At 37.4% G+C, this 121,896-nt stretch overlaps 1 long non-coding RNA gene across 1 annotated transcript; it reads right to left on the reverse strand.

The window, feature by feature from the left end:
* Positions 1-9,260: 9,260 nt before the first annotated feature.
* Positions 9,261-121,647, reverse strand: LOC137073947 (uncharacterized). The gene is made up of 4 exons (XR_010904835.1): positions 121,435-121,647; positions 120,407-120,448; positions 16,125-16,249; positions 9,261-9,548 (listed from the first exon to the last, which is right to left on the reverse strand). It is a non-coding gene; the product is annotated as an uncharacterized lncRNA (long non-coding RNA).
* Between the last annotated feature and the right edge of the window lie 249 nt (positions 121,648-121,896).

The raw sequence follows: 121,896 nt of genomic DNA on the forward strand, positions 1-121,896 counted from the left end.
CAAGGCGCCTCGCTGACAGACATATGTAGAGCTGCGGGCTGGGCGACGCCTAACACGTTTGCTAGATTCTATAGCTTACGTGTAGAGCCGGTATCTTCCCGCATCCTCGCCCCCAGTGGCCAGGAGCGCTAAGTGCCCGTTCTAAGTGTCGGCTTGCGAAACGCCACTCCCGCCCTCTGGGCCGGATACGTGCGTCTATTGTCTCCAGTTGTGTTCCCCGGGAAACCGGCTAACCCTGTCGAGCTCCTCCGTCACCCCTCCGGTGTCAGACGTTGCGGACCGTCTGACGCCAGGCCTGCACCCGTATGCTTGTGAAACGTGGCTGTAGGCTGGGTTCCATATGTAGCGGTTCCCTCACGGCAACCCCATATGTGTATTCTTCCACGGTATCAGCTACCCTTCGGGCTAGCCCCGTGTCTTTCCCTCGACAGACCCCGCTCTGTCGTCTCTGGGCGTGTTCTTTCCCCCCTTCAATCAGGCTGGAACCACCCCAGAGACTGCCATATGTTGCACTACCCTGCCAGGTTAGTCCTTATGTGTATTCTGCCACCTCTCCTTCCCTGAAGGACGTGGCCCCGCAGCGTACCCTCTCTCTCAAATACGAGGTAGGCACGCTTTCCCAGCGTTATCCAATAGTCATTCTGAGTGGGTCTTGCAGAAAAAGCAGTGACTGTACTCCCTGCTTGGAGCCCTGACTTCCGTACCATACTAGACGGTGCAGTGCGCTCAAGCAGGACGCTGGAAGGGCCAGCATCCTGGCGTTTTCCATAGGGATCCCATTCGTCGGTTCAGTTCTGACGTACGTCGAACGTGACCGACTGAAAGGGAACGTCTCGGTTACGTATGTAACCCTCGTTCCCTGAAGGAGGGAACGGAGACGTACGTCCCGTCGCCAGATGCTGTGCTTCCGCTGGGAGTCCGGTCACCTTTCGGCTCCTCAGCAGAAAAAGCGCTGATCTACCATTCCACTTCCTATTTATACCGGCGCTGCGGGGCGGAGCGTGGAATGCGTGATCGCATGCCAAATTTCATTGGCTCGTTGTTAGATGCTCGAAGTAGGATTGGTCTCTAAAGTAAGATCCCATTCGTCGGTTCAGTTCTGACGTACGTCTCCGTTCCCTCCTTCAGGGAACGAGGGTTACATACGTAACCGAGACGTTCACCATATATAATACATTTACTTATGTTAACAAATTGATCCTTATAATAAAGAGTAACTGTTAAACTGTTGTCATTCTATTTAAGCATGGTTCTATTACAAAATATAACTGAACTTGTATAATTAATGTTATTCTATCAGCACCTGCTTTTTGGTATTGAAAATAGAGATGTATTTTTATTGATCACGGTAATGGTAAATCAAACGATGGAGGAGAGTGCATAAGGTGCATATATCCAGACCTACTGGGTAGTCATCATTTTAAAGAGCTAATTCAGATGTCAGGGTCGCAGTGTTGGAGCTGTGCAGTCCTGATAAAATATGCCAGATTGGGGAAGTCAAATTATGTGCAGCACTAACTTGTTGATTTATGTGTTCATTTGATCACATAACTAACCAGTCAGCTGTGGCTCCCCTGTTTGATGGGAGTTAAAAGTGTCCTTTTTACATTCCCTGTCTCTGACTATAACACACTTCCCTCGGGGACAATAAACTTATAAAGAACCTCTGCACATTTTTGCAATAGTTTCAAAACAAGATGCATTCACTTTTGTTCAAATGTGATCCCTTGCCACCATTTTATTTAAATACCCCCAATGTAAAATCAATCCATTATCACACTTCAACAGTTTTGATGCAATTACAAACACTCTTTTTAACAGTAAACAATGAAATGAGCTACTTTCCACTAACACATCTGGTGAGTTGTAAAAGATTCTGCCAGCTGCCAGAAACACACAACTATAAAGAACTGCAAAGACAGAAAAAAGAAAACATGCCCGAAGGCTGCAGTTTGGAAAAACAAAAATTAATCGAATCAAAATTAGAATATGACTCGTTAGCAAAATTACCAAGCTGGCGGATACGGCCGTTTCTCTCATATAACGGCAGTGTAATCTATTCAAATAACCAGTGATGGGGGTGAGAATCTTTTTTAACACACCAATTCAAAGATAATGACTAATTAACCGTCATTTTTAAGTAATTGGCAAGATATTATTAAGCATAACATGTGACCATGATGGTCCATGTGTGAAATGTTACATTGTGAAATAACAATAATAATTTAAATGAAACATCTGACTGGGTCATGGATACTTCTGTCCCTGTGGATATACTAAAATTGAACTGTCTTAAAACATTTCTCACCTTCAAGTTTAATTTGTCCATCAGTGAATTCAGGCTACATGCACAGAAGAATAAATTACTATATTTCAAAATACACCTTGTAACGGTGGTGAAATGGTGGTAAAAATTATTTTTGTAAACATTTAAAAAAAAGAATGAGCTATCTATTATGGCTAACATGCCTACGATTTTAAGTACAGTACAAAAGTTTGGTAGCCTGATGATGGGTCTGGGAACACACCATTGACAGGGATTATTGGCACAATCCGAGGGGAGGGATAAATGGTTGTCTTTCAAATTCCCTCTAGGCTACAACCAACCAGAGCAACAAAGAAGGTGTAGCAGTCAAGCAGAGCTTGTTGATAGATTAAACTTTTGCTGTATCCGGTCAGCAAAACTCCGAACACCTTCCTTTTTAAGAATGACTTCAGTGCTGTTCTTTTTTCTTTTCTCAAAGAAAAGCTTAACTCCAAGTCTTCCAGAGTCACGACCAAAGCTGATTCGAAAGACCGCCGTTCGCCAGCTTAATTCTTTGTTTTCCACTCAAAAAAATGAACTTATGATGCTGTTCACTTTATTTAAGCAATTCATCTTGATTTAACACCATTATATCAGGTTTCTGTTTCAAATGTAATTGATTCACGTTACTCTTTGACATAACTTGATGTTTTTATTTTGAAATAACATGTTTCAATCAAGCATTTCTAACGAGATGAGAAAATGGAGAGACTTTTTAATGTTTAATGTTTTGTGATGTTGGTATTTAAAAGTTTGTGTAGTGTTTTTTGACATTACCATTGTGGTGAAGTGTAGAGCATGTGCTTGGGGTGAGGATCTGCTAATAACAATTAAAGTTGTTTTAATAATAAAAAACAACTACTTTGGGCATGCCATGGATGTAACAAAACCATTTAGCCAATACAATCTTGCAATGTAAAAGGTTTTGTAAATGTTGTAAAAATAGCATTTAACTAAATAAAAATAATCAATTAAACTGGATTACTTGTTTTGTTTTTTTAATATTCATTTCAGAGTAATTAAACGTAATAGTTTTGGACAAAATTAAAAATGTTAACCTGATTTAACTAAATGGCATTAAATTAGCTTTATGTTTTAAAAAAAATATGTTTACCAAAATAAACAATGTTAATTAAATTTAAGATAACCCAATTACGTGGAACCTGTTGACATAAAAAAAAAAAGTAAATCCAAGGTATAATTTTTTTGAGTGTAGCACGTGGAACTGTCGCAATTCTGATGTCATTATGTTCAGTCTGTCCACCGACTCTATACACAATGGCCCTCATTTATCAAAAGTGCGTACACCAAATTTCCAGCGTACACCTTGCGTACACCCAAACCCACGGTGACTTTGAGATTTATCAATATGGACGTTGGCGTACGGCACGCTCAAATCCTACGCCAGCTCAGGAGGTGGTGTACGCACGTTTGAGTTAGTGCGAAAATGCGCAGAAAAACAATTCCTAACACCACAAAACGCACTGACAAGATATGCTATATGACCCACTGTTAAAAACCACAACAACAACATTCAGTGTTTATTTTTGTGCAACATGAACGTCAATGTTTAATTTGTGTGACTTTACCAAAGCGTTTGATCTGTAGGCATATGTATTCCTCCAGTCGCGAGCCTGTGCGCTTTATCTGACGTTTCAGGCCCGCACCTGGCCCAGCAGCTGCGCACGGACTGGGACTAAAATAATTCAGACTGACAAAATAATAAAAATGGCCTTCTTCTTTTAAATAATAATAAAATCAATAAAAACGGCATTTTCTTCTAAATAACAAGCGTCATTAAGAATAATAATCATAATAATAAGAAGAAGAATCTTACAAATTGTCATGTAATTATTAATGTGAATGAATCTTACTCCACATCACATCATCATCACTATTGTACACCCCAATACATGTGCCGTGATACGAAATTAAATGCTAATTGTTTCAAAACGTGCTGTAAAATAATGCATTGTGATGGTAATTTATCATTCAAACAGCTATTTAAACTGCTGGAGTGCACTTCTCAACCCCCACACTAACAGTAGCTACTCGTAATTTGGGTCCATATTTTGTTTTTGTGAGCGCCTTTAATCCCACTCTTTAAACTCCCAAATAAAACAATTTCGGGTTTTTTCCACTTCCCTGGTGATGGTCTCGATGGGCGCATCTCAATCATCTCAATAGTTCAGTAGTCAGAGCACTGATCAGGGAGTCAGCCCATTGACTGATGTCCTAATCAGTGCCCTGACTAGTGGACTAGTGAGATGATTGAGCGCGCCCGATCTCCACGTCGGAGAAGTTTCGCTTCTTTGCCGTCTTCTGTTTGTCCATGGCGTAAAATGAGGGCATGGGGGAGGCGGAGACTTGAATATATAGGGGCGTGTTATTCTAATGACGATCGTTTTCAGCCGCGGGATTTATCAAGGGCAAGTACTGCGTACACCTGAATTGCAGAGGTGCGCACAGTTTCATAAATCAGGCGGTGAGAGGAGTGTAAGCATAATCTTACGCCAACATATACACCCGTTTCTACGCAAGATTGATAAATGAGGGCCAATGTGATTGGCCTGACTAGAGTTTGGTTTTTCAAACTCGCAAGCCAATGGAGAGTGGCTAGATGCACTGGCTGAAAATTACTTTTGCTGCCACTAGGGTACGTCTAGATTTTTTAGGCTAAAAAATTACGGCAGTAAGATTGTCTTCTTTTTTTCCTTTTATTTAGTAAGGACATTAGGCAAGGCAAGGCAGTTTTATTTGTATAGCACATTTCATTCACAATTTGTATAGCACATTTCATACACAATATATTAGACATGCAACAATACAGTTAGTCCATGGTTCAATAAATACCTCGGTTTTTAACCACGGATTTTCGGTTCATTTTTTTTTTTTTTTTTTTTGCTATTTTATACTTAGGCGACAGGAACAGAAAAAGGTTAAGGAGATAAGGTTTTTATTGCAATACTTTCTTTATTTTACATTAAAGACTTGAAAACCCTTACTTAAACTTAAAACTTTACTTGTACACATTCCCAGTGTATTGTATAATATAAAATAAAGATTTATAAAGATTTACCGTGGCAGCTCAGAGATGTACAGTAGCATTTAAGTTTGAATTTGAATGAATTCATGTAGGCTAAAATTAAAACTACATAGTCTTCAGTATACAACATTGATTAAAAGCTACTGTATTAAAGGTCTTTTGTTTAGTTTTTTTATTAAAATCATTTTAGAGGCTAACTGTCCCTTTAAGGACAGCGTGTTCAGAAGGCTGCTGCTGTCAATTGAAGACCTGATCACATCTCATATATCTAGACGCACTTTCACTTTAGACATATCCGACTGTGTTTATATGTTAACCTTGTGTGTATTTGACAGTATTAGCGCAGTAAGACTGTCCAGTAATGTGTGTGTTTGACAGACGTTTAGTTTGCGCGCTCAAAGCAAAACAGTGCATGCACTGAACAGTCCGTGCCTTGCTGGTTAAACATATGCACGCAAATGAAATGTTTAACCGGCAAGGCTTTAAACCGCGGCTACACCCCCTAACTTTAGTGCATATGATTGGATATTTGCTCATTTCAGGGCGTAGACTCACAGGCACACTCAGAAAGAGCCGAAATAAGCTAAGAGAAATATTTCAAGCGGAGAGAAATTGAAATAATTAATTAAATGCAAAAACGAAAAAAACGCTATTCACCAGCGTGTATTGAACCATGAATGCCTTACTGAACGGTTCAATATTATATTGAGTAGTGTGGCATCCCTAATATATATGCACTGTTTGCTACCACAAGAATGAAGTGAAGCACACTACTCTCCTTTTCCAATCTCTTCCAGTCAGACAGCCCTAACCAAAAATAATAATCAACAGATGCATAAGAAATAGAAATATACAGTTGAAAAGAGAATTAAAAATAATAAAAAGATAATACATAGATAAGATAAGGTACAATCAGTTGGACGTACAGTTGCACAGTGCTCATTCAGTAAATGCACTATTAGGTTGATCAAAAGTTAAATTAAATGGGTTGTATGATACCTTTTAATGTTTCCCTTTTCCTTTAAAGTGTAAAGTGTTTTGTTTGTACATGTATATGATCTGCAAAGTTTATCTCCCACAAAGGGATTCATTCTATCTAACAGAAAAACACTGATCCAGATCTAAAACTCCTCGATACAAGTCCAGATATTACTACCGCAAAGTCCAGATATTTACTTCTACGTCAAAATGTAAAATATTAGCGTAATGGCTAGCAAAGAAAGAAGATGAGGATTTAGTGAATTGTAGTGTTGTTTCATGTCACGGAGACAGTGTGTGCGTTTGGATGCCAATATAAAACCGCTTTGTTTGGCTTTCCAAAAAAACAAAAAAAAAACTATGAAATTATGATCCAGATGTTAAGATTTATTTATAACACTGTTCCTGAGCAGTCAAACCCAAAAGTTTGCTTGTGCATAACACATTTTACAGAAGACAACTTCCTGAACCTGGGAGAGTAAAATGCTGCTACATACAAAGACTACTTATCACCAGGGGTGGTAAGTAATCAAGTAAAAATACTTTGATACTTTACTTAAGTATTTTTTTCGGGGATCTGTACTTTACTTGAGTATATTTTATTTGCATCTACTTTTACTCTTACTCCACTACAATATTAAAGGCAAAGTTTACTTTTTACTCCAATACATTTCCCCATGCCCGCTCCAAGTATTAAGTATTTATTACACTTGATTTCCAAACCGGTCTGGTCATTCATGGATGATCCAGTCGGGTATAGACTTGGAAAAGCTGACATGTCAGGTTTGCCACACTAACGTTAGCTCAGTGTTTCCCCAACTTTTTTATTTTGCGGCACACTATTTACTATGAAAACATCAGTAACATTTTACAATACAGGTGCACTATTATAATTCATGCCTAACTAATGCACAGATAATCATGAGTTAATGTATTACAAATGAAGAACTAAACCATTTATTAATGATTACTGCATACTGCATTAGCAACTAATGAACATTCTCTATGATTAATAGATTAAGCAATATACGAATTGCTATTAATTAAATATGACATCATTAATTCCCTAATAACATATTACATTAACTAATAATGTAAATTCCTGTATTCAAAGCCATGCATTCCGACCCTCAGTTGTGTTTAATTCATCATTAATCATAGCAATTGGCAGAATTATAGTATGACTTTACTTGTTGAGGCACATGACTATTAACTAATTGTTACGTAATATGTCATTGTGGTTATGGCATTTGAATTAATTTTGAATTAGTTAATAGTATCTTGCTCCTCATCTGTTTTATGGAGCTTATGTTATGGAACATGTCTATTTTAAGTTTAACCCCTATACTGCGTTAAGATGCTTCATTGTCTCCTATTAATTGCAAATCTAACAAATTCTTAATTGCAGTATCTAATATTATCATTTGTTCAATTAAAGCATTGCATATCAGTCCCAAAAGATTTTATCTGCTTATTGATATTTACAGTTAATTTGAATATTTACTTTTTACTTTCGGTACTTGAGTATGTTTTAAATCTGATACTTTTGTACTTTTACTCAAGTGATGTTTGAATGGAGGACTTTCTACTTTTACTAGAGTATTTTTTTATTTAGGTATATATACTTTCACTCGAGTATAACTTTTGAGTACTTTTACCACCCCTGCTTATCACTGTCAAAAGTTCTACTCAAGTTGTTCTTGCAAAGTTGTTTCTGATCGATAAGCATTTTCAGAATCTAACTCGGGATCGAACTGATATAGTAAAACATTAACTATGTGTTTACTATTGCTTAAAGCCATGGAAGCTGAAGCTAGCGATTATGGTTAGTGACACGCTTGACGTGTTTGGCCAATCACAACACCCTGGGTCTGCTAGCCAACCAGAGCATTCTGAGTTTTCCAGAAAGAAGGACTTTGTAGAAATTCAGCATGTTTCTGACAGGTAGGGAATATGGGAGTTGCAATAATGTACAGTATGTGGAAAATAATGTTTTTTGAACATTAATGTATGTTAACCTATTCCATTTTTGTTAACCTATTCCATTTTTGTTAACCTATTCCATTTTAAAACATGTGACCAAAATTGTGACTTGACTAATCATCATTGGCAATTGCTTGTCAAATGACTAATAGACCCTTTTCACAGAATGTGATCAATATTGTAAATCCTCCAAAGTTTTTTGTAATTGAACTAAGTTACATGCGCGAGTCAGAATGGGTGACTCATGTTGTGCATGCGCTCCTCCTGGATCAACGCAATGAAACACACGGCAAATAAACCCAAATACTTAACAATCACAATGTTTTATTACAATAGTGTTCTCATTAATGTTGTGTAATATGACAGTCCCGATCATAGTCATTATTAGTGCTGTTGGAGCTGAAGCTGATCACCGCCACGCTTTTACTACCGCTCGCCTCTAACGTTAATTATTAACCAAATGCATCCTTATGAGATAAATCAGCTATAGGCCTGGCCTGCACAAAATAAACACAATATTACAACTTACATTTGCCCAAAACAAAAGGCTGCGAATGCACATGCAAACTTGCAGTCATGATGAAGGTGTAGGTGTAACTCCAGCTGTAAAATGGTCCCAAACAGAACTCGGGCACGCTCGCTCGCATCATTTTTCCTCCCGTTTCGCGGTTGAGCCGCACGCACGCGCATGACCCTGCTTAATCGATGATCGATAAGTCTTATCGATCAAATGTCGTATCGACAATTAATCGATCATCGATTAATCGTTGACATCCCTATTTTCAATTTTTTTTTTAAATGTATGTACATTTATAAGACTAATACTTTGCATTATTACTTTTGCATCAAAAGTACAAAAAACAAGTTACCGCTGCTGTGAGGGTGTTTCTAATACAGTGTCAATGGGAGTGATGTAAAATGAACATCTTTCTCTCTTTTCTCTGCCGTTATCAAGCAAATGGGGACACAAAAATATATTTAATGTATACTCTTAATCACTGCAATAAAAGTTAACCCAACTATGATGACTTCCGCTCTGAGAAACCTGGAAATGTGAAGAGAAATTGAACTGTTTGCAGCATAGACGTGATGAAATGCAGACAGTCTGAGAAAAAATAGGCAAGATGGCTAATTCAGCAACACCATGATGACTCAGAAAACCAGGCTTCAATAATTGATGTTCCTCTCCTCTATAATCAGCGAACTGTGGGGAATCAGATGCCTGAGAGTGGGAAACTAAAAAAGAGTGTGTGTGTGTGTGTGTGTGTGTGTGTGTGTGTGTGTGTGTGTGTGTGTGTGTGTGTGTGTGTGTGTGTGTGTGTGTGTGTGTGTGTGTGTGTGTGTGTGTGTGTGAGAGAGAGAGACAGACAGACAGACAGACAGACAGAGATGTTGTTAGTGAACCAGCACTATAGCCAAGATTTGACAAATGTCTACAACAAAGTGCTTAGAGGAAGATTTATCCGTTCGACATCTCCACATCTAATAAAAGTTCAGCAAACTCCTACAACTCATACATCATCGGTCAAAATCGAAAGTGCACAGAGATTTGTTGTGTTTGTGACGCATGATACATCATGGCACCTTTGTAAAAACATCAACCATAAAGAACCAGTTCTGATTTTTGGTTTCTGAGATGTAAAACTTGGATTACTTAGGTTTCGCTTCTGTTCAGGGCCAAAGGGGTACTGAGGCATTAGATCCTTTAGTTAGAGGTTTAAAATTCAGGTGTGAGAGTAATGCCAACATAAGCCACTACTGCTCAGTGCCTGTCCATCAGCTTGCCAGGCAGCTAGCATCAGTATTCTGGGCAGAGGCCTGCCTGTCAGGCTTTATTAGGAAGCTTAACTGGGGCACTGCCACTCCAGCAAGCTTAGGGTTCTGTCACCTAGCAAACACGCGTGAACCACAAGCCAAATTATCTCTGTAAACGAAAGTCTTAGTTCTTTGTGAGCAAAGCTGCTTGAAAACAAATCAAAAATGGAAGGTTAGTTTGTGCTGGGCAGTATGATGATATTGTCAGACCTGCCAACCTTGAAGAAATTTTATGAGTTTAATTTAAATTAATTTAATTTAACACAACTAAACAAATATGGAGTAAAAAACATTAATACAAAAATTGATATTACATGCATTTAAAAACAACCCGCATGTTTTAACAGTAGATCCTTCTTGCAATCGTAGCCGAATATATCAGCAGTGGACTACGTCTCCGATCGTTGCACAGGGACAAAAATAAATAGCCTAAATAAAATGCACATCGGCAAACCTGACCATACAATTTTATCATTGTAATAAAATGTTTTATTTGGCACACCATTTCAACATGCTGTTATTTAGCCCACAGCCAATCAATGCATATTGCAAAAAGAAATAAAGCTCGAAAAAAATTGACATTATACGCGCTGTCATGTCAAGGTGACGACTACGACGAGCCTGAAGAAATCAAACCGTTAATGTTGACTGCATGGGAAGAGAGCACGTCTTTTTCAGGCAGTCGTCAGTGCAAATTATTTTATACCAGCAGGCCTAACAATCATACAAGAAACAAACCGGAGCCTCGATATTAAAGAAACGCTGACTCGTATTCATTCACTGAAATTCCCTACAAATCCACCCAACAACAGTGCAATGTGCATGTTCACATTTTTAATTGTCCATAACAACCCCAAAACTTGCTCCTTGCCTTGCACATCTTATTAATGGGCAAAGGTTTTAGACTATGTTTCTTACCTTCTTCTTTTTTTTGCTGTGGGTGTTATTGAGCTTGTAGAAGTTCAGCTCTAGCGTTCTTCTGAACATCTCGCGCTGACATTGCCCGATGTCATCTCTCATATAACTCCATAATTTATCTATGTTTTAAATTCCTTTTCCCCGAGTGATAGGCTACAATAACTGGCTGCTTTAAAATATAACTAGGCTACTATCATAACAAAATAACCCAGGCAGTCTCATCTACGAGACGCAGGTCTTCATGACAGCTGGGCTCACAGCTTGCAGGTTTGCTTAGTGGCCTAACGTACCAGGCGCTGTAACAGTATTTAACAATGTATATATCATTTTCATTTGATTGGTTCAACCGCCACCCGCCCGAATTTAATTAAAATGTAATTTTCCGTCACGTCATCGGCCGATCCGTGGCTGTAACTGCCAACCGCGCATCTTTATGAGGCGGTTCAACCATGGCATGCCTGCAATTATCCGGCCGGCCTGGCTTGAGGCACTGAAGACGCGCGGCGCGGGCAGAATCAACGTCATTGCAATAAAACTGGCGAAATGCGAGATGCAACAAAATACATACCTAGAGAGTGGCTAATCGTACAAGTGTAAGGGTCAAAATGCGCGCTGAGTACGGAAAATGCGTACATGTTGGCAGGTCTGTATTGTGCCGACAAGATAAATGTAGGGCTTTTTACACTTGAAATAGTTAAAGGGGTACTTCAGTGTTCGGAATGAATCTGTATTTAAACTGGGTCATCAATGTAGTAGAAATGTGAATGAAATTTTTGAATTTGGTGCCTTCTAGACTGAGTAAAGACAGAAAATGTATTTTTGTGTTATAGGGATGAAAGACAACAATTCCCAGAATGCTTCGCTGCCCTGCGAGGCCACTCTCAAAGCCACCGCTACTGAATCAGTGACTGGACCACTTTCCCACCGCATTTTCACAAAATCAGTTCAGTTAGAGAACAGACACTACAATTAAAAACTGAACGTGTCTGTTCAATATAATGTGATTTAGCCGCTAAGGGAGTGTCACGGCACAAACGCTGCAGGAGTCAGATTACATTCACCGTGATGAATGAGCTGAATGAGATCTGAATTAACTCTTTCCCCACCTGCGTTTTTTTTAAAGGTGCCAGCCACTGCCAGGGTTTTTGAACATTTTAGCCAAAATTTGATAGCCCATAGAATTTTTTGTTTTATGAAAATCTGAGCATGCAATATCAAAAGAAAGAGCTGACCCTCTTCTTTTAAACAACAACAACAACAACAAAAACGTTTCATTCTAGCTTCATGCATTCCTTTTTTACATATGGGTAAGTTTCATTAAAAAAAAGCTACATTTTGAACAGAAAGCTGAGAAAATCACATTTTTGTGAAAAACTGTATCCAGATCAGATTCAGAGCGATGATCAGACACAGATGGAGTATATTGAGCCCATCGACACCCCTAATGCTTCCACAGTCCTGTATCTCGTCCTGGGACCACATTTTATTCAGTAACATTAGGCAGTTTTGATTCATATGATGTGTAATGATGATGATCATGTTATTTTTTTATATGCATATGATTACATACGATCATTTGTTTTACTCCATCTTACCCATGTATGTTTTGATCAGGAGATTCAGTACTCTTTCAGGAGATGCGTAATAGCACCCCTAGCACCTTACAGTGAAAACGTGGAATCCCGGAAAAAAATTTGTCGGAAAAGTTTTTGCCCAGGATGCATTTTCTCATAAATAATGGAAAATTCCATATTTTTATCATATAAAGTTAAATGTCACCCTTAATGATCTTGTCTGAACTTGTTTTTGAACTTTGTTCGTCTCTGGCTCAAAGCCACTTGCTGCAAACTTCTCTTCACGGAAGCTTCATGTTAATGTCAAGTGAGTGAGAAAATATTTCAACTCAAAAAAGCATTTTGTGTCATTTTGTGTCACGTAATTTTGGTATTGAGGTCAAAGTTAACTTGCCTTATACCATGGTCTGTTTAAATACTCGATTCTGATTGGCTGGAAGGTGTGCAGTAAAACCGTTTAATGCACAGGTAGTTCCAGTCAGTTTGATTACAGTTCGAAATTAATCCACCACTATAAACACTGGTAACCATAGCAACAAAGTTACGCTTGCAAACAAACTTGTGTGACAGTGGCAGACTGCAGTATCAACAAAAGATATGTCTATACGTATAACGTTACATATCTATGGCAACATTAAGTGACATGAGACATGACGTGAAACACAGAAGCCAATGGCACGTCACTAAGCGCAGATATGTACATATCTATGATGCGCGTTTTGGCACATCCGTGGCACACGTGGTCTTCATTGTCGTGTCACTGACATTTTTGCGACTGACGCTGACATGACACCACACCTGCATGACACCGAGTTGCGGAACATGTCTGCGTGTGTCGTGCGTTTTTTACAGTCTACACTGAGAGACTCGAGCACCTATACTGACGTGACACAAAATCCTAAATAAATAGCCTAATTGTGTTGTATTTTATATGTCAATAAAACGCATTAAAGTCAGTAATATTTTTTTAAACATGTTATTTGTGTCACGTCTGTATTTGATTGCCATGTACCACTGAATGTTTTGTAATAGCCTACGTCACCCATTCTATGAAAAACACGAAATAAATCAGGTCACTAGGCTACGACTAGAAATTAGGGATGGGCATTTTCCCAAAATATTGTATTCGAATATTTGGGCTCATAAAAATCGAATATTCGAATATTCGTTTATTTAAATTAGGTATTTTGAGAAAATGAGAGAGATACCTCTCATTTTCAGAAAGAACATGTTTCTTTCTTTTTTTCTCTAAACATGTCGTCACCATTTCTGAACAAGCTTATGATTAGGCAATGTACACAACACGCTTACGTTATATCTTAAGGTTTTTAAAACATTAAACAGTGTGTTAAAAAATGCCTAAAGAACAAAAGCATTATAAGCTCAAGGAGCACGAGCGCAGAGCGCGTCAGTTAGCGTGACGTACACACACACACACACACACACACACACACACACACACACACACACACACACACACACGTCAATAGGCTATAGCCTACCGACCTGTGTGTGTGTGTGTTTGATATGGCTGATGTGTTTACTTTGTATTGTTTCACATTTTCATGTAGAGAGAAACTATAATATTATTGGATAACGATATTATTCTCGGGTGAGAAAATGCGCCACTGACAGGCGTTGCGGAGACAAAGATATCGGTTAAGTGAAGTTTGAGTTAAGAACTTTGTGTTTTCTGTTCATAAACCCTCAAAGAACTTTAAAGGAAGCATTTGTCTCGAGATCATTTTGCTATCATAAGTTATCTCGCTCTCACTCGGGGTACAGATGAGCTTACCTGCACTCCTGAGCAGTGATCGCTCATATTCCACTGGTGTTTGGATTTCATGTGATTCTCGTTTGTGGTGGTGATATTATTATAACTCAGTTTCAGTAATTGATTTCATCAAAAGTAACTCCATTTTGTAACAGCATTTTCAATTGTCATCGAAGTAATTCCAAACATTGCGAGGCAGACGACGACATTGTGATCAAATGCACTTAACTTATTAACCTGCTCCACAACGCCACCCAGTGGATTGAGTTATAACTGCGAGATTTAGAGGGATTTCTCATGGATTCACTGTGTAGCCAGTTGCTTGTGACTTTTTATTTTATGTCATCCTACTTTTATTATTTTATTTTACCTTACCTTATTTGTGTTGAAAGAAATATTTTTGTAAATGTGTTAAAAAACTTAATGTTACCCTTTCATTGTTATTTATGTTTAATTTTCAATGGTTCCAGTCGGGAATTCCTACCAATTGTTGTAGGTGGGGCCTTAATTAGTGGCGCACCTTAGGATGCGTTATCGCGCTCAGTCTGACTGTGAATGCAGACGGGGAAGTGCGGCGTGAGACAGTAGGCCTTCCAGTGTGTGTGTTTTCTAATTTTGCTCCAACCTACTTTTTCTTTAAAGGAAATAAATGTACATCCTTCATCTCATCCATGTTTGGCTGTCCTTCTGTCCTGAGGGTACCACTTGATATCTGCTACAACTGCATTTACTGCCAGCCAATTAACAAAATACAATTCGAATAGTATTTTTAGTTTTCGAATGTTAATTACAGATCGAATATTCGACTATTCGAATATTCGTGCACACCCCTACTAGAAATAAAGCATTAACAGTCGCGTCCGTTACTGTAAAACTTTATTTTTGCGTGACATACTGATATTAGCCCTATGACATACTGACATTGCGACATACTGAGATCTAGAACCTTAACAAGCAAGCAAAACATTCACCTCCAAGCCTAATAAACCTGAATAACTCCATGTCTAATTTCACGAAAACAATCACCAAAAACAAAATTTCCAGTTTTATTATTATTAAATTTAATGCATTAAATGTAATGCGTCTTTATAGTAGCCTATGTGGTTAAAGACGCTGGGTTTATTTCACACTAGGCTATAATGATGATTAGTTCAAATAAAGATTGCCATGTCAGTGTTGCCTGTCATTCATAAATAATTTTAATAAATCCATTAAACAATCATTAAATTATGTTCGCTATGCTTAAGGAATGAGGGGATCTTCAGACTGACATAAAGAAGAGATCGCGAACGCATCTCTCTCTCTCTCTCTCTCTCTCTCTCTCTCTCTCTGATCTTTCTCTTTCAGTTCTCGGTCTCTCTCTTTTAATAATGTATTTAAATAAATGTGATAATTTGTTCATATAAAAACATTTCGATGACTCGGCTTTATTTAAAGCGACGGTGTGCTAGACCTAACATGGTAAGTTAAGACCAAGCTAGACATGGTAAGTTAAGAAAACAACTTCATTTTAACCCGTCTCTTAAAAAACATCAGTTACAGCTTTAACTTGTTTTTAACTTGGCAAATAACCATGGTATTAGTGGGATAATCCACGGCTAGCCATGCATTAAATTATTTTAATGCACGACCTAGAGGCAACCACCCTCCGCTTCGCGTCGAGTGGTTCTTCGCCTCTACGTCGTGCATTAAAATCCTTTAATGCATGGCTAGCCGTGGATTATCCCTTACCTGCGTTGCCTTGTGTTCGGGTGATGATGGTCACGAAGATGACTGCAGATTTGAAGTGTTTCCCCGTATTGCCGCGACTTTCTTTTTGCCATGTTCTGCAGACATGGTGAGCATCCTCAGGACTTCTGTAAAAGGTAAAAATATTTGGTCCTATCTCCTAAGTGCTGTCAATGCCTTCCACCATTTATTCTTGTTCAAAAAACAACATAGCGCCAGATGCTGGCTGGACAGGAAGCTTTCAAATATTGCGACAATCAAATATGGTTTTGTGAGAAAATGAGAGCTCAGACAAGCCGATCTTGAATTCTCCTGTTAAAATCTTAATAACAGGAAAGGTTTCCTCCCCTTCCTCTGCTTTGCCCACCCAGAGAATTAGTAGAGAATAGATTCAGTTTATCAGTCGTGATGTCAGCAGCACAGGCTTTACCATATGGATTCGACAGCACCGCCACAAACACTGAGTAACAGTGTTCAGTAATGCCTGATCCGGTTTATGATGTGTAGCCAATCATTCAAGTTCACACAGACTTTATTTCTAAATCGTTTAATACTGTCAGTCCTGCTGCTGGCCATCTTGATGCATCAGTGAATCAAGCCAGTGACTAAAACCATCAACGTCACACATTTCTGTTAGTAGCATGAAACAAATCTGTTATTTAAAGGATTAAACTACAAAGAGCAATCAAAGAACTCTTTATAATGTTGGGATCTGTCCATCATACGTATATTTGCAGTGCACACTTGTCTAAACTGCCGTTATAATGAATGACGCTGTTATGCTCAACAGAAGCTCTTACTGTATTCATGTCGATGTCGTGTTTGTTGTTAGTTGTGGTAAAAGCATTTTGTGAGAGAAATGACATTGCAAAGTTCACTCGTGTTTATTCAGAGCTCTCAGATACAAACAAAATAAACTCGTGTTCTCAACAACTCAGTACAATAACACTTCCTCAGCAATCTTTCCCCAGCTCGCCGTCTCTCTCTCTCTGGACTGGCAGTGCTGCAGCTGCTGCTTGTGCCTCGCTAAACCACGCCCCCTCCGCCATAATCTAATTTCAAATGCAAAGATGTCAGCCAATCACAACAGTGGGTGTTTTCACTAAAGTTTTACAGCAGACACGCCCCTTGAAAAAGAGCATTCAAGCCAGAGGGATAATTTCAGTATAGAAAAAATGCCTTTTATTTCTAAATTATGACTTTTTAATGTAAAAACCATACTAACAATATAAGTACACCTCAGGAAACATTATACAATAGTTTTAAAAATCCATCCCATGGGACCTTTAATGATAATTACATCTTAAATGATAATACTAACCATCAGTATATTTTATCATGGTTTATCATGAAACCAATAATCATCCCATCCCTAACTGGTACTGTCACAGTTCTGTTTAGTTAATTTCATTTTAATGGACTTTTAGTTAGTTATTTTCAGTCAGGCATGATTAAGTGCTGGAATAGTGCTGAAAAAGCATTTTAAATGGCTAATGAATGACCATGCAGTCATGCACTTTTTTACAATTTACGAATTAGTAGCAATTATCAGGCGGCATTTGCTTGAGTGGTTGATTATTATTCTTAATGAAAAAAACAACAACAAAACAGAACAATGACAAATTCGCTTTTATTAACAAAATGAGAAGCATGGAATACACCATACTAATAAATAAAATCGGACTGCTGTTATGTGCTTCGACTTTGTTCGGCTCACCCCCTATGTGACCAAACATGTTACATTTTTAATTGTTAAATTACAATTAAATTTAGTTCTCCAACTGAACCAAATTATTTTTATTATAATAAAAAAATCGAAACGACCGTGCCGCAGGGGGCAAGTGATGTAATCGCTGTGCGGCTGAACATAACACAGACTACTGCAGCAAGCCTAGTAAGAATTAAACTCTTTTCTTCACATTTGACATTTTTCCCTTCAAATGCTGATATTGCTGTTTATTCATCACACAGTATTTGTGTGTCTGTCCAAAGCATGTGAATATAAGGCATGTGGTTAAGCATCTAGCAAAAATACAACTAGACAGCTAAAAAAATCTGCTCAAAATCCCCCCCAGAACATTTATTATAGCTTTATTTTGTGAATGGTTAGTGGATAAATTTATGTAACGTCCATCACTTGACTATACAATGCATAATAAATGTGCCTTTATGAATTATGAATTATCACAACATTGCTCTGGTCTCTGTGAATACAGTCAGAGACTATGGAAAATTAGCTGTACAGCATTCTAGAAAGCTCATTCAAAAAGGAAATTCGCAAACATTCATAAAATATGAAGTGCCATCCTTGCTTGTTCTGGATATGCACGAAGCGTTGGTTTTGAATCATCCTTCAGAAACAACTTTTTTGCGAATCCAACAAAACATTTGTAACGTTTTTTGGCTGATATTTTGTATTTTATTTATTTGGATGGGACAAAGCATATTGAAGAATGTACAATATAAATTGACGTAAATACACCAAAATGCAATTAGCTGAAAACAAGTGCACTAGGATGTTAGCGAATCACAACACATCGGGCCAGCTAACCAATCTAAGCCCATTGCGTATTTCTGAGGGACCGGCTTCACAGAACCTGGAAACAATCAGACCGTTTTTACAAGGAGGGGCAGAGCAGTGTAGAATAAAGGTAAAATATATGAAAACTAATGCAATTTTTAAAAAACGAAGCACCCAGTTACAGTGCACCCCACAAAAACAATCAAGCCTTCGAAAGAATGTTTTACCACCCCTTTAAGAATGACGATAAACCAGGGTTAAGAGCAGCATCCGTTTCTTTAATAAGAATACATTTATAAGTGAAGTATTTTACATTTGATTTAGTTTCTGTATCATTTCTTACTACATTAAATAAACTTTTACTGAAACTGTTTAATCTACATAAACTGTAGCTGAAAGACTATTTCATTTGAATATCTGTTCTATTGTATTTGTCCTATTTTTTGTAATTTGCTTTGTTCTTATATTTAATAACTTAATTTTAAAAAACAAACAAAACAAAATTATATATATATATATATATATATATATACACACACACACACACACACACACACTCACCTAAAGGATTATTAGGAACACCATACTAATATTGTGTTTGACCCCCTTTCGCCTTCAAAAAAGGGTGCTAAAAGCATTCTTTAGAAATGTTGGCCCATATTGATAGGATAGCATCTTGCAGTTGATGGAGATTTGTGGGATGCACTTCCAGGGCACGAAGCTCCCGTTCCACCACATCCCAAAGATGCTCTATTGGGTTAAGATCTGGTGACTGTGGGGGCCATTTTAGTACAATGAATTCATTGCCATGTTCAAGAAACAAATTAGAAAGGATTCAAGCTTTGTGACTTATCCTGCTGGAAGTAGCCATCAGAGGATGGGTACATGGTGGTCATCAAGGGATGGACATGGTCAGAAACAATGCTCAGGTAGGCATAGCATTTAAATGATGCCCAATTGGCACTAAAGAGTGCCAAGAAAACATCCCCCACACCATTACACCACCAGCAGCCTGCATAGTGGTAACAAGGCATGATGGATCCATGTTCTCATTCTGTTTCTGACTCTACCATCTGAATGTGTTAACAGAAATCGAGACTCATTAGACCAGGCAACTTTTTCCCAGTCTTCAAAAGTCCCATTTTGATAAGCTTGTGCAAATTGTAGCCTCTTTTTCCTATTTGTAGTGGAGATGAGTGGTACCCAGGGGGCTCTTCTGCTGTTTTAGCCCATCCGCCTCAAGGTTGTGTGTGTTGTGGCTTCACAAATGCTTTGCTGCATACCTCGGTTGTAATGAGTGGTTATTTCAGTCAAAGTTGTTCTTCTATCAGCTTGAATCAGTCGGCCCATTCTCCTCTGACCTCTAGCATCAACAAGGCACTTTTGCCCACAGGACTGCCGCATACTGGATGTTTTTCCCTTTTCACACCATTCTTTGTAAACCCTAGAAATGGTTGTGCATAAAAATCCCAGTAACTGAGCAGATTGTGAAATACTCAGACCGGCCTGCTGGCACTAACAACAATGCCACACTCAAAATTGCTAAAATCAACTTTCTTTCCCATTCTGACATTCAGTTTGGAGTTCAGGAGATTGTCTTGACCAGGATCACACCCCTAAATGCATTTAAGCAACTGCCATGTGATTGGTTGATTAGATAATTGCATTAATGAGAAATTGAACAGGTGTTCCTAATAATCCTTTAGGTGAGTGTGTGTGTGTATATACACTCCTGAACAAAATCTTAAGACCAGGGGATGCATTGCAAGTTTTACACATTTCGCACTACAACCCGGATCATAACTGGGTTGTAAGTGTAGCTTCAAAATGCCAAAAGAAGAAAAAGGAGCAAGAGACAAAAAATAGAGAGTAGGCAATTTATTGAAAACTGCATTTAAACTCGAACAGCCCGTTCATCAGCTGATCAAAAGTTTAAGACCATAGCTATAAAAAGGTCAAATCTGCACAAAATATGGCTTTCATGTCATTGTCCTTCAAGCAGTCATATTGTCAAGATCTCCTGATGGCAAAGGCAAAAAGGCTTTCTCTCTTTGAACGTGGTAGGATTGTTGAGCTGCACAAGCAAGACCTTTCACAACGCGCCATCATTGCTGAGGTTGAATGCAGTAAAACAGTCATTTTACATTTCTTAAAAAATCCTGAGAGTTATGGGACAAAAAAGTCAAGTGGTAGACCCAAAAAGATTTCACCTGCACTGAGCCGCAGGATCTGACGGGTTGTCCGTGAAGACACAGGTCGATCCTCGACCCAAATTAAGGCCCTTACTGATGCTGACTGCAGCCCAATAACCATAAGACGTCATCTGCTAGAGATGGGCTTCAAGAACAAAAAACGTCTTCAAAGGCCACGTCTCCTCCCACGACACAAACTTGCCCATTTAGAATTTGCAAGGAAGCACCAAAAATGGGACATTGAAAAGTGGAAGTAAGTTTTATTCTCTGACGAGAAATTTTTTAACCTGAAAGGTCCTGATGGCTTCCAACATTACTGGCATGACAAGGAGATCCCACCTGAGATGTTTTCTACGTGGCACAGTGGAGGAGGCTCCATCATGATCTGGGGTTATTTTTCCTTCAATGGGAAAATGGAGCTTCAGGTTGTGCAGAGGCGTCAAACGGCGACTGGCTATGTGGATCCGTTGCAGCGGGCATCTCTCTTGACCGAGGACCCCCGTCTGTGTGGTAATGACTGAGTCTTTCAATAGGACAACGCTGCAATTCACAAAGCCTGCCTGACGAAGGACTTCTTCCAGGAGAATAACGTTGCTCTTTTGGACCATCCTGCGTGTTCCCATGATCTAAATCCCTCTGAGAACATTTGGGGATGGATGGCAAGGGAAGTTTACAAAAATGGACGTCAGTTCCAGACAAACCATAGTAAACATGAACGAAGAAGCTGATGAGACCGCTTTGCTTGGCTTGGGAAATTTTGTTTTAAAAAACGAAAGGATGGAAGCGTCAACAAGAGCATGGTTGTGTGCAAGCTATACAACAAGGAATTTGCGTATTACCGCAGCACATCAAGCCTCAAATATCACAAAAATGCTTTCGCTACACTTAATGGCACATTGCACTGCTGGACTGAAATAAATAAACAATATTTTGTTGATTAAGCTTATGTATTCAGTCATTATTCAATGGTATACTAAAAATCCATGTGAAAAATTACTTCTCATTGTTCTCAGGTCAAATATTTATATGCAATTAAAATGCGATTAATTTTGATTAATTAATTACAAAGCCTCTAATTAACTAGATAAATTTTTTTAATCGAGTCCCGGCCCTAATTTTTTGCATACTTAATCTTAATTAACGCATTAAAGTCCCGTAATTGATTAATCTTCATTAACGTGTTTAAGTCCCGACCCTAATATATATGTGTGTATATATATATATATATATATATATATATATATATATATATATATACATACATACACATATATACATTCATATATATATATATATATATATATATATATATATATATATATATATATATATATATATATATATATACATACATACACATATATACATTCATATATATATATATATATATATATATATATATATATATATATATATATATATATATATACATACATACACATATATACATTCATATATATATATATATATATATATATATATATATATATATATATATATGAAATAACATTTAGGTAACATTGCCCTACCCTAAGGATTTTAAAGACAAAGATGCTCTTTGGTTTCTTCTAAAGTCGGCACACATATAAAACAATTGATGGGAAAGAAAAAATGCTAGCAAATTGCCATATATTGTCATAACCTTGACTGCATTTGTTTCCTCCATAAGCAATTTTTTTTTTTTTTTTTTTTTGGGGGGGGGGGGGTCGGGTCGTCATTTGCTGCTAATCATGCTACAAATGTTTAGCCTTGCACATAACACATTGATTATTCACAAAAAGTTACAATGTTGAGAGGAGAATAGTGGATAGATATTTCACTGTTGCCAAGCAACAGCGATTCAGACTAACTGGGTGGTGGCAGAGCAGCAGTTCTATTAATGAGTGTAAACTTCATACAACACTAGGGTTCAGCAAAAAGGACATGGTCTTGTAATAATGGGGTTGCGTTTTCCATCCGCTACCTGTATCCCCGAAGGAAAATACAGTAGGAAAACAAATAGCTTCAGGAAATGTTGCTTGTACAGCTTTGGTGCGTATGAGGCAGAGAGGTGATGTTAGATGGGGTTGGCACCCTCTTCTCCCGTCAGGGTAGTCAAATACAAGGACTTTGTTTTGTGACGGTGTTTATGCATCATTCACCCCATTTCTTTCTTCCTTCTGCATCTCTGGATTTAGGTCTCCACCTAGTGACAGTTCCTCAATGCAGCCTGGAGAGGCTTTTCTGCTCCTCTGAAAGTGCAACGTGTTAATTATGCGGAGGAAAACCGAAGAATGGAGAGAGCTTATGGTGGTACTGTTTATTTCTGGGAATACATAAAGATGCTTGTGGTATTATTAAAGTTGAAGTCCATCTGTGCCACTGTGCAACACAAAAAGAACTGCATTTATTTATTTTAATGGCATGCATTATAAGAGTGTGCATAGTTATAAAAATCCCAAATAAATTAATGTAGTAATATTTTTTTTAAACGGGAGGAGCCACACCTGTTTGACATCCTTTTAACAGTTTTACGTGATTTTATGACTTAAAAAAATATATATTTGAATATGAACTGCATTTTTACTATATTTCTGAATAAATTCATACATAAATGTCACTTCATTGGCCCATAAAATTAAAATGATTTACACTCCTCTTCCACTAGCTGGATAAACATAGTCCCGCCCCCAAACTATAGCCATTGGTTGAGTCAGTGCTGCTATGAAATGGAGGTTAGACTTGAAATGATCAAACAAAATGTTTTTAAAATGCTGTGATACCAGAATCATAAACTTTTTTTTTTTTTTGGGGGGGGGGGGGGGGTCTTCCTACAATTGACTTACTTATAATTGTCTTGTATATAAAGCTGGTAAAAGTATTTTAACATGAAATAATTATACACACATACACCTCTCAGATTGGACACAGAGATAAGCTGAGCTAACAACTGGACGAAGGCCAGCCCCATTGATTTATTTGTTTTCAAGCATAGATGTTTGTTCCCTACGTGTGCAATGTTTCTCTGTGCCTTGTCAAAACATCAATATGAAGGTACTTCATTATATTTCCTACTTGGGCAAGCTGTCTCTAAGACACCAACGGAGAGCTGCGCTGAATGCAAATTTGTGTTTCATCCTCAGAAGCTCGCACAAGCCCTCTGCAGTCCTCTTGATCTCTAATGAAATTTAGAATTTGCTATCTCTCTGCCGGTACTCCAAATCTTTTCCTTCGTTGCAGGTGTCCCTGTTAACCAGCAGGTTTAATTACAAATTCACCCTGGCAGTCGTGGCTGGAGCGTATATCCGAAGGTTGTTAAAGTGGACTAGCATGTGGGAATTGCCCCTCCACTGACAGACTCAATGTGAATGCTGCTTATGGTAAATGCAATGCGAGTTTGCTAAAGTAAATTTCGACATTGCATCTAAAAATACCTGGGAATACTGTCGTTCAGACACTTGATTTTTAGCTAATTTATTTTATCTCAGTGAGCAACAGATTCCAATTATAGTATTCACTGTGTGAGCCTCATTCATGAAACATGAACATAAGGGTTTATGATTTTTAAAATGGCTTTTTGTAAGGAAGTGTAGTATACATTTAACCCTAGGCCAGGGTCTTCCACAATAACACAAAATATTTAGCAGCACTTTTCACCACTGATAATACAAAATGTTACTTGTATACCAAATCATCGTATTAAAATGATTTTAGAAGGATCATGTGACACTTAAGACTGGAGTAAGGATGCTGAAAATTAATCAAAGGAATACATTACATTTTAAAATAGAAAAGTTGTTTTAAATTGTATTACTGTTTTTACTGCATTTTTTATCAAATAATTGCAGCCCTGGTTGAGCTTTGGAGCATATTCTTCCTTTTTTATTCTTAAATGTTCAATATTTAATGAAAAAGCACAGGTCACCGAGTAACACACAGCATAACATATGAGACGGTCTCCACCTCTCGTCTTGTCTAGTGAAATTGTGCCCGTCACAAACATGTACCATGGTAAAACATACATAGCCAAAATAAGTGGCACCATTCTAAAGAAAAAAAGTGAAAAGGTCTAACCATTTTAATTATTTGATTTAACTCATGAACAATGCTGCTTTTCCTTAAAGTTACAATCCAATAGCTTTTACATTTAAAAAACAAAAATGGAATCTTTTTTCATTATTAAACAGTTAGTTTACCCAAAAACGAAAATTATGTCAATAATTACTTACCCTAATGCCATTTGACATCTGTTCATCTTCGGAACACTAATTAAGATATTTTTGTTGAAACCCAATGGCTCAAACAGGCCTTAATTGACACCAATGACATTTCCTCTCTCGAGGCCCATTAAAGGCACTAAAGACATTGTTACAAAGTCTATCTCACAACAGTGGCTCTACAATAATTTTATGAAGCGTCAAGAATATTTTTTGTGTGCATTATGTGAATTATGTGTTGGCAATGTAAATATTTTATACATGCCATACATGTACATTCAAGTTCACTCAAATACATACTCATAACGTCATGTACATCATCACACTATCTGAATCGGCACAAAATAAAATTATATCACATAACCAGGGCTGTGCACAGGGGGGTGGCCCAGTGTCTAGAGCCAACACCCCTCTGCCCTCATCAGCTAAGGTGCCCCTCTCACTTGCCATCCCCGCTAAAAGCTCTGCTCTGCTCTGTGTTTTTCCACTCAATCCCAGCGTCACTCAAAGGGGTCACACACCGGACGCGAAGTTCAGCAGACCACGTCTTTAAAATTCGGACACATTGTTTTGAATGAGTGTACGCACACCCGCGGTGGCATTCGGCATTGTTCAAAATCCTGCCACGCCACAGAGCGCAATTTCAAGGTTTTATATTAAATTTATATTTCCCTCAAATGGTCAACATACTGATTTCACCATGTGCTATAAGATACACCCATCGTGCAGCTCTTCTGTCAGAAGTCAATTCAAAATTGAGCTTGCGCGTATATAATGTGCACGTTCAGTGTGAGATACCAGAGACGCTGCGCTGAGCTATTGACAATTGTATTTACAATATGAAAATGCCCCTTTTTTGGGCCACTACCCCTTAAAATGTCTGTGTGTGGCCCTGCACATAACGTTTAGTATAGGCGGATATTAAGAAGTGTGACTTATGCCTGATGGTCATTATGATGGCTAATAATTGGTTTATGTTATTGGCAAGCATCAATGATGTCATTGATGACCGTTTCCAGCTTTGCTATTGCCTGATACATGATGATAATCTGTACAGTATTGTTATCTGAGCAGTGTTCATATTGTTAGGTAGCGTATATAACGTTATATCATTAGCTACAGCATTAACTTGTCTCTTACCTAGACACCTGTTCTCCACAATTTTTTCCCTCACACAACAACTAAATATATCAACCCTTTAATCGTTGTTCTGTCTAACCCTGGCCTGTCCCTAATTGTGTCTTAATTGAATAGCTATGGTCTTCCATATGAGTATTAATAAACATTTATAATTTCCTCAGCATCCAAACTGTCATGATTCATTGTTTTCTAATCGTTGAATTTCACCATACTCCCTCCCATTATCATTTCAGTTTATTTTCTCTTTTTGTGTGCATTTTTAGAAGCCGAAATAAATTTTTCTCACAAAAAAAAATTGACTCCAAAAGTCTTAGTAGCCTACTTATAAGTACATTTTAAAGAAAATCGAGTTCCTACATAATTTTTCTATATATCAACTAGGGTCTCTATCCCGTAATATGAAACTCTAGGAAAGGAAGGATCCTCAGAAGCCAGAATTCCGAGGATGCAACGTCATCAACATCCGTCGAAGGACTATTCCAATGGCGAGGATCCTCGGAATTTCAACCAAGGACTGAGTCCTTCATTCGAAAAATATGCCATATACAGGAAAGAATGCATATGAGTAGCCTTCGCGCTCTTAAATCACCCACAATCCTATGCGCGCAGCTTTGCTATCTTCAGACGTTGGCGGAGTCGGAGCGTTAACGGGGCAAATATGCTTGTATCGGAGTTCGTAGATGAGAAGGAAGGAGGCGGGAACCGGCGAACGTTCAACAACTTTATAATAAATAATAAACAACACGAAAGTAACGCGTCCTCACGGACGACTGCCCGCACACACATAATGAAACACAAACAAACAATAACAAAGTCCAGGCCTGGTCCTCTCTCGTCTTCCACGCTCCTTAATTTATACTCCAATCACTCTGCCGTGAGCCGAGACCGGTGTGCAGCTGCCGCTCATTATCACTCACCACCGGCCCACTCTCACGGTCCCTCGCCTCGCTGCTTGCCACAATGCTTTTACATTTAAGTATATTTACGTTACTTAACATTTGTTATAACCGTAGTAAATATAAGTAAAGTTTAACGTTTAAATGCCGGTACAAATTACTACATATTGATATCAAAAATTATACAAATATTGTTACACATAACGTTATTGATGGCCAACGGACCTGTCATTTAACTAAACTTGGTTACCGTCACCGCCATTTATTTTATAAATAACTAATTAAATTGTACAAATTAATTTTATAATTAATATTATTATAATTGATATTATAATAATATTATGTTAATATTATTCCATTCACAACATTATTAATAGCTTTCTTGTCTTTTTTAACAGGGACCAAGGAATAAACAGAAGCGTTCATACTGGTTCATACCGAAATCTGACCTTTTCACTGATGTAATGATGCAATGACGTGCACTTGCTAGCCTGTTCCATTTACGTGTTCTCCGAATGTTAAAGAGGAGCCTCGCCCAGCCTCTGAAGGAAGTGACTTGGAAGGATCAGTCCTTCCAAGGAAGCATCCTTGGCATTGAGAAACACCTCGTGTCTTCGGACAAGATGGCCACCGAGCCTGTGTCTTCGGACAAGATGGCCACCGAGCCTGTGTCTTCGGACAAGACGGCCGCCGAGCCTGTGTCTTCAGACAAGATGGCCACCAAGCCTGTGTTTTCGGACAAGATGGCTGCCGAGCCTGTGTTGTTGGACAAGATGGCCACCAGTTCAGAGCTTTGTGTCGTCTCAGCAGACCTCCCAGAGCCTTGCGTCATCTCAGCAGACCTCCCAGAGCCCAGTGTCATCTCAGCAGACCTCCCAGAGCCTCGTGTCGTCTCAGCAGACCTCCCAGATGTAACACGTATAAATACTGCAATAGTAGATTAAAATAGTGGACCAGTATCAGAAAGACTAAGTTCAGCTCAGGGAGGAAAATGGCGTGTTCAATGAGACACAGACACGAGGTTGCGATACCCAAAAGTGTAGTATATTATAGTGACATAAGCTGACAGACAGTTTCAATATTTACATGTACACAAAGATGGTATTGAGTTCATAATTGTTAATAAGCAAATCTAAGTGTTGTTTTCTCAAGTCATACATAATCATTCAAATGATTAAAAGCTGCAACCGTCCTTGCACAATGCACACTGGGTCAATCAGTTCATTCAATTCAAAGAACCATAATGTAGGAATGTGTGTATTGGTGTGCGGGGATGTGTAAGGGGAGCAGCAGCAGCGCCTCCTACCACACCGGCAAATGCTTGCACTCAATCTTCAGTTCAGGGCCTAGTAGCTCGCCATCCATACAAGAAACCTGGCCAGTTCTCGTATGATTAAGTCACTCAATACAGCAGTCTCAACATAAAATGGAGGCATCTGCAGCAGCTCAACACGTTGACTCCCACACACCAATACACACATTCCTACATTATGGTTCTTTGAATTGAATGAACTGATTGACCCAGTGTGCATTGTGCAAGGACGGTTGCAGCTTTTAATCATTTGAATGATTGTGTATGACTTGAGAAAACAACACTTAGATTTGCTTATTAACAATTATGAACTCAATACCATCTTTGTGTACATGTAAATATTGAAACTGTCTGTCAGCTTATGTCACTATAATATACTACACTTTTGGGTATCGCAACCTCGTGTCTGTGTCTCATTGAACACGCCATTTTCCTCCCTGAGCTGAACTTAGTCTTTCTGATACTGGTCCACTATTTTAATCTACTATTGCAGTATTTATACGTGTTACACAGAGCCTTGTGTCATCTCAGCAGACCTCCAAGAGCCTCATGTCGTCTCAGCAGACCTCCCAGAGCCTTGTGTCATCTCAGCAGACCTCCCAGAGCCCAAGGGCTCTGGACCGAGTCTTGTTTAGTGTCACAACTGCATTTCTGAGCGTTTCTATGGTTTCATGTCTCTTGGTTCTTTGGATTTCTTGCCTGTTTCCGGGATTTCCCCGTTTGCCTGTCTCTCTTGTTTTGTTTGCCTGATTGTACTACTATCTGTTATGACCTCTTGCCAGTTTGTTGACTACGATTGGGGATAACCCTCTGAATAAATACTGCATTTGGATCCTACCTCCCGTCTCAGAGAGTCGTTACAATCACTAACTACTGAACTTGCCAAAATGACCTCTAGATGACCTCTACAAAGGGGGCTTAATAATCAAACTTACATTTTCCCATCTGACATCCGGCACAATGATAGACGCCTCTCATGTCTCTAAGTCCTGTCCTATTAGTATGAGCTGTACATTGTGAAGTGATGTGTGAATATGAGACGCCAGTTCTACTCAAGAAGCATGGGGTGATCATTTTAACAGAGGCAAGGCATGGAAGGAGTAATTTATTCTGCCGTGAACTGCGCAGAGAGGCATTTTGGTGAGCTCTCTCCTTTAATGTCCCTCTATTAGTATATATCAGGGTCATCTGTCTTTATCTGTAGGCTTCATTGAGAGAGAATCCAGGCTGGTGACCTTGAGAACACAGGAAATGTCATGTGCTTGATCTCCCCACAGGATTTACCTCTGCATGACTGCTCACATGAGCGTGTGCGAATATCGATTTAACACAGCGGGCCAGGTGTATGATGTAGAATTACAATGGCAGCAAATGCAATTTTCATCCATCTCAACATATCCTTTTATTATAAACCTTTATTATAAACCTCACATAATGTGGCTCGTTTGCAGTGTGGGTATTGGTGTGTTATACGCAAATATAACAGAATTCATTTTTGCTGAACGTGGAGGTTCACTGAAGATGATTTGACTATTGCAGTACAAAAGGTAACAGCTGTCATGCATCTCATCTTCTTCGTTATCAGCATTAAATGTTCAAAAGCAAAAAGTTAAAAGGCAGTGAGAACAGAGTCAGCACTGATGGGAGCACATCAAACCATGCTCAGGAAAAACATGCCTGTGGCCATTACATTGCTTCTTGCACATTATGCGACACTTCCAAAGTGACATGTACATTAAGAAGGGATAAAGGTGCGTTCAGGTTTTATCCAAGCGGCAAACTGCCCCAGTTTCTGTTGAAGCAAATATGGAAGTGACTTGAACTGTAATTCCTTGATTGGCCACTAGGGACAAGCTCCAGAAGGGAGGAGCAGAATCTCATTGAGCCCCGTGTTAAAATCAAGTGGCAACCTCCCCCAGTTTCTCTTGAAGCCAATGTGTAAGTAGACACTTTAAAAGCAGAACTGAAGACTTGTTTATTCAGAAAAGCTTTTGTGTTGATTGTTTTCATTATTTTCATTAGTTTTTAGTCATTTTCCCATGCAGCACTTTGAGATTCTTCAGAATGAAAAGTGTGTTATAAATAAAATATATTATTATTATTATTATTATTATTATTATTATTATTATTATTATTATTATTAAGTAACTTAAAACTGCAATTTTTAACAGGCTCCAAAAGGGAGCATAATCTCTTTGAGCTCCATGTAAAAATGTCCATCTTTACAGCAGAAAAAATATATGTTTATAGCCTGGTACAAATTGTGGTTTTGGTCTATACGGCTAATTTTGCCCTTCATGACAACTGTGAGGGGGGTGAATTTTTTTTTTATTGCTCATTCGTTTACATCAGGGCTATTCAAATCTTACACTGGAAGGCCAATGTGGTGCCAAATTTAGCTCCAACCCTGATCAAACACACCCAACTGTGATTTTTTTAAATGATTTTTAATGATGAAGACACTGATTAGCACATTCAGGTGTGTTTGATTAGGGTTGGAGCTAAACTCTGCACCGCATTGGCCCTCCAGGGTATGATTTGAATAGCCCTAGTTAACATTATATAAAGAATTAAAGTTCTGCATAATTAAGGGCGTGACTACTTGAGTGACAGGTGGATAGCCATTTATCCACTGTCTGTTAGTCATCGCGTCACCTCAGCTCTGCCCACAGGTAGAGGTGTGACATTTTGGGCTCATTGAATATAAGACGTGCCGCAGTGTTCTAGATCATTTGCAGCGGTTTGATCGCACAAGATGGAAGTCCAGCCAGATGCGCATTGCAATAGTCAAGTCTAGAAATTACCAGGGCTTGGACAAGAAGCTGTGTTGCATGCTCTGTAAGGAACGGTCTGATTTTCCTGATGTTGTGCAATGCAAACCTGCATGACTGAGCTGTCTTTGAGATGTGGTCTTTGAAGGACAGCTGGTCATCAAAGATTACTCCGAGATTTCTGACCGATCCTGAAGGAGTAATCAAAGATGAACCTAGCTGGATGGTAAAATCGTGTTGTATGGTCGGATTAGCAGGGAAAACAAGCAGCTCAGTCTTTGCTTAATTGGGCTTCAAAACTGCACTTCAGAATCCTATGGGTGACGTCATGGACACTACGTCCATATTTTTTTTTTACAGTCTATGGTTTTATCCAAAGCAGATGAAGTAGTTAAAAGCAGTGTTCATAACCTGACGAATAATTTGACATAATTTTCATCAAAAACTAGGGTTGTAACGATTCATCTACTACATTTATGTATCGATTTATATTCCTATGATCCAACCACATCGATCTTGGCAAGTTGGCCTTCTGGACAACATATATCAATCTAATATAATTTTAAAAGGTAATCAATCGATGGTATCGATAATAGGAAATAACGCATTTGAATACAAACAGACTTTATATGGATGTTTTTTTCTTAGCACTTTTAATGATGAAGGCGTTAAACGTTACTCAGTCTGCCTATATGTGACGTCAGCCACGTAAACAAGTGTGTGTACACTCATTGAAAACAATGAGTTCGAATTTTAAAGGTGTGGTGATGAGCTTCGCAAGCTCAAAGCTCAGCGCGCGCCACGTCTTTAAAATATTGAGCACCCCCATAGTGTAGGACGGGAGTTATGTGATCATATTTATGGACTCTCATAAGGACTCTGGCAGCACTGTTCTGGATGTATTGAAGCATCTAGATATATTTCTACCAGAAATCCCACTGAAGAGTCCGTTGCAGTAGTCCAGCCTGGTGGAGACAAAGGCATGGACAAGTTTCTCTGCATCTGGAACGGTTAAAAGGGGACGGAGTTTGGAGATGTTTCGAAGGTGGTGGAAGGAAGTTTTACAAATGTGCTTAATGTGGTCATTGAAGGTCAGCTGTGGGTCAAACCGAGATTTGTGACTGAGGAGGAGAAAGTGATGACCTGGCCATCAAAGATGAGCTGGGATAAGGTAGCGGAGTGGATCTGATTACAGGTGCCATCAAGTAGTGCCTCAGTTTTACTGGAGTTCTGCTGGAGGAAGTTACTTCCCATCCATGCATTAATCTCATCAAGACATGTGGTGAGTTGTGACAGAGCTGTGGAGGGGCTCCGGCAGTTTTGATATAAAGTTGCGTGTCATCAGCATAACAATGACAAGATTGGGCCGAGAACTGACCCCCTGCAGAACACAACATGTAACAGGGAGCAGCCTGGACTCACATTCTCCCAATATAACACGCTCAGTCCTGTCAAAAGGTCTGACACCACTGCAGTGCTGCTCCAGATAGTCCAACTGTATTGTGGAGGCGGTCCAGGAAGATGTTGTGTTCCATGGTGTCAAATGCCGCTGATAGGTTGAGGAGAATGAGCAGTGAAGGTGATCCTGAATCAGCTGTCATTAGAAGGTCATTTGTCAACCTAAGCAGAACTGCTTCAATGCTGTGGGCCGAGCAAAAGCCTGATTGAAATATCTAAAATAAATTGTTGTTTTTTAGATGGTTGTGGAGCTGAGAAGCGGCTTCCTTCTCTAGAACCTTTGACATCAACCATGACTGTTGACATTTTTTATCTGTGGGAAGGGTAGACAAGTCTCCTGAACAGCCTGGAACATTAAGTGTGTCCATGCGAGCAGCTTGTTTTGATGATTCGCATTGCCATTTCCGCCTGACAATGCACATGTCTGGACAGATGCAAATGTTGGGTTCGTGCATATAATTGATCCCCAATGCTTGCGTCACTGTTGGGTTAATGTTGAGAAGTACTTTTTTTCCCCTTGTGTTATGGATCCCCAAGATTTACATAAGTAGGAGGCAATGATGTTTGAGACTCACAGTATGTGATGTCCATGTACTGAACTCTTTGGCAAGGTTAATAAAAAATGTCATTCTAGAGCACCTTTAAAGTGTTACTGAAATATATATATTTTTAACATTATAATACATTTTATTGCCACGTTTAATACATGCAATGCATCCTTGGTGAATAAAATTATTAATTAATACATTTTCTGTGTATAAAAAAAATAAAAAATAAAAAAATACTTGAACGGTAATGTACGTTTACTGAATAACGACATTTACACTTGGCCATGTTGTGTAATGCACCTGGTTAAATGAGTGATCAGATTGCTATGCATCTCACATTTTCTTCAGAGGGGATTGACACTTGGTCTTGTCATGATCAAAGAAACTTCTTTAAGCAAGAATTCCACAAGTATAAATACACCCTTAAGTTGGGGTATTTACAGCCTGGTATGGTTTGCTAGTTTTAGAGGTTTTGTGAGTTGGTCAGGCAGTGAGAGCATCTTGATGAATCATCTACCCAATTAATTAATATCCTCCTACATAACGAAGGAGGAACATTTTAGCAATGACCCTTTAATTATACAACAACGCTCTCAGCAAATGGATAATGAGTTATATTACAGAGAGAGTGGCAAAAAAGTGTTTTTGCTGAGAGAGAGAAGGAGAGATGGTAGTGGGTGCTGGTCAATCAGAACCCCATAAGCTTTCATCTTTGCACCTGTGGGGGCAATTAATAAATCCTTCTTTGATCATGTACATTTATTGTTAGTTATATTGCACAACATTACACGGCAGAAGTAGAAGACAAGGAAGGCTTCAAATAAGAAGCAACAGGAATGCATTCTCTCTCATTCTTACATAATAACTTTAAACATTCTCATAAATTATTCTGGTAATGTTTGAAAAGATACTGAATGTCGTCATTGTGAAGCCTACTAGTTCAGAAAAGTGGAATTTAATTTAAAAGCAATTTAATTTAAATTGCTATCACAATGTTCTTTTGATTGTTGTTAATGATTATATTAAAGGGATTACTATCATGCCCCTTTTTACAAGACGTAATATAAGTGTCAGGTATCCCCAGAATGTGTCTGTGAAGTTTGAGCCCAAAAACCCCCAAGGATTATGTATTATTCTGTTTGTAAATGCTGTAAAAAGGAAATGCATGCTGTTTTCATGCATTTACCTTTAAATGTAAATGAGTTGCAGCTCCCCAACCCCGCTTTCCAGCAGAGGACGGAGCCTACAGCTTGTACCTCAGATACTCAAACAAAACAGATGTTTTGTTAGTTTTTGCAATCATCAATATCGTGGTCACGCTCAAGTGACATTGCAGTTCTTCATCATCATGATTGTCTGCATGCGTTTTTAAGCCATATCAGGCTAAAATTCTGACTATATATATATAGTTTTTTTGTTTTGTTTGACCTTTCTTAGCACACACATCCAAAGTGCATGCACAGAAAGCTGGATGTGCAAAGCATATGTGACGCCCTATTATATTGAAACTGCAAACTGCTTATTCTGAGAGACTGATTATTATTTATGGGGAGTGGTAGATTTTTACCATTAAAGGATGGTTGTGTACACACACCGCCGGCACAGTTATGTTGTGAATTTTGCATAATAGGTCCCCTTTAAAAATGAGAATCAGGTAAAATGTACTGGATAAAATCAATCCCCACTCTACATTTCTTCTCACTTCTTCTGTTTCACTCAGAAATACAACAGATTATATAAGTAAAATGCAAATGGATCTTCATAACATTTCAAGCTCATATTCTAAAGTTGTTTTTATGCTTATTTTTAAATCAAACTGTTTTGCATGCAACACACATAACCTCAAGGGTCTTTGAGGTTCAAAACTAAACCCAAACAACTTTGGGTGTCGTATATACACAGGCAGCACATGGAGCTAAACTGGTAAGATATAGTTTTTGGAATCCAAGACTTAAATTGCTACCTGCACTTTGCTTTGTATGCAGTATTGTGATGGCAACTTCAGCAGCCTCAACACAGAAAATCAAATAAACAGAAGCTGCCGTCTCAGAACTGTCTTAGTTTATTTCTTTGTGAAGGCCTGGTTAGTTTGTCTATGGAAAGATTGATTACAAAGAAATGTTTTAAATTGAGCTTTTAACATTGTGATTATGTGATTATGGAGATTATCTGTAGAAATGGGAAAAGATGAAAGCAAAGGGATGGGAGAGGCTAATATAAGTCATATTAATATCGCCCTTGTGTCCACACATCACTTTCACTCACACACAGGTAGACACAAGGTTGAAGGGATACAAGCTGCACTTTATCAGTGTATGATTTCACCTTTTTTAATAAATAAATAAATAATACATTTATTGTCATCAGTGCAAATGTATTTATTTGTATAAATGTGTCATCTCAGATTTTCTCTGAAGTTTATTCATTAAATTAAATAAATGTGTTGTTATATGTGCATACTTATTATAAAAAACACATTATTTATTGCCAAATTTAATAAATAAATTGGTAAATAAATCAATACAAATATTGTCATTTGTGCAAATGTATTTATACAAAATACATAAATTTGCTCTGATGACAATTAATTTGTCATCTGTGCAAATTTAAAGGTGCACTGTGTACTGTTTTTGTACAAAATAAACAAAATGTAAATGAGTCAATACGCCATCAATCCTTCTTCTAAAATGTGTTTTTGTCTTCAACTATCACGGTGAGACATCACTATAAGCTTATTGTAAGTGTTTATATTTTAGGCCCGTCAGGATGGTTATGGTGTGTGAGTGGCATAGGTTAGTTGAATATGGAAATCTCAAACTTCCAGAGAATCACCCATTCAAAAAAAATAAAAAAATAACACTGAACAGAAAAGAGAGTCTGCTGGCAAAATGAGAACTCGACAGCTGTAATAAAACAAGAATCGACACTGGCTTGGCACTAGAGATGGTGGGAACTGAAGGATTTGAAATGTAAAATATAAATTGCCATATTTAGCTCTATAACAGAGTTCATTGCAAAGCACTATATTGTGAAGTACGGGTGCAAAGGATCGCAGTTGATCCATGATCCGAACGGATCACGATCCATGGTTCGGAACGCACGTGACCCGCGGACTTATTGCGTTTTTTTTTTTTTTTTTTGCGGATTCATTTGTTTAGCGATCACAGAGTAAAAGACCCATTTCATTTGCCGATATTGCTTTTTAAGTAATTTTGTTCCTTTAAACTCGCCGAGAGCATGAGAGAGCCGTATGTAAGTGGCATTACATCGAGCATGGCTATCTTGCAGTGCGTGTTTTTTCCGTACCATGTTATCAGATTACACTTTTTACACACTGCACGCAGTGTCGGTCCGTCAGTGCGAAGTGCCGCGATCGTTTATGCACATAGTCTGTTTTGCTGTGCTGAACGCGCTGAATTAAAGGGACAGCGCGCTGTCTGCATTAAAACAAACATGTATTGATGCGTAAATCTAGTATTTCCCCACATATGCATATAATGTAAAGTGTAGGCCTACTCTGTTTCAAAGTCAACACATGGCTTTTTGCCTTAGGTAAAGCAAGAAAATGGCTTTTAGCTTTAGGTAAACAAGTGAAATAATGGAGAGCACTCTTTTCAGGAGGTGAAAAAAAAGTTATTTATGAACTGCAGGATTTCTTTTAAAAATATTTTTTTTTAAATGAAAGGAAAAAACGAGTTGGCTGTTTTTGTCTATTGTAAGTTCTAATTTAAAATGTTGTTATTTTAACATAGTCTAGCCGGTTTCGTGGTAAGGTAAGGCTATATAAATATAAAGTAATGCATTGAATAAAACATTGTTCAAATGTAGTGTGTTTAAACATTATATCTATAAAAGAGTGTAGACCTACAAAGAGAATTGCAATGATGACAAGCCATGTTCAGTACCAACTTTTGGATTTTAAATAAAAATAATCATTGTGTGTTAAACAGGCGTTAAACAGGAGTGTTAAACAGGAGTGTTAAACAGGCGTTAAACAGTTCTCTCTCCCTGGAGAATGTTGACATCCTAATCTTGTTTTTTATTTTATTTTATTATTATATACTCAGGCCCATTTTTACATCGCAGGTTGTATTTCACATGTTACAATTTAACAACTGAGTAAAATGTGATTTATTCAGCTAGTTATTTATTTTAGCCTATATTTGTTAAAACCATAACCATATAGGTTATGCTAACACCAACATTTTTCATACAATAAATGGAAAGCAAATAAAAATATTCTCCTCCCCCTTTTTTTCTGATCCGAAAAATTATCCGATCCGTGACTAGTGATCCGTGATGTGATCCGAACCGTGAGTTTTGTGATCCGTTACACCACTATTGTGAAGTGTCATTTTATTATGGTTGTTGTATTGCTGTGCTGGAATTTATTTACAAGAAGGTACTGTGTGTCTATTTAAAGGTTATAGCTATTGTAATATATTTAGCTAGTCTGCTTGAAATAGTTTCCATCTAAAACAGTTATATCTCAAACCTAGTAGTGAACATTTTATGAGCAATATAGGTGGTCGATCCACTGATATTTGGATGGATGGATGGATGGATGGATGGATGGATGGATGGATGGATGGATGGATGGATGGATGGATGGATGGATGGATGGATGGATGGATGGATGGATGGATGGATGGATGGATGGATGGATGGATGGATGGATGGATGGATGACAGAACAGATATAGTACTATACAGTGGCATTATTATGAAACTCCATTCAGGAGACAAAATACTATCAAATTTGTTCACATGACCTTCTAAACTGCAGAAATGTTTTAAATGTTAAATAACACCTATAATCAAGAACACCTTTGTTCCTTCACGGCATTAAGTAAATGTTAAAATAGAGCCATTCTCAGGAAGCACTTAAGATCTCCATAGCAATAAGCAGCTGATAGCAATAGCGTGATACGTTTCAGAGGGGAAATAAATGCTTCTGTTAGGGAAGGAAATAAAGCAGACCAATGCAGTAATTGCAGGCAAAATGAGAACAAAATTAAATTCAGAGATGTGTTCATCTTTTGCAAGGGTGATGAGGTGTGGAACCGTTACCAGTTTATAACTTTTAATGAAAGCGGGAGTGCTATTTAAACAGCCTTAATTTGCAAATATTTACATATTTACAAAACACGTGAAAAGGAATAAGCCTGTCACCCCGGGAATAATTTGTGCTCCCCTGTTTTTAGTCGTTTAGAGCTGAAAACAATTGTTGTTTTTTGTGCCTTCCAGATGGTACTTAGAAATATCAATTACAAGCTAGTTCAACACTTTGCAAATGAGTGCATGCATTAGGAGCGTTGCGGTTCTTACTAATGCAGCATGTCAGGAAATCACTTCTGTCATTTAGAGAGCACGCAACGATCTAAGTCAATTAAACAGCGAGAAGCAAAATAGTCTATATTTAGAAGCATCGTTGAGATACAAACAGCAGAATCACAAACCTACACTGGCCGTTGTGGCTGCTGTAACAGGAAGTGGCAGAGGAGTGGAGAGGGTCAACAACCCAATCAATCACACAGTGGAGAGGGCCATGCCAAGTGCCACATTTCTCACTATAGTGTTTAATGACTCCAATACACCGTTGTCACTTGGTGAGTTTTTTTCTTTTATCAAGCAGTGAAAGAAATAATATAAAAAAAAAACTGTGGTTTGGACCTAGATGGTGGTGGGCATTCAATCTTTAAGATGAAAATAATGGATGTGTTATTTTAGCTTGGTCTCTGGCCTCGGGGATACAACCTTTCGTTATAGAGGCCACATACAAATGGATAAGAACACTGAGAGGGTACTCACTGCACACCACAAACTAGAAAACATCTTCACATTAAAATTACATTATAGGTTAATATGGATGAATGCTTACATTTACAAATGTCCTTTATGAAATGCTCAGGAAAATTTTGAGTACAGAAACTGAAAATAGCTATAATTATTCTGTTAAAATAATGAGACTCGCATCTGAGTCTTTCAGAGACAATGAGAGATTTAATGAATAAATAGGATGTATTTGACATTTTTCGCCTTAGTTTTAAGAAGAAAACAAACGATTGTAAAATGTGGTCACACAAATATAACAATGCAAGTTTTGAAGATGCAAGCAGGGCAATAGTATTAGCTATGAGAATGAATTAGCCATGCTTCACTGAGAAGCTGTGCATTAAATAATCGCAACCTTTGCCAAATCATGTGCAGTTTAATTGTGATTTAATGTGCAGCCCTAATACTTTCAGTTGTGGACTTGAGCATTAAAAACATCTAGTCTATCACAAAGATCCACACATCATATGGCTTCGGTCTGGATTGAGCAGCAATCCTCTAGAAATCCACAAAATCCCCTCACAAAAGACCTATAATTGTTGAAAATAGTGGGGGGAAAAAACTATTATCAACTTCTGTAAATAGCTGTGGAGGTACATAAATGAACATCTAGCAGGTCATCACTAGAGAGAATGTTCATAAGAATGTTCATAAAACACTTAAGTGTTTATTGATGATATTCAATGCAAAACTACCTTAAAAATCCTTGGCCAACATGAAGCAATTCTTACAAAAAAAAACGTAGATTTTTAAACAAAGTGCACATATACAGCCTAGATAAGGCAGTGCTTGACAAAAATGTACATTTAAATCAGTAAGTACTCTGAAATTAATCAAGTATTGCTGACAGAAACTATAAGTAAATGGGGTGTGAATGTTGTATTATTTATGACAATACCTTTCTATCCAACTACTTTTATGCATATTCAAAATACTGCATAAAAAATATGAATCGAAACTGCACGATGCACATTACATTTAAAAAAAACTTGAGAAGGACATTTTTTTTATCCGATAAAACAGCATGGGCATATACTACGCTGAAAACACATTCACAGAGCAAATTCCTCAATGTGCAAAAAAAAATTAATAAACAAACAAAACAAAAAAAACACTCACAGGACTTTGCCTCAACAGTAGACGTGATTGGATAAATGAACTAACCAGCTGACCAATTTCAATGCACAGCATCTCAATTGTTGGCTTGGCTGTTCTTGAAAAGCCTGAGGTAACGCCTGTCATTAGAATAATTTGGTTTATTGACCTTCCAGATTGTGTTCCCTAACACCAGGCATACGAACTCAAGACAGCATAACGTTTATTAAGTTTTGTCTGTGTGCTCTGAGGAGCAAGTAATTTATGACAGAGGGGGAAGATGTGGATATGTAGATGTGGAAAAAATCAGCCTCAATATATACCTCAATAAGTCATAACATTATGAAGTGAATAACACTGATTATCTCTTCATCACTGCACTGGTTAGTGGGTAGGATATATTAGGCAGAAAGGGAACATTTTGTCCTCAAAGTTGATGAGTTATAAGCAGGAAAAAATGGGCTATATATATATATATATATATATAATTTATTTTTAATTTCTCCTAACTTTTTGAAGTTTGTGTGTAAGAAATCAGAAAATAATTACCAGAATTGTTCTACCTGTGCCTCCCCATACTGTCCCTACGCTAAAAAGAAGCTTTCAAAAAAAATCTTTGTCAAGAGGCCCACAATAATATTGGAGACCCAAAAAAGGCCAGAGATAAATTAATGTCCGTAAGACTTTTCCATTTTACTTTTGGCTGAAGCGTTGCACCGTTGATTTATGGGATGTTCTCAGTTCAATATGGGCAGAACCCCATAATACAACAAGCTCTTAAAATGCACTTCTCTTCTGCTTTTTTTCTCTCTCCCTTTTATCTCTGTACACTACAGGCCCTGCATACTTTTAACCTTATGTTCTTCTCCAGATGGCCACTCAGTGCTGGAGATATCCAGAAGTGTGACCTCTTACTGAGGGTCAGAAATCCTTTCTCTAGTGATTGAGCTTCAGCTTTAAATAACCTGTAGCTGCAAAAGCACCCGATGGCAACAAATTAGCATCGGGCTGGACAGAAGTGTAGCTTTTGCCAATATTCCTAATGGCTGGTTTTATGAGAAGAGATTCATGCCTTTCTTCCCTGCGTTTGCCTTTAAGAGCGATAGGCTTTGAGAGATTGAGATGATAATGCCGGGGGATATAAATGGGAGAATAGAGAAATCTCATTTAAAAAGCATGGGGAAGTGCAGCCTTGTAAACAAAATTCTATTTCACATTGTTAAAAGGTAATTTGTCTCCTTCGTGGCAGGCAGGGCCTTCATAAATAAAACAGCGAGTATTTCAGGTGCTCCCCTCGTCTTCCATTTCTCTCTTTCACTTCTCTCACAACAAAACTTTTTGTTTTGCTTTTCTTTTATCGTCTCTGCATGCAGTGTGGAGGTTGAGGGGATGAGAAAAAGGACGGGAACATGAGACGGGCTGAATGGATTTAAAGACTTCCAGGCAAGATTTAAAGGAGAAACTCTTAACCCAATGGCGCAACTATCTGTTTGTGAAACCTGTCGGAGAGAGCCTGGTATTCTGTCCATGTCGCACAGGGACTGCAGTGCTGGAATGTGCTCAGGGTTAATGTGTGTATCCAGAGAAAAGTACAAATGTACTGTCTGAATTTAAATTTCGTATGCTCCTCTCAGTACCTGAGGTGTCTTTCCTAGTTCATTTGCATCGGTAGTTATTAAAGAAAAGTCCAAATTACAAGGACGAGCACATATACAGGAGCCTCATAATGAAGGAAACAGTTGAGAACCCACATGCCACCAGCAAAGAGATATGAAAAATTATTTAGGGAACTATGAGTGTGCATGATGTGTGTCTGTGTGTGTGTGTGTGTGTGTGTGTGTGTGTGTGTGTGTATTGGGGGTGGGGGTGGGGGGGGCATTGTGAGGAAATTATAGTTTAAAATAAAAAAGTTTTCTAAAAAGTTATTGTGTAAAAAAAAAAAAAAAAAAAAAAAAAATGTATTTGTGGTCTTCCAAGTCATTAAGTTCAGGGAAAGTTTCAATTTAATGACTATAAAAGTCATGTGGTGTAACCATCAGGCAAAAAGTAAAAGCATATGTTCCATATGCCAAATATATATGCAAGGGTTCACTCAATTTTTATTTTATTTTTATTTTTTGCCTTTTCATTAAAATATGTATTAAGGCCATGACACAGTCATGATATCCTGCAGGGGTCCTATGATGCCATTTCATGTTTTGTTTCACTTTGATTTGGCTCCCAAAAACTTTCAGTTATCTAACACAAAATATTTAATACATAAATAAAAATATTTTAACAAAACTTAAAAGAAACAATTGCTTAAATGTATTAATTATAGACATTTGTAGGTGTGATGAGATCCCGTGCCACGAGATCTGACAAGACTACACTGTGACGAGATTTCTCATCGAGTTGAAAAGCTGCCTCCCCTTATATCTGACGGAGGGTAAAGTTAGGATAGAATATGCCAATGCTACGTTTACATTACGTTTACAAATAAAAACAAATTTAATTCAGGTCATAACAGTCCCTTTAATTCCATCAGCTCATCTAGAACGAGTTGTTAGAATCTTGTGCAGCACTGATCATGTGACGAGAAGACAAGCGATGTTATGAGTGTGCGTGTTACGTGTTAGTAAAGCGCTCGCATTGAGTGTGTTACATGGTAGTGGACTAGGCCATGGCGGGTGATTCGTTGCGCAGCAGAAGGGCCAGACTTACATTTTTTAAATGCATGTTCAGCACAGGTTTTCCAGGTTTTTACAACAAAAACCCGCCCAATAGACACTCAAACTAGCCCAAAACAAGCCCAGTCGCATTTTAGGAGGGTTCCCCAGTAAAAAATGCGTTCCGGGAGGTAAAATATGTTTTGTTGGCAGGGTTCCCTGCTAAAATGAGCATTTCCGGGGCTAAATATCACATGATTGGAGTCACTTCAACCCGCGGACATGAAAAACAGCCCGTGGCAACAGTGCTAAAAGTAGCCCAATTCTATAAAGTGCCTCCGTGAGACATGCAAATATCTCCCAATATGACAAATATTAACTTGTAATCATCTCTAAGCTCTGAATCTGTTTGCTTGAAGAAAGATTTTGTCTCTATTTGGACTTTGAATATCGATTTCTTTGATTATGGTTATTGTTTGCACTTAATATCCATGATCAATTTGTGGGAAGGAGTTTTTGGCAAAACCTTTACAGTGGGCAATTTGTAGGAAAAGTATTTAGTCAGATGAGAGATGAGATATGAGAAAGATGAGAGGCAGAATTAGATTGTCTGATTTTTTTAAGAATTTATTTGCAAATTATGGTGGAAAATAAGGTTATATTTAGTAAATAACAAAAGTTAATCTCAATGCTCTGTTATATATCCTTTGTTGGCAATGACAGAGGTCAAACATTTTCTGTAAGTCGCCCCAAGGTTTTTACACACTGTTTCTGGTAGTTTGTAGCTAGTGCCTAAATTAAAATCACAGGCCTCTCTCATCTTTTCAAGTAGGAGAATTGCACAATTGGTGGCTGAAATTAAAATGAAATTGACATTCATTACAAGATGATTATTTAAAACATTTCAAATGTACCTGCAAACAATTTTTCTAGTCATGCATTTCATCATCGAGGATTTCTTAAAAGTCTGTAAAAATCTTGCTTCGTCTTGTTCTCATGAACCTGATCTCATGTTTCATCTCATGAGATTAGTGTCTTGTCCCTAATTAATTGCATTTTTAATGCATTTGTTTTATTACACGATTTGAGGGAAAAAGCAAAAATAACAAAAACTGCCTAAAATAGCCTGTTTTACAAAAATATCATCGGTTCCCATTAGACATTCAGATCAAATTCAGCTTCAGTTTTTACAAGCTCCACAACACAACAGTAGAGATTTAACATCAGTTGAAGAAAAACAGGAACAGCAGTGTTTTGAACGGACTAGAGCAGTCAAAGCTGTGAACATAGAAACTTCAGCAGAGTGAAAGCTTCTGCATTCCATAAGAAGGAGCTGGAAGAACACGTGTCACGGTGTAGAACATCTCCAACTCCCAGAGCGGTTGAATCATTAACTACTTTGCACAAGGTTACCCCAAAAGCCCCATGTATTTTACATGCCCTTCTGTACTGACATGGCAACCACTGTCTGTCTGCAGTGTGCTGATTTAAAGCACTGGGAGTTAATGTTGCGTCCACAGCTGAATCTATTCCAATTCACCCACCCCCGAAAAGGGGCTCTAAATCAAGCTAGGCATCTACATGCAAATTCAATTAGTGAGATTTATGTCACTAACGTGCTCGTTATGGTGATAGTGACAGAAGGGGATGTAAGACAATGCTGTCCAACTTTCAAACCCAATGAAGATTCTGTAAGCATAAAGTTTTAGTGTATATAGTTTATTTGTCCTCTGTGGCTAATTTTTTGAAAATTGGACAGCATTGTCTAAGGGTACCTTCACACTTGTCATGTTTGGTTCGATTAAAACTAACCCTGGTGCGATTGCTCGGTTAGTGACTTGGCTTGACTCAGCTCAATAATCCGCAGGCGCGCGCTCATGAACCGCTCACCTGTAAAATAATTAAATCCAGCTCAGACATTTATCTGTAGCTCACTTTGTTGTAGCCATTAAACAATGTCTGTCTTCTTTCTTTTAGCATATTATGTTTGAATAGGCCTATTATAATAGTATTTTTACATTTCATCTGATTATGATAAGTGCAAAGATGCGAGTCACTCAGAAATGATTTTGGTGGTTATATTTAGTTTAATATTAAGTTTTGTTTGGAAGAAAGCATTCTTTCGTTTTGTTTAAATTGTATCTTAATTTTAATAAAGGTTTCTTTGGCCAATTGCCTGGGTTTAATAAATAATAAGCAAATAGCAGACATGAATCGTGTCGGAGTCGCCGGAGTGATCGCCTTTATTGCTTATGAACTGGAGCGCGTCTCATAAATAAACCGAAACGCAGCAGGCTACTTGCCTCACAGACATGAGAAAAATGCGTATAGAAAGCTTAAAATGTCCACTTTTAAAGGAAATGATTCGAAACGAAAATATTTAATTAAGCGAAGTGAAGTGTTGACGCAAGCACATGCGTTTCTGTTCAGAATACTGCGCTCCGTCACTGCACGAGCTGTGAGTTTAACGCGCATTTTTACATCACTTTAATATATTTTTCTTTCATTTTTTATATTATAATAATTTTATTCTAACATCTTTATTTTATAGTATTTAAATTACAGGCCTATGGTTAGGTTTTATACACATTTTCAACCGTTTAAGGTTGAGCTATTTTTTTTCTTCCGTTGAGCTATTCCCCGATATCGAGATATTTGCGAGACATCGTGGATATATGATAATATCGTCATATCGCCCAGCCCTAGTGCCTTATCAATATTTGGTCCGACGAGCATGTTTTGAAAATGCTAGAAAATTGCACAAAAAGCATAAAAAAAACAAGTTCTTCTCATCAATGGAACTGTGTTGCCCATACAGATGATGGAACTCCCGTCTCTTTTGCAGCAGATCTTCGTTTCTGCACAATGGAGGAAATCATGGTGCTGTTTTGAATGTTTTGAACATTTTATGAGGTCTTCATGAGTTCTCAGCTAGTAAAAATAAAACCATATACATTCATAAAATGATTGCATTTAATCCAGCACACAGCATTGTTTTGAATGTTTGGTAAGCAAGCTCCATTGCAAAATATTTCTAATAGTTCGCAAAGCATAAAACTGGGACCACCAGAACAGAGTCCACCGACACAGCGACCACCGGAACACAATTCACCGGAACCGGAACGAAGTGCACCGGAACCGAGTGCACCGGAACCGGGACCACTGGAACAGCATCCACCAGAACTGTGAACACTGGAACTGGAACTAGGACCACCGGAACTACCTCCAGAGTTTTGGATAAAGACCTGTGCTCCTCCAAAGCATGCGCAGGTCTGCCAAGGGGTCATCGGAGGACTGGGGACCTGGCAATCTGTGAGGATAAGTGGAGGAGGACCAGGCAGAGGAAGACCACCCTTCCATAACTTTCCTCTAATATCACGATTGTACATATATCCTATAAACTGCCAAAATGATAAGATCCCCAGCATTCCCAACCCCCCAAGCGCTAACAGGCTCATTTAGGCCGTTGTTATGGTTATGTCCTTACGCTCAGAGTCGCTGCTGTTGAGCCCCTCTGCTGCGAAGACGAACTGGTACGCAAACTCCTTCATGCTGGTGAACTGGTACGCAAACTCCTTCACGCTGGCTCCCTCCTGCCGGAGAGAGAGGAGCTTGCTCCGTCGCCCTGCCATCGCTGCAGCAGAAGCCTTCCATTCTCTGCTGAATCCTCTTGAGGTCGGATCGTTATATCACGCTTGAAACAGAAAACTAGTGCGAGGGCTCGTGCAGGAGATGATAATTTATTACAAAATAAGGGGGAAAAAACACAATCAAAATGAACACAAATTAACTCAACATAACAATCAGAGGGAAACTGGAGACAAAGACAGTACAACGATCCGAAAAAGACTAACCGACACAAGGAGCTTATAAAGGGAAAAAATCGAGAGGGAACAAGTGGGAGAAATCAAACACTAATCAGATAACAAGGGGGAGGCATCAGACAAAGACATGAGCACATGCCCAAAATAACAAAACACCCATGTGCTAAACAAGACAGGACATGCATGTGAAGCTTGGAACATACTCTGCAAGAACAAAGACATTTTTTTCTTTTTCTCAAGGTGGCAAGACAAGAACAAAGTTTGTTCCGGCCAGTACATTCTATACTTCATGAGAAAAGCAAGTGCCGAACATCTGCGTTTCTACGCAATAACCACGCCCACTTTAAATGTATGACCAATCACACAATAGTTCTCGGACACCCACAAGAAAAAAGTTCTACTCAGGCAATGTGTCGAGAACAAGCTGCGAGAACTCCCGAACAAGGGCTGTGAGAACAAAATGACGTCATTTCGTTCTCGCAGCCCTGGGAGTGAGAACATTTTTCTCTGTTCTTGCAGAATATGTTGCAGTCTTAAGGGGCTAACCACTCTGCAGAACGACTCTCAGAACGAGAGGAGTAATAGTTTACCTCAACATGAGCATGCTCACACTATATGAAGCTCTAAAAAATGAAGACCTCAAAAAAAGAGCGTACAAGAGCGTAGAGAAGCGTACAACACTTAAGAGCTCAAGAGAGTGAGAGGTCTGCAACCTTCTCACTACAATTCTCACTCCAAAGACCAAAGTCTTGATACCGAGAGATACAATCTCAAACCGAGAGTAACCTAACTAAATGCTCAGGCAATAGAAAATGTCAGAAACTCTCTAAGAGCGGAGGCCTAAGCAGAATGACTTAAACAAGTAAGGCCTACAACACTTGCATAAACACAAAGAACTCCTAAGATTGCTTTAATAAATAATAGACTAAATAATACAGGGAACAGAAATCTCTACAAAATAATTCACACTATTAGGAGGAGATATAAACTGCTCTTTTCTGTATCCGACGAGTGGAAGCCTTCACCACTTTAAAGGTCCCTTTCACCGCGATTCCTACTTTCAAACTTTAGTTAGTGTGTGTAATGTTGCTGTTAGAGCATAAATAATACCTGTAAAATTATAAAGCTCAAAGTTCAATGCCAAGCGAGATATTGTATTTAACAGAAAATCCCTTTCAAAGCTTACAGCGGACGGCCGGTTTGGACTACACCAGGAAGTGCAGGGATGTAATGACGTCACTAGAACCGTTTGTTGACTAACCCTCCGCCCACAAGAACACACAAAAAGGGGGCGTGGTCTTGTTGCTTTCTCACGTGGAGAAGAGCGCACATTCAGCGCTTGCATCTCCCCGTTATGGTAAGAGGCGGGACCTTTCCGGGAAAAGTGCGCTAAGCTGCTGTCCAATCACAACACGGGAAGCGCTGGCCCAATCAGAACTCTTTATGTATTTCTGAAGGAGGGACTTCATTGAACAAGGAAATCATCAGGCCGTTTTTAGGACGGAGGAAACAGCGCTGTACAGATAAGTAAATTGTTTGAAAAATACAGTTTTTTTTACACGCGAAACATGAACTCATGTTATATTGCACACTGTAAACACAATCAAAGCTTCGAAAACAGGCAAAGAACGGGACCTTTAATATTAAAACGAGGCCTACCATGCTCTATGACTTCTGTTATTAAACAAAAGGCCTTAGCCAGACCATCAGAACATTGATATCATTATTGATCAGCTCAGGTCCTGATGCTTAAAAATTAAGAGGGGAAGGCAGAAAAAGAGGGTAGTTGTATCAAACCTCAGAGAGGGAGGCGATGTTATCTGCCTCTACCATACCAAGAACACTGCAGCATTTCCCATAGCGCTTCAACACAATACGAGCTCTCTTTCGAAAGGCAACTATTGTGGTATTGTAGTTGACCTCCAAAAATAAATATTTATAACAGCCTTCGTAAAATCTTTACAACAGCATAATAGGGGCACTTTAATAATATTTTTTTTCTATAGTATCTGTCATACTTTAGATCCAGAAAGTAGATCAGTGTTTTCATGAGAGCTATTTATGATGGCAATTTCTACTCTACACTAATCTACGAGCAGTTTGAAACGGGGGAAGGTTGTTCCTACATCCTCAGACTATAAGCATTATATAAACAGATTCATAACAGAGGAGAAATTGCTACATCGAACAGTTGGAACACTGAGAAAAAAAAGAGTAAAGAGAAACACTGAGTAGAAATGGTTACCAGGCAACTTGGGCTGTCAACTCTATCTGTTTTTCAAATCCAATATGTAGGACTGACTGTACACTCTAGCAATTTGCAAGTGATCAAGTCTCAGTGTGTAGTCGTTTTCTGGCATATCTTCATTGCTTGCAATAGTTAAGCAAACAGATATCAGCATGGTGCCAACATACTTGCTTCTTCAAAAAGTGACTGCAGGAAACTGACAGTTATGAAGAGAAAATCACAAATCAAAACAATAATTCAGTGTGCATGACAAGTTTATATATATATATATATACACAAACCTCATAAACTTATATTTTATTCACAATAGAATATAGATAACAAATTGTGAGACATTTTGAAATGGCATGCCAAATATTGGCTCATTTTTGATTTCATGAGAGCTACATTTTCCAAAAAAGTTAAGACAGGTAGTAATAAGAGGCCGAAAAAGTTAAAGGGTTACTTTAGCAATTATCATATGGCTTTGTATCAGTAGAAACCCTGGAGTATATTCAAATGATTTAAATGATTTTAAGTGGTAGACAGAGCACTTCACGGTTAAGGTGGGACTGCATCAAGGATCGGCTCTGAGCCCCTTCTTGTTTGCGGTGGTGATGGACAGGCTGACAGATGAGGTCAGACAGGACTCTCCATGGACTATGATGTTTGCGGATGGCATTGTGATCTGTAGTGAGAGCAGGGAGCAGGTGGAGGAAAGTCTAGAGAGGTGGAGGTTTGCTCTGGAGAGAAGAGGAATGAAGGTTAGCCGCAGCAAGACAGAAATACATGTGTATGAATGAGAGGGAACCAAGTGGAACAGTGAGGTCACAGGGAGCAGAGGTAAAGAAGGTGCAGGATTTTAAGTACTTAGGGTCAACAGTCCAGAGCAATGGGGAGTGTGGAAAAGAGATGAAGAAGCGTGTGCAGGCAGGTTGGAATGGGTGGAGAAAAGTGTCAGGTCTGTTGTGTGATAAAAAGAGTACCAGCAAGAATGAAAGGAAAGGTGTACAGGACAGTAGTGAGACCAGCGATGGTGTATGGTTTGGAGACAGTTGCACTGAGGAAAAGACAGGAGGAAGAGCTAGAGGTAGCAGAGCTGAAGATGTTGAGGTTCTCTGTGGGAGTGACGAGGATGGATAGGATCAGGAATGAGTACATTAGAGGGACAGCACATGTGAGATGTTTTGGAGACAAAGATACAAAAATTAGATGGTTCGGACATGTTCAAAGGAGGGAGAGTGAATATATTGGTAAAAGGATGCTGAGGTTAGAGCTGCCAGGCAGGAGGTCAAGAGGAAGACCAAAGAGGAGGTTTATGGATGTAGTGAAGGAGGACATGAAGTTAGCATGTCTAGTCTACAGAACTGTAGAAAAAAGCGCTAATTTTACCTGGTCAAAAACAGCTCTGTTTCACCAAGCCATTTCAGGGAATATGGCTTTAAATGATAATGAGCTTTGCTCACCCTGCCCCTCTGTTCTGTGGAGCGCTTTCACATAGAGTCGTTGCTCTCAACAACAGTAGAGGCAAGAATGGCTACGCGAGTCTCTGAGGACAGATCATGGGACAGATCTGTGCAACTGTATCAATTTTAACCGGAGTTGGACCGGGACAAGATGACACCTCCAATGAAATTCGACATTTAAGGCTAAACAGTTTCTGAATGGTCGCTGAATGTAATGTAACTTTAATCTATCTTTATGTACTGCCAAGGTAATGTTAGTGGGAAAGATGTGTTTACTGATGTAAATGTTAGTTCATTGACAGATTGATGTTACACCTAATGCCAATAAAGTGCCTAATGCCTTTTTTTTCTGTTAATGTCGGTTTGTTAGTGATGCGTAACGTTATCTATGCATTGTAATAACTTGTTACAACACGATTTTCTTTTCTTTTTTTACAGTAACAGACACTGTTATAAACCATCAACATAATTAAGCTTAGTGTTACCATGTCTATGTTAACTTTATCACCAGCGTACACAGTTTGTAATAACACAATAACCACAACGCATTGTTCATTATAAATCTGGGATTATGATTTATACTGAGAACATCAATACATAGAAAGCATGCCGGAATTTAACTTACTGTAATTTAACTGTAAACTTTAGCTGTATTCATCGCAAAGGGTTTCAAACTACACTCACTTCTTCTAGAGAGAGCAGGAACACGACACATCTGAATCCTTTATTCAGGAGCAGCTTCTTAGCAAAACCTGCTATATACTGACCCTTGGTTATAAAGTAGTCTGGTGAGAAAAACTTTGCTGTTCGCGCAGACATAAAAGCATCGACAAAAACAAAACTCAGCCTTTAGGAACATCAAAATGACTGCTGTGTTCATTATTACACCCAAGAACAGAACACCACAATCGCTTAGACGCCATTCTGCTCCAGCGTATCCACAATGGCGGACTATGACGACGACAGCTTGAGCTTGCTCAGAGCGGGTCTGAGGTGAAACGTTCCTGTCAATCAACAGTCACGGGAGGGGTGTCCGACCGAGTGACATCACACAGTCGAACGGCTAGAATTGAGACAGGGGAAAACATATAAGGAGATAAAAAAAAAAATAATAATAAAAAAAAACACTTGATGGATTTTTATCATTGTAGGAAAAGCATTATACTGAAAGCAAAATGTTTGTGTTCCTCTTTATTATTTACTAGCTTTTGTGTTTTGCAGCTATATTAGTTTATATATGTAAGGAATAATTGACGACGGACCGTTGAATTAGAAAAATAATGCACACCTGAGGTGGTGATGCGGTCACGACGAGAAGCAGAGAATTTCTTTATTTAATTATAGAAATTCAACGGTCCGTAGTCAATTATTCCGCTTATACTATGGTTACCACACCTCAAGACATCAATCCGATTATATATTTAAAGGGATTCGTCCAGTTTTTGTACTTAAATCGCTATTGTGAGTAGGACTATTTCTTCCGTGTCTCAGCCAACGGTTGTTCTGCTAGTTCAGAAACGTCATTTTAAAGCTGGTAACAGAGGCTTGAGCCATCAATATCATTCTACTGCATTTATTAATGAAGTTATTAGAGAGAGAGAGAGATAACTATTTGCAAGGCTTAAAAGAGTTTAGTTTAAACACAGATAGCAACATGTGCTGTTCAGGTCTTAAAAGAGTTTAGTTTAAACACAGATAGCAACATGTGCTGTTCAGGTCTTAAAAGAGTTTAGTTTAAACACAGATAGCAACATGTGCTGTTCAGGTCTTAAAAGAGTTTAGTTTAAACACAGATAGCAACATGTGCTGTTCAGGTCTTAAAAGAGTTTAGTTTAAACACAGATAGCAACATGTGCTGTTCAGGTCTTAAAAGAGTTTAGTTTAAACACAGATAGCAACATGTGCTGTTCAGGTCTTAAAAGAGTTTAGTTTAAACACAGATAGCAACATGTGCTGTTCAGGTCTTAAAAGAGTTTAGTTTAAACACAGATAGCAACATGTGCTGTTCAGGTCTTAAAAGAGTTTAGTTTAAACACAGATAGCAACATGTGCTGTTCAGGTCTTAAAAGAGTTTAGTTTAAACACAGATAGCAACATGTGCTGTTCAGGTCTTAAAAGAGTTTAGTTTAAACACAGATAGCAACATGTGCTGTTCAGGTCTTAAAAGAGTTTAGTTTAAACACAGATAGCAACATGTGCTGTTCAGGTCTTACCTGTGCTCGCGAGCACTATCAACAGCCGGGTGATAGGGGCGTGATGACTGAGTCAAGTTCGAGTATATGTCAGATTGTGTATGCATCAACAGAAACATACATTAAAACTGTCTATCTGTTTTACGCATACATTTTACAATATTCCAGATGAGTCATAAAATTTGAGATGATCCATGGTAGAAGTGTGTGCCAAATTGTGGGTGGAGAACATTATGTTTTTATTTATTTATCTGTAACCATTACACCCCTAGTATACAGAAGCAAGAGTTTGTTGTTACTCACCAACAGTACTCCCTAAACCAATGGAGCAAACAGCGCAACCTCTGTGTCAGTTTTCCTCTTTTTTGATTAGGCCTCTCCAGTGCTGGAAAGCTTTTCTAAAATTAACACGGGTCCTAAAGCTCTTGCCTGATCATAAGCAGCCTTTTCCCAGTGATATTCCTCTGCACCATCATCATAGCTGCTTTATATTTCTGAGAATTCATTGATGAATAGAGAGAAACTTTTTAATCAAACAAGTTTAACTTTTGATCAAACGAATGTCCTTCATTAAAAAATGTATTGAAAAAAAAAACTGACCTTATTTATATATGTATATATAAAGAGATAATATACTTTTTTTAAGTACATTTCCAATAAATTCCCCTGAGGTCACGCTCCCTATTATGGGCATGAAATAAACTTAAGCTACGTTTACTGCCATGTTCATGTCCAGCAATGTCATATGTACAGTTTGACAAAACTTAGAATGTAGAGTGAATAAAAAATGAATAACAAAGATTTGCGATCTACAGGCTGATTATTGCCAGAAGCAATTTCCTTTACATTTTGTAGCCAGTGCCTTTTCTTCTCTTCTGAAAACGTTTGCAAAAATGAATTTCCCACAAACCTACCAAGCCTTGTTCCGAGTCACAGAATCAGAGCACACCTGAGTGTCAATCCTGCTAATACATTGCATGCGATTAGATCTTTCCAGACGTCAATCACTGAATGAACTGGAAGCACACCGGTATTCTCTGCAGGATTAAGTCTGTGTTAAATTGGCTGCCCTACAAAAAATGAGCCATGAAGCCAGTGAATAAAGCAGGTTCATAGAACGGCAGGTATGTTTGTTGAGAGAGAGAGAGAGAGAGAGAGAGAGAGAGAGAGAGAGAGAGAGAGAGAGAGAGAGAGAGAGAGAGAGAGAGAGAGAGAGAGAGAGAGAGAGAGAGAGAGAGAGAGAGATGGAAGGGGCTGAGAAAAAAATGAGGCAGTCCTCTGTTTAAATTAGAGAATTACTTCTCCTGCTCTACGAAACGGTAGCAAACTTCAGGGAATTATTCACTGAAAGATAATTAAATGCTCTGTGAAACTTTAAATAAGCTAAATAAATTGCTTTTCTCAATTATGCTTCCTTCCACCTTCATTTTTCCCTGAGTCCTCAGGTGGGCCAATGTATATGGTGGCCTCTGGGAGTGCAACACAGCAGCAGTACAGAAACAAACTGATAGTGGCAACACAACAACAAATCCGAAACAATTATATGTATCCATATTGCAACATTAAAGGGATAGTTTACCAATATGAACACACTGTAATTTTCTAATCATTCCAAACCTGATTTATGATATTTTGTTAACTGTTTTTGTTCAGTCAAAAGGGTCTGACATTATTGGGGACATTTAAAAAAAACACTGCATTTAACGTTGTTATAAAATAATTTGGACTGATAAGAGATTCCAACACAGATAACACAAATAAACAAACTTACTTTTTTCTACCTGAAAAAAGTGTGGACACACCTTCTTATTCAATGATTTATTTTTGTTAATTATTATTATTATTATTATTATACTAATAGTTCCATATTTGTTGTGTCAGAATCAAGCGGCAACCTCCCGCGGTTTCCCTTGAAGCCAATACACAAGTAATACACAAGCTACTAGAGCTCCAGGAGGAATCAGAATCTCATTGAGCCCCATGTTAAAATTCCCAACTTTACAGCAGAAAAACACACCTTTACAGCCTGGTACAAATTGTGGTTTTGATCTATACGGCTCCTTTTGAGGCAGGTGAATTTTTTTATAACTCATTCGTTTACATTATATAAAGCCTTAAAGTTCTGCATATTTAAGGGCGTGGTTACTTTGAGTGACAGATGTATAGCCATTTATCCGCCATCTATAATCATTGCATTTCCTAAACTTGCCCACATCCCGCCTCTTTGCCCATTTTCTGTGATCCGGGCGTAACACCCGATGACGCGCTGCTAAGATGTCAACACCCAGCTCGTCTCTACTTTACACTTCAGTACGGCTTATCGGAATCCAATGGTGACATCACGGGCACTACTTCCATATATTTTTTACAGTCTATGGTCAGAATGTCAAACAAAAGTGTTAAAGGGATAGTTCACCCAAAAATTAAAATTATGTAATTAATTACTCGACCCTCATGCCGTTCAACAACTGTAAAACCTGAAAGCCGATGGCTCAGAAAGGCCTCCATTGGCAGCAATGACATTTCCTCTCTCAAGACCCATAAAATGTACTAAAGATGTCATTAAAAAGTCCATCTCACTACAGTGGTTCTACAATCATTTTATAAAGCGAAGATAATAGTCTTCGATCTGGGCCTCTGACATGAACTCACAAAGTACCATGACACATGCGCAAGAATATGACGTTGAGCCGGTGTTTGGGCATCCAGGAAACAAAAATATCTTAATTTGTGTGTTTGAGGTCTTACGACGTCGAACAACACAAGGGTGAGTAATTAATGACAGAATTTTCCTTTTAGGGTGAACTAACCCTTTAAATAACCCAAAATATGTTTTATATTTTACATTTTTCAAAGGAGTTCCCGGGGGTATTGAGTACTTGTTGGCTGCTTTTCCTTCACTCTCCACTCTAACACACAAACCATCAACTGGATTTAGATCGGGTGATTGTTGAGGTCAGGTCATCTGATGCAACACTCCATCACTTTCCTTCTTGGACAAATAGCTTTTACATAACCTAGAGGTGTGTTTGTTATATATAAATGCAGTCCATTTGTGGTCATTGTTCTGTTGAAAAACAAATGATGGCCCCACTAAAAGCAAACCAGATGGGATGGCATGTCGCTACAAAATGCTGTGCTAGCTGTGCTGGTTAAGTGTGGCCTCAATTTTGACTAAGTCACCACAATGTTTCCCACACATAAGACTTATTTGAGGCGGTCCACCACAGAATCAACACCAGCCACCACATATTGCTTCATCATGAATTTTTTACCCTATTTAAAAGCTGCGTTTCCAACGTGATACACACACACACACACACACGGTGCGTTGCATTCGACCGTAAGTCTTCAACAAGTTTTGGCGCATTTAGTGTGGCATAACAGTTAAAACCAGAGCAGTAGAGTTGCGACCAAGCGGCAACTTCCCACGATCTCTCTTGAAGCCAATACGGAAGTAATGTACACTGCAATTCCTCAACTGGCCACTAGAGGCAGGGTCCAGAAGGGAGCAGAATCTTATTGAGCCCCATGTTAAAATGGCCAACTTTACAGCTGAAAAAAAACATGTTTACAGCCTGGTACAAATTGTGTTTTTTGCCTATACGGTTAATTTTGACCTTCATGACAACTGTGAGGGGGTGAATTTTTTTTAACTCATTAACTCATTTGTTTACTTTATATAAAGCCTTAAAGTTCTGCATAATTTGGGGGCATGGTTGCAGGTGGATAGCCATTTATCTGCCGTCTATAGTCATTGTGTCACTTAAGCTCCGCCCACATCCCGCCTTTTTGCCCATTTTCTGTTATCTAGGAGTGACACGCGATAACTCATTCACAAGATGGCGTCGCCCAGCTCGCCCCTACTTTAAGCTTCAGAACGGCCTATCAGAATCCTATGGGTGATGTCACGGATACTACGTCCATATTTTTTTACAGTCTATGGTTGCGACACGCCTTCATCTCGCGGCAGCGCGTGTGGTCACGGCGCTCTCAAGTCTCAATAGCTCTAAACAAACCAGAACTGTGTCACATGTGCTGGCTCCTCAGTTATACACTAAAACCACAGTGATAATAAAAGAAAAACGTGCGCAAAACGGTCTCTCTTTGTAAACATTGTTCAATGCATGCGAGTGCTGCCGTATATCCTAATATAATCAGCCATTGTCACCGTCATCACCGGGTGTAGAGCCAGAAGACGCAAATGAGAACTTGTGCGCTCTGTGCACTCGTCCCAAAGCGCGCACACGTCTCACAACGTGCAAATATTGAGTTCTCTTTTTAATATTGTGCTTGAATGGACAAACTCACTCAAAAAGTATGTCAAAATGTCCATCTTGATAAGTATCCGAGCAGACATAGTCTGCACTCTGTAAATGGCTTATGTGAGCTGTATACAGTCGAGAAAAACAACGACCATCCTTGCATTAGGTCTTAAAGGGGAAGTAGCCTTTACTGCTGTCTGTTTAATGTCAAATAAAAGATAAGGACAACACTCACTGTTCTTGATTGAATAGCTTTTGTAAGTTTAATAAGGATTCATTTTTAATTTAAACAGTTAAATAGTTTACACTTGATTTCTTATCTTTGGTTATTGTTTATTCTATATGTTCTTTTGAGTTAAATATATGATGAGTGAAAACTGGGTTTGATGGAAATAGTAAGTTTGACAATAAGGTTTGAGTATGTGTAAATCTGTGGAGGGTATGATGAGTGAGCAGGGGCGTGGGACTGGGGGGATAAAGAGTACTGAGTAACCAGGGCCCAAGGCAGGGAAGTCCGTTTTCTATACATACACATACATGGTACGGGGGCCCAGCAAGATGGTTTGTACCCAGGGCCCAAAATTTGGTGCTACGCCCCTGTGAGTGAGTATGGGTTTAACAAGAATGTTCCTGAGTAAAAATCAGGGAATAGAGATTAAAATGAATGTTATGAACGTGTTTGAGAAAGAAATGAATGAGAGGTGTTCTAATAAAGATGGTACATGTATGTAGGCTGTAAACTGAAGAATGTTTATTTTATATCAGACCATTATTGTGGATCTGACCATTTTATTTTATTTTATCTTTTTTTTTAATTATTATTATTTTTTTAATTACTATTATTATCTTTACAACTGTTTTAACTATGCTTGTTTTTAATTTTTTATTTGTCCATATGGTATTCTTTTTTCTCATGCATTTGTTACCAATTTTTTAATTAATTTCTATGTAAAGCACTTTGAATTGCCATTGGGTATGAAATGTGCTGTACAAATAAACTTGCCTTGCCTTGCCTTACTTTATTCCATTTCTCTACATAAAGACTAATGTTAGACCTACCTGAAAAACCTGAAAAGCATTGATTATTTTATTAGTATCTTTGCTCAATAGTATTTATTTGTACTGCTGCTTCTATTTAAGTTATTTGTTCTTATTATTTATTTATTTTATTTGACAGTAGTCCTTTTTTCCTTGAACATAGCAAATACCGAACTGTACTGAAACCGTGAACCTAAAGCCGTGATACAAAGCGAAATGTGAGCAATCTGTACCGTTACACCCCTAAGTGTAACGTATGTGAGAGGGTGCCACAACATGAGCAGAGATCTTACAGGTGTGGAACCACATTGGGGTGAGTCATTAATGAAAGAAATTTCATTTTTGGGTGAATTAATCATTTTTGGCTTAAATAAATAATAGGGAAGTTGCTTAAAGTATTGCAGATCATAACTGCTTACTTGTTTGTAGGTTTTAAATTTGAATACATGTTAGACATGGTCAAATACTAGATTTCTTTAAAGGATACATTTTAAAACGCTAATAATTGGCCCAAGCAAGTCTCTTCTGCTTGTTGTTCTTCCGAAGTAATGGTTTCTTTGCCACAATTCGACCATAAAGGCCTGACTCGTAGTCTCCTCTGAACAGTGGATGTAAAATACGTCTGCCACCTGTACTCCAAGAAGCATTTATATGGACTGTAATCTGAGCTGCTGTAAATCGGCAGTTTCTGAGGCTGGTAATTCTAATAAACCTATTCACTGCAGCAGAGGTAACTCTTGGTCTTCCTTTCCTGGGACTGTCCTCATGAGAGCCACTTTCATCATAGCTTTTGATGATTTTGGTGACTAACAGGGATGGAAATTAACTTTTTTTGTCCACCGGCCACTGTGGCTGGTGGATTTCAAAATCTACCAGCCACTCAATGTTTTTACCAGCCACTTTCTTGTTTTTAACCGACAATGTGTAACTGCATGTGAACAATTAATACTACAAGCTCTACAGTACTTAAGCAGTTTAATTAATCTCAAGTCTCAATGAAATACTGACATTTTCTCTTTCTCTCTTATACACACACAAACCATGAACTGATATACATTTCATTAAATGAGTAGGGCTCTGTGCGCAATTTTTATTTTATTTTTACCTGGATGTGGCATTTGGATGATTCGTGGTGTTTTATGGCTTCCAGTTTTAGGTTTTTAGTCCCAACAATGAAACTATTAGTTTTGGCATCTTCTGAAGCGTGTTGACGACATACCAAGCAGAACATTGTTAGTAGGGATGCATCGAAATAAAAATTATTGGCCTGAACCGAAACACCAAAAGAAATTATGCCAATTATTAGTACCATTGCATTTATGGCTAATGCTATGACTGTGAAACTTTACTAAAAATCAAGGCATTGCAATTGCATAAATTAATATTAAAGTTTCAAATAATAAATTACAAATTACGCAAATATTTATTTAGCACATTGCAACAATCTACAGTATAAAATAAAATTCAAACTAAAATGTTTAACTTGACCTCACTTATGTGTACATTAAATAATAATGCACAGGCCTACTGGCCTGCAGAAAGGTAGCCTACAGAAATTGAATAAAGTAATCAAATGTAAAATAACTGCATATTTAGCTGTTTAAATTAAAGATTAATCCTTAATAAACTTCCAAAAGCTATTCAATCAAGAGCAGTGAGTGATATCCTTTTGTTTGACATTAAACAGAGCAGTAAAGGCTACTGCCCTAGTGCAGGGATATGCTTGTCTTTCTCGACTGTATACAGTTCACTTGAGGCATATTCAGACTGTCTGCTTGGATACTCATCAAGATGGACATGTTGACATACTTTTTGTGTGAGTTTGTCCGTTTCAGCGCAAGACTTGAAAAAGAACTCAATATTTGTGCGCTGTGAGACGACTGCGCGCTCTCGGATGATGCAGAGTGAAGGATCTTCTCTCAGTGCGCGAGAGTTCTTATTCGTGTCTTCTGGCACTACATCCGGGTAATGACGGCGAAAACGACTGCTCATTAGGACATATACGGCAGCACTCGCATGCATTGAACAAAGTTTACAAAGAGGTGAAATAGTATGCAATTTTTATTAATCCGTCACGGTGGCCGGTAGGTGAAGCGAGTTTACTCGCCACAACTCAAAATAACCCGCATTTGGTTGGTGGCGGGTGCTAATTTCAATCCCTGGTGACTAACTGTGAATTAAAGAATACTATTAGTGTGTCATCAAAGCTAAATGTAGCTTCTTTGGACAATCTAAAATATAAAACATTCTGGGTTGTTCGTGATTGAACGATATAGTTACAGCTGTGCTAAGGCAAAAGATTTTTGGTCGAAAATTAGTTATTGACATTTTTGGGACATTCAAGACCTCCTTTTATGTGGATAAATATTGTTAGTCAATTCCGTTGTTTTTTCGAGAAAATTATGGATTGTCTTAACATTAACTTCCAAAAGCCCAGGAGAAACCAAGGCAGAACACAGTAACAGCAGTTACCGCTCTTTGCTCTTTGTTTTGGAACGCTCAAACTGAGTTACGGTACTCTGCCTTTGTTTAGCCATGCGTCAAAATTAAGTTACGGTGCCGACATGCAGTTCTGGTGTCCCGCCTTTGTTTTACTGTCTATTAAAGTTTTCTGCGTTTGAGTTACAGTGTAGCCTGTGTACAGTCATACATGTTTTCATAATGCAGAATATTCACCCAGCACGCCTGTCAGGCAGTCTGGGGCTGCAAGAGTGTGTACTAGAATGCCGTGACAGCGTGCGATCACACATAAAATCAGTAGTAACAGTTCAAAATTATATCCATATCCTACCTTTTCTTGTAAGCCAGATAAAATCCATGGCTATGCATGTCATTGGAGATGTTTAGTCCACAAGCATTCTTAGAATTATTCCTGCTTATCGTTCACATCAATCTAAAAGTTGTCTTTATAGGCTAGGTGATTTTAATTAAAATCGATGTAAAAGTAATTCAGCTATATAATCTATAGTATCATTTTTTACTAGATAAAAACATTAAAAACATATTGCAATAAATAATTACTCTGTTTAGCCTATGATTGGCCAATACAATTCAGTCAGTGCTGTCATAGAGCATGATAGCCAAACTTAACCCTTGATTAACCAAGGGCAATTTGCTATGTATCTTAATCCAATCCCATGCATTTTAAATTTTTACATGATTTTTTCTTTGTTCTATCTGTTATTTCTTTACATTATATATGCAAATGCTTACTCATCGTTAGAAGCTTACCTCACTTCCACACTCCAGTGAGTTAAGGTATTTTGCCTTTGTAGGGCAGTATACCAGCAAGGCCAATATATCTGCGATATTCGGCCGATACATTGTTCTGATTGGCCATTGTGTTAGAAGATGATATTGTGTTAGAAGTGGCGCTGAAAACGGCAGAGCCTGAGATATCAGCAGCGCCTGATCACACAGCGCTCACATTCATCACTGTCTTCCTTCGTTTACGGCATTTGTTAGTTTCCGGACAGTCATATCTAATACATTATTATATAGACTTGTTAAGCAAAGAAAGTAAACGGTTTGTGATCAAAAATAGCTTTTGCGTTTATATTAACAACAGGCTGATTTACTGTCAAAACTCAGCTAATACACATCAATATTGTTAAAACAAATCTCTGAATATCCCAAAAAAAAAAAAAAAAAATTTTTTCAAAATTCTTTCATATTTAATTGAATCCAGCCGTGAAACCTTCTGAAGTGCATATTTGTAGCCTGCATTAATGTGTTTGTTTGTGACGGACAAAGTGAATGTGGACTTCATATTAATGTAATTCACACAGTGCTGTATGTAAAATATGTGCTACCTTGTCTGTATTTGAAACAAATATGATTACCACTGCGCACAAACTTGCCAGATTATGGAGTGCCATGTTAGCCTACAGTGTTTACTTTTAACTAATATATTTATATACTTAACTTGTGGGAAAAATACTGTAATATGGTTACAGAATCAAGAAGTTGCCATCTAAAGTGTAACCATGTTTATTTTTTAAAGATTTTTCAACCATATTTCTAATTTATTAAATATTAATTAAAATAAATACAAATTATATATATTAGCCATCTGTCACCCTGCTCTAAGATATACATATTTCCATGTGCTCTTCCATCATTTGAATGTCTTCAGTATTAATGTAAAATTTTAAAAATAATTTTTAAAAAAACACTGAAGGAGATATATATAAATATATATCTCCTTCAGTGTTTTTTATTTATTTATTTATTTTACATTGAACATTAATACTGAAGACAATCAAATGATGAAAGAATATAAATTAGGGGTATAACGATACACTCGTGTCACGATTCAATATATATACTGTACAGTGCCTTGCGAAAGTATTCGGCCCCCTTGAACTTTGCGACCTTTTGCCACATAAAAATATAAAACTTTATTTTTTTTGTGAAGAATCAACAACAAGTGGGACACAATCATGAAGTGTAAAGAAATGTATTGGATATTTCAAACTTTTTTAACAAGTCAAAAACTGAAAAATTGGGCGTGCAAAATTATTCGGCCCCCTTCAGTTAATACTTTGTAGCGCCACCTTTTCGCTTGGGGTATGTCTCTATCAGTTTTGCCCATCGAGAGACTGAAATGTTTGCCCATTCCTCCTTGCAGAACAGCTCGAGCTCAGTGAGGTTGGATGGAGAGCGTTTGTGAACAGCAGTTTTCAGTTCTTTCCACAGATTCTCGATTGGATTCAGGTCTGGGCTTTGACTTGGCCATTCTAACAGCTGGATATGTTTATTTTTGAGCTGTGTTGTTTTTACGCAAAACATAACGTTTTGCATTGTTGCCAAAAAGTTCAATTTTGGTTTCATCTGACCAGAGCACCTTCTTCCACATGTTTGGTGTGTCTCCCAGGTGGCTTGTGGCAAACTTTAAACAACACTTTTTATGGATATCTTTAAGAAATGGCTTTCTTCTTGCCACTCTTCCATAAAGGCTAGATTTGTGCAGTATACGACTGTTGTTGTCCTATGGACAGTTTCCCACCTCAGCTGTAGATCTCTGCAGTTCATCCAGAGTGATCATGGGCCTCTTGGCTGCATCTCTGATCAGTCTTCTCCTTGTGTGAACTGAAAGTTTAGAGGGATGGCCAGGTCTTGGTAGATTTGCAGTGGTCTGTTACTCCTTCCATTTCAATATTATCACTTGCACAGTGCTCCTTGAGATGTTTAAAGCTTGGGAAATCTTTTTGTATCCAAATCCGACTTTAAACTTCTCCACAACAGTATCTCGGACCTGCCTGGTGTGTTCCTTGTTCTTCATGATGCTCTCTGTGCTTTAAACGGACCTCTGAGACTATCACAGTGCAGGTGCATTTATACAGAGACTTGATTACACACAGGTGGATTCTATTTATCATCATTAGTCATTTAGATTAACATTGGATCATTCAGAGATCCTCACTGAACTTCTGGAGAGTTTGCTGCACTGAAAGTAAAGGGGCCGAATAATTTTGCTTGTTAAAAAAGTTTAAATATCCAATAAATTTCGCTCCACTTCATGATTGTGTCCCACTTGTTGTTGATTCTTCACAAAAAATCCCAGTATAATTTTATATCTTTATGTTTGAAGCCTGAAATGTGGCAAAAGGTCGCAAAGTTCAAGGGGGTCAAATACTTTCGCAAGGCACTATTATATATATATATATATATATATATATATATATATATATATATATATATATATATATATATATATATATATATATATATATATATATATATATATATATATATATATATATATATACACACACACACTGAACTCACAATACGTATCTCAATATTTTAAGCCAACATAAAGAGTTTTTTTTTACTTATTATTATGTGCATTATAGGAGTAGGACCCACAAATATTCCCCCTTACATAATTTATTATACATTATATATAATGTTGTCAAAAAACAACTCCTCACACATTATTCATGCAGGCAGCATCTCTCCTGGTGCTCATAGCGTCCTGCCTCTCCCGCTATTAATGCACTATACATATAAGTTATAAACCATCTAAAATGCTTTGAACAATCATACTACTAAAAATAAATGTGATCTGGTGATTTAAATGATGTTGGCGCTGTTACGCCCTTTAGGTATATTCCTGTATTCCTCTTTCCTTTGTGCTGGCCTGTGGCCTTTGTTTTAAAGTTTTCAACTTGTTTGTATTGTTTTTGAATTGGGAACAGATTAGGGGCCCTTCACATTTTTGCAGCATGTAGTCCTTAACTTTGTCTAGTAACATCAGGTAAGGAGTGTTTGCCACCCGTTGTGAGCCCTGTTTGGTAACACTTTGTAATAACGTTCAGTTGTAAGTCATTTATAAGTGGTTAGTTAATGTTGAACTAATCATTTACAAAACATTCATAAATGATTATCAAGTGATATGCTAACATTTTATGAATGTTTTGTAAATTCCGTTACAAGTCATTTACAAGTGATTAGTAAATTATTAACTAATCATTTATGAAACATATCTATTCATTCATAAATGATTATTGAGTGATTTGTTAATTATTTTACTTATATTTAGTAGATTCAGTTATAAGTAAGTTACAATTGACGAGTTAATGATGAACTAATGATTTACAAAACATGTCTATGTATTTAATAAACGTTACTAAATTGTTATTTTTTTCTATTTTGTATATTCAGTTATAAATTATTTACAAGTTATAAGATAATGACAAACTAATCATTTACAAATCATGATTATACATTCATAAATGATCAAGTAAAATATGCTAACAATTTGCAAATGTGTGGTAAGTTATCTTTAAAAATAGCATATCATAAAATAATCAAACAGATCCTTAGTTAATTGTTAATCATGAACAAATGATGATCAAACCATTAGTAAATAATGAATATATAATTTATTGATGCATCATTACATTTTTAAGCTGGTCTGTTAATACCCACAAAATGCATTTATGCTAAAGCTATTTTTTTAAAGAATGATAAATTACTACTTTATGTAGAATGACTTAAAGTCAGGGGACTGCAGAGCGTTAAGTTTAATCCTTTCACTCAATGGTGCAGACTTGTGTTCTGTGAGGTGTCTAGTGATAATGTGAACTGGTTTTACCCTCCAGTGAAGCATCAGGTGCACGTTAAAGACTCCATTTGTGTCAGAGAAGACAGCTGTCTATACCCTCACCAGTCAGCATTTACATTAAAGTACACACTATAAAGTGTTCATCACCTGTTAGAGATGATGTTGTAAATGAATGAATAAATCATTTACAAATCTTTATCACCGTTACAAATGATCTGTACATGTATACAAGGCATTTACAACGCTTTCTGCGTCCCCTAATCTAGTGTAGACTATTCATCACTTGTAAATGTTTTACACATCATTTGTAGATATTTCTCACCCGTTACAAACGCGTTAATTGATTGCTACAACAAATGTAAAGTTAAATGTGAAATTTCAATTCTGCTATTCCTCACCTGTTCCAATAGAAATGTGTAAATAGGTAATTCATCTAATTACTGCATGATTTAACTACAATTCGTCACATAACCAATCCCTTCCCTAAACCTACCCAGGGGCGTAGCCATCTTTTCAGAAGTGAGGGGGACAGAAATGTCGTAATACCATTTTTTTTTTGGACCAATATAATTTATCGCATCTCTTGCTTTTAATTGGGCAAGATATCAAATACACTGCTGAACAATTACCAATAATTAATATCTATAATATTATTCTCCTATTTTTTATGCCAATTTTATGATTGGTTTATATATTACAAACACTTCTGCATTAAGACTCCACAGATTTTATGCAATGTAAAAAAATATGTATTCTGATGTAAACCATGCTGTTCTCTGTGTGAATATATAGTAAAGTGTAATTTATTCCTGTGATCAAAGCTGAATTTATCATCATTACTCCAGTCTTCAGAGTCACATGATCCTTCACTAATTATTCTCATATGAGGATCTGATGATCAACAAACATTTAGGATTATTAACATTTGTGCTGCTTAATTTTTGTGGAAACCATCTAAACATTTGTGGTAAAATTAAAAAAGAGTGAAATTAACACTTTTATTGATCAGACATGCATTAAATTGATTACAAGTGATATTTTTAATATTACAAATTAGATAATAATTTATTTAATAAATGCTATCCATTGAACTTTCTATTCATTAAAGAATCCTGAAAAATAACATGTAGGCTATCATGGTTTCCACAACATTTTTAAGCAGCACAACTGTTTTCAACACAGATAATAATCATAAATGTTTCTTGATTATGAAATCCTCATATGAGAATAATTAGTGAAGGATCATGTGACACTGAAGACTGGGGTAATGATGATAAATACAGCTTTGATCACAGGAATAAATTACTATATATTCACATAGGAAAAAAAGCTGTTTTAATTTGTAATAATGTTTCAAAATATTACTGTTTTAACTATTTTCATTACATAAATGCAGCCTTGGTGAGCAGAAGATACTAAACATTAAAAGCTGCATTATTCATATGATTGTCAATAAATTCACTTTATTGTTAATAAATAGCCTACATTGAGATGACTTGAAAAACACACATAAAGCATATATTGTCGCAATCGTCTGATTGTCGTCGTCACTTTTCATCTCTCATAACGATTGTTTATCTTCAGCTGCAGCTCCGGCGTGACAGTATTACTTCTACGAATCCACTTTTGGACTTTCTGTGAGAGCGCCCTCCTCATATTAAGATTCGAAAAAAATTACAGGTCATGCATAGATATTTTTTGTGCCTGAATTTAAATCTTAATGTATTCACATTGGTTTCTATGTAAATACACTTGCCCGTGACCTCAAGAAGCGCGCTATCAACCGAGATTAGAGAAGGCTGTTTTTAGTGTCCCTGTTAAATTGCCCGCCGCCGCGCAGGGTAACGCCGGTTCGAATCCCGCTCGGAGCGGGTCGACTAGGATCGGTGAGACCCAGTAAAAGTGCGGGGGACGAAAATACATTTTATTAAAAGTGAGGGGGACACGTCCCCCCCGTCCCCCGCGTAATCTACGCCCATGAACCTACCCGTTTGTTTTATATATATAAAAAACAGGCAGATACGACTGCAGGAACAATTTATTCCAAAAGTACAAATATTCCAAGTATCCCAAAGCCAAACGATTGGTTTGTGTGAAGTAAATCCCCAGAAGCGATCAGCAGCGTCGAGTCCATCCACCGGCAGATGATTACTGATAAACAGGTATTTCAACATTTGCTGCCCGGAAGAAACGTCACGTCAGCCTTGACAGCATTGACTGTCGTGTGTCTCGTAACTAATTGCATGATCATGTCAGCTTTGATTGTAAAATGCCATTGGCTCTCATGTTGCATATGACCGATTGCGTCATGCCGAGTTGGGATTGAGTCAGGAATATTATTTGAGTGATAAATATGAGAAATATAAGTTCATAAAGGGATCATCATTTTAATGATTAAAAAATTAAGATCAACTCTGTTCTTCACATAAAGATATCGTATGACTTCAGAAAACTTGGAATGCAACATGAGCTAATACTTTTATGCTGTTTTTGGTCAGTTTTTGCAATAAAAAGTAGCCTATTTTATATTTATAAAATCATGTCTACAAATGCAAAGAATTAAATGCGTCTTGATCTAATGCATTGGGATATGCATCAATACATTATGGCTACTCATCATTTACTAATGGTTTGATCATCATTTAATTGTTCATGATTAACAATTTATTGAGATAATGGTATATTGACATTTCGTGGATTAATAATATATTAACTAGTAACTTAACCATTTACTAAGTATCTGTTTGATTATTTTATGAATTTTTTTTTTTTAAAGATAGGCCTAACTTATGATAGATTTTTAAATCGTTAGCATTTTAATTTAATTTTTAATTTATGAATGTATAATCGTGATTTGTAAATTATAAGTTTATCATTATCTAATAACTGGTAAATCATTTATAACTGAATCTACAAAAAAGTAACATTTATGAAATGCATTGTCATGTTTTGTAAATTATTAGTTCATCATTAACTAATCAATTGTAAATTACTTAAAACTGAATCTACTAAATATAAGTAAAATAATAAACAAATCACTCATTAATCATTAATGAACGCGTAGTCATGTTTCATAAATTATTAGTTAATTATTTACTTATCACTTGTAAATGACTTGTAATGGAATTTAAAAACATTCATAAAATATATCATAACCGTTAACATATTACTTGATAATCATTTATAAATGTTTTGTAAATGATTAGTTCATCATGAACTAACCACTTATAAATGACTTACAACTGAACGTTATTATAAAGTGTTACCCTCAGTTTTATAAAACTTCTAGTTTTATGTTCATGTCCCCCTTGATACCTCTAGACTACTGGGGACGTAACAGGTGCTTTTACCAAGTAGTGCCCCTTTAAATGATGTTTGAACTTTTGAAGTGTGTCATTCCGGCAGTGTGTGCGCTTCAGATGATCAATGCAATCTATCACAGCTCTAATCGCAAGAATGCTTGTCAAAATGACCACTAAAACTGTTCATGTTTAGCTCATCCAAGAACTTTAATTCTGCATTTACTCACATGTTGTTTTCACACGTCATGCAATCATTTGATCGTCCGTGTTTGCTACAGTATGTGCGTTTTTGTAAATCTGTTCATCATAAGCCATCGTTCGTGTCTCTTTAGAAGACTTGGATTTGGATTAGACACTTGATTAGTTATTTTTATGATGCCTTTATGACATTTTTCTGGATCTTTTAAGTTTGAGGGGAATAATAGACTTTAAATGGAGGGACAGAAATCCCTCATGTGTCATAAAGAATATATTTATTTGGGTTTGGAAGTTAAATGAAAAACTACATGATGATGAGTATATGATGACAGAGTTTACATTTGTGGTAGCCTACATTTGTTAATTTGTGTTTGGGTGAATTATACCTTTGAGCCTTGGATAAAATAACTCTATATCGCGAATCAAATCGTTTCCATTAGCGATCAATATCGTCACATTTTTATATCGCAATATATCATTGAACGATATATTGTTACACCCCTAATTGGTGTACACACCATATATATACCGCTGTCTGCTGAGATGACAATTTAACTACACAATTAGATAATACAAAATGACGCATTGCTTGGTCATTGGTTGACTTAAATTGGTAAATTAAGTCAACCAATGACCAAGCAATGCTTCATTTTGTCCTGTCTGTGGTGTAAAAGGTCGCATTAGCAATTAAAGAAAAAACACTTCAGCAAAACATGGTCAAAGTGTCTGAATTTCGGTCTCATGTTTGTATAAATTTTACAGGTAGTCCTTTGAAAATCTGGGTAAAATATGTCACAGTATATTTTATTTTAGTATCCTCTTACATACATGAATTATAGTGGCCTGCACCCACAAGTAAAAAATGATATCTGGTGTATGAATCATTTTTGGTTTGACTCTATACACACAAACTATTTGAATTAACTAATTAATACTTTTTTTATTATTAATAACACTTACAGAATATTCTTTGACATGAATGAATCATGAATGCTGAACAGGTTACAATTTATGGAAGATGACTATATCCCAAAGCCAAACCATCCAATCAGTAGAAATGGTCTTGAGGAATGTTTGGCTGCAGGTTGATGTGTAAATGTGCTTTGGGTGAAGAGTCTTCACCTGGTTGTTTTTATCATTTTAAGGCAAATACTTTGACTCCTAGTATGAATAAAAACAACCACATTACAGTAATTGTTGTGTAGACTTTCTTTTCCCCATCCTTATCTGGTTAGCTGAAGTAAACCCTTTACCCAATTTTAAAAAATACATAGGCTCAACACCCCGAGCTCTGAGAAGCCCTGGTCACGTTTCAGTAATACAGCAGTTCATATTCAGCAGTTCATTTAGACTTGCAAATCGGATCTGCAGAGACACTTCAGTTGGTTACTAACCCTTGGCCCTTTCATGAATTATACAACCTGCAGTTTAATATAAAAATAAAAAAAAAATGTAAAAGATTGAATTATAAAACTCTCCAGCAAACCAAGGGACAGTCAAAAGGATAACTTTTGCATAATCCCCCCCCCCTCCCCTTTCAGTTCTTTCCCCTTAGTCTGAGATCTAATGGACATTTCCCTCTGCTCTGTTAAATATGGAATATGCATATCTCATAAATGAATTCTCTGCACAGAAAATTCTCTCATTAAGTCTGCTCCCACACTCAGGTTAACAAACTTGCGACGGGTGTGCAACTCTTTCCTAAGGCAAATGTCAATGTCAGTATGATCAGCTCCAGTCTTAATATATGGAGAGCAGTGTGGTCTGATACTATCTTGTGTAATATTGTGGGGTTTATTTTATGCACATTCCAAGTCTTTTTTTGTTTAATTTATTGGGTGGGTGAACCTTACAAAAAATGTAATAAAAAAAGATTAGAATGGGAATATGTTTATTAATTTAGTGCAAATAATTATTTAAAATGTAAGTGTTAAAAAACACATTTAGCCACGCTCCCTCAACTCAATACCACAGTTTATGCAAGCTATTTAAACTTAAGCCATATATATAATTCAGTGATATGTTAAACCATACTGACTTTTGTCCTATTAAATTGGTGAATGATCAAATATGTATATTTATAATGTTGAAAAAGTAAAAAAAAAAAAAATTAAGCAAAATTTGCACACAAAACTGAAAATAAAAGTAAAAAGGTGAAAATAAAATAGTCTGAATAAGTGAAAATAACAAATGTGAATAAAGCAGTCTCCATGCCACTTCATTAAAGGGTAACTAAACCCTAAACCAACTTTTTTTAGTTAATGATCTGCAAAAATGCTGTTTATTGATTCGAGTAAATGTTTTGACATTTGGGTATAAAGTGTTTTAATTCTATAATATATGGTGTAAAAACGTCTTAGTGCTGCCCTCTTAAAGTTGAACGGTGGCTACTGCAGTCGAATTTTCCTATTGGATGTCGTGGTGCTTCGTGATGTAGGATGGTACCATAGACATAATATACATAGACTCCTCATAGACTGACGCTGCCTATTGGAGCGGACGTATCAGCGCAGCCCATGGATGGGTCCCCAATGCGCCGCCCCCCGCTTTTTTTTTTTTTTACTGAGGAAGCTGTATTCTCAACTACAATGATCATAACTCCACGAGTTTTTACCGGATTTTCACACGGTTTGGTTTGTTACAAACTGCAGAGACTTAGGATGCTGTCACACATTGACAAATTCTGCTTTAATGTAGAAAGACTTTGTATTATGAGCTTTAACTAAAGCCCCATTCACACGGGACTAGTATTATCTAGGGACCTCTGGTGATTTGTAATAATTGCAGAGAATGTCTGTGATCTTAATCCCGTGCGAATCGGCCATGTCTGTAATTTGTAAAGTAAAAATTCCCCCGCAAATTACCTACCATATTTCACCGAACACCGAGGTCCTGTGATAATAGTAGTCCCGTGCGAATTGACATCTCTGTGATTTGGCCAGGATTAGGTGGATCGTATATCATTTTTGCAAGCTTTTTTTCTTCCTGTGAGCATTTCTATCTTTATCTTTCACGAAGAATAAAGTCTGCATTCATAATGCGCACCGTTATAAATTCCCGTGCAGCCGCACGGATTATACTTTCACTTTAGAATGAGTATCAATTTGGGAGTAATCTGATTGAATGGTGTGTTTAATATTAACATCAATACTGTTCTTAATGAAAAACATAACAGAACAGTATAGTACAATGACAAGCTTGTTTAAATAGGCACTTTTACATTTAGTTTTGAAACTGAATCTTCATCACTGAATCAGCTTCTCACTCGTTATAAATGAAATCTGTCTCCTGCCGCTGGTCTGAGCTCAGTTCATGGCATCTGTTCGCTAACTGAACGAAATTATGTTTATTTATTAGGCTACTGTAAAATAATCAAAACGATATTGATGCCTGTTTATGATTTCATACAGCTTTCTATAACAAAGTCTTGACATCATATCCGGGAAAAGTCAGTAAATTTCAGTAAAACCACAGGCTTGCTTATCCCGTGCGAATGCGCAACGCAAAACTCAGATGTGGGGGAGTCATTTCTAAATCACAGAGGTCCCTAGATAATACTAATCCCGTGCGGATAGTGCTTATATGGTAGACTATGACATTGATAAATGTATAAATTAATGAATTTTATATTTTAATAAAGAAAAGTTTGATTGTTCATTTGAATTTATTTCTCACAAACTCACACGGGCATATTGATAAATGTATAAATTTATGAATTTTATATTTTAATAAAGAAACAAGTTGATTATTTCTCTCTCTCTCTCTCTCTCTCTCTCTCTCTCTCTCTCTCTCTCTCTCTCTCTCTCTCTCTCTCTCTCTCTCTCTCTCTCTCTCTCTCACACACACACACACACACACACCTTCTGTAACCCATATACATACAAGCTCCCATATATACTGTACCAGCTCAGAATTATTATTTTTTAAAGGCCTAAAGTAAACATTATAATTCCAGGTCATTCCAGCATCTTACATTACCCTGTCAGGCTTGCAACTGGGAGTAGGGAGCCAAAATCCTTTCAAAATAACTGTTTTGCACAGCTTCTTGCGTATGCTTGCACTCTGTAACTCCAGGGAAGTTAATTTTGAGATGTGGTGCAGCCTTATTTTGTGAAATACAGACACCACGAATGACAAGCATGAAATGATAATGATGTATAAATTGTAAAATAACCTAAATTATTGTTCAATCTTACTTATGTAAAAATGTAATCTCATGCGATCTGATATCAATATTGCGTTACTGCAACCGTAAGCTGCGCAAAATACGGGCATAATTGCTCGCTCTCCGTTAACTCCGATTGACTCTGAATGCTAGCGCTGAGTGGAGAGACCCAACCAATATGGCGGCGACGCTGAATCACGCTCCAGCACGTCATGAGGCGTCTACATATATTATGTCTATGGGATGGTACTTCAACGACTCACTACCACGCCCCTGGCACGAGCTCACCACGCCCTTAACATCCTAATGAAGAAAATACAGATAAATAATGCAGTTGTAAGTACATGTTAAGATTTCTTTTGATATATTTGCTGCCCGCCATGTCTACAGATAATTTTCATACTTCAGACGCTTTCAGACAAACCGACACGCAAATGGTTGCGTGGAAAGAACAACAATACCGTAATGTGCTGGCGTATATAGTCTAACTTTAATTTGAGGAAATCTGTTGTAATAGGCTATTAGGTTTGAACTTTTTGGTCCTGCACTTTTTTAGTGGCTGTTCAGGATATAGGATATGGCTGTTCAATGTTCATAGATTAGTTAGTGGTCTCATTTTCTCTTGCGCTGCTGCTTCGCTAGCATGAATGAATGAATGAATGAATGAATGAATGAATGAATGAATGAATGAATGAATGAATGAATGAAAGCATCGTCGGCATCAGGAGTTCACGCAGTTTGAGCCAGCGACTCGATAGATAAGGCTCTGTGTCTACAGACATTTCACCCTCCTCCACTTCAGGTGAAGGTGGTGGAGAAAAGTCCTTTACTTTAGATCAGTGTTTCTCAAACTTTTTCAGCCCAAGGACCACTATATCTTCCAATTTTTTTCTGAGGACCACCTACAGAATCCCACTCTAACACGCCCCCAAAAACCAACAAAATAGGAAGGATAAGCTAAATTTAAGTTTAATATGCAACTGTTTCAAGTCAAAAACTAATTATTCAAACACAAATGCAATGATATGATCAGAAATTATTATATACATTTTTATTTAATTTGAAAAAGTAAATGTGAAATGAGTTGCAGCTTAATATGAACAACAAACTGCACATGTGGAAGAAAAAAAACTGCAATTAAACATACTGTAACAGCCTAGGTCCCACTTAATGCCATTCCAAAGAGCCATTAGATTAAAACTGAGGTGCTGGGTATAGGAAGTCAATGGTTGTAACTATGGTAACAATAAAATGCTGAAAAGAATGTATTAAGGCCCTTTCACACTGGACACGATTTTGACATGCGAATAATTCGCACAATGGCTTTATTTTTTGGTCAGCTGTTTGTGTAATGAGCACTTCCACACCGAACGCGAATGTGCTGCGGCGAAAAAACGGCATTTATTTTTTTCGTTTCAGTTTCGATTTTTTTTTACTCTAGCGGCATCAAAAATGGCTTCAACCAATCACATACTAGGAAACAAAGGTGACGAAATTTCAAGTTGATGTCATGAGCTATTCACTCAACATTAACCATTGCCAGGTATGGCATATCTCATGAGATTACAGCTGTAGGTCTAGTCAAAGCTGTGCATCTGCAGCTGTATTTACAGACAGCAATAACCTAAGTTAACCTTTTATATATCGTTTTTTTTAACCTTATGTCCATGATTATGGAAAGTGAATGTGTTGCCATCAGCATGTCTGTGGCACTTAAATGTTAACATTGTGACTGAACTGGAAAAAGACCGGATGGATTGGTTCCTGAAGAGCGCCGTTTGTCTCGTCAGATGCGCTGCTGTCTCGGGATGAGATCCTCACATTGTCCCACAGACTTAAGAAAGTACTTAGTGCAGAACCGGCCATGATAAAGATTTAGCTCCTGTACATGATTAGCATACTCCCCTTCAGACTCTCTGTCCTTCAAGACTGGGTTGCACCCGAAACCGTCTTTTAAATAAAATAAAAAGCTCATCTTCACTGTCCGTGTTTTCTCAGCTGACGCAGCAAAGGTTTTGGAATGTTGGAGCTCTGAACGTTGCAAATTAGTGTCGCGGCTGATGTGAATGGTTTTGACGCGAAGTATTCGCATGCAAAATATTCGCTTATTCGTTTCTCTTTTTAGTTATGCGTCCAGTGTGAAAGGGCCTTTAATGTCCAATATCACTGAAATACTAGGATTTTACACATGAAACAAAAACTAGTACATTACAAAACTAATAGATCTGTGAATTTTAGATCCATTTTTAAGTTATTAAAACAGAATGGCAAGAACTGTTTCGCAAGTAGCCTACATTAAAAATCTACTTAAATAAGTGACGATTTTATAAACACTTGCCTAATTTAGGTCATCTTTTCGCGGACCACTAGGGGTCGATGGCGGACCACTAGTGGTCCACGGACCACACTTTAAGAATTACTGCTTTAGATGACCGCTCTGTTGCAAGGCTACTGTCCTCACTCCAGTCACTATCCATCTTTGCGAGTCTGACAACTGTCAAACAATCCGTCACTGCGGGTCTCAGGTGCACGTTTATAATAAAAAAAGGTTGCAGTGACAATTTCTTAATTTATGTCAGGAGTGCATTATAATCAATCCATTATGAACAATATTTTAAATGGAATATCAACAAGAATCAAAAGCCAGTCACATGTTCTCTGTTTTTTTTTTGTGGTCACATACACGCACTAAACAACAACGTGTGCATACAGTGCCTTGTGAAAGTATTCGGCCCCCTTGAACTTTGCGACTTTTTGCCACATTTCAGGCTTCAAACAAAGATATAAAACTGTAATTTGTGTGAAGAATCAACAAGTGGGACACAATCATGAAGTGGAATGAAATTTATTGGATATTTCAAACTTTTTTAACAAATCAAAATCTGAAAAATTGGGCGTGCAAAATTATTCTGCCCCTTTGTAGTGCCACCTTTTGCTGCGATTACAGCTGTAAGTCACTTGGGGTATGTCTCAATCAGTTTTGTACATCGAGAGACAGCTCGAGCTCAGTGAGGTTGGATGGAGAGCGTTTGTGAACACCAGTTTTCAGTTCTTTCCACAGATTCTCGTTTGAATTCAGGTCTTTTTTTTCCAAATCCGGCTTTAAACTTCTCTTTTCCCCCTCATTGTGCTTTCCCCCCCCCCCCCCCCTCCCCTCATATCCCCCTGAGACAAGAGATTTATGCATATTATTTCTGGAAAAATTCCTCCTATGATGCAAATTGACGATATTTACATCATAGGAGGAATGTTTGGCCAAAGGCTAAAGACTGCAGCCAGCAGAGGGAGCCATTTCGGCATGTTCATCATGAGAGCTCATTCAGCTCATTCAGCTAATTTATCTGACTCCTGCAGTTAGTGCTCAGTGCTGTGATACTCGCGTGGTGACTCACTCATTATATTGAACAGACACGTTCAGTTTTTAATTGTAGTGTCTTCTCCAACTCAGTCACAGTAATCAAATAGGTGGCTTTGGGAATGGCCTCACAGGGCAGCGAAGCATTCTGGGAATTGTACTCTTTCATCCCCATGAGAACTTTTCTCAGTCTAGAAGGCACCAAATTTAAAAATGTCACATTTCTACTACATTGATGACCCAGTTTAAATACAGATTCATCTTCCCAGCACTGAAGTACCCCTTTAATTTAGCTAAGGCTGCAAAGCCATCCCCTCGCTTCAAATATGGCAGATCTATAACCACTGCGACTAAAGATTGCTTTGTACATATTTTTCTCATCAGTTCCATCTCCTCAGCATTACAGATAGCCGACAGAAACTATTGACTCTCTCTTTACTAGCACTTTAGACATAGTTGCTCCCCGGCGCTTAAAGAAGATTAAAGAAAATAATCCAACGCTGTGGTACAATGAGCACACTCGGGCCCTTAAAACAGCAGCCAGAAAAATGGAGCGCAGCTGAAAGAAAAAAAAACTGGAGGTACTTCGCAATTTGTGGAGAGCGAGCATTATTGCATACAGAAAGGCCATAAAAACTGCTAGATCTGCTTATTTCTCAACTCTTTTAGAAGAAAAGAAACACAACCCTAGGTATTTATTCGATACAGTGGCTAAATTAACAAAAAATAAAGCTTCAACTTCTGACGTTTGTAAACAGCACAGCAGTAATGACTTTATGAACTTCTTTACTAGTAAGATTGATAATTTTAGGAATAAAATTATAACCATGCAGTCGTCTAATACAGTATCACTTCAGACAGAGCATTGTAGTGTCACTGAGGAAAAATTACACTCACTCACTGCTATAGGAGAAGAAAAATTGGCTAAACTTGTTAAACCATCAAAATCAACTAAATCTTCCCGAGAAAGCAATTGGGGAAGCTCATATTGACCGTTTAACCATTAACCGATAGTAAGAATTTGGACCGATTAACACTACACTGTAAAAAAATTTGGTTGGTTTTTGTTGGTTTAACTTAAAAAAGTAAGTAACCTGGTTGCCTTAAAATTGTGAGTTTACTGAAATTAAAACTTTGAGTTGATACAATGAAGGAAATTAGTTTAATAAATAGAAACTCAAAATATTTTTGTATCTGAACCACATAAAAAATTTGATAAATCATGAAAATAGCACTATTTGGCATGTTTCACTGCATCATCAGAAGTAAAACACACACAATTACCCAATATGCTTACAAAATTGTTTAATAATATTTTAATAAAGGTTGTCGAATCTCAAAAAACGCTCATTGTATTAACTCAAAATTTTAATTTCAATTAACTCAAAATTTTAAGGCAACCAGGTAACTTTTTTTCTAAAAAAAAATTGTACAGTGTATCAGTTAAAAGTTTTTTGTTTTTACTCACAGGGCGTCGACACATGCAACGAACCGCACGTGCCGACACAGCCATATTTCGCAAAATGAAGCAATGGGAAACAAGCATACTGTGTGGGACTATTTCGACAGAAAGGGTGACGAAATTACGTGAAAAATAAGCTATGTGAAATTACAATACAGCAGTAGTAAAAGCTCTTGACTGGTGGAGGAAAGCAAATGAAAGGCGCTTCCCGAGGCTGGCTCTAGCTAGGCGTCTCTGTATTCCCCGGGCACCAGGCAGTGCCATCTGAAGCCTTGTTTAATGCTTTTCGTAGTGTGGTTTTGTCCAACAGCTTGGCCTGAGTCCGAATGGAGCCTGTGTTTTGTTTTGTTTTTGGCTTACACATTGGCTTGCATTGTTGCAGCCATTAAAATAGTTCAGTTTTGTTTTTAATGTCAAAGTAGTTATATTTCGTTTAGTTTCTTTATTAAGTTAATTTAGAAAAATGTTTAGAGCAATTTTTTGTTTCTTAAAGTTTTAATTTTTTTAAGTGACGACCAAGCAACCAGCAGCCGACAGTGAGTTAACTGCATGTTTAATCAATTTAGCCCCTCAAATCAACTCTTGACTCGTCTTGCCTATAATAAAATCCATAGATATAAAACACTTCAAGCATCACAATGTTAGTTAATTTAGCCTACTATATTACCTCCACAGTAAAAAGTGACAAGCTGAAGAGGCTGATACAGCTCACAACGCCGCTCGCAAACAAAATGAGCTAAACAATCGAAACAAATAAATAAAAAAAAGAACATGCAGTCTTATACCTTACACTTCCGCAAAATGAATAGCCTATAAATCAGATCTTCAATTCCCGTGGTATGCCTATATTTAACAGAGTTCACAGCAACGAAAACAAAAGATTCAAGATGCATTTCATTCAGCAGCTCATTTCAAATTCAAAGACCGCGAGAAAGAGCAACCTAAGCATTGGTAAGATCATTTATTAATTTTTATTGAAGATCATTGTGTTTTTGAGCATTTAAGACTTATTTTAAGTTTAATTTACGGCCATTTGCGTTGGCTTGCTTTACTCATTTGCAGCGATGTGTATTGCAGCACCATCATATCTATCTGACTACACCATATAGCTCATAAAATGCTCCCACACACGTTTATTTTTTGAGTAAGGAATAAAATTTACACATGTGGTTTAAACAACCAGATACATTTACACTTGTCCGGTTTTGTCTGAAATGCTTTCAGACCACCTTCTGAATTGGTTTGGTTTGGATAATCGGAATTAAATACATCTTGAAAGAATCTCAGAAGGCATTTAGGCCTACTCCTGGTCATATCCCAATCAGATAGATCAGCATTGGTTGTTGGTCGGGAAAATTAACCGAAATGAGCATCCCTAGAATTAATTGAAAACACTCTCTCTGCTCCACGCTAGTGGGTCGGCCTTCACGCTTCCGATGTGAATACTCTCGTTCAGTGATACGGGCAGTGACAAAACTCATGTGCTGCTCATGCTCCAGATGCTTGTGATATAAACTGTTTAAAACAAAGACTTTAAAACAAAGGGTACGATCATCACACTGCAATAATCAAATCTCCGCCTGCACTGCCGCTGATCTGGAGAGATATACAGTAAATGTACAGTATCCAATAACAAAAGTCTTGATGAATGAGACATTGACTCAATTCGAATTATTATATATTTTAAATAGACTTAAGTAATGATCATTTTGTCAGAACCTCTTTGCATGTTATGCTGTTTAGTTGACAGTTGGGTTTTTGTGTTTTTTGTTGTTTTGTTTTCTTTATGGACTGTGGGAGAATCCCAATCTCCATTGTACACACCAAAATGTCTATAGCCACATACTTGGTGTTTTAAGTCAATTGGCACCGTGAAAAAATGCTTACGGATCATCACTGCTTTACTACGAATCCTCATATCTAAACTGTATGATGTTTTGCATAACTAGCTTGGATACCATGCCACCATATCTAGTCTATTTGACAAACTAATAATGATAGGCAGGGCTTTCTATGAGTCATACAAGCCGCAGTAACAGAACTGTTATCACACAGACTCCTGGACCAATTGAGCAACATTGTGCACATTTTATAAACTAAAGCAACAGGATTCTCTCCTCCTCCGTGTGTTCTTTTGTTAGTCATTGGCTGTAATGAGCGAGAGATCTCAGCCTGTCTTCCCAACTCATTTTCTTCCACAGCTAGCACATGGAGATCTGAAGTTGGTGGGTGTTAGATCTCCTTCTCCCAACCCTCATCTGTTCTCCTGTCTTTCTTTTCTTCTCTTCTCTGTACAAACACCATCCCTTCCTTCATTATTTTTTTAAGAAGATGGTTCAGCATCAAAAGTCTCTCCAGCAGAAGGAATTGTCACTTCAAAGTGCAGTACCTCCAATCCCTCAACCCAAACACTCATTTTAAACAAATAGAATCAAATGAATTGTTAAAGGTTACCCAAAAATGAAATATTAGTATTTGTGGTACTAGTGTCATTAAAGGGGGGGTGAAATGCTGTTTTATGCATACTGAACTATTTACACTGTTAAAGACTTGGATTCCCATCCTAAACATAGACAAAGTTTCAAAAACTAATGTTGGACGTTTGATGGAGTATTTCTGTGTCAAAAAATACTTCTTCCGGTTTCTCACAAGTTTCGGCGAGTTTTTTTCGAGTATGGGTCTACTTGACGTTAATAGATCGGAAGGTCCTTGTATGGGCCGTACGGGCTCTTCTCCCAGTAGGGTGCGCACGCGCACGTGACTAGAGCATGCCGTAAACAGTCTCTCAGGTGCAGATCCAGTCGTCCGTGAACACTTATGTAGCACCGCGCTTCTCTTTATTCCTATGGGTGATGTCGAGCGACTTCAACGCTTCAGCACAGCATTCCAGGAAGGCAGCGCTGTATTTGAACCGATTTGAACGCAGAAATGACGGGAAGCTTCACAACATCGTTTCAGTCGCGTCTCAAAATGGATTTACACGCCACTGCTGTCAGGACTTTACCAAATCATACCAAAAAAGTGTGTTTTTGACGGAGCAGTCCCAGCGATAAAGGTTCGGTCCTGCTTTGGAAGCAGCCGGTGAGTTAAACTGCTTCAAATGTCTCTGCTTTTGGCTACGGACGCATGAGTAAACATCAGTAAACGACACGATCGCGTGCTTCGTCATTCAAATGCGCTAACGGTTACTCCATTGTTGTTCTGTATAACGTTACAGTATTCTGACATGCAAAACCGTTTTGCTTGCTACTTCTAAGGTCTAGTCACATACAACAGTCCATAAACCGAATCATGTCCTCATACACTGCGAGTAAAGACACAGAAATGTGGAGAGGCCACTAAATACAGTAACTTACATACCACAGAGACGGACGTCCTGATGTTGCTGTTTTTCCTGTTCAATTTATTTCTCCCTCAGATTTGATTCTGTATCATTATCTGTATTAGCTGAGATAGCGATGGGTTTCTCCACGCTTGAGGACGTCACCGCTTTGCGCGCTTGTCATTCTTTAGCTCCGCCCACACGATACGCCTCCAGACGCTCGTTTTTTTCCGGAAAGACTCGGTACAGCCTATATTTCTTTTATAAATATGATAAAACTAAAGATTTTTCGGAGATATGAAGGATGCAATACTACTCTATAGGTACTCAAGATGACATGAGATTGACTGAAACTGAGTGTTTCACCCCCCCTTTAAAACACTGTGTGACTTTTTTTCCATCTAGAGTAACTTTCCATTCAAATAACTTTATTCAATTAAATAATAATTATTTTACCTGTGCCGGACAGAGATTGAGATGGTGCTGCTGCATGCCATGCCATAACTCTCACGGCAGGCATGCATCTTTATGCGTCATCAGCATGAGATCTGTTTATGAGATTGGCCTTTATAGAGTCCGCCATTTAAACTTCCCAAAGCAAAGACGATCAGTCATAGCACCCATAGTGTTCTGGACTCTAGATGGAAAAAAAATCTCACAGTGTTTTAATGAAACTAGTACCACAAATACTAATATTTCATTTTTGGGTAACCTTTAATGTTGCTGAACCTTCTTCTTTTTAAAATAATGAAGGAAGTGATGGTGTTTGTACAGAGAAGATTCATACAGGTTTGAAACAACTTGAGTTCAAGTAAAGGATGACAGAATTTTCATTTTAAAATGAACTATCCCTATAATAGTATATTGGATATGTGGAACTCAAAGTGACACCATAATCCTGCCGCTGCTCTCTTATTTTTCTGTGGGTTTTTTTGTGTTTTTATGTTTTTTTAACATTAATCTCTTAAGGTAAGTAAACACATTCACTGCTCTTGAATGCCTAACTTTTGTTGTCATACAAAAATAATTGTAGTCTCCCGCAAAAATATACGTTACCTTCTCCCGCTCCAGCAACGTGCTCCTGCCCACAACATTCACGTTTTGTCCCGTTCCGGCCCACAAAAAATCCTGATTGAAGCTTCCCCATAAATAATTCCACATGATAAAAAGAAGGCTTTAAATTGATTGGTAACGGTGTTTATACTGGCAGTTTCCATTCAGTCAGTCACTTCCGACGCCATGTCGGAGACCTGGTTAAAACAATTTTCAAGTGTAAATAAACGAGCCAATGAACATTGGCATGCAATGATTACACCAGCTTCTCATGTCACACAGCGCAGGTATAAATGAACCACAGGTGCTTGATTCAAATCTGCTTTTTGCTTCAGAGCCAAGTGGTGGATGGTTTGTCCTAAAATCACTTTCTACAAAGCATGTGTTAACATTATAACGAGTCAAGCTCTTCAAGTGGACATCTCCTCGTTTGGTGTTAGTGACAACACTGCAACAGGGTCGATTTTCTTTCTTTTTCTATTTTGTTTTATTGAGCAAAAACAAAAGGCTGGTCTCACAGCTGGTTCGGTGCGCTGCTAAGTGCACTGAAAAGACGTTTTCAAGGATGGTTAAGATTGTCTTCTATGAGAGAGAGTATGTGTGACAGGCTGCACATTTTCCCTGTCTGTCTCACCTCGACTATTTTTTTTTTTTTTACAATAATCTTGTAGCCTAACCGTTTTTAATATGATGGACAGTTAAATAGGAACTAGTGTTGTCAAAAATATCGATATTTCGATATGTATCGATACCAGCTGCGCTCTCCTCTCCGACCGAAAGCAAATTGACACACACTGGCATATTCTGACTCAGCCCGGTTAACCTCTGTGCACGGTGAACGCGTGTTCTCCTGGACTTTTTCCTCATGACAGTGTGGTAGTGTTAGTGTGTGATCTAGGGCTGGGCGATATGACGATATTATCATATATCGCCGATGTCTCGCAAATATGTCGATATCGATAACAGTCAGTGTTATAAGACCATAATCGACATCATAAAAATGACGACTGATAAACTCTCAGGACATTGCGTTGCCAAATACATTATAAATAGTAGTTACCATACACTCACCTTTTTAGTGTTTGTGATGCATAACTACAGTAGCCTATATGTGTTAAAGCAAAACATTGAATTATGGATAAGACGTTTGTTGTGTTTTCATTATACACGCGCTAAGAGAAGCACACTAGCATGGCTAAATGTTTTAAAACGCTCTAAAAATATTATTGGCTATTAGGCTAAATTATAAATATAATAGCCTATTAATAATACAAACATTAATCAAACATTGAAACCTGGAAAACATTTAAAATAGCCTACTAACGCTAAAAATAAAACGAGAGCGAAACCTTTGGGGGGGGAAATAGCTCAAGGGGGAAAAAAATAGCTCAACCTTAAACGGTTGAAAATGTCTATAAAAGCTAACCATAGGCCTGTATTTTAAATACTATAAAATAAAGGTGTTAGAATAAAATTATTATAATATAAAAAATGAAAGAAAAATATATTAAAGTGAAGTAAAAATCTGCGTGAAAACTCACAGCTCGTGCAGTGACGGAGCGCAGTATTCTGAACAGAAACGCATGAGCTGCGTCAACACTTCACTTCGCTTAATTAAATATTTTCGATTCGAATCGCTTCGTTTAAACGTGGAAATAAGCTTTCTATACGCATATTTCTCTGTAAAACTAAAAAGTTTTTTTAGTTTTAACATGAGTCACACCGGTCCGCTTCGCTCATTACAGGCTTGTTCTCATAATTACAGTTTGTGTGCCGGGCCGGGCAAGGCTCGGACCGTGCACAGGCTCCGGTAGGGTCGGGCTTGATTTTTTGAGCACGATCTAAGCTCTAATTGACATTTATGGTGTCATTGCTGCTCGATCACATATCCGTCGTCTTTGAGAAGCGGCTGCAGAGCGGGGCTCAAATGAGGCCGCTTCTGCTGGGTGGTGTACGTGGATATGGCTGCGGAGATTAGTGGTTCACTTTCTCTTTTTTTTTTCTTTTTTTTTTCACAGCCTGCAGATAGCCTCTGTTGGATCCGCTGGTTCACCATTTGCATTTGGTTTAAATCTATAATACTGCCAAATTACTGATGTACATCTTTTCTTGGATATTAAGCGTTGTCCTCCATTTTATGCCTGGAAAATTTTGTGGCGCGCAGGGGAGTGGCCGGGATCAGTGCGGAGTAGATGATATTATCGGATATTGCAATATTTTTGAAGGCGATTATCGCCCCCCAAAAATTAACATATCGCCCAGCCCTAGTGTGATCGTTCTGAATTTCGCTCGGGATTGCACATAAATTAATTCTACTAATCCCCGCAGATTTCGTGCTCACATCTGAAGCGCACACACATAGCCTACCGTAATAAAGCCGCCTCTGACATGATACAAGTGCAAACATTTGCTTCTTTTTCCAGCTTATTATTGATCAAATACACTCAAAGAACTATCAGTGCACATCTGGAAGAGTATTAATGTAAACACAGTCGCAAACAGTTCAGGAAGAACGAGGAACAGTGTTTAGGATCCATGCGTCCGTTAGTCTTGAGCCCTATTCAGTCTTGAGCCCTATAGTCTCGTCCGAATGTGCCATCTCGGTAATCATTACGGACAATGACAGTAAAGATTACCGAGACTTTTACCTTCTGTAAAAAGGTCCGGAAAAATTACCTCAGGTAATACTAATCCCGTTCGAATAGACCTGCTGTAAAAATGTATGGTAAAATTCCGTCATTGCCTGTTTAAAAGTAAAAAAAAAAGAGCACATTTTGCGACCTTGGAGGCGCTTGAAGCATTCGGTTGCGTTGTAGGTGGTGGGACAAATCTGTGGAAAATGTCCAGTATTTTCCGCATATCATTTAAAGCAAAAAGAAGATCAAAAGCACTTATTAGAGGCACAACACATTTTAGCTCTAGGAAAGTGTCTATTACCAACATAATCCAATCAGAATCGTTAGACTGGACCTAACTGTTTATTAAAACACATATATATTGGAGACGGAGTTCAGACTGGCACTCAGGTTGTGTGTTTGCTCACGTTATAACGGTAACGTCATACGCACATGACGTCAAGGAGGTGCGTAAAGCGAGTTACTCCTCCCACTTCTGCTAGTTTTACTGAGATGTCTTATCCCGTGCGAATTGGCCATTGATATTACAGACGTCCTGAGGTAAAATGACTTTACCCCCATGTCCCCATGTTAAACTAATCCAGTCCGAATAGGGCTTTGAAGGGACCGCAGTCATTTGTTATTCAAACTACAAAAAGACAAACGATCAACTGCTCTTGACTGATCAACTTGTGTAACTTTAATAGTTTCATCTGTACGCTATTGAATTTTTTTACAAAGAACATTATCCAATGTTGTTTTAAATGTAATTTCTATGCATTTTTATATTCAGTTTCTTATCTGAATGTTAGACCTACCTGAAAAAATAAAGCAGTCTATTTAATTTGTATCTTCTATTCTTTTGCATTTATTTGTGCTATTTTTGTAATCTGTTTATTTGTTCTTATTTTATTACTGTTTACTCGTCTTTTTAAATTCAATTTACCATTCGAAATGAAGCTTTCTTGTGCTGTGTGTAAGCTATTGCAACACAATTACCCCATTGTAAAAAATACATTGAGATAACAAAAATTTGTGAGATAATTTTAATAGTAATTTATCAATTGATCAATAATTGTTCAAATCAAAACGAAGCCCAACCCTAAGGAACATGCTGTCCACATGAATTTTTAGTAAAAAATAACGATGATTAATAACAAGTACTGTTGTAATATAAAGCATCTAATCTTTATCTATCGATTTAGTATCGATATATAGATATTTTAGTCTGGTATCGTATCGAAGTCATAATTTTGGTATCGTGACAACACTAATAGGAACCCAACCTTGTTATACTTAATAAATATATTTGCTGCTTCTATGCCTAAGCTTTCCTTTAACTGGAGTATATTCTCTGTCTACAGCACACAACTGCATGGGCTTATATGGAAGCAGCACATGCCTGACGCAGTTTGGGTTAAGCTGCATTTGTTTGACATAGTGGAAAAATAATAAAATAATAGAATCAAACTGTATTAGCCTTTTTACCTGTTAGGGATTTGACAGTGAGAAAATGTGCCTTCACCATCACATTACAGTGCATTGTTGCCGTGAATGAAAAACTTTTGGTTTGCCAATTCGGGTGGGTGGGTTGCTAACAGAACTAAACTTTTACTACTATAAAATATAAAAACGATGGTGGGGGCAATAGCAAATTTGAGTTTTATAAAATTAAAGATGTTTGAAAACCACCAAATTGACCTGAAACTGGCACAAATTTTCTCGATATGCCCAAACCAATTGTGTACCAGCACAAATTCAAAACCGCCCAAACGGGCAATAATGGGCACAAGACATGAGAGCCAATAATGTCTGGCATCACTGATATCAAAGCTGCTGTGACACAGTGAAATATTGTCACAACATGATGATAGTCACAAATTATGACTGAATTATCCTTTTAAGAATAGGAGTAGGCGAGAAATAATAGCTATTAAAATTCCCTTACTCATTGCATTCATTTAATTCACACTAACAGATATACATTTGTCAGGTTATTAAATATAATTTGCCTGTGAAAATGTAATTTCCCCTGGGAGACTTCAATGCTATATATATATATTGGTGTGGGCTGTAAGTGTACGTGAGCAAATCAGGCTATTCAGTGGTAGTGTTTTCACCATACGGTTCAATAAAACATATCTCTGCTAATGTTTTAGGGTAATGTGATAAAAATTTCATGTTAACATTCATCTGATTTAACAACTTGATTTAATTGTCTTAATTGTTTTCTTACATTTAAACTCAAATTTACAAAATAGTGTGATAAGTATGTTACAGGGTGTTTGTGGACTCACAATAAGTAGTTGAATATGTGTAGTCAATATGTGCTGCCCCATAGGCATCAGAGCTCATTCCACTAGACTAGAGGCACTATTCACTATTCATTGGCCCTCTTTTTGGTACTCATAACTTTAACACTTTCATAGCTCTCACCCCAGGCCATAGTATGGAGCGAAGTTGACAAGCATGCATAGCATTTTAAATTGGGTTCATGTGCCAATTTTCGATAATGCGATTTATCACGATAATGAATATGCACGATATTGTTATCGTGGGCACTTTAAAATATCGTAAATAATAATTTATTAACAATTTATATTTTTTTTATAATGCACTCAAGAATACTTTGCCCATCAACCGTATAAATGCTCAACACCGCTGTATTCTGCGTCAAAGGGAAGCGCTCAGATATAAACAAGTCCAACGTGCGTTAGCACATGACTGAACCGGTGAAGAAGACGCGCTGCTGAAGTGCCGCTCAGTGACACCAGAGGGCGCTGATGAACTGCAGAATGAAGCCGGTTACCCCGGAAAGCCCCGCAAACAAATCAAAAACCGCGTGTAGTTTTTAAAACAGCCATTAGTTTTTTGTAATCTCAATGTTGTTCATCACAGCACCAAATACTTAATACTTAAAGACTTAATAGGCTATTTATTTTCAAACTTAAACATTTTTATGTTTTAATCTGGACTTCAACATGCCCTAATGATTAGAACTGTTCTAATTATTTGTTATTGTTCAGTAAAACTGAGACATATGACTTCATTATTACCAAACTGACAATGAAAAATACTTATAAAGAATTAATCATTCTGAGTAATGTTAATTTCTTAGTTACTGTTTAATAACATTAAAATCTGACATTAACATTAAATATGATATCGCCACTGGTAAGTTCTAAAACGCTTAACATGAAAATGGGAAAAAGCTTAATGTGGTTTAACTAAAGAAGACAGTGTTATTAACTAACCACACATGGTGAACACCATAATAAAGCATACTATGTACAGAAAAGCAGATGAGCCCTGAATAGAAACAAGATACGTTTAATTGGCATTTTCCAGAAAACGCTTAACATGGCTTAATGTAGGCTAAAGTGACATTAACATACCAATCTTAGTAAACATTAAATACTTATAAAGCATACTACACACAAAAAAAAAAAATTGTGCAGAAATTGATCTTTTAATATCACTAGTAGGCTACATTAAGTGACACTAAGCTTTTTCTTTATGACTGTTTTATATGGGAGGAAAACACAACGTGTAATTAAACGTGTTGTGTTCACATTCTGGGCTCAACTGTTTTGCTGTACAGTAGCCCATGGTTTAGCCCAGAGTTTGGTCTTTTAATATCACTGTCAGTGCATTAAGCCACATTAAGCATTTTTCACTTTGAGCGTTTTAGAATGTCCCTGGCCACAGAATTTTTTTAAATATCATTGTTCTTTGCTTTAAGAATTTTGCTGGGCAATCTGAATCTGTGGTTTGTCTCATTTGCAAACGAATTGTGTTGCTTTAAAAATCTAATGTGAATACAGATTACAAAGCCTTCACCAAAACCATGTGTTTTGTATTGATTTACCATCTAACGAAGTTAGTTGGTTAAATTAAGTCGGTGTGCCACCTACAGGCCTTTTGGGTGAAGTGTAGGTTGGTAAACAACATTACCCTTTTTGACAAAATAATTGTGATCAATAATCGTGATTATGATTTTTAGCAAAATAATCTGTGATTATTATTTTTACCATTATCGTGCAGCACTTATTTTACATACATAAAATTATAAGGATAATTTTGACTTCACCATAGATTTCCCATAGCGTAAGCTAACTTACACAATACTTGTTCCCTTCTCTCAGGGAATCGAGGTTACATTTAGTAAGCAATACATTTGTATACTAAGACATTTTGTCAGTGGAGGCAAGGGTGCCAGTGTCGAGGTAAGAGGAAGAAAACTACCTGTCCCGAACGGTTTATGCTTACGCCGTTTATGACATTACTCCGATAAAAGAAAACGGGTTACCACGATTACATGACCATGTTCATTGTCGGCTTATTGGGCATAATCGGCTTAAGAACGTGCATGTACACGCACCCAGTGTTTACTATGAACTAGAGTGTCCTAAACACAGTAGTAAAAAATTATATCTTGTGTCTGAATCATTTAATTATACAGTACAGGTCAAACATTTGGAATGATATTGATATTATATGATATTATATATAGAAAATGATATTATATATAGAAAATGATATATATATATATATATATATATATATATATATATATATATATATATATATATATATATAGTGACGGGTCTCCTGTTACTATTGGTGTTGCCGACCGGTGGGTGTGGCCTAGACTCATCGGGAGAACGATGTGCACCTGGGCAGGCTCTTTGAGAAAATTATGTGCACCTGTTTCTTCCTCTATTTAAGTTGAGCCTTTGAGAGTCAACGGGAAGGGGCTTGAGGGACTCTGAGAGAGCTCCAGCTTGTGCAACACCGTCATGAGACCGTCCTGAGTTGGTTGCTCCCTTTTTCAGTTTTGTTATGATTTTGTTTATCTTCTTTTTGATATTACTTTGAATTTGGTTCTGTTTGACTTTCTCATCATTTGTTCACCATAGATTTCTAGTTATTTTGCCTTGATTCAACATCTTATATTTTATTACTTATGTAAATAAACCTTATATGTTGCAAAACCTCACCAACCTACTATGTCCTCCACTTATTTGTCGCGGCTTTGAGCCGGTCGTGACAAATATGGGGGCTCGTCCAGCCAAACGACAGGGTTTTCTTTTAGTATGACATACAAATAGGCCTGTTTGTCTGTGTGAATTGATAAATGTTTATTTGGTTTGTTTGATTAGGTCGGTTTAAATTTGGTTTGTTTGTTGTAAGAAACAAATTTGGGAGTTAATTGCTCCAGTTTAATGTGATTTGATTTGGGAAAGGAGTTAATTTGTTTACATTTTTTTTGTATCACAAATTCGTTATATATTTATTTATTTTATTTTTTCAAAACTTTGGAGGTTTATAGTGGTTGGTTTGATGGTTTTGTTTTTGTTGATTGTTTTGTGGGAGTTTTTTTTCCAACTCAAGTATGGTAAGTATTGCTACTCTTTGTATATTTGAGGGAGATGTGGTTTTGGATTAGACTTTTCCCTAGATAGGTTTAGTGGAGTATCCTTAACCGGATGCTCCAATATTTTTTATTTTAGTTTGTTGTGTTTGTATGGTGAAAGCAGTTGGAGCATTTGTCTCGGGAACACATCCGTGTTTTGTAATGGTGACTCGTTAATCGGTTGCTATTGCAAACGCTGGTTTATAGTGTATAAAAACCCGCTGCAAGTAACTGTACGAAGATTAGGGATGAGTTTAGGTAGTTTCTAAATTTAGTTAGAGGGAATTGTTTGTCCAATTTCTCTCCCTCAATTTTTTTTTTTTTTTTGTAACTTAAGTAGCTGTATGTTGGTTGTTAAAATGGCCTCAAATGTGGAGGAATTTATTAGTGCTCCGTCTGAAGATTTGTTGAATGATTTTTCTAAAGATCAGCTAGTAGAACTTGCAACTCATTATAAAATTAATTTGTCAAGTCAGGACAAACGTCTGAAGGATAATCTTAAAACTACGATAAAGATGGAGTTACTTGAACGCAGAGTTTTAGAGTCTGAAATTTCGGAAGATGCGTCAACTTTTGATAATGTGACACCATCACCATCTCATTTAACTTTTGATCAACAAAAACAATTGTTATTAATTCAGGCTGAAATGAAGGAAAAAATGTTAGACGCACAAAATCACATTGAGTTACAGAAAATCAAATTACAACAACAGCAGTTTGATCTAGAACGTTATCGTTTGGATCTAATAAGAGATGGTAAACTTTCTTTAACTGGTGAACCCGTACCTGATTCAACTGCGTGCAAGTTTGATACCGTGAGTAATTTGAGGCTGATTCCTAAATTTGATGAAAAAGAGGTTGAGCGGTTCTTTGTTTTGTTTGAACGTGTTGCGGATGCACGAAATTGGCCAGATGAAGAGCGTACTCTTATGTTGCAGTCTGTTTTTACAGGCAGAGCCCAGGAAGCGTATTCTTCCCTTAGCGTAGAGGACGCTTCTGATTATACAGCGGTAAAAGCGGCAGTGTTGAGGGCTTACGAGCTGGTTCCAGAAGCTTACAGACAAAGATTTAGATCCTGGAAGAAAAGAGAAAAGCAGACATATGTTGAATTTGTACATGAGATCTCGGTTCATTTTAATCGTTGGTGTGTAGCTTCTGAGGTTAAAACACTTGACGATTTAAAAGAATTAATGATGCTTGAGCAATTCAAGAGTTCAGTTTCAGGTCGTATTGCGACTTACATCAACGAATGTAAACCTGACACCGCGTATGAGGCGGCCGTAATGGCTGATGAATTCTCTTTGACTCATAACACTGTTTTTGGTTACAGAGCCGCTGGAGAGAATTTTCAAAAAGAACCATGGCGAAAGTCCAGTGCATTTTCCAGGTTTGTGCCTGATTTACCCAGCACACAGTTGCACACTTCTTTTGAAGAAAAAGATAAAGTAAATATGTGTAATTATTGTCATGGATTTGGTCACTGGAAGAATGAATGTCCGTTATTGAAAGCAAAAGCTGATCATTCTAACGTGAAATCTAATTCTTTGTCTCCTATAAAGCCTGTTTTAGCGGTGACTGCTTCAACAATAAGCAGTATGCAGGAGAATTGCTCGCCGTGTGTTTCAGTGTTTACTCCATTTGTTACAGAAGGTTATGTTAGACTGGTAGATGGAAGGAAAAATGTACCAGTTAAAATTCTACGGGATACAGGATCCTCAGAAACATTTGTGCTAGAGTCTGTGTTGCCTTTTTCACCGAATTCTTATACTGGAAGTAATGTGTTGGTGAAGGGCATTGGCCTGAATGTTATGTCTGTCCCAATTCATAAAATGATTTTGCACTCTGAGTTGATTCAGGGCGAAGTGGAGGTGACTGTCCGTTCCTGCTTGCCTGTGGAGGGAATACACGTAGTTCTAGGAAATGATCTGGCTGGTGATCGTGTTTGGAGAAATGATTCACCACATTTAGTGGTTACACCATGTCCAAACATCTTAAAATTAGATGGTGATGAAAGTTTGGCCTGTCATTTGAATCCGTTACCGTCTTGCGTGATCACCCGGTCTATGAGTAAAACACAGGTTGAGGGAAAAACTGAATCTGAAAAGATAAAATTAGAAATCCCTTCAATTTTGTCAGTGTCACGTAATGAATTGATCGAAAAACAAAAAGCTGACTCGACTCTTGTTGAATTATTTGACCGAGTTGTTTCTCAAGATGCAGTTGTGAATCTTTCATCTGGGTATTACCTAGATGAGGGATTGCTGGTTCGAAAATGGGTGCCTCAGGCAGAGTTTGCGATTGGTGATCCGATGGTGCAAATTGTAATTCCTCAGTGTCTTCGGCAACTAGTGTTACAGACCGCACATGACACTTTCGGCCACATGGGAGTGCGAAAGACGTACAAGTTACTTTTGAAGCGTTTCTTTTGGCCGAAATTGAAACGTGATGTGTCCAAATACATTAAGTCTTGTCACACATGTCAGCTTACTGGAAAACCAAATCAAACTTTGAAATCTGCTCCTCTTTATCCAATTCCAGCCATTAGTCAACCATTTGAGCATCTCATTATAGATTGTGTTGGGCCATTACCTAAGTCCAAGGCAGGTAGTGAGTATTTGCTTACAATCATGTGCCAAGTAACTAGATATCCGGCTGCATATCCGTTACGGTCTGTAACGGCAAAACTAGTCATAAAAGCACTGACACAATTTATTTCAGTCTTTGGAATACCAAAAATTATTCAATCTGATCAGGGAAGTAATTTCACCTCTAATTTGTTTGGTCAAGTTTTGAAACGGCTTAATATTCAACATAATCTCTCCAGTGCTTATCATGCCCAAAGTCAGGGAGCACTGGAGAGATTTCATCAAACACTGAAATCTTTGTTGAGATCGTACTGTGTTCAAATGAGTAAGGACTGGGAGACCGGTCTACCTTGGTTGATGATGGCAGCTCGGGAAGCTGCGCAAGAAAGTACTGGGTTCAGTCCAAATGACCTTGTTTTTGGTCATGATGTGCGAAGTCCTTTGGCTGTTTTATCTGCGGACTGGGAAAAGTCTGATCCGCCAAAAAATGTGTTGTCATATGTTAGTGATTTTCGTAGGCGAATTTATGAGGCGTGTCAGTTGGCAAAGTCCTCTCTGAAAAAATCTCAAGATCGAATGAAACAACTTTTTGATCGTCGAACTGAAGTGCGTTCGTTTCAACCTGGTGACCAGGTACTAGCGTTGTTGCCTGTTGTGGGATCGCCCTTTCAGGCTAAGTTCGTTGGACCATTTAGTGTGGCTAGTCAGATTTCTAGTCTGAATTATTTGATAAATACGCCAAATCGTAAAAAACGGACTAGAGTGTGTCACGTAAATCTTTTGAAACCATATTATGCTTTTAAAGATTGCGATGACCTTGCTTTAAATGAAGACCAAATTAGTGTGCCTGCTGGTATTAAACCGGTTTTGCTTACAGATTCTTCTGTTAGCAATGACCGTGATGAATTGGGATCAATTCCAACTCTGGTAGGTGGGGAAGATGAAATTGATCCGGGAGATTGTGTTTTACAAGGACGTCTTAAAAACTCAGAAGTACTAAGTTCTATGCATGATCGTCTTAATCATTTGACGGCGGTACAGCGTACTGATTTGATTGACTTGATTACAGAATATAGTACATTGTTTTCTGATACTCCTTCCTGTACAAATCTAATTGAGCACGACATTGATGTGGGAGATTCAAATCCAATTCGTCAGCGTTATTATCGAGTGTCTGCAAAAAAGAAAAAACATTTGGATGAAGAAATAGAGTATATGCTGAAAAATGACATCGCCGAACCTTCTTTTTCTAGTTGGGCTTCTCCATCTTTATTAGTGAATAAATCTGATGGGTCTTTTAGGTTTTGCACGGACTACCGAAAGCTAAATGCCATAACAAGGCCAGATTCTTTCCCATTGCCCCGAATTGAGGATTGTGTCGATCAAGTAGGGAATGCGAGATTTGTGAGCAAGTTTGATCTTCTAAAGGGTTATTGGCAGGTGCCTTTAACGGCAAGAGCTCGAGAGATATCTGCTTTCATTACGCCTTCAGGGTTATTTTCCTATAAGGTTATGAGCTTCGGATTGCGTAACGCTCCTGCAACGTTTCAGCGTTTAATGAATCGAGTTATATCTGGTTTGAGTGGCTGTGCTGTATATTTAGACGATGTTGTCGTTTTCAGTCAAACCTGGGAGGAACATTTGAGTCAAATTAGAGCACTGTTCGATCGCTTTATGATGGCTAATTTGACTGTTAATTTGTTGAAATGCGAATTTGCCAAAGCAACCGTGACCTATTTAGGGAAGGTGGTGGGAGATGGACAAGTATGTCCTGTTCGTGCAAAGGTAGAGGCAATAGATAGATATCCTACTCCCACTACAAAGAAAGCGTTAATGCGATTTCTTGGAATGGTAGGATTTTATCGTTGTTTTTGCAGAAATTTTTCTACGGTGGCTGAGCCTTTGACTAGGTTGTTGCGGGGAGGAGTAGATTTTTGCTGGACCGAAATTTGTCAGCAAGCGTTTGAAAAGATAAAAATGCTCCTTACAGAGGCTCCCGTATTGGCTGCTCCGAGATTTGATAAAGCATTTAAATTACAAGTCGATGCCAGTAATGTGGGCACTGGTGCGGTTTTGTTACAAACGTCGGATAATGACATTGATCATCCGATCGGATTCTTCTCTAAAAAGTTTAATTTATATCAGCTTAATTATTCGGTGATTGAGAAGGAAGCGCTTGCTTTGATTTGGGCCTTACAGCACTTTGATGTATATGTTGGGTCATCGGAGGGACCTTTAGTGGTATATACGGATCACAATCCTTTAATTTTTTTGCACTCCTTACAAAACCCCAACCAAAGGCTGATGAGATGGTGTTTGTTTCTTCAGAGTTACTTATTGGACATACACCATATTAAAGGAAAAGAGAATGTAACTGCTGATGCCTTGTCTCGTGTTCACGTGGTTTGATTGTTGAAATATGTATTTCCTCTGACTTTGTCTCTCTGTTTCTTTCTTAAATGTGCGTCCTAGGAGCCAGGCTGCTGAAAGAGCGAGTTGACAGGATTGGGGAGATTTACAAGTCGGCCTTACGATTTCCACAGGAATATTTGAATTGTAGGATTTATTTTTGTTTTAAAATTGTGCTTTCTTCTTTTTAGGGGGGGTGTGTGACGGGTCTCCTGTTACTATTGGTGTTGCCGACCGGTGGGTGTGGCCTAGACTCATCGGGAGAACGATGTGCACCTGGGCAGGCTCTTTGAGAAAATTATGTGCACCTGTTTCTTCCTCTATTTAAGTTGAGCCTTTGAGAGTCAACGGGAAGGGGCTTGAGGGACTCTGAGAGAGCTCCAGCTTGTGCAACACCGTCATGAGACCGTCCTGAGTTGGTTGCTCCCTTTTTCAGTTTTGTTATGATTTTGTTTATCTTCTTTTTGATATTACTTTGAATTTGGTTCTGTTTGACTTTCTCATCATTTGTTCACCATAGATTTCTAGTTATTTTGCCTTGATTCAACATCTTATATTTTATTACTTTTGTAAATAAACCTTATATGTTGCAAAACCTCACCAACCTACTATGTCCTCCACTTATTTGTTGCGGCTTTGAGCCGGTCGTGACAATATATATATATATATATATATATATATATATATATATATATATATATATATATACACACACATATACACTCTCTCACCTAAAGGATTATTAGGAACACCTGTTCAATTTCATCATTAATGCAATTTTCTAATCAACCAATCACATGGCAGTTGCTTCAATGCATTTAGGGGTGTGGTCCTGGTCAAGACAATCTCCTGAACTCTAAACTGAATGTCAGAATGGAAAAGAAAGGTGATCTTGAGCGTGGCATGGTTGTTGGTGCCAGAAGGTCCGGTCTGAGTATTTCACAATCTGCTCAGTTACTGGGATTTACACACACAACCATTTCTAGGGTTTACAAAGAATGGTGCGAAAAGGGAAAACATCCAGTATGCAGCAGTCTTGTGGGTGAAAATGCCTTGTTGATGCTAGAGTTCAGAGGATGAACTGATTGAAGCTGATAGAAGAGCAACTTTGACTGAAATAACCACTCGTTACAACCGAGGTATGCAGCAAAGCATTTGTGAAGCCACAACACACACAACCTTAAGGCGGATAGGCTACAACAGCAGAAGACCCCACCGGGTACCACTCATCTCCACTACAAATAGGAAAAACTACTTTTTGTATGATTTCATTTTGTACATTTTGTATGAGCTCACCAAAATTAGACAGTTGAAGACTGGAAAAATGTTGCCTGGTTTGATGAGTCTCCATTTCTGTTGAGACTTTCAGATGGAGTCAGAATTTGGTGTAAGCAGAATGTGAACATCGATCCATCATGCCTAGTTACCACTGTGCAGGCTGGTAGTAGTGGCGTAATGGTGTGGGGGATGTTTTCTTGACACACTTTAGGCTCCTTAGTGCCAATTGGGCATCGTTTAAATGCCACGGCCTACCTGAGCATTGTTTCTGACTATGTCCATCCCTTTATGGCCAACATGTACCCATACTCTGATGGCTAGGTCCAACAGGATAATGCACCATGTCACAGAGCTCAAATAATTTAAAATTGGTTTCTTGAGCATGACAATGAGTTCACTGTACTAAAATGGCCCCCACAGTCACCAGATCTCAAACCCAATAGAGCATCTTTGGGATGTGGTGGAACGGGAGCTTCGTGCCCTAGATGTGCATCCCACAAATCTCCATCAGCTGCAAGATGCTATCCTATCAATATGGGCCAACATTTAAAAAAAAAATGCTTTCAGCACCTTGTTGAATCAATGCCACGTAGAATTAAGGCAGTTCTAAAAGCGAAGGGGGTCAAACACAGTATTAGTATGGCGTTTCTAATAATACTTTAGGATGTGTGTGTATATATATATATATATATATATATATATATATATATATATATATATATATATATATATATATATACATACATACACACACACACTGAGGAAAAAAAGTATTTGAACACCCTGATATTTTGCAAGTTCTCCCATTTGGAAATCATGAAGGGGTCTGAAATTGTCATTGTAGGTGCATGCCCACTGTCTTTTCTCAGTCTAGAAAGCACCAAATTAAAAAATAATTTCACATTTCTACTACAATTTAAATACAGATTCATCTTCCCAGCGCTGAAGTACCCCTTTAATATTCTAATTTAAAAAATAAAAAATTGGGGGAAAACGGCCGCAATAGTAGAGGCGTGGCTGTCTGCTTTGCGAGTGGGTGCGTTAGCGCACCTGAGGGTTTAGGGACAGGTCACTGGAGTCGCACTGTCAGGCACAGCGTCAATGCTGAAAGTTGAGGCGCCTTGCATGGCAGAAAGTGCAGAGCCCAACTTGACTGCAGCAGAGAAAACGATTTTAACCCTCCAAAATCTAAAGCCATGACTGTAAGTACTTCGGATTTTGGTCGGTAGGAGGTAAAATTGTTGAGCCGCGAGATAAAGTTGTATGCAAGCTATGTAAGATACAGTTAGCATACCATGCTTCATTTTATTTAACATTAAACAGAAACATTACTAAAATGTAGGCTACTGTACTGACTGAATAGATATTGCATGAATAAAGGATAAATGCACTGCTTCCACTGGTTTGATTATTTACCGTTTCATGTCAAGGAAAAGTTCCATGTTTTAGCACAGCACAGCTCGCCCGGAACGTTCAATATGCTGTAAAACTTAAATTAATATTAATAATATTGGTTCAATCACTGAATGAAGCCTGCTATATTTGGGACAGGAATTGCAACCTTAAATGGCTCAAAGTTTGTTCTGCGCAGAGAGCATAAGAGAGTGAAGTCTGCAATCTTGGCCATTATGATGTGAGCTACAGACCGTCAGCGGCGTTCATCGCTCATGTACCCGCAGAGAACAGCTTCATCTAGTTGGTTTACTTGTTTTTGTGTAAGTAATACGTTGTCAAATATTTTTAAACTTAAATAGACAACCTATACAAGTAGTTATGTATCTTTGTATTAATTTGTCCTGTTATTGAAGTAATGCACATCAGTGACAAAACGCTAAACCAGATGTTCAAATATTCATGCTTTTTTTAGAGGGAATATTCATCATTCCAAATTTTTTAGCAATTTTGACAGCCCTAGACAAGACCCACCCACTTTTTAAGACCAATGATATTGGACCCACTCACTTTTATCATTTCTAATTCAGCACGTCTGTAAACAGACATGCTGAATTAGAGACGATAAAAGTGAGTGGGTAAACCTACCCTTAAACGAGAAACACTTATTATTAAACACATGTTAAATGCTTCATTTCCCCTTTTCTAATACTTTCTCAATTGTTATTGAAAATTAATGCCTTTCCGATCTGATATGTGATGGGAAAAGGGAGTAGAGCGAGTGTGGCAAAAGGCGTATACAAACCTGTGATCGATTTGCGTCAAAACTTGATGACATGCGTGTTACCCCTACTCTATTGCCACAGTAAATAACACTGTGATTTCTGTAATTTTGTCTGTCCCAATCAATCGTTTAATAAACGGCAGTTTTTCTATCTGGACACGGAGCATAATAAACATGCAACTTGTTCATTATCATTATCTGTGAAACTGTTCATTTCTATGGCATTTAAATTAATATAGTCTTTTTCAGCCAGACAGAATTTGCAGCATCATTACATTACAAATCCTTCTAATATGCTGATTTAATACTCGGGTATTATCAATGTTGGAAACAGTTCTGCTGTTGTTGTGTGTGTTTTGTTTTTTTTTAACGGTGATACCTTTTTTTTAGGATTCATTGATGAATAGAAGTTATTTGTTTAAGCATTTATTCAAAATAGAACAAAATATATTTTCTAACAATATGAATCATTACTATAACTTTTGTATTCATTTAACATGAATAACACCTTGTTAAATAAAAGTATACATTTCTTTCAATTTCTTTCAAATTATTGACCCCAAACTTTTGAACAGTAATGTAAACTGTCCAGTAAATAAATACTGTTCTTTATTTTTTTACTTTTTATTCATCAAAGAATCCTGAAAACATCAAAGATTATAAAAAATATATTAAGCAGCACAACTGTTTCCAGCATTGTATGGCAAGATTGAATGTATTTGTATGACCATAATTTATTTCTGCTGTCCAAACAAACACTTGAATAGGCGCCAATAATAATACTCATTTATCCAGGTTAACATTTAAAGTGAGCCATTGTTAGGTCAACTTGCATGTGCTTTATTAGACAGGAGAGCAAATTTACATAAAACAAATCAATGTTATGTAGCTTAACAGGATGATGTTTAAATGTTGATGTAGCTTACTGCTAGTCTCATACAGCCAACATACTAACACACAGAATAACATTTTAACACACTCAAATGCAGTTTGGAGAACGTAGACCAAGTGAAAGATCATTGCATTTCCTCACTATTTTAATTTGTCAAATAAACTGACCTGTATGATTAGTAATTCAGCACTTGCAGGTATCCTGAGACTCACACAAGTGTGGCGCTGATTAGTTGTCAAAAGTACCAACCACGATACCGCAATACAAGTCGTTACTGAAATAGGAGCAATCCGAAAACTTATGTCAAAGCGACTTTATGAACGATTTACACACAAATTCGTTCTGCTCGTGTTTCATGTATGAGGCCCAATCAGTGCATGAGCACAATAGCCAGTCAGAGGTGTTTATGATTCCAGCTCAACAGCACTCAGTGTCAGATTTTTTACATTTCAGTATCACGGCTGGTATTTTTGACATTATTTTTGACTGTATTTTTGATAACACTAGCGCTGTGTTAAGCGCCGCTTAACACTAGCGTTAAAAAACATGAATACATTCACTCATCCATAAAAAATATTTCCCCCATAAACATTATTAGCTCCATGATTCCATGCTCATTCACTGCGTCATCAATCTTTGTTATTGTTTTAAAGAGGTTAGTGACCCCTAGCCGTGAAAAAAAATGCATAATGTAGCTTTAATGAAAACTAGATTGATCTTGCCATGTTGGAGACAGGGTCAATTTGACTTAAAAATACCAAATCAAACTGCTCATTACATAAATATAAATAACTTTGAAATTAATTCAAGAGATAAATAATGCAATAAGACTTAACAAGATTACTTTCTGTCATTTCAACACAAATATTCTTGTTTTGTTTTTTATGTGCTCTTTGGTAAGAGCGCATAAAAGTTTAATTTATTTAATTTTAAAGAAAGAGTCAAAAAAGCATTTTGAGTTCATGTGATCAATGTCACAAATGTGCAAATATTTAGGTTGTCAAGCATACAATTACAAAAAACAAAAAAAAAGTTGATTGTAGGCTACCAGCATTTCTGTGTACTGGGTATATGTGGTATGCACCGATAGAATGCTTGTTCTGAGCATCAAAGGTTTTGTTTTAAAGAGTGTTTTACAAGCATTGAGCATTGTAGCCATTCACAATCATATATGTTAAGCATGTGAATGCAGCAGTCTGTAAATAGTAACCTAAAATTATAGTACTTCGTTCAAAAGCTTTTTGCTCTAAAACTGCAATTTTGACTTTTTCATTTATTTTTTTGTATCTTATTAGTACACACTACTGAATTTTTAGTACTGTTGACAACCCTAAACCTAAATGTAGGACAGAATCTATTAATTTTACATAAAATCTAAATTCTAAATCCTTCTGTATATTTCCTTCTCTTGGACCCCATTGACTTTTGGACCCCACAATTTTTGGACCCCAACTCTTAGAGACAACGGATGTATATATCTTAAAGGGTTTTTGTCTGGCGCTTCATTTCCATTTAGGGGTTCTCATCATGGCATAAATTTAGTTTGTTTTAATTAATTACTTTTTTTAAATAAATGTTTCATTGTTATTCAATTTATTGATTAAACAGCTTATACCTTACAGCATACTTTATAACTAGAAAAAACACATTAAACAGACATTTAAGACATTTCTCCTTATATGGAAACATTTTGGCATGAAACCCACTGAACCTTTCTTTTTTCACGCAGACATGAATTAGGAGAGAGAGAAAAAAGATGAAGAGAGATACATTGAGAAAGAGAGAATGAAAATGACCACAGGGGACAGTCTGGCTGGGAGAAGAGAGGATCATCATGTTGATCACCGGCTCACGGCAGGGGGTACGTGAAAAGTGTGGCAAAGATGACACATGAGTGCAGGGGCCACAGCGTGGCCTTTCACCATATATAAAAGAATAAAAAACACCTCAGGACCTTGAAAGAAAAAGAATGAGAGAGGAGAAAGAGCGAAAGCGAGACATAAGAACAGAAGGCCCTATCGATTTCAGATAGCACCCTGTAACAGAGTGAGCAGCTTAGCTCCAGATAGCCGCCATCATTGATGTCAGTCCAAACTTCAAACAGATCAATTTTGGGACTAAATAAAAACTGGAGGTAATATCCCAACACCAACCTCCAGCTAGAAGGGCTGTATCAAGGTTACCTTTTATAAATTATGCCCACTAGCGAACTGTACACTAAAAATATAAAGAATGCAATACCCACCTTAGAGATCAGTGGTCCTTAGAGATCCTTTGCGATCAGTGGTGAACTAAGGCCAAAATAAAAGTATAAAAGACACATGCGTGACACCACATGATCACACTGAGGTTACAGGTTAGGTTGAACTGTAAACCTGAATTAAAGGTGTCATGAACTGGCTTTTTTATATAGCCTACTATTGTCTGAGGTCAACTAATGATGTTTGGTTGGTTTTTACTAGGGCTGGGCGATAAATCGATTTTATGGATTAATTCGAGTTTTTAGTTTACGACGATTTTTGTGAATGAAAATCGGTTTTCTCTTTAAAATCCGCCGACGCTCCCCTCTGGGCTCCCGTAATGGCTCAGCACTCCCCGCACGCGTTTGCCACAGAGGTACACAAACAACAAGGATAGCGTCAACATTCAGTTTTTCACAGAACAATTAACAATACCCCGCTGCAAGTGTGTTTGAAGTCTGAACGGAACCGCGCTAGGCGCTATACTCATTTAAAGCTGCGCTGACACGAACGCAGCGCGAGCTCACACACGGGCCAATCTCGTGACAGACACGATACACAGCGCTGGTGATCCAGTGAGAGAGCGTTTAAATCAACACACCATCGCTACTGTGATCTAGTGGAAGCGGTCGGCGCACAATTCTGTTATAAACCACAGATATCAGATCAAACAGAGCTGAGCGAAGGTCAGGGGTTTCTCTCACAAATCACCAACATTCACCATGATTTACTGTAGTAAAACCACATGGATTTAATGTTGTTGTTGTCATTATTTATCTCAGGATTCGTACAACCTTTTGAGATTAAAATTCACTTTCCAATGGTTTTCAAGAGCTTCACACTTATTTCCAGCACTTCAAAGCTCTAGATATCCGATTGTAATGTTATTTTTAATGTGATGGTTTGTAAAACTAAACGTTTAAAGGGGGTCTTGTGAAAGAAATAGTGGAATGTTTTTTTTAGTTTATTTTTTTAAAATGTGTAATCCATTTTGTAGCATTTTTATTTAAAAAAAGATATGAAATGCCCACCACTATAACCAGCAGAAGAGCACTTATTGATTTATTAGCGATTTTCACTCCCTAATGTATGGAGAAAAGTACGAAGTCACAGTCTCAGGAAAAACTAAACTTTTCTTCAAATTGTGACTAAATTACAGTAAAGTAAAGAGCTCCTTTAATAATCAATGAAGCTGTCGATCAGTTCAGTGTGAGACTAATGAAAAACAATGCTAATCTATATTTAATAAGAGCATAACATTTAAATTTTCCCTATACTTTTTTTGCACATTACTGTTGTTAATAAAAGTTAATTTTATCTGCATATCAATTCATAAACCTTTGATATGTATACTGTATATTGCAAAAGATATGGTGCCCATTTATACTGTGGAATAGTCGGGGGTTATTCACATGCTGAAAGTTTTGCACCCCAGGTGGGATTTCTACCAAGCCGCAAATATTTAATTTTACCTAAACAAAATAAAGTTAAAACTTGTTTTGAACAATTTCTTTGTCATCTGCAGATTGATTTTAAGTAGGAGGGGGAAAAAAAATCGTTTTAAATCGTAAATCGAATTTTTGGTGAAAAAATCTGGGATTTTTTGGGGGGGCCATATCGCCCAGCCCTAGTTTTTACATTCAAAAACATCTTAACTAATAAGTACCTAATAGGCTATTTTCTACACTGGTTTTGAGGCTCTCTCCTGAACGCTGAGTTTTGATGGGTGTGCCACACTGGAGACTTAGAAGTAAACGCCCAAGGCTAGGATTGGGTAAGGTTTGTATATTTAATGAGCTTAAGCTCCCCTGTCAGTTCACATGAGGGAGAGGAAGATTAGGCATACTTTTTGTCAAGAATACTTTGCCAATCAACTGCATAAATGCTCAACACCGCTATTCTGCGTCAAATGTAAACAAGCCCAAAGTGCGTTTGCACATGACTGAACAGGTGAAGGAGACGGGCTGCTGAAGTGCCACTCAGTGACAGCAGAGGGCGCTGATGAACTGCAGAATGCAGCGATTACCCCGGAAACCCGCAAACAAAAGCATCCACGCTAGTGAAGGAGTTTTTAAAACAGCCATTGGTTTTTTGTAATCTCAATGTTGTTCATCACAGGTTCAGCACCAAATACTTAATACGTTATTTAGAATAGTTATTTATTTTCAAACTTAAACATTATGTTTTAATCTGGACTACAACATGCCCTAATGATTAGAATTTTTTGAATTATTTGTCCAAAAGACATACGACTTCATTAGTTAACATGTTAATTCATTATTACCAAACTGACAATGAAAAATACTTATAAAGAATTAATTATTAATTAATTATATTAATTTCTTAGTTACTGTTTAATAACAAAATTATTTTTTAATGGACCTAAGATAAAACTAACAATGATCAGTATTTCTTAACTAACATTACCAAAAACATCATACTTTCTGTACCAAATGTAGCTATTGCTCAATCTTAGTTAATGCATTAAATGAGAACTTATATTAATTTGTTACCTGTTGTTCTTTATAGCCTAATTATTTTAATCTGTTTAATCTGTTTGAAAATTGTACTTTTACAGCTATGGAAAAAATTAAGAGACCACTTAATATTGATTTCTCTTCATTTTTTTTTCAGAGCTGTATATTTTTGGTGCATTGTATTATTGTATTTAAACATGTTATGACAAATATAGTTCTTAAAGCTGTTATGCTATGACAAAAAATTGTTGTCATAGCTTAACTTGTTGCAACTTATTTCAATATCGTGGTAATATCGTATACCGTGATAAAAGCTTCACAATTAAACGCAACATGAAAAATTTATATCGGCACATGCCTAGGCAAGGTTGTTTTGAAAGCAGGAACCGGAATGATTTTCTCGATCACAGGGCTCGCAAACATCTTTCTCAAACAAACACAATGATTTATTTTTTCATCCACCCATTGATTGGACTATTATTTTTATATTGCATATAGCCCGCACGATCGGTCGATATAAGCGCGAACTGCACGCACACACACACACGTGCGCACGCCGCCCTTCAAATGTCAAGTCGAGAGAGACAACAGCACAGATCAAGAACGGAATATAATGAGATTCATCGACCTGCCGGCCTTTGCGAGCCCTGGCCCATACGTGTCTGAGTCCAGCGTGCTAAAGGTATGTTTCTGTTAGACATGTACACATAAGCAAAACAATCTATAACAATGCAATACTATTACATATAAAAACACGTTTTACTTACATAATAGGGGTGTAAGAAAATATTGATACACGTGAGTATCGCGATATTATGTTTAGCCATACTGTATCGATTCTCAAAAACACTGTATCAATATTTATATGTTTACATCTAAGATTTGTGGCTTTGTGTTCGAATTAAACCACAGACTGTATAAAACCCAACCGCTAGATGGCAGTGTTATCTCAGATTCAGAACGTAACTGACACAGAGCCAGGGAAGCGCAAGGTGAATGTGTGTGCATTAGCATTAGCAAACCTCACAAGACGATAGAATTATTCCGCTCCCGTGGTTTACAGAGCTGAAGTGTGGACTCATTTTGGCTTCAGCTACAAAGAAGCCACTATGGAAATCGACAAGTCATTTTGTTTGCAAAATAGGCCAAGTTAATATCCAGTACTCGGGAAACATTGAATCGAAGAGCCTGCTTAACACCCTGACGTCATCTGCGCTGCTGAGAAACGTTTCGATAGAATATAGCACATTTTCCTCTCAGTAACAAAATAAACACACTCCAAAACTGACAGCGGTGGCAGCAGAACGAAAGCATCGGATCACAGCAATGTGTATGTGAATATAAAACAAACAGTCATTCAGTCATAAAATGGACTATGCACTTTCTGTTGCTAAATAGTTTAGAAATGAAAAACTTCTATACTGTGAACCTTTAAAACACAAAGAATCCTGCCATCACTTTACTATTTCCCTTTACTTAGATTGCACAAAATAGATTAGTGATATAAATGATACTGTATTAATTAAATAAAACAGTTACTTGTCATGTTTTATGCATATGGTTGTGTTCTTTATTCTTTTAAATTAATCTTTCTAAAAAATGAATAAAAAAGAAGCCTCTTACAATATCTCAATACATCGTATCGTAACCCCTGTATCGTGATACGTATTGTATCGCCAAATTCTTGGCAATACACAGCCCTATTACATAAGTATGTTGCACCATTCCTGTCGGATCCAAATACAGCATCGACCGGAGATTTGTTTACAAACGATCCCACAGTGAAATTAAGTGAACATGTCTTCCCCACGTGAGCTGGAACTTCATTAAAAATAAAGTTCAACCACGCATTCCTAATATTAGGATCCGAAGGAAGCTTATGCAGCGATTGTGTTCTTCTACAACAGGAATAGCGCTATATCTTGCTATATTCTTCGGCATGTTTATTGTTGTTGACCAGCACGAGCCGATCAACTCCATGAGTCGGTGGGCGAGGCTACTGGATTGGACGTTCAGTAGAGGTGTGTGTTTCGAAGCGCTATGACGTAAGAATGAAGCACAAGATCGTTTTCTGGGCCTTGGTGTTTATAAATGCTTTTCTTTGACTAACAAGGAAGTTTTCAGCTCTGAAACTTAGAGGATATTCTTGTATTACCATGACCTTTTATATATCAAAAGCTCAAGGGAAAGTTGATTTCTCAATTCATCACCCCTTTAACTAAATAAAATAAGTAAAATCTTACTGAAAGTGTATTTTACTTAATAGAAAAAAAGTGATCTAAATAATACATTATATTAAGCTGAATTTAGACTGAATAAGTTTTGTTTAACATATTTGCGTCAGACTGTACAATGAGAATAAATGTTGAAATCAAGTTATTTTGTGTGTTTTTTCCCAAGATTAATATTGGGAGAGATGTGTTTGTTTATGTTCAGTTAAGTTGGAATTTATAGGAGATAATGTTATACTGTAAAAAAAAATGGTCGTTTTTTGTTGGTTTAACTTAAAAAAGTAAGTAACCTGGTTGCCTTAAAATTGAGTTTATTGAAATTAAAAATTTAAGTTGATTCAATGAAGGAAATTTGTTTAATAAATAGAAACTCAAAATATTTTTGTATCTGAACCACATAAAAAATTTAATAAATCATGAAAATAGCACTATTTGGCATGTTTCACTGCATCATCAGAAATAAAACACACACAATTACCCAATATGCTTACAAAATCTTTTAATAATATTTTAATAAAAGTTGTCGAATCTCAAAAAATGTTCATTGTATTAACTCAAAATTTCAATTTCAATGAACTCAAAATTAAGGCAACCAGGTAACTTTTTTTCTAAATAATTTTTTACAGTGTATTTATGTATTATGTTAGTTTTTCAGGTTACCATTGAGATGAGTAGAGCCTAATCCTTGAGTTTGTTCAAATAAATGAATTAATTGATGGCATCTTTTTTTAATTCTACCAACTTATTATAGTTTACAGTACAATATTCAGGCTACACGTCTAACACAAACTCGTTAAACAAAATATTTAAAACTGGCACTATAAACTGTTTATATGGCACTATAAAATATGTTATGTATGGGATAGTTCACAAAAAAAGCAGATTCTGCCCTCATTTCAAATGACTGAATGACTGACTGAATGACTGAATGACTGAATGAATGAATGAATGAATGAATGAATGAATGAATGAATGAATGAATGAATGAATGAATGAATCAATCAATCAATCAATCAATCAATACAAGGAAAGGAAATGGCTCAAAGTTGTTTGGATGTTTTTTCCAATTATTTTTTTTTTGCTTTCTGCAAATAAAATGTGAGGATGAGTACATCACAGAATTTTATCTTGGGTGAACTAACTTTAAATAGTTAATTCATCAGTATTGTGAAATGTTATGAACAGCTTAAAAACACAGAGGGTGCTCCGAGTGAACGGAAGCAGCAGCTCAAAGGAAGGTTGAGCTCAGATTCCTATCAGGAAATGCAGTTTGCAGAGAGGAGCAGCATGCCATCTTGCCCCCAGCCACACAATTGCAGTCTTAGATGCATAAATTATAAGCTGTTATGTCTAGTGAGAAGATGTGATGGATTTTATTTATAAAGTTTTTGGGAGGGTAAGGAGTGGGGTTAGTTGCTTACTGAACTCCTGTGTCTTCCAGCATGAGTTTCATGCATAAACATGATCTGCCATAAAGTTTCATTTAATACGAGAGGTCATCTAAACATACAGGTAACTCTCAGGCCTCAGCCTTCAGAGAAATATAAACAAGACTTCCCAATTTAAAAAAAAAGAAAAAGAAACCTTGAGGGAAAAAAAACAGAGGGAGCTTACCTTCTGTTATGAAGCATCTGTTTTGCGACCTGTTTATCCTGCCAGTGTGAGTGTGTCTAACATTTTGTTAGAGGCCGCAATGGTGCTACCAACATTTCCCAACTGATGATAAGAGCTGCCATTTCTGTTACATAGGATAAACACCAAATGGCACAAAAACTAAACTGTACTATCGGAGCAGTAATAGCACTAGCGCAGCACAGGTTTACTCACAGGCCGTTCTCAAACATGGAACACCGTTACTACACAGTGCTGGAAGATCCAGTGAGAAAGCATTGGAATTCGCCAAAATAATTCACATTAAAATTCTGTGCAGAATTCTGTTCTAAACCATAGGTATCAGATGATCAAAATAGAAGAAACATTGTGCCATGAACAAAGTTATAGTTCAGTCCACAAATAACAAACATGAATTAAATGTAGTAACGCTAACAATAACTATTGTATTGGTATTATGGCAAATAGTTGATTTTTATTTTATTTTTACACAGAAAACGAGTAAAGATAATTTATTTTAAAATCACTGAAGCTGTGGTCAGTTTAGTATTATACTATAGAAGAACAATGGTACATATCGTTTGTAGATATTCGAGTAAAAAAATTAATTTACATATACAAATTATGCTTTTGCATATAAATTTTATCTGCATATAAATTCTAGCTCATTGCTTCATTTTTCATTAAACAAACATTAAATATGATTAGTAACTGCACTAATTAATGTAAAACAATTTTATGATTTAATAATTAACTTTGATACATTTTCCCCCAGTGCTACCAAATCAGGTTCTGGCGCCACTATCTAGGTTTAAGTGCATGAGCAGTGCACATCTGGTTCACTCTTTTATAAAATAAATTAAAAGCATATTCATTTTAAAAGTTACAAAATGTTCAAAAGGTGCTGGATAACTGTTCCATCTCAAAGCACTCCTTTAAACTTTTTAATAGAATAACATGCCTGTTTTTTTAAATAAACAGTTGTCGATAATGAAAAGGAAGCTCAATATCTAATTTCCTGTCTTCAGCATAAGTTCCTGAAACAGATTTTGGCAACCTTGAAAATGTTTGGTTCTTAACTGCCATTTAATGCCATTTTACGGAGGATGTTTTGAGCAAGAAATTAGTTCTGAGATGCAAATTTTTATCAGAGAGACCCCTGAAGGTGAGCCAAGCAAATATTAAGAGAACAAACTGTGTGACAGAGGCCCATCAGATCCATTACTGAGCCGATCATACAGCATGTAAATCACAGCGTGCGTCACAGTCAGCAGAGAGGAGCCAGACAGACCAATGACCATTAAGCTGACAGTAAGAAAATGAAGAGTAAAACCACCAACGAACTTGATTCGTTTCTCCACAAGCAAGGTGATTCATAGTCCCCCAGCTATCCAATCCTTGCTGCACTTTTCCCACCTACCTACCTCTGATTAAAGGGCACTTTTTAATATCTGTCTTAAAGCTGTGCCAGGGTCTTTAGAGCAGACGCTGTAACCATCTTTTGGCGAGGGTGAACCATCATTAAAGTCAGGAAAAAACATAAAATACGACACAGAATGAATGTGTTATTTCTCATCTAACAATAAAGTCAGGCAGGCAGGATCTTAATAGAGTGCCACCAATTAATCAATGTCTAATGACAACAAAAGCAGAGACTGATTAGGGCAGAGGAACGACCTGGACGGACATTATGTGCCATCTGTGTGCTGGAAACAAATAACATCTTCACATAATCAGAGCAAACTGCATCTAGCTTTGCTTGTTGTGATTTTAATTTAACCTCCACTGATTGTGGCCAGAGTATTCATTTCCTTCTAGGTGGCAGCCTGTGCCAGTTGGATTGGCTAGATTTCTGTAGCAAGGCAAAACCTTTAAATGTTACTTAATTTTAAAGATAGTTTGTTTTCTTATTAACCACAATAAGTATTTACATTGCAAGATGGCAAACAGCAACATTATAATTTAAAGCAAATTTTACACTAAAAGTAAAATGCTGTCTTCATTTAAGATTGTCAGTGAATGGCTTATATTTTTAGTTTTTCCCAAAGTTATTAAAGTTTTAATAGAAAAAAAAAAAAAAAAAATATTTATTGTTTTACTTTTTGATGCTTAAAAGCTTCAGATCCTTTAGAATTCAATTTAACAACATGAATGACGTAATTTTGCCTCTTTTACACACAGTGCTTTTTTAATTGTACAACCTATTCTTACAACATTAGCAGAGTTCATCAATTCAGACTCGACAGTGTGACCATCTCATTCTGTAAAACTGTAAAATGTATTTTGGAGCACGTGCAATTAAAAAAATCTTATGGATCTTAAATATTAAGGGCCCTATTTTAACGATCTGAAACGCAGGTGTCAAAGCGTGAAGCGCAAGTAACTTTGTGGGCGGGTCTCGGCACTGTTGCTATTTTCCTGGCGGGATAAATGGCTCTTGCGCCCGGCGCAAATCTAAAATGGGTTGGTCTGAAGTAGCTTCATTATTCATAGGTGTGGTTTGGGCGTAACGTGAATAAACCAATCAGAGCGCCAGCCAACATTCCCTTTAAAAGCAAGTGCGCAAGTTCCATTATGGATTGCTATTATTATGGCGTATTTACCAGGCGCACGCCAGGAGCGGTTCACAGCCGACGAGACTGATGTTCTTGTAAGAGCAGTAAAAGACAGAGAAATTGTGTTGTATGGGGATGGGAGAAACCCACCCAAAATAACGTCTGTTAAACAGGCGTCGGTTAAACAGTTTTTTCAGTTTTTCAGTCAATTTTTTTTCCTGGTTCTTGACGGACAAACCAATTTGTCAGATGTCCCTATATACATATATGTCTTCTTGCCACTATTGGGCAAACAGGTCTGATCCTTAATTACTACAATTAGCCTGAATAATTTGTAAGCTAGATTTATGCCTATTTTCTAACATCTTTGTGGCACACCACAATGATTTCGTCATCTCATGTGTTAATATTTTTTTAGTGTAACAATTTAAGATTTGCAAAAATAACTGTTGCATCTGTGTAGATTACATGAGCAAAGTGTGTGCACGTTGTGCACGCTATACATTATGGTCAAGCATGCGCCCTTAAAATAGCATAATGAACAACGCGCAACGCGCCACTGACTTTTGACTAGGTTTTTTCTGGTCAGTGGCGCAATTGTTTAATGGAACAGCAAAATAGCACCAGGGATTGTTTGCGCCGGAACACGCCTCCTTTTTTGCACTGAACCGCCCAGGGAGCGCAAGTTCATTCACTAGTTTAGCGACGTGCTTCTGTGGAGGGAAAAGCGTGATTTGCGTGAGTGTAAAATAGGAATGACACATGCGTTGGTGTACAAAGTCAATTGTGCTGGGTGCAAGATAGGGCACTAAGTCATAAAAAAGCATCTTGATGATCATTTAAGGCATCTTGTATTTTGGGGATAAAAAAAAAAAATAAAAACATAAAAATAAAAATAAAAAAAATCACAATAATGCCAAAAAGCTATCCTTTCATTAAATAACTGCGCAAGCCAGTAGATCGCACAACAGCGCCATGTTCAGGATTTGAAATGTGAAGGCTGTAGTGTTCTAGGCTCACACAACAGTGTTTCAGATTGTTTGAGATCAATTCACAATCAATGAATAGCACACTTGTATGCCAAGAGATTGCTTATGAACTAATGCTAATCAATTATGACAATGTTTACTTTACAGTGTTTATTTTGTTATATGTTTAAAAAAAACATGAAAGCTGAAGCTTAGCCGACATTTAATAAGATTATGGAAGAAAATGCCCTTTATGAAAGGTAAAAATATCATAAATCTGCAGATTTAAATATGTCAAAGCTGATGAACACTGCTTTAAAATAAATTATATTTACAACACAAAAAAAATTGTACTCAGACAAGCGAATGACAGATATTCTTGTCCGAAGGGCAAGCACATGAAAAGGCTTAAATGTCAAGCCCTGTAGTCAGTTGCGCCCCTGAAGTTTCTAAATGCGTGCCTACATTTTTCAACTTAGGAACACAGGTGCTCCTCGGGGTAAAAGTAAGTGTCAAGCCCTGGTGGCTCTAGGTAAAGTTACACTACCGTTCAAACATTTAGGGTAGGTATTAAGTATAAATAATAATACTTTTAACTTTAAAATGACAGTGAAAAAAACATACATTGTTACAAAAGAAATGCTGTTTCAATGCTGTTCTTTTAGAAGAGAAAATGTATCAAGGTTTCTACAAAAAATATTAAGCAGCTAAACTGTTTTCTACTGCGATAATAATAAGAAATGTTTCTTGAGTGCACAAATTATTTCAGAAGGATCACTATACACTGAAGACTGGGGTAAAAATTCAGCTTTGCCTTTATAGGAAAAAACTTTTTAAATTATAATGATAATATTTCACAATATTACTGTTTTACTGTATTTTTTATCTAATAAATGCATTCTTGTTAAGCATAAGAAACTGTTCAAAAATTATTCTTTTTTTAATCTTACCAACCCCAAACCTTTGAAGCTTAATCAACATTCATTTACATTTTGGATGCATACTCTTATCTAGCCAGACCTGAGAATCAGGCCTTAAACTTGTAGGCAGAATTGATTTGTGTGGAAAAGTCAGCAGAGACACTTCGGGGAGTTTAGAAACTCAAATTGTCACTAGGGCAATCTCTCTAAATATTTATGCAGCAACCTGCACAAACTCAAAGCAGACTTCTGGACTTGCGGTGCACAACCTTGGTAAGATAAATTAGATACTGTCTCCTTCAATATTGTTACTAAACGCTTGCTCAGAGAGAATTAATCTTAATTTGCAAAAAGGAAAGGTTTTCTGCCTCAATATCACTCACTCTCTGTGACTTTCATGCTGCTTTTAATTTATCTTTACACAAGCAAATACAAGTTTCTTCGATGGCTATGCAGTTGTTTTCTGCACCAGACTTCTCATTCACATTTTGTCTGATTAGAAAATGTCTGGCCTCATCTTCACCTTTAAAATTCACAAAACTTTTAAACTGGCTGGCTACAGCAAGTTTGGAGCTCACAAAATATCTATTGACAATGAAGTATGCACATATTCAGATTGAACCAGTGCATAAAACCTGGACTTCATGTTGAGAGCAACTTAAGCTCTACAGATCTATATATGAAAGGCATTTGTGAAAAAATGTTGATAACTACAGAATATATATTTTTTATTTTTAAATAATAAGGCCATAAACAAAGTACACAGGGCCAAGCAATAAACATTAAAATACAAACTGTTTTAAAAGCATAGACGCAAGACCTAATCAATATTATACGTTTTAATGCTGTCAATATGCTAGTATTGTACTCTTTATTGTGTATGAAAATGTAAGTAAATGTACGTGAGGTAGAAACTAACTTTATGTAAAAATACACAGATATTCTCAAGAGATCATGTTGTTTTGGGAAATAATAATGGACACCCAACAATAATTATAAATAATTTTAATAGCATGACCATTTAAAACCAGTAATAAAATAGGAAATGGAAAATAGTTCCAAACAAAATTTCCAAGCAACAAAGTTCCAAACAGCAGAACCATAACGCGTCTCGTGTTCTGAAAGATTCCGTGTTTGGAATCAATCGGTTGAATCAAAGATTCAAGAATAACCTGTTTGTTAACGACTGCCTTATTCTTAAATTAATCAGTCGTTTGAATGAATGACTCAATGACTCACTCATTAAAGGGTCATGAAACCCTCCTGCTGCAGCAGTGTTTTTTCACACCTTCGATTTGAAAAGGCTTCTTAAAAGGGGAGTGGTTGACTGTGAAAAGGTGGGATGGGTATTGTGTGGAAAGAGGGAATGGTTTGCATAAATAGGGGAGTGTCATTAGGTGCATTAAGATTAGCAATACCAACAGCAGCAGTTACAGCGGTTCTGAGACAGTGATGTTCTTGGTTCACGTTGGCATTGTTTACAACAGTGAGATTAGATGAGGGATGAGTACAGCGAAGAGAGCTATGAGACATTAAGTGGCATGGAGCAGAGATCGTAAGTTTTTCAGCTCTTCAAATCAGCATAATTCAGTGAGAAATGAAAACAAATATTATTCTGTATAACGAAATATTTTGTTATGTGATAACTAAACTGTATTTGTCCAAATATGCACGCTGTTTGGCAAGATGAACAACACGCCGACGTGATAAGAGAACATGAACCACCCACGAACATGCTAGCAAATGCGATAGAGGTGTAATACTGCCTTTAGGTGCTCTCGGAATTATCGTAAATACGAGTTTCCTAGGTAAAAATTGCACATGAACGCCCTCACATTTTGAAACTTGAATGCAATGATTTCGTAATCACGACTTCAGAAGTCGGAATTATAAAATTTCCGATGGCACGTGAAGGCAGCATAATTCTAGATCGGGGTAAAAGCGAAGGGGTTTGAGGTTTATAGTCTCGACTGTGCATCTGAAGCGCAGAGTGACTCGCGCTGGGTTGCCATGACGATCCGCGCTGTCACTCGGCAGCTAAATATATGTCCAAATATGCACACTGTTTCACTAAGAGCCCGAACATCCGGTTTAGTGCATGTCTATGACCACAAATAAAATGAAATAGTGGCTTTTGATTCTTGTTGATATTTCATCAAAAATATTGTTCATTAGCATACAGATCGGTCATTTTGCACTCCTGACATAAATTAGATTAGGGCTGCAACGATTCATCGAGTAACTCGAGTTAATCGAATCAAAAAAATCCTCGAGGCAAAATCATCTGCCTCGACGCTTCGCTTAGTCCATTTAACTACACACAGATATTGCAGAAAGGCATTTTTTGTGTAAGGACTCGGAGTATGAGCGGATTGCGGTTATATCCGCGGTTCAGGTGCGTAAACATCCCAAACATTGCAGGTGGATGAGAGAAATCGTTAATATGTTGATTTTAATAAAGACGCGGAACTCTCATATCACGCTAAAACGCAATGAATGCGTGTCGTTCTTTAATTTTCGTTTTCAGCTCATGTCGAGATCTAAAGACCGCAATGCGAGAGAGAGAGAGAGCGGGTGGGCATATGCACTGGTAATATCATTTAATATCGCTGTTTTTAAATGAAGAAAACTGTGTGTTGAGCTTCAGGATGCAACGCTGAACATTTAAGTTTCATTTGCGGCAGTTCACGCGTCAGCTGAGGAGATACGAGCAACTCCAAACACATGAACTCGATGGAGTTTGCAGCTTTGCACATGGATCACCGTCATTGTGATGTGTGTGAAATGAGACTTTATATATCCTACTTGATAATATCTTCGAAATGCACCATTAGATGTTCTCAATACTAGGCGCAACAAATATCAGAACAAGCTGTAACGCGCGCGCGCGCGCGTGTGCGTGTTGTGTGTGTGTGTGTGTGTGTGTGTGATTAGCAGCGCTCGTGCTTTCAGAGCTCAGAGCTGCGTGATTTCATTGATTTGTGTAATTTAAATATCACACTTTAATCATATTTATAGCTACTAACTTAAAGCAAGCTGTGTTACAATGATGAATGATTAGCTCAAAAGATCAGCATGTGTGATGTACTTTAACTGAATTAAACATATCTCGCGTTTGATCATGTTCTAGCGGTTATTCCTCCGTGTGATGTATAGGTTGTCGACCCTGGTTTATGTAAATGTAATTTTGCCAAAATAATTTTTTTTGTTTTGTTTAGCAACCTACTTCAGTGTAGCTAATATGTGACGATAGCATCGCGCTTAACACGGAGGATTTGAAGTTGTGACGATCGGGTGCGGGTGGATGGTTTGCTTCTAACAGCTGATTCGGTGACGATATAGCTGATCTGCACATCTCTTGTTCAGTTAACCTGTCCAATATGTTTTGCTTCAGTAAAGGAGTAAATAAGACAGTAAATGCTTATGTCATGCCTGAGCTGAAGCTGATACATGAAAGTTAAGTTGCACAACATAAATACAATGTTTAGTTATTTATATTATTTATAGAATATTTATAGAATATTAGAATATTTATATTATATAGAATTTATAGAATATTTATATTATTTATATTGGCATTACTGTTATTTATATTACTACTATTTAGATTTATTGGTTGTAGGTTTAGTTTTAGATTGAACTATGTTTACCTTTTTAAAGTAATTTGAAATAGATTTTTATTTAATATAATATGGCAATTGTATGCATTAAAATTGTTTAGTTTCACAGTTATTAATGTATGCAATTTCAGCAATAAAACTTAATTTTTCTAAAAAGAAGACAAATTAGATGTTAATTTTAAGATACCCGTCTTATTGTCTCTTATTGCTCTTTAATAAAGAAAAAGTAATTATTATCCGATTAATCGATTAATCGATCGATTAAGTGGTAGATTAATCGATTACAAAAAGAATCGATAGCTGCAGCCCTAAATTAGATAGTCAACTTGCAGGTTCGGCGTGCGATTCCTCAAGTTATTTTTACTTTACCGAGCCTTTGGTATACTACAGTGCAGTGATTGGACTGAATGAGCTTTGTCATTAATATATATTGAGAATCGCTCAGAACGGTCGACGTCAGCATTTCAGCAGCCCATACTTGGGCCATACACGCTGACGTCAGCATTTCAAACCGGAAGACAGAAATTGCTCTGAAATTATTATTTTTTTCACATATGAATAACATTAATGAGTACCTTTAGTGTTTTCAATGATGTGCAGCCTTTACATATCTGTTGACATCTCAAAAAAAGTGTTTGGGGGTTTCATGACCCTTTAAGACTCACCTACTGCCCCCTACTGGGGGTTTAGTTTCATATACAATCGTTCGTTTTAATCAAACCAAACATGACAAGTGTGAACGCACCCTAAAACATCTCGGATTGACGGTCAGACAGAAAACATCGAGCTATGATCGCATTTGCCCCCGTTGTACGGCATTTGTATTGCAATTAGAACACGATTTGCAATATTTTGAAAATAAAATAATATTGATTGAGATTTTGGAAAATTGTGTCTCCCAAACTTTATTAAAATTCAGTCATTTTAGATGTAAGAACATTTTCAGACTTGAGCATAGTTACGCTAGTTTTTTATTTACAATTTTTACATGATTACCAGATCTAGTGTGAGGAAACAAGCACAGAAATGCCAGATCCAGAGCTGCTGTGTTTATTATGATCACACTTCCCATCCTCCTCATCAAAGTAGTGGTGTAATCCACATCTGTTAGCCAAGGGTTGTTCTTTGCTCTGTTTTTTTTTTTTTTTGTAAATAAAAGTTTTTAAAAGCGATAGCTGATTCGAACGAGTGATATTCCACAGCGGCACCCTGTTTTACTCTTCAAGTTCACCGTCGCTGCACTGTCATCATCGTTTAAAGACCGCCCCAGCGTTTCTGATTGATGCCACGATTTTCTTTTTGGTACTAAATAATTTTTTTGCGTCAGATCCTCTTCATTGCGCATTTTTAGCAGTGAATGTTGGCTGTGAGCAGTGAGCACCGGTGAGAAACGACAGTGAACCAATCACTGTGCAGGCACACGGAACGTGCATGTCACCCCAGCAACAAGCCATACAACAAACTCATGTCTACTGTCTTCTACCTTGGTGCTACAGTTCTCTTATACACCATGGGCTACTACCCTTCACATCGCATGTTCCGGCGATGTGACTATCGCTCACGCACACATCACGATGTCGATGTTAAAACAGAATATTGTCAGCCCTAGTGGACATGCACCAACGATGATAATTTCAGACTCCTCCATGATTTCCAAGTGGGAGAACTTGCAAAATAGCAGGGTGTTCAAATACTTATTTTCCTCACTGTATATCTTCACTTTGTGCTTCGAACTTGTCAATGCGAAGCGCTGCAGCTGTGCACTGTGACTACATGTTGCTTCAAGTGCATCATCCATCATCATCGAGCCTTTCTTATTATAATACTTTAATAGCATATCTTGTTCTGCCCCATCTATGATGTTGCTGCCTCAATAAAAAGCTGCGCTATTCATTTAAAATAAATATTTACTTGTTTTTAATCAATGTATTTTACAACCATTTTACCAGATTAAGTGCTACAATTATTCACTTTTATTTGTTCCCCTCTAAATGCAAATTGTTGTTTCCACAAAATGTTGTACAATTATTGTGCACTCATGATTTTTCTAGAGTAACTTTTTTTTCTTTATAATTAAGTTTTCTGTATTTAGTAGATTGTGTTTAAGCTATAAAACAGTGTGTGGCAAGCAGCGGGGCGAGGGACCGGGTGAGCGGGTCGGTGACGAGTGCTAATGAGTGCACGCCTGCGCTACACACTGGTTTCGTCTCGTGGCCGAGTGACAGGAGCATAAAAGGAGGAGCGAAGGCAGCGAAAGACGAGAGAGGACCAGGCCTGGATTTTATGTTATGTTTTGTTTACGTTTTGTTGAGTGTGTGCGGGCAGTCTTCCGTGAGGGGCTGCCCGCGTTTTATTATGTGTGTGTTTGTGCGGGCAGTCGTCCGTGAGGGGCTGCCCATGTTACTTTTGTTTTGTTTGTTTATTTTGATTTAAAAGTCTTGGTTGAACGTTTGCCGATTCCCACCTCCTTCCTTCCCATCTACGAACTTCGGTACACAGTAATTATCAGTTCAACACACTGAGGTATAGAAATTCTATTCTATTCTAATTCTATTCTAATTTTCAAACAAAACTGTGCTGGGATCGGATCCGTATCTGTATCGGCCGATACCAAGAATTTTTGGAATTGGATCGAAAATGCTATCAGTGCATCCCTATGCCGTACCAGGTTTAAGTGGAAGCACAACTTGAACCATTCTAAGAACCATTCGGCCCTACGGTGAAAAGGTGGCTTATGTAAACAGGTGAGATATGGAAAATATCGGATATGGTTAAAAGATCAAATTATGCACGTCTTACAGTGTAAACGTAGCCTAAATTATTCCATGTGACCAGATGGGAACCCTGTCATGTGACTGCAGTCTTACCCATCTCTAAGAGATCAAATAAGACATCAAGATCAGCTAAATATGTGTAATAAATTATTACAAGTTTAAAAAAATATATATATAATTTAGGTATGAGCACCAAACTTCTCAGAAGCCTACTCATTAAAACAGAATCTTTAAATGACTAGACTGTAAACAAAATATATAATTCAAAGATTCCAATGAATTATTCAATGTATTTAGATAAAGTAACAGATTTGATGACTTAGAGTTAAGCATGTAAAAATAAAACATTTTGATTTGAGTTTCTTCCCAGAAATGATCCGTTATGATGCACTTTTTTAATTATTTACTATAAAATGCATGCATTACTGTTATCACTTTAGAAATATGAAAACGTGAGAGAAGGCTTTTACACTGATAAACAAATGAAGACATAGTATCAATGTGAGCTCGGCAAGCTCTGTTTTTTTGCTTTTGCTTGTACTGTAACTTCAGCAGCTCCAGTCACTTGAAGCAAAGGTTTTTTTTTTTTTTTTTTTTTTTTTTAATCGAACAGAGGCATTTTTTTTATGATGATGACTTTACACCAGCCGTTTTGCACATCAGTTTGCACACTCATATTGGCGCCCTTTGTTTAGTCATGAGCACACATGATCATTTTTAAATTAATTTTCCTTTTTTAAAGAAAATATTCTACTCTGCCTCTTAAAGAGTTGGTTCAAAGCATTTAAAAGTACAATACAGAAGCAATGACCGATGTCATAATTTGTTTAACAACTTAATTTGTGACTTCAAAGGTAAGCTTTTCAGGCTCTAATGTTTAGCTTGTCTACTGTATTTGAGGATGTCAACTTGACAGCACTAAAATGTTGCTGTTCTTATTAGCAGCATTTCACCAGCAGTCAAATAAAGGTTCACACCAAAAAAAAGAGTTTAAAGAAAGTGACAAGAACGGCAAGACTGTCATACATCAGCATAGATCTCCGTCAGATGTCATGAAGCAGACAGACAGGCAAGATCAAAAAGATTGAACGTTGGATGCATCTCTCTGATAAAATATACTGTCCCAGAACAGAATGAAAGTGAAATTCTGACATTGTTTTCAGTCTGTGTATAGAGTGACATAATCAATCTGGGCCAGGGCCAAACTGATATTTTTGTGAACCAAAAACCATCTGACATATACAAACTTACAAATACTCAGTGACAAACTACTTGAGAACTTAAGGGCTGAAATTAAAACTCCACTGGACAGAAAAAATGAAACCTTGAATGGCATTGAAGCCTTAATTGAAAGTGTACAAAAAGCGAATAGGCAAAAATCACCCACCTGACAAAAAAAAAAAACTTCCTTTGCATAAAAAAATACCTCTTGATGCTCTGAACAATTCTAGAGTATTGCACTAATCTAACCAGAATGGCACTTCAGAATGGTAGATTAGTATTAAAACATTCAGAACAAAATCATATTCTGGTAACCTTATTCACCTATATGTAGTGGCTCGTTTCCACTGAACAGTACCGTACCACTTTTTTGGCACCCTTCTCTTGGGGTACATAGCAGTATTAAAGGGTGGAGCTAGACTCACTGCAGAACGTTGATTGGTTGACAGAAAATGCGCATGCTTTTTCAGCTGTCCTTGCAGCCTGCAGCCTTGGCTCAAACAATGCGTGTCTTCTTATGCCAACAATCAAATGCAGAGAAGTAAGAACAAGATCTATTGTATGTTGCCCACTGTTGTTTACTTTGCCTTGTTCTTCTCCGCACACAAATTTCATTGATCGTAAAAGTACTGTACCGTACCACTTGGTGGAAACGAGCCATTACTGCAATTCATGTGTCCCGTCTGTTTAAAGGTTCATATTTTCATCCACAATAAAAATGGAATAATGAAATGAACGTACTCACCACCACCATGATGTTCCAAACATGTACTGCTTGTTTTCTTCTCTGAAAAACAAATGAATAAATAGAACTGGAGTTAAAGAATGCATTCTTTTCTATATTCAAGTGAATAAAAAATATGGAACTTTTCAGGACCATGTTTTAATGGACTACCACTGAATGAATAGCAACTTAAATGTTAGTCTTTTCTCAAACAAAGTTATCAGATAGCTTCAAAAGTCCTGCAATAAAATGGAAGACACAAATGGACTGCTTATGATACTTCTTTTTATTTGAGTTTTTACTTATTCATTTAAAGAAACACTAAACTTGTTCAAAAACATCCCTGTTTTGTCATTTTCTTTATGGTTTCTAGATCGAAAACTTTGGAAAATACCTGCTCGGTTTCAAAAAGCCTGCTCCACCATAGCTTTACTTTCATGACTCCGTTACAAGGCATTTTTCTTCAATTCTTCAGCTTTATTATTTTTTATTTATTTATTTTTGTGCTGAGGAGTACTTACATACCTTTGTGGGTCTGCTTGTAATAACAGTGACTTGTATTGTTTCATGACTGTGAGAGTTCCTTTAAAATGAAAGGCACCAGTTTCTTTCTTTTAAACAAAATGTACTCAGTCTCACCTCCCATGTCTCTCTAGGTATCTTCCCCGTCTCTTAACTTTTCTCTTTCAACATTTTGCTGGCTGAACTTGGGTTGCCTGACAACGTGTCAGCGCATGCTTTAATGCCTTTTATGCCTTGTGGCTGGATAAAAGACAAAACTACATACATTCAGAAAATCTTTTTTAAACAAATCTTGGTTGGTTCATGTTTGTTGAGTAACGGTGAATATAACGTATATCAGAGAAAGTAGCTATTTTCAACTTGTCCCACAACTTCAAAACTGCAGAATGTAGCTATTCACGTAACAAAGCATCTCTACAACCATCTGATATTTCTTAAAATTACTATACACACGCTAACGCCATGTATATCGTGTTTGTGTATGTATAATGTTTGTGTTCGTGTCTTTACAGTAGGCCTAACTTTACCTGTCGTTCACGAGCGGCGCGTGCAGAGGAAGTGAACTAAAGACTGTCTTTTTCGGCGCCATTCGGCGGCAAATATGACGCTTATGCAGGTTTATTCCAATCGCTTGTAGGTAAACGTCCACTTCATTTTGCGCTCTTTTTCTTCTGTGTGTTCGGGCTTGGCTGTTTTCTTTAGTGAATAGGCGCTACATAATCCAACGCCAGAGTAATTTGATCGAGTGATTCTTTTCCGACTGAATCACGAATCGAATGAATCAGACCATTTTGACCAAACGACTGCCGATTCAATGAAGAAAAATTGTGATTGATTCGCGAAACGTTCATCGCCTACTGCAGTCAAAAATACCGGGAAAATGTCAGAGTTTGTCAACACTATCTCTCTAAATATGTTTTTATAATTAATATAAAAATTATCATAATAATATTTTCCCATTTGTTTCCTGGAACGTTTGTACCTTCAAA

This window comes from Pseudorasbora parva, chromosome 4 (assembly GCF_024679245.1).
Source record: "Pseudorasbora parva isolate DD20220531a chromosome 4, ASM2467924v1, whole genome shotgun sequence".
NCBI lineage: Eukaryota > Metazoa > Chordata > Actinopteri > Cypriniformes > Gobionidae > Pseudorasbora > Pseudorasbora parva.